This window comes from Microcaecilia unicolor, chromosome 4 (assembly GCF_901765095.1).
Source record: "Microcaecilia unicolor chromosome 4, aMicUni1.1, whole genome shotgun sequence".
Classification (NCBI taxonomy): domain Eukaryota; kingdom Metazoa; phylum Chordata; class Amphibia; order Gymnophiona; family Siphonopidae; genus Microcaecilia; species Microcaecilia unicolor.
Genome location: NC_044034.1, coordinates 349,096,440 through 349,240,618, shown reverse-complemented (window position 1 = coordinate 349,240,618; position 144,179 = coordinate 349,096,440). Strand labels below are relative to the sequence as shown.

Below are 144,179 nucleotides of genomic sequence, written 5' to 3'. Positions count from 1 at the left end.
TTCCTACTTCTCTAAGTGACATTAAACCAAAAACTCAGAACTCTGTCTCTCTATTTTACATATAAATGTACGTATATTCATTTTTCTACCTACTTCTGGTACCTAAACTACTGTATGTGGTGTAAACTACCCAACAAATAAGAAGTAATTCAGATACCCTGTCTAACCCCTCCCTTTTATTTCCTTTACACATTCTTAGTTCATTTTCTCTCCCACTCAGGCCTCCTTATCTTAAATATGCCTGTTGGGTTCTATTTTATATGTGACTGTATGTCACATCTTAACATTTTATTATAAGTAAAACATGCCTTTTAGAGCCCTGCTTTGGTTCTATCAATTATTTTATGTCTGCTTCTGATCAATATTTGTTCTTCTTTTTTTTCTCAGAAGCTCCTCAACAAGGGAATCGTACATATTCAGTCACACTGCAGCATACATTGATTCAAATATTTATTTTATTTTATTATTTTGCTGCATTTATATCTCACATTTCCCACCTATTTGCAGGCTCAATGTGGCTTACAATATAATACAACTACAATCACATTGATGGAATAGAGAATCAGAGTATATATAACAGATAAGGTGCATAGGAATATTATGGCAATCATATTAACGGAGAAGAATTTCAGAATTATTGCTATTAAGGCTCATGCGAAAATTATGTTGATTAAGAAGTGGGTAAGTGGATAACAACATAATACAATGATATCAGGACAAGGTATAATTGTCAGTAATTAGGGTAAATGGATAACAACATAACATAATGATATCAGGACAGGGTATGATTATCAGTAATTAGGGTGTAAATAAAATAGGCAAAATAAAAGAGTTCCAATATAAAATTGTGTCTGGTGTAGTTTAGGAGTCAGATCGTTATGAGGGATCCATTTTGTACGCTCTTTTGAACAAGCAAGTCTTCAGTAGTTTCCGGAAGGTCATCAAGTCGCGTGTTTTTCTTATAGTGGTTGGTAATTCATTCCATCGTTGTGTACAGATGTATGAAAAGCTAGATGCATGTATTGATTTGTATTTAAGTCCTCTGCTTTCCTTTAGTAAGTTCCTTCATTCTTTATTGTTTTCAGGAAGCTCAGACTGATTTTGCTGACTGTGTCACAGCTTGTCAGTCACACGCACACAAAACTTCCAAGTTGCTTCTGTATTATGGAAAAACAAATGCAGAAGAGACCCCCTTTTGTAAACAACAAATACAAAAACACACACAAAAAACGGGGGGCAACCACTGAAATTGCAACTCAAGGGAAATTTATTAACAAATCAGAAACACAAAATAAACATCCTAAATTTGATTTGACACAATCCTGCATTTTGGTGCTAGAAGCACCTGCTTCAGGAGTCTAGAATTTTAAGGGTGAATCAATGTACCAACTTGAATGGATGTCAATAATTGCTATCATTAAGAAACACTATGGGACGACTTCCCTATGAGGAAAGGCTAAAGCGGCTAGGGCTCTTCAGCTTGGAGAAAAGGCAGCTGAGGGGAGATATGATAGAGGTCTATAAAATAATGTGTGGAGGCGAACGGGTAGATGTGAAGCGTCTGTTTACGCTTTCCAAAAATACTAGGACTAGGGGGCATGCGATGAAGCTACAATGTAGTAAATTTAAAACGAGTCGGAGAAAATGTTTCTTCACTCAACGTGTAATTAAACTCTGGAATTCGATGCCAGAGAATGTGGTAAAGGCGGTTAGCTTAGCTGCTCAGTGTGCTGCTGCGGCTAGGAAAGCGAATAGAATGTTGGGTATTATTAGGAAAGATATGGAAAACAGGTGTGAGGATGTTATAATGCCATTGTATCGCTCCATGGTGCGACCGCACCTTGAGTATTGTGTTCAATTCTGGTCGCCGCATCTCAAGAAAGATATAGTAGAATTGGAAAAGGTGCAGCAAAGGGCGACTAAAATGATAGCGGGGATGGGACGACTTCCCTATGAAGAAAGACTAAGGAGGCTAGGGCTATTCAGCTTGGAGAAGAGACGGCTGAGGGGAGACATGATAGAGGTATATAAAATAATGAGTGGAGTGGAACAGGTTTATGTGAAGCGTCTGTTCACGCTTTCCAAAAATACAAGGACTAGGGGGCATGCGATTAAACTACAGTGTAGTAAATTTAAAACAAATCGGAGAAACTTTTTCTTCACCCAACGTGTAATTAAACTCTGGAATTCATTGCTGGAAAATGTGGTGAAGGCGGTTAGCTTAGCAGAGTTTAAAAAGGGGTTGGACGGTTTCCTAAAGGACAAGTCCATAAACCGCTACTAAAGTAAACGGACTTGGAAAAATCCAAAATCCCAGGAATAACATGTATAGAATGTTTGTACGTTTGGGAAGCTTGCCAGGTGCCCTTGGCCTGGATTGGCCGCTGTCGTGGACAAGATGCTGGGCTCGATGGACCCTTGGTCTTTTCCCAGTATGGCATTACTTATGTACTTATGAGTTTAAAAAAGGTTTGGATGGCTTCCTAAAGAAAAAGTTCATAGACCATTATTAAATGGACTTGGGGAAAATCCACTATTTTTGGGATATGCAGTATAGAATATTTTGTACTTTTTTGGGATCTTGCCGGGTATTTGTGACCTGGATTGGCCACTGTTGGAAACAGGATGCTGGGCTTGATGGACCTTTGGTCTTTCCCAGTATGGCAATACTTATGTACTTATTAGCTGACACAAAGAAAAGTGGTGGTAATAGATGACACAAAAAGCATCAAACCAACAGGCAAACAACAGGGGCGTAGCCAGACACCCAATTTTGGGTGGGCCTGAGCGAAACATGGGTGGGCAGAAGAGCTCCGCCCTGTCCCACAAGTGATTTGGTCTCTCCCTTTCTCGCCTGGATGCCATATGGTCTCTCAAATATCCCTCCTCCCTCGCATACTTTTTAAGTAGCAGATTTTCACCGGCAGCGAGTAGCAACTAATACACACTGCTCATGTTGGCCCCACAGCCTTGCCTCTGATGCAACTTCCTGTTTCCATATAGGCGACAATACATGTAGGCGGGGCCACTGCGAGCAGTACGTATCAGTCTCTGCTCGCTGCAGGTGAAGATCTGCTATTTCCAAGGCAGTGGCGTACCAAGGGGGGGGGGCGGTGGGGGGGGGGCCACCCCGGGGTGCACGACGCTGGGGGGGTGCCGCGCGCCTGTCGGCTCCGCTCGTTCCGTGCTCCCTCTGCCCCGGAACAGGTTACTTCCTGTTCCGGGGCAGAGGGAGCATGGAACGAGCGAAGCCGACAGGCATGCGGCACCCCCCCCCCCCCCCAGCAGGTAAAAATGCACCCGGGGGGGTGTTCTTTCGCCGGGGGGGAGGTGTCCTTTCGCCAGGAGTGGGGGGGGGCGCACCCGGGGGGGGGGGGGGCGCATGGGCGATTCGCCCCGGGTGTCAGCCACCCTAGGAACGTCGCTGTTACAAGGTATGCAGGAGTGACAGCTGTTGGAGTTTTTGGCTGGTGGGGTTTGGGGATCCCAACCAGCCACATCATAGGTGTGCTGCTGCTGGGTGGGCCTGAACCCAAAGTGGATGAGCCTAGGCCCACCCAGGCCCACCCTTGGCTACGCCACTGGCAAACAATACAACAAAAGTCAGAAATGTGAACTGCTAAAACACAGTTCACTAAAGTATATGTTTCTATGCTTCTGTATTATGCCCAAACAGTCAACTTTATAGCAGATTTCTCTGTTGCAGTATAAAACCAATTTAGCTGTAGCCAAATAACAAGCTGAAAACTTTTTCAGGCTAGAACAAATCCAACCAGTAAGGTTTTTTTCCCCCCCTGGAGCACACTTGGTTCTTTCAGGATTCATTTACTTTTATAAACGGTCCTTCTTTCTTAAGCTTAATTCACAGTAAATTAGAGAATAATTCCTCTCACTTTATTTTCTTTTCACAGTCAGACATTGTCAAGTGAAAGCCACTACATTTCTTTCCTCAGTTGCTACATCAACCACAGCTTCTGTTACTAATTCTCCAAGGAAGAGCACAGTAAATCTGTTTCCTCGTTAATATAAAATATTGATTTTTGTGCTGTTGTTCAAAAGAGTATATGTAGCATTGGGTTTACTTATGTTTCTTTAGCACTTGTACCCCTGCAACTAATTGCTCGAACCTCTTTAATATACGGCACACTCAGACTTTTTATTTTTATTTTTTGTTGTTACATTTGTACCCCGCGCTTTCCCACTCATGGAAGGCTCAATGCGGCTTACATGGGGCAATGGAGGGTTAAGTGACTTGCCCAGAGTCCCAAGGAGCTGCCTGTGCCTGAAGTGGCAATCAAACTCAGTTCCTCAGTTCCCCAGGACCAAAGTCCACCACCCCAACCACTAGGTCACTCCTCCACTGTTGCTACTATTTGAGATTCTACATGGAATGTTGCTACTATTGGAGATTCTACATGGAATGTTGCTATTCCACTAGCAAAAGTCAGCCCTTGCAGATCACCAATGTGGCCGCGCAGGCTTCTGCTTCTGTGAATCTGACGTCCTGCACGTACGTGCAGGACGTCAGACTCACAGAAACAGAAGCCTGCGCAGCCTTCTACGTGGAATGTTGCTAGTGGAATAGCAACATTCCATGTAGAATCTCCAATAGTAGCAACATTCCATGTAGAATCTCAAATAGGGGAAAGGGAATGGGACTTGATATGCTGCCTTTCTGTGGGGTTTACATAGTATATACAGGTTCTTATTTGTACCTGGGGCAATGGAGGGTTAAGTGACTTGCCCAGAGTCACAAGGAGCTACCTGTGCCTAAAGCGGGAATTAAACTCAGCTCCTCAGGACCAGAGTCCACCACCCTAACCACTAGGCCACTCCTCCGCTTTTAACTTCAAAAGCCTTTTTTTCCCTCTTCAAATAATCCTACCTGAGGAGCATTCAGGCATACAGCACCTTCCTTTCACATGTTTCACCTTCCAACTTAATGAAAACCTCAGGCCTATGCACAAGTTTCATTTTGCCCTGCACAAATGCAGCACAAAAATACTGCCCTTAACCACTATCTTAGGATCATCAGTTTTCTCCATGCTAACAATTCTCAGCATCAGCTGCACACACCACTTCGTAAGCACAAATATATATACACTTTGCTTTGACGAGGCATCTGATTTCCATATTATTTAGCTTGCCCCTTCCCCTAACTTTTATGTAACCTCACATAAACTCTGCTGTCTAAACAGACAGTTTATTCTTTCCAACTGGGCTCTATAATAGCCGCCTTTCTCTCTGCAGCCATGAAGCTCTGTAGATACAGGATATTTATTAAATACATTTTTCAAGTTATCAACGTGGGCTAACTTAAGAAGCATTATTTTACCACAAATCATGCTAGGTTAGTACAGGGTCACATTGAGACCCTCTGCTAAAACAGCACGACTTAGTGTAAAATAACCTGTCTTAATGATAGCACACATTGATAGTTCCCCCCTCCACAAGTGCACCTAAATCAATGTATCTACTTGTTGCATTTGTATCCCACATGTTTCCACCTATTTGCAGGCTCAATGTGGCTTACATAATGCCGTAATGGCGATTGCCATTTCCGGATTGAGAAATACAAAATGGTTATTAAGTGACAGAGAGACATATTTTCAAAGCACTTAGCCTTCCATAGTTCCATAGGTTCCTATGGAACTTTGGAAGGCTAAGTGCTTTGTAGATTAAGCGATCAAGTGCAGAGAGTTCGTTTCTGGAATGAGAAGTAGAGTGGTATAACGATAAAGTTCATTAGTGCCAAAGTACAGTTAAGCAATCCAGTGTCGAGAGTTCGGTTTTGTCCCATTCTGGTATGGGTTTCGTTGTCCGGTATTTAGGATGGATCATTGTGGTATGCCTTTTCGAACAAGTTGGTTGTTAATAACTTTTGGAAGTTTGTTAGGTCGTGTACTGTTTTGATGGCAGTCGGCAGGGCATTCCATAGTTGCGCGCTTATGTAGGAGAAGCTGGATGCATACAGTATGTTGATTTATATTTTAGTCCTTTGCAGCTAGGGTGGTGAAGATTCAGGAACGTGCGTGCTGATCTTTTTGCGTTTCTGGTTGGTAAGTCTACGAGGTTTGTCACGTATACCGGGGCCTCGCCGTGAATAATTTTATGAACCAGGGTACAGATTTTGAACGCAATACGTTCTTTAAGTGGGAGCCAGTGTAGCTTTTCTCTTAGGGGTTTTGTGCTTTTTGTATTTCATTTGTCATGCATGCATTAAAAATATCCTATTAAAAATGACGTGTGAAATTAACTAAAAACACCAAAAAATTGGGGAAAATTATGAAATCTAAATGAAATTTTCTTGCCTATGCAAATCCCTATTTAAGAAACATCTATCTACACTTCTTAAATGAAAAAAATGTGAGAGTAGGCCTCCAACCCCCCCTCCCACTCCCCCCCCCCCAGGACCCTGACTCATCCAGTGGGTGTGGGGGGCAGGAGCAATTCTCACATGCTTCTGTCCTGGTGAAGAAGAGAGGTTTTCCTTTGGGGGGGGGAGGGGGAGGGGTTGTGGTGCAAGTGGCAGGTTTGTCTTGCCTACCACGGAAGTGAGTTTTCAGGGTGCTTTAAATCCTACTTTTGCTGTGCGAAATGGTCCTTGTTTTGTTAAATATTTTGCATGTTGTTACAACTGGGAACACATAAAGTTCCTACTCAGGGCAACTTGTGAAAAATTATTTGCAAAATTTTTAAAATTGGATGCAGAAGAACCCGTAGCTTTTTTGCATCCTGTAGCTACATTTCACAAAACTGTGTACTAAGCTGTGAACATTTATGTGGGTTAATGCCTGAAGGTGGTTATCTCATGCTGTCTCAGTTTCCCTGCATTCTACTAACAGTAATAATATTGTACTAGATAGTCAGCAGGACTTATCAGGTTAGGAGAGACTCCTACCTGGATAAGTCACTCTGACTGTCCCATACTGGGATTTTCAGTGGTTCTTACCCTGATAGTGCCACTAAATATCCATGTAGACTGCCATGACACTGTCCGGGTAGTGTTGGAGCAGTCTGGGGGCAGACCTAGATGTTATGTTAGTCTGAATAGAGAGGGGTATAACCAGCAGATGAAAGGAGGTGTTGATGCCCCTGTACAAGTTGTTGGTGAAGCCCCACTTGAAGTAGGGTTACCATATTTTGTCCCCCAAAAAGGAAGGCACATGCCCCACCCCCCCACCACACCCACACTACGCCCCCTTTCATGCCCTCGCTCCGCCCCCTGTCACATTTTCCCCTCCCCTTATCTTACTACTACCTTGGTTGTCTAGTGACCTCTGTGGGGCAAGAAAGCGCCCCTCTTTCCTGCCCGGAGCGCTGCCCTGCATGCATCCTTCCTGTTCCTGAGTTCGGTGCCGATTCAAAATGGCCGCCGAGAGTTGAAGTCTCGCAAGGTCACTTCAACTCTCGGCGGCCATTTTGAATCAGCGCCGAGTTCAGAAATCCGGACAAACGGGCAGATTGGCAAAACCCATCCAGTTGCCCAGACATGTCCAGGTAAATCCGGACATATGGTAACCCTAACTTGAAGTATTGTGTTCAGTTTTGGAGGCCGTATCTTGCTAAGGACATAAAAAGACTTGAAGCAGCTCAGAGAAAAGTGACAAAAATGGTATGGAGATTGAGTCAAAAGACATTTGAGGAGAGGCTCAAGGAACTGAACATGTATACCCTGTAGGAAAGGAGAGGCAGGGGTGATATGATACAGACACTCAACTATCTGAAAGGTATTAATGTAGAAATAAACCTTTTCCAGAGACGGGAAGGTGGTTCAACTAGAGGACATGAATTGAGGCTGCAGGGGGCTTTCTCAGGAATAATGTCAGGAAGTACTTTTTCATGAAGAGGGTGGTAGATACCTGGAATGCCCTCCCGCGGGAGGTGGTGGAGGTGAACACAGTAAGAGAATTCAAAAATGCATGGGATAAACACAAACAAATCCTATATAGAAGATGTGGAACCAAACAAACTTAATGGTAATTAGATGGCGACACCAGGTACTGGGTAGACTTCTACGGTCTGTGCCCTGATCATGGCTGGACAGATTTGGATGGGTTGGAGTGGGGCTTCAATGACTTCAATAGTTGGAGAACAAGGCCAGTGCTAGGTAGACCTCTATGGTCTGTGCTCTGAAAATGGTAAAGACAAATGAAGATCAAGCATACATATAAGTAATGCCACACATTGGGAAAGACCAAGGGTCCATTGAGCCCAGCATCCTGTCCACGACAGCGGCCAATCCAGGCCAAGGGCACCTGGCAAGCTTCCCAAACGTACAAACATTCTATACATGTTATTCCTAGAATTGTGGATTTTTCCCAAGTCCATTTAGTAGCGGTTTATGGACTTGTCCTTTAGGAAACCATCTAACCCCTTTTTAAACTCTGCCAAGCTATCCGCCTCCACCACGTTCTTCGGCAACGAATTCCAGAGTTTAATTACGCATTGGGTGAAAAAAACTTTCTCCGATTTGTTTTAAATTTACTACACTGTAGTTTCATCGCATGCCCCCTAGTCCTAGTATTTTTGGAAAGCGTGAACAGACGCTTCACATCCACCTGTTCCACTCCACTCATTATTTTATATACCTCAATCATGTCTCCCCTCAGCAGTCTCTTCTCCAAGCTGAAAAGCCCTAGCCTCCTTAGTCTTTCTTCATAGGGAAGTCGTCCCATCCCCGCTATCATTTTAGTCGCCCTTCGCTGCACCTTTTCCAATTCCACTATATCTTTCTTGAGATGCGGCAACCAGAATTGAACACAATACTCAAGGTGCGGTCGCACCATGGAGCGATACAACGGCATTATAACATCCTCACACCTGTTTTCCATACCTTTCCTAATAATACCCAACATTCTATTTGCTTTCCGAGCTGCAGCAGCACACTGAGCAGAAGGTTTCAGTGTATTATCGACGACAACACCCAGATCCCTTTCTTGGTCCGTAACTCCTAACATGTAGTATCATATCATACCTTATGTAATGAGTTTATCTTGTTGGGCAAACTGGATGGACCATACAGATCTTTATCTGCTGTCATCTACTATGTTAGTATTATACCACAGATATTCAATGCCAGTGCCCAGAAAACTAACCAGACAAGGAGGACCTCATAATATGTTGTCCTAACTATGCCCAGTAATTTATCCGAGTATGGCATTGAATATCAGCAATACCCAGGTAACTTTTGGGCACCACAGATGTCCCGTTCCGGGCCCTTACCTGGCGGTCCGCGGACAGCAGCGGGAGCCAGGGCGCCCATGGGACCCGGGAGGGCGGTGATAGTCTGCCTGGGGGATCGGGCGCTGCCGCCCGCCGCTCCGAGGCCGGCGATCCACAGAGGCAAGTGCCGGTCTCGAAGAAGGAGAACCGCCGGCCAAGATGGCGGCGCCGGCGTTTTCGTTCTCCTCGCTGGAGCGGGGCCGGCGAGGTAGCTCCGCCTACTTGCGCCGGATTGGCGCACCCCCCTGAGAGACTCCGCCCGCTGGGCGGGAGAGCCAATCCAGGCCCTTAGGTCTGCCTAGGCGAAGGGGATTGGTCCCAGCTGGCATTAGCGAAGGAACGAGCGGGGGATTTAAACGGAGCCATGGAAGGAGTCCAGTGCTTCCGTTTCGTGTTTCAGAAGCCTATCTCCTTTGAAGACTGTGTTTGTTCCTCGTGGCAGCTAGCCGTCCTGCTAGCTATCTCCTTTGAAGACTGTGTTTGTTCCTCGTGGCAGCTAGCCGTCCTGCTAGCTATCTCCTTTGAAGACTGTGTTTGTTCCTCGTATCAGCTAGCCGTCCTGCTAGCTACCTCCTGTGAGGACTGTGTTGGTTCCTAGTGCTCAGCTGGCCGTGGCTAAGCCACCTCCCTCAGACTGTGTTTGTTCCCAGTGCTCAGCCAGCCGCTCGGCTAAGCCCTTCCCCAAGAACTGTGTACTCACATCCAGACAGGCCAGCCGTCACCCCGCGGTTCCAGCAGTCCTGCTGGCCGCCCGCAGCTGAGGGCTCAACCCTCGGTGAACGGCGGTCGCCGCGGGTGAAGATTCGGGGTGCTCGGCTGTTTCCTGGGGCCTTGTGGGGCTCGGGGAGACTTGAGAGCTCACCAATACCAGAGCGACAACAGAGGTGCGACAGAAAACGGAAGCCATGAGCTCGCCGACGCAACCTGATCTACGGGACCTGGCCAAGGTTCTCCAGCAGCAACAGGAACAGCTTAATGCCCTGTCTGGGGCACTCCAGAACGTATGCTCTCAACTTTCCACGCTTCAGGTACAGAACCAGGCGGGCCGCAGCGGCTCCCCATGTGGGAGGGTTCCGCATGGGACCTCGGTTCCCTGAACCAGCACGATACGATGGGACCCCTGGAGGTTGTCGGGGGTTCCTTAACCAGTGTAACCTGGCCTTCCGGATGCAACCGGAGGCATTTGCTTCGGACCAAAGTAAAGTGGGCTACATTATGGGCCTTTGCGTAGGGAAGGCCCAGGACTGGGTGGCCCCCCTGAACGAACAACAGGACCCTATTTTGGATGATTATAGTGAATTTCAGCGCCGGTTCCGGATGGTGTTCGACCTTCCGGGGAGACCCTCCTCCGTGGCGTCGGAGCTGCTCCGGATTCATCAGGGAGAGGGCACGGTAGCCGACTATGCCATCCGGTTTCGAACCTTAGCCATGGAGCTGCGTTGGAATCCGGAGTCCTTGATGGCCATTTTTATGGAAGGCTTACAAGAACGAATCAAGGACGAATTGGCGGGACGGGAGATTCCCGGACAATTGGATGCCCTCATCTCGCTCTGTATACGAGTAGACACCCGATTCCAGGAGCGAGCCAGAGCCCGGGCGGAGCGGCAGAAGTGGGCACGAGGGACCCCCCGGACGGGCAAAGGGCCGTCCCCTCGCCAGGGGAACCGGGACTCCACAGAGCCCGGGGAAGAGCCGATGGTGATGGGCCGTCAACGGTTGACCCCCTCCGAAAGACAGGAACGACAGTCGAACGGACTGTGCTTCTATTGTGGCAAGGCTGGACATTTCCTCCGGACTTGTTCCATCCGGCCGGGAAATGCGCTCCCCAAGGCACCCTGAGGGGAGGGTTCTTGGGGCACTCCGCTCCCCTACCGGACTCCCTGATCATCCTACCAGTAACATTACGGTGGCAGGAGGCCACGATTCAGACCCGGGCCCTGGTGGACTCGGGGTCAGGGGGCAACTTTATTGGACTCGAACTGCTGCAGAAAATGGGCTGGCCCACGCTCCCGCGGAGGCCGGTGCTGCGAATAACCTCCATCCAAGGGACTACCCTTCCCCAGCCGGTCACGGAGATCACCCCCGTGTTGGGATTGCAGGTGGGGGAGGATCATCGGGAGGAGGCCGAGTTCTTAGTGTTATCCCGGACCATTCACCCAGTGGTCCTGGGATTGCCGTGGTTACGGTACCACAACCCGGTTATCGACTGGGCCGGGGGAAGAATCCAAGCCTGGGGTAATTCCTGTCAGGAGACCTGTTGTAAAGGTCGGGCTGGCAGCTGTCCGGCCTTAAATATGTTGCCCAACGAGGGACAGGTTGAACTGGGCTCGCTGCCTAGGGATTATAGAGACTTTGCAGACGTGTTTAATCCTAAGGAAGCGGAGGTGCTACCGCCTCATAGGTCTTTTGACTGTGCCATTAATCTGAAGACGGATACGGTACCCCCACGGGGCCGACTGTACAAACTGTCCCGAGGAGAGTCCAAGGTGATGCAAGAATACATCCGTGAGAACCTGCGAAAAGGGTTCATTCAGCCTTCTACGTCCCCAGCCGGGGCAGGGTTCTTTTTCGTTACCAAGAAGGATGGGTCCCTGAGACCTTGTATTGACTATCGGGGATTAAATGCCATCACCGTGAAAGATCGGTTTCCTCTACCGCTCATTCCCGAGCTCTTTGACAGGCTGCAAGGAGCTCAGATGTTCACTAAATTGGATTTGCGGGGGGCCTACAATTTAGTGCGAATCCGGTCAGGGGACGAATGGAAAACGGCCTTCAACACCCACGAGGGACATTTCGAATAACGGGTGATGCCGTTCGGCCTCTGCAATGCCCCTGCGGTGTTTCAACGTCTTATCAACGACGTGCTAGCGGATTTGCTAAACTCCACGGTGATTGTATATCTGGACGACATCCTGGTTTATTCTAAGGACCCCATGGAGCATCCGGGCCAAGTTCGCGCGGTGCTGCACCGCTTACGACAAGCGCATCTATTTGCTAAGCTCAGTAAATGCGCCTTCCATCAGCGGTCCTTACCCTTTTTAGGGTATATCCTGCTTCCAGGGGGGTTACAGATGGAGCCAGACAAACTCCGGGCCATTCGAGAGTGGCCGCAACCGATGGGACTGAAGGCCCTACAACGATTCCTGGGCTTCGCTAATTACTATCGCCAGTTTATTCCCCAGTACTCTCGATTGACAGCACCGTTGACGGCGCTCACCCAAAAGAACGCGAGGGTCAGGGATTGGCCGCCAGAGGCGCAAGCGGCCTTTCGTCAGGTAAAAGAGGCTTTTGAATCAGCGTCAATTCTGCTGGCCCCCGATCCTGAGAAACCTTTTATTGTAGAGGTGGACGCGTCCGCCCTAGGGGCCGGGGCGGTCATTTCTCAAATCAACCCTGAGGGTCGGCGCCAGCCGTGCTCCTTCTTCTCACGTAAATTCTCCCCAGCCGAACGGAATTATACGGTAGGGGATAGAGAACTCTTGGCCCTGAAATTGGCATTGCAGGAGTGGAGACACTTGCTGGAGGGAGCGGAACACCGGTTTACGGTCATCACTGACCATAAGAATCTCCTATACCTCCAAGAGGCTCAGCGGCTGAATCCCCGACAGGCTCGGTGGTCATTATTCTTTGCCAGGTTTCATTTTCAATTAGTGTTCCGGGCGGCGTCCCAGAATACTCTGGCAGACTCACTCTCTCGGGCATTTGAGGTCCCGGAAGAGACCAAGGAGACTCATCCGATGTTAGATCCCGCTTGTCTCAGTGCGGCTACAGGGGACGTCGCACCGATCCAGAAGTTCGTGGTGGCCGCCAATCGGAGAAAGGTCATGCACTGGGGACACTCGTCTAGATGGGCCGGGCACTTCGGGTATCAAAAGACTCTCCGATTCATCACGAGACATTATCAATGGCCACAGATGAGACGAGATATTCTCCAGTTTGTTACCTCGTGCCCGGTGTGTGCACGGACCAAGCCAGTAGGAGGACCCCCCGTGGGAGACCTACAACCACTACCCGTACCGACCAATCCCTGGTCGGAGGTATCCATGGATTTCATCACTGACTTACCTCGTTCCCAGGGTCATACCGTGATCTGGGTTGTGGTAGACCGGTTCTCAAAGATGGCTCACTTTGTCCCATTCTCGAGCCTTCCTTCGGCAGCCTCTCTAGCCCAGGCCTTCATTCATCACATTTTTCGACTACATGGGCTGCCCAGTCGGATCATCAGTGATCGAGGACCCCAATTTACCTCACGCTTCTGGAGAGCCTTGTGCACGGCCTTGGGAGTAGAGACCCATTTTTCATCCACCTACCATCCTCAAACCAACGGCATGGTTGAGAGGATTAACCAGACACTGAAGGGATTCTTGCGAGCTTTTGTTAACCAACGACAAGGGTTTCTCTACTTCCCTGGGCCGAGTTCGCTTATAACCAAAGTGACCACTCATCCTCAGGACAGTCCCCGTTCTTCCTGGTTTACGGACGACATCCTCGGCTTCCAGGGCCGTTCCCTTCTACCGCAGTAACACCCGCGGGGGACCAAGTCGTGGCCGACCTACAGAAGGTCTGGGAGATGGCTAGGGAACAATTACAGAAGACCGTGACCAGGGATAAGATCTTTGCCGACCGCCATCGGCGGCCCGCCCCAGTGCTCCAACCAGGACAGAAGGTATGGTTGAGCACGAAGCATCTGAGGTTCCGAGTGCCTTCCCGAAAACTGGGACCTCGATATGCGGGACCATTTGCGATTCAAGAACGAGTTGGGCCAGTAACGTATCGGTTGCGGTTACCCGGTACCCTACGAGTGCACAACGCCTTCCATGTCTCGTTATTGAAGAGGTTCCGGGGGTCCGGGTGGCACCCGCACCCATCCCAAGAGGAAGATCTCCAGGTGGCCCCGGATCCGGAGTATGAGGTAGGAGAGATTCTTGATTCAAAGTGGCGGCGGGGAAAACTGTATTATTTGCTATCATGGAAATCGTTTGGTCCCGAAGACAACTCCTGGGAACCCGTAGCTAATGTACATGCTCCAGAATTGGTCAAAGCCTTCCACGCCCGGTATCCGTCCAAGCCCGGGCCCCGGGAAAAGGGGTCATCCGGGGAGGATACTGTCCCGTTCCGGGCCCTTACCTGGCGGTCCGCGGACAGGAGCGGGAGCCAGGGCGCCCATGGGACCCGGGAGGGCGGTGATAGTCTGCCTGGGGGATCGGGCGCTGCCGCCGGCCGCTCCGAGGCCGGCGATCCACAGAGGCAAGCGCCGGTCTCGAAGAAGGAGAACCGCCGGCCAAGATGGCGGCGCCGGCGTTTTCGTTCTCCTCGCTGGAGCGGGGCCGGCGAGGTAGCTCCGCCTACTTGCGCCAGATTGGCGCACCCCCCTGAGAGACTCCGCCCGCTGGGCGGGAGAGCCAATCCAGGCCCTTAGGTCTGCCTAGGCGAAGGGGATTGGTCCCAGCTGGCATTAGCGAAGGAACGAGCGGGGGATTTAAACGGAGCCATGGAAGGAGTCCAGTGCTTCCGTTTCGTGTTTCAGAAGCCTATCTCCTTTGAAGACTGTGTTTGTTCCTCGTGGCAGCTAGCCGTCCTGCTAGCTATCTCCTTTGAAGACTGTGTTTGTTCCTCGTGGCAGCTAGCCGTCCTGCTAGCTATCTCCTTTGAAGACTGTGTTTGTTCCTCGTATCAGCTAGCCGTCCTGCTAGCTACCTCCTGTGAGGACTGTGTTGGTTCCTAGTGCTCAGCTGGCCGTGGCTAAGCCACCTCCCTCAGACTGTGTTTGTTCCCAGTGCTCAGCCAGCCGCCCGGCTAAGCCCTTCCCCAAGAGCTGTGTACTCACATCCAGACAGGCCAGCCATCACCCCGTGGTTCCAGCAGTCCTGCTGGCCGCCCGCAGCTGAGGGCTCAACCCTCGGTGAACGGCGGTCGCCGCGGGTGAAGATTCGGGGTGCTCGGCTGTTTCCTGGGGCCTTGTGGGGCTCGGGGAGACTTGAGAGCTCACCAATACCAGAGCGACAACAGAGGCGCGACAACAGAAGATCTGAATACTCAATGTCAGTACCCAGATTAGACCCAATACTGAAATTCCAGGCCTAATTCTGTCTGTTTACCTGTCTTATTTAGATTGTAAGCTCTTTGAGCAGGGACTGTCTTTCTGTGTATGGTGTACAGCGCTGCGTATGCCTTGTAGCGCTATAGAAATGATAAGTAGTAGTAGTAGTAATTGCTTTCAAAAACATTGACCGCTGTGGGCTGAATATCAGGGTGGCGGTGGAGGGGTCGTGTTCCTTGCTCCTTTGCACAAACAGGTTGCTGTGATTCATCCATGGAAAAACTGGCCTTTTGTGAGTTTCTGAAGAGTTAAAATGCGGCGTATAATAGCCTTCTGTGGCATGGAAAATGCAGTGTGCTGGGGCTTTCAACATTGTACTGGAAGTTGTTTTGAAACTCCATTGGGGGGGGGGGGGGGGGGTCAAAGAATTAAAAGAGATTTGCAGGAAAATGAGCTTGCTGGACACTCCATTAACTGCAGAATTCTGCAGCTAAAATAAAACCAAAGGACGCAAACTTACAACTTGTTAAAAATAATGTTGCCGGATTAACTAATTCTGATTGTTTGGTCATTGCATTTGGAGATGTTTACTGGCCATTATGTTTGGTGAATAAGCATGCTACAATTAAAGAAGTACTCTCATTAAACTTTGCCTTTACCCCTCCACTATTCATTGGGGGCAAATGTCTTTTACATGATAGAAGGTCACAGGCATGCTGATAGACTGGACTGCAAACTAATCACAGCATAAGGCTATTTCAAAACTGTGACTTCTTTGAAGATTTTCTGGAGACCGCACCTACAAAAATATATAAACAGGATGGAGTCGGTCCAGAGGGCAGCTACAAAACAGGTCAGTGGTCTCTGTCATAAAGCATATGGGGACAGACTTATAGACCTCAATATGTATACTCTGGAAGAAAAGCGAGAGAGAGGGGATATGACAGAGACGTTTAAAAGAGCATATTGAAGGAATGAAAATCATGTCATTAGTATGTCAATGAGTGGGAGTCTTTGTTGAGATGAAGCATCATATTTTTGGCTGATTTTGTATATTTTATATATGCAAGTTTTTTGTTGTGTTTTATTTTTTGTGCTTTTATTACGCATGTTGACTTGTTCGCTGCCAAGTACTTCGGGATTGTGTGGCTAATAAATAATTTAAATAAATAAATATCTCTGAGGCATCAATGTACAGGAGGTGAGCCTTTTTCAAAATTAAGGAAAACTCCAGAACGAGAGGTCATAGAATGAAGTTAAGAGGTTATAGGCTCAGGAATAATCTAAAGAAATACTTTTTTTACGGAAAGAGTAGTGGATGCGTGGAATAGCCTCCTGGTGAAGGTAGTGGAAACAAAAATGGTGTCTGAATTCAAGAAAAAGCGTGGGACAGGCATGTGGGATCTCTTAGGGAGAAGAGAAGATAGTGGATGCTGCAGGTGGGCAGACTGGATGGGCCATTTGGTCTTTATCTGCCATCATGTTTCTATGTTTTGTGAGAATCAGAGAAGTCACAGAGCCCAGAATGCAGGGGGGGAAGAGAGAAAAGCCAGAGTGGAAAAACTACAGATCCCAGAATGCATTGCGGGAGGGGAGGAGGCAGGAGCGTACAGAACATAGTTTTCAGACTGCCTGGAAGAATAAGAGGGATGAGGACAAACGAGTACCTGAGCCGCAGGAGAGAAAAGGAGAGGGTGGAACACCTGAGGGAGGGTGTGGAGAATGAGGGGATGGAATGGGAGGAGTTGGAGCAGGTAGGAGGAGAAGGTGTGGAAGAGGAAATGGAGGTGGGAGAGGAAGTGGCTGGAGAAGAAGAGTGACTTCTAGAGGAGCCCAAAAGTATCAAGAAAAGAATAATAGTCAGGAGAGATTCGGCGGGTGGATGTCAAGAGGTAAAGTGTTGACAAATGAGGGTTGTGGATCTTTAAAGCCTGGCTAAGCCGTGCTGTGTAAAAAGCCTAGCTAAGCTGAACTGTTTGAGGCCTTGCTGAAGAGGGCGGTGTTTGAAAGTTGGGCTAGCTAAACTTTGGAGAGAAGGCCTGGCTAAGCTGGGCTGTGTTTAAAGCCTGACTAGCTGAACTTTGTTGGAAAGCCTGGCTAGTCGAACTGTGTTTGAAGCCCGGCTAGCAGAACTGTGTTTAAAGCCGGACTAGCTGAACTTTGTTTAAAAGACTGACAAGCTGAACTGTGTGGCACCGCCTTGCTAGCGGAACTATGTGGCAGTGAGAGCGAACTGCACGGACGAGTGTGGAGTCGGAAGCAGACAGCACGGATAAGGGAGAGAGACAATTACTCGGCCGAGAGGAGCGGCTGACAGTTTCTATAGGGTGTCTGAAATTCTCAGTAGTTCTGAGAACAGTTGCTGCATGACCTGAGACAATAGGAGGAAAAACTTATGGTGTACAACAGTTTCTCTTTGATTAAAAAAAGTGCTGATTGCAGACTTTGTTCTGGACTAGGACTAGGGGGCATGCAATGAAACTACAGTGTAGTAAATTTAAAACAAATAGGAGAAAACATTTTTTCTTCACCCAACGCGTAATTAAACTCTGGAATTTGTTGCCGGAGAACGTAGTGAAGGCGGTTAGCTTGGCAGAGTTTAAAAAGGGGTTGGACGGTTTCCTAAAGGACAAGTCCATAGACCGCTTCTAAATGGACTTGGGAAAAATCCACAATTTCGGGAATAACTTGTATGTTTAAATCTTGTTTATTCAAAAGATCAATCAGCAAGATACAATACGAACCTTAGTGTTTCTAACATAGGATGCTCAGTGAAACCAACCCCCCTCCCTCTCCCTTGTTCTTCCCCATCCCTCAATAACTTGTATAAAATGTTTGTACGTTTGGGTAGCTTGCCAGGTGCCCTTGACCTGGATTGGCTGCTGTCGGGGACAGGATGCTGGGCTCGATGGACCTTTGGTCTTTTCCCAGTATGGCATTACTTATGTACTTGGTTTGTACCCAAAAAATTTAATATGTTATCGGACTACTTGGGTTCTTGCACCCTCAAAATGAGATCCACCAATGTGTTTTCTTTTAATAAAACATCCCACTGATGGATAATCCCCTCTGATGGATTCTCCCAAAATGGAACCACACTAACTACTGCCCTAGAAGTGCTTGACGTGATTGTGTTTATTGTGAAAAAGTTGTGAGACCACACAGATTGAGGTGACCTGTAAAAGTAGTACATTTGGTTTGACTGAATCTACAATAATTTTTATCTCTCTTGGCATTAGGAAATCTTTCAGTGTGAACGTATTGTATGTGAATTGTTATTGCATGGTAACAAATCCTGAAACTCTACATGGGGTCACCATAAAAGCTGCAATTACATCTGTAGACTTGTTATCCTGAAGGAAAAAAAAAAGGTTTCCTTTTGAGAACCATGTCACTGAAAGGTGTTTTTGTTCTGCATTATTTCAAGTGTTCTGGGCGGTGTTCTGTTTTTCGTACATTTCTGTACCCATTTATATTGGCAGCCATGAATACATCTGTTTTTGAAATGAACTTTCCATTATTGTCTCCACTTCTCCTGGTCCTTTATATGTGTTCTAATTAAAATATTGATGTATCATTCAACAGAAGTGCTGTTTCAGCTAGCCACATGATCTAGTGATTGGTCTATTGTGAATCCCTTCTGCCTCTTTCGGTCTTCCCTGGGGCAAAGGATGTGCAGAAGATAACAAAGCCTACTAGTGAAGGTACTACAGGTCAGCACTTTAACAGATTCTGGACACTCAACGTGGAAGCAGTAGCGGGCAGGAGTTGAAATTCAGGGACTAGACATGGGGCATAAGGAGTTGGTGTTGGGCTAACTGTGGGAGTTCATATGCTTATTTGACTATGTGGAAGAATCACATCTGTGCAGTCTGGATGGACTAATTTGGACTTTCTTCTGTTAGGAACATAAGAATAGCCATACTGGGGCAGACCGATGATCCATCTAGCCTAGTATCCTGCTTCCAGCAGTGGCCAATCCAGGTCACAAGCACCTGACAGAATCCCAAAGAGTAGCAAGATTCCAGAATCCCAAAGAGTAGCAAGATTCCATGATTCCAATCCTAGGGACAGCAGTGACTTTCCACATTTATATCTCAATAGCAGACTATGGAGTTTTCCTCCAGGAACTTGCCTAAACCTTTTTTTAAACTTAGATATGCTAACCGCTGTTATCAGCATCCTCTGATAACGAGTTCCAAAGCTTAACTATTCATTGAGTGAAAAAATATTTCCTCCTGTTTGTTTTAAAAGTATTTCCATGTAACGTCATTGAATGCCCCCTGCTCTTTGTACTTTTTGAAAGAATAAACAATCGATTCACGTTTACCTGTTCTACCAACACACAGGATTTTGTAGACCTTTATCATATCCCTCCCCCCTCCCCAGCCATCTCTTTTCCAAGCTGAAGAGCCCGGACCTCTTTAGCCTTTCCTCATATGAGAAAAGTTCCATCACCTTAATTGTTGTGGTTGCCCTTCTTTAAACCTGTTCTAATTCCACTATATCTTTTTTGAGATACAGCGACTGGAAGTGCACGCAATACTCAAGGTGATATTCAGCCGTAGTAGCGACCATTCTACTCAGCCTACTCAGCAGACCTGAACTATGGAGCTTATTTTAAAAGGTCTGTTTATGTTTTAGATGTGCCTAAACTGCTATTTAGACATATATAGTACATAATGTCTTAATCTTGATTTTTAGAAAGCCAGGATATACACGGCTAAATCATGCATATGGCAAGGGGCATAGCCTGGGCATGTTTTGGACAGTACTAGGGTGGGACTACAAAATAAATTATCGCCCATTACAGAAATGGAATGCACATCTATGTCTAGACAGGCTGATGTCGGGATTTACACCTGTTCCTCAGGACATCTAGGTGGCAGAAAGTAGCTTGGTTTATGCAGCACAATGCTGGCTCAAGGGCTTGTGCCACCCCAAGTCAACTGTAGTTATGCCCCAACCCCATCCCTATCTGCATCAATGCCTCCTTCTCCCCACCCTGCCTTGCATTGGTATCTGCACCTGCTCCCCATCTCCACCCCCACCGTTAACTCTACTTCCTCTTTTACAGTAATGAGAGCATGTCACTTTGCCCTCACTGCAGTTCTCTCCTCCACCTTCGGCTGCTGGCACCACGCCAGGTTTAAACTCCTCTATGCCAGTATCCAAGATGGCAGCCATCTTGGAAAAGGCATAGCCCACACAGACCCCTGAAGAAGGCCTCCTTGGCCGAAACACGGACCGTGTAGGGTCTTTTGCAATAAATTTGGCTTTTTTATATCTTCGAGTTTGGTCTTTCTGGATTCTTCCGTTCTTTTGTTTTTTCTCTGTTGTTTTTACGGGAGAATTGGACTCTCTTTGTTGTTTTTAAACCTGTGATGGGGCCATTTAGAGAAAAGACCACAGTGGTGGGAGCAAAACATACTCTTGCTGCTGTGACAGATGAACTGATAAAACAAACAGAGGTATCCCCCTGACAACAAACCACAAAACTGTGAAAAAATAAAAAAGTAGGGGGTAGACCAAATGTATTTCCAAACAGTAGGCTTATTCCAAAACTCAGTAGGTTTATTCAAAGGGCTCTTATTCAAAGGACTGAGTAACCACGCCTGCTTCATGAGTCAAACAAGATGTCTCCGTGTGAACAACAGAAACATAAATATTGCGTCATCAATTACATAAACTATATATATATATATATATATATATATATATATATATATATATATATATTTATTGTGAACATTTATATCCCACATAATCCCACCAAGGCAGGCTCTATGTGGCTTACAATGTTTAGGAAAAGTACAGCATAATAATACTAGAGCAAAGCAGGACAGAAAGTGGGGGAATCAACAAGGGAGAGAAAAGCGGGGATGCAGAAGATCAAGCAGTAGAGGAGTAAGATCGATCCCACAGGTAGGTCTTTAGGGATTTCTTGAACATACTGTGATCGGTTGTCTCTTTTAACGTTGATGGTAGAGCGTTCCAGAAACGGGGACACGTGAAGCAAAAAGAAGAGGCAAAGAGCAGCTTGTATCTTAAGTTCCTGCAGTTAGGGAAGTGGAGATTGAGATAGGTGCGGGACGACTTCACGGAATTCCTGGGCGGGAGGTCGATAAGGCTGAACATATAGGCTGGAGCGTCCCCATAGACAATCTTGTAGGCAAGAGCGCAGACTTTGAATTCAATGCGTTCTTTGATCGGGAGCCAGCGGAGCTTCTCACGAAGGGGCTTTGCTGCCTCAAAGCACGATTTGGCAAATAGCAGTCTCGCTGCCATATTCTGCGCAGTCTGGAGTTTCTTAAGGGCGTGTTCTTTGCAGCCGGTGTAAATTCCATTGCAGTAGTCGAAGTGGCTCAAGATGAGGGAATGGATTAGTGTCCTGAATAGGTCAAATGGTAGGAACTGCTTGATATGCTTAAGAGACCTCATGGAAAGGAACAATCGCTTCGTAATAGACATGACTTGAAGCTCAAGAGTCAAATGGGGTTATATATCTATGTGAAAGAGCTCAAACATGAAAATGCTGAGCTACTATTAGTGATCTGTAATCTGTCATTAAAATAGACCATAGTACCTGAAGATTGGAGGGTGGCTAATGTTACACCGATTTTTTTAAAAGTTTCCTGGGATGATCCAGGAAATTACAGGCCAGGAAGCCTGGCAAAATAGCAGAAACTATTATAAAGAATAAAATTGCTGAACACAAAGATAAGCAGCACGGTTTCTGCCAAGGGAAATCTTACCTCACCAGTTTGCTTCATTTCTTTGAAGGTGTGAATAAACATGTGGATAAAGGTGAACCGGTTCATGTAGTGTATCCAGATTTTCAATGAGAGGCTCCTGAGAAAATTAGAGACCAGTGGGAACTGGTTAACAGAAAACAGAAGGTAAGGTTAAAAGGCAATTTCTCTCAATGGAGGAAGGTGAATAGTGGAGTGCCGAAGGGATCTGTACTGGGACCGGTGCTATTTAACATATTTATAAATGATCTGGAAATCGGAATGACAAGTGAGGTGATTAAATCTGCAGATAGCACAAACTATTCAAAGTTCTTAAAAGTTCTTAAAACATATGTGGACTTTGAAAAATTTAATTGTCACAGCCTATAGCATTAACAGTGGGGCCTAGTTCAGTCTTCATACCCACCCACTCTCCCCAATTCCCGCCCACCCCTAGAACATCTCTTCATTTATAGTCTTAATTTATAGTCAATTATTCTAATTAGAAAAACAAGAGAGGAATTTTTATTATAATTTTAATTACATTTCATTACTTTCTGAGAAGAAAAAACGAAATAAATCACACAATATACCATATAATCTTAAGGTTCTTTATATTAGTCTAATATCCTTAGTACCTTAACAAGCTTTAATTAATTAAAGAACTCAATAATACTAAGATGCAGACAGCAGTCCAGCAACGAGAGGGGTGCTATCTAGTCCTTTGCATCGAGTGTCACATGTATGATTATCTCCCAGTTGGTGAGAGCTTATATATGTATGCTCAATGCAAAGAGCTCCAACTCTCAGAGAATGAATCCTCTCTCTTGAGGCTAGAGTAGCAGACTTGGAGGAGCTGAGGAAGACAGAGAGTTACACAGAGGAGACCTACAAGGATGCTGTAGATAAGTCCCACCTCCAGTCTGACAGCCCTGTGCTGCCTTGGAGGAGGAAGTTCTCCTAAAAGGAGAGCATAAGTGCATATGTATTGCCATCAGGCCCAGCATCCTGTTTTGAAAAGTGGCCAATCCAGGTCATAAGTACCTGGCAAGATCCCAAAACATTACAATACATTTTAAGCTGCTTATCCTAGAAATATACTATGTATATATATGTATATATGGGACGTCTCATACAGTCACATAGACACTTGTATGTGTCTGGCTTTTGTTGAGCCAATATATTCGTGACAATATATAATCATTGACTGCCCCCAACCACCTATGGTGCACAAAATTTGCTTTCTGTGAAATTCCTTGTGTTCAGTTCTATATATATGTGCCTTAATATCTCATTGTGATCATATCTCTTTTTTTATAATTATTTTGTGTGCACTCATAGGGTTCTGAGTCTTTAAAAAACTTTTTGCACTGTTGTAGTCAATCAAAACAATGTAAATAAGACAAGTATGTATGTAACTTATCTCGATCTTCTTTGGAAGCTGCGGGTTACTGTGTTGCTTTAAATCAAACAATTGGTGTATCCCTCGCGCTTCACTTGTAGAGTCTTGATCAGATCTCCGAAATCAATGCCCACAATGAGATATTAAGGCACATATATATAGAACTGAACACAAGGAATTTCACAGAAAGCAAATTTTGTGCACCATAGGTGGTTGGGGGCAGTCAATGATTATATATTGTCACGAATATATTGGCTCAACAAAAGCCAGACACATACAAGTGTCTATGTGACTGTATGAGACGTCCCATATATACATATATATACATAGTATATTTCTGCTGTGTCAATTTGCTCTCCTTATTTCAATTTGTGTATGCTACAATAATATTGAGGTAGAGCTTAGCCATTTTTTCCTTTTTTGTATATCCTAGAAATAAGCAGTGGATTTTCCCTTGAGCATCACCCTGGAGAAGTAGGAAGTAACCCTTTAGCCAGGAACTGCCTACCAGGGGATGCAATATCCTCTCACACCGAGGATATGTCTCCAGGAGCTTCTGCCCAAGAGGGAAGGGTTAGAACAGCTGTTGTTGGTGATTCAATCATTAGATAGGTAGGTGGTTGGGTGAATGGTGGATCTGAGGATTGCCTGGTCACTTGCCTGCCTGGTGCAAAGATGGCAGACCTCACACATCACCTAGATTTTAGATAGTGCTGGGGAGGAGCCACATGTCTTAGTATACATGGGTACTAACCTTACCCTGAGTTATCTAAATTTCACTCTGATTACAACCTATTACATTAATTTACTTCACTGTAATCACTATAATTTTATTCCAATTTTTATTAATATCACAACATCAATTCAATACAATTTTGATACTTGGTACAATATATTTTTCCTTACTCTCAATCATACCCACACTCACTCACAAGCTATGTATATTGACCGTACATTTTCTGGAACCTTTTTTTTAATATTAACACTATACATTTTCTAAACTCTACAATGTTTGTAAACCGATTTCTGCTGTTAAATTTCCTGTTTGTGTTATATTCAAAACCTTTTTGAAGCTGATTAATTCCCACCAGTAGGATATCTTCTTGAAATTCCTACTAATGGCTTTCCTTGTGCTTTTATTTTCTATTGTGTTCCACACAGTTCCTGGAGCTGATTAATTCCAGTCCATCGAGTCTCCTCTTACTGCTGCTTCATTAGCTCCTTTATTTATTAACGTTCCCTGATTATTGAGCCTCTCATTTATTACTCAATCTTATGTTTTGCTGTACCGTCAATTCCACTGCTTGTCTTTTTTTGTTGTTACATTTGTACCCCGCGCTTTCCCACTCATGGCAGGTTCAATGCGGCTTATATATTATATACAGGTACTTATTTGTACCTGGGGCAATGGAGGGTTAAGTGACTTGCCCAGAGTCATCAGGAGCTGCCCATGCCTGCAGTGGGAATCGAACCCAGTTCCCCAGGACCAAAGTCTACCACGCTAACCTCTAGGCCACTCTCTGCCCTCTTGAAACACAACCTTTGTATTTTCTAATTTCTATGGTTGTATCTTTCAATATTTTCAATCTCTATTTCCCAAATCTTCAATCCTCTTACGTGCCTGTTTCATTTCTATTTTCGTCTCCCTTCGGAGGTATGGGTAGTAGTATCCTCTGTCACTCTGTACACCATTGTGTTTCGCTGTGTAGCATCGTCAGGGGTAGTGACTTATATATCATGCTTCTATCTCTTTACCCTACAGGCTTGCCCCGGGAGGATTTCTCTTCTGGGATCAGGAGACAAAATGGCATTATAGAAGGTCTCAGCGCCATTTTGTCTCTTGATCCCAGAAGAGAAATCCTCCCAGGGCAAGCCTGTACCTTACAGGGCTAAATTGTATGAAGTGATACCCGTCAGCGAGCCTTCTCAGGAGTAGCCCCTATTCTCTAGAATTTACTCCCAGAGGGGCTATATGTAACTCAAGACTATCTCTACTTCAGGACGCAGGTGAAAGCCTGGCTCTTCTCCCAAGCCTTTAATACATAGGGTGACTGACTATACATGCATACTGTACCTGGACTAGCTTGCTACACACTGTAATTTAGCTCAGTTCCTTATCTCTTGCTTAACTATATAAAGAACTTGCCTTGAGTTTAGCTGTCCATCAAATTATTTATTTATTTATTTGTATTTATTTGTTCCATTTGTATCCCACATTTTCCCACCTATTTGTAGGCTCAATGTGGCTTACATAGTACCGGAGAGGCGTTTGCAGACTCCGGTGAGAACAAATACAAAAGTGATGTTGTGGTATGATAAAGTTTATTTTATTTTATTTATTTATTTATTGCATTTGTATCCCACATTATCCCACCTATTTGCAGGCTCAATGTGGCTTACATAGTTTTGTTAACAAAGTCATTGCGGGTTCAATGTGGCTTACATATTTTGTTAGCAAAATCATTGTAGGGTGACAGATACATTTAATATTGTGTAGAGGTTAGATAAGGGTAGAGGGAAGAAGAAAGGGGTGTTTAGGTAGTTATAGTGATTAGGTAGATATAGTAGGTGAGTGTCAGGCGGATTTGTTTGCCTATTAGTTCTCATTGTATGCCTTGTTGAAGAGATATGTCTTTCGAGTTCTGCGAAAAATAGTTGTTTCGTTGATTGTTCTCAGGTCTATAGGCAGTGCATTCCACAGTTTCGTGCCCAAGTACGAGAATGTGGTATCGTGCATCTGCTTGTACTTTAGTCCTTTACAACTGGGGAAGTGCAGGTCGAGGAACTTGCGGGATGCTCTTGTGGCGTTTCTTGGAGGTAAGTCTACGAGGTTTAGCATGTAGATTGGGGCGTCTGTGTGAATGATTTTGTGTATAATCGTGCAGATCTTGAACGTAATGCGCTCCCTAAGTGGGAGCCAGTGGAGTTTCTCTCTTAAGGGTTTTGCATTTTCATATTTAGTTTTTCCAAATATGAGTCTGGCGGCAGTATTCTAGGCAGTTTGTAGGGAATCGTTCAACGGAAAAGTTGTGTGTCCTTTACGTACTTTAGTTTTGTTGTGTTGCAGAGATCAGGCATTTATGTTGGATTGGTAGGGTATGCCTTTTTAAACAGGTTAGTTTTTAGTTTTTTCCGGAAGATTAGGTGGTCGTACAGGTATGTAGTTTTCAAGGCTTTTGGTAATGCATTCCACAGTTGTGTGCTTATGTAGGAGAGACTGGATACGTAAGTTGATTTGTATTTGAGTCCTTTGCAGCTTGGGCAGTGCAGATTTAGGTACGTTCATGTTGACTCGGATATGTTTCTGGTTGGTAGGTCGATCAAGTCTGTCATGTATCCCGGGGCTTCACCGTAGATAATTTTGTGAACCAGAGTGCAGATTTTGAAAGCAATGCGTTCTTTGATTGGGAGCCAGTGTAGTTTTCTGCGGAGGGGTTTTGCGCTTTCAAATTGCGTTTTTCCAAAGATAAGCCTAGCTGCCGTGTTTTGAGCGGTCTGAAGTTTCTTTAATTATCACAACTGACTCTGTATCACACATCTTGTTCCTATCATATATCTGCTCTTGGTCCCTCAGCTATATGGTAAGCCATATTGTAGAAAATCTCATATCTATGGGGTCCTTATACAAAGGTGCACTGAAAATGGCCTGTGTTAGTGTAGATGTGTGTTTTAGGTGTGTGCAGAATCATTTTTCAGCATACCTGTAAAAAATGCCTTTTTAAAATTTTTGCCAAAAATGGACATGTGGCAAAATGAAAATTGCTGCTTGTCCATTTTGGGTCTGAGACCTTACTGCCAGCCATTGGACCTAGTGGTAAAGTCTCACACGGTAACCGTGTCAAATGCCACTTGGTGTGCGTCCGAAAATAAAAATTATTTTTCAGACGTGCATGTCTGCCGCGTGCCAAAAATTAAATTACTGCAAAAGCCACGCAGTAGCCGGGTGGTAACTCCATTTTGGCACGTGTTGGGTGCGCATAGATGTTTATGCAGCTTCATAAAAGGACCCCTATGTTAGTTGAATGTTCTAGTGCATGTTTATTAGGATTATCATTAGTGTTATGCTAATATTGTATTAAAATTCCAGTGCTGTCAAATGTGTATATTTTTGATACTCTTCCACTGTAGTTCTATTACTAGGTTTTAATTTACTGTTTTCAGGTTTACCTCATTTATTGTATTTATGTTTATTCTTGGTTATTTTACTACTAGTAAAAAAGCCACGTTTCTGATGCAAATGAAACGGGGGCTAGCAATGTTTTATTCTGTGTGCATGTGGGAGTGTGTGTGTCCCTGCCCTCTGGCCTCTCTCCCCTCCCCCTCTGAGTCCTTCACTGTTACAGAGCCAGCGATTTGATTTCGTGCTCTGCTGTTTTCCTTCACTGACTGTGTTACAGAGAGGGCGGGGCAGACACTCATAGGGAAACCGGATATCTCGCCCCCTTCACACTTCCAGCTGGAGGCTTCATAGAACGTTGGTGTTGCCTTTTATATAGAGAGATTGTTATGCTGTTAACAAAATTGTAAGTTTTATATTAAACTGTACCTGCTGTACACCGCCTTGGGTGAATCTCTTCATAAAGGCAGTTGATAAATCCCAATGAATACATAAATAAATAAATTTGAGCTAATATCTGGTGTGAAATCACAAAGAAAATCTACTGTAGGCGCACTAACGTTTTTAGTGTGCACTAAAAATTAGCATGCGCTAACACTAGAGACACCCATAGGAAAATATTGATGTCTCTATCGTTAGCATACACTAATTTCTATCATGCGCTAAAAACGCTGTGTGCCTTAGTAAACAGGTCCCTAAATCAGGCATGGGTGTTGCTTAAAAATACCATCATAGAAGCCCAGACCAGATGTATTCCATGTATTTACAAAGGTGGAAAGAAGAGCAAATGACAGCCAGCATGGTTAAAAAGTGAAGTGAAAGAGGCTATTAGATCCAAAAGAACATCCTTCAAAGAATGGAAAAAGGACCCAAATGAAGAAAATAAAAGCAACATAAGCACTGACAAGTTATATGCAAAGCATTAATAAAGAAGGCTAAAAGAGAATATGAAGAGAAACTTGCCACAGAGGCAAAAGCTCACAGTAACAACTTTTTCAGGTATATCAGAAGCAGAAATTCTGTGAGGGAATTCAGGAGACCGTTAGATCATGAAGGAGCAAAAGGGGCACTCAGGGAAGACAAGGCCATAGCAGAGAGACTGAATGAATTCTAAGAACATGAAAGAGATATTCCTGTGTCCAAGGTAGAAACAGGAACCAATTTCTACAGGAATCGAAGAATATCCAAAGAGAGTAGGGGATGACACAACAACTTCCAAACCAGGAGTAGAGCTGTAAGATTCTTTATTGAAGCACCAGGGATCTTATTCTGGTGCTTCAATAAAGAACCTTTCAGCTCTACTCCAGAGATCTACCTCTACCAGAAATGGTTTTCAAGGGTGACAATGTGGAGGAACTACAAGAAATCTCGATGAACCTAGAAGATGTACTGAGCCAGATTGGCAAATTAAAGAGTAGTACATCACCTGGACCAGATGACAAGCACCCTAGGGTCCAGAAAGGACTCAAACATGAAATTGCTGATCTGCTGTTAGTGTCTATAACCTGTTGTGAAAATCATCCGTAGTACATGAAGATGGAGGGTAGCCAATGGAACACAGATTTTTTTTAAGGGTTCTAGGGGTGATGAAAGAAATTACAAACTAATAAACTTGACTTCAATGCTGGGCAAAATAGTGAAAACTATTATACAGAATAACATTACAGAACACCTAGACAAATATGGTTTAAGGGAACAGAGTCAGCATGGATTCAGCCAAGAGAAGTCTAGTCTCACCAATTTGCTTCATTTCTTTGAAGGTGTGACTAACCATGTTGATAAACGTGAGCCAGTTGATGTAGTGTATCTAGATTTTCAGAAAGGTTTTGACAGTGTTGCACATGAGAAGAATAATCTAAATCATAGTTACCTGATGCTAGGGTCCACCTTAGGAGTCAACACCCAAGAAACAGATCTAGGTGTTGTGAACAATCTTCTGTCCAGTGTGCAGCGGCAGCCAAAAAAGCAAACAGGATGCTTGGAATTATTGGGAAAGGAATGGTAAGACCAAAAATACTATAATGCCTCTGTAGCGCTCCATGATGCGCAACCTCACCTTGAGTATTGTGTTCAATTCTGGTCGCCATATCTCAAAAAAAGATATAGCAGAATTAGAAAAGGTTAAAAGGAGAGTGACCAAAATGATAAAAAGGGATGGAATTCCTTTCATATGAGGAAAGGCTAAAGAGGTTAGGGCTCTTCAGCTTGGAAAAGAGACTGCTGAGGGGAGACATGATTGTGGTCTGCAGAATCCTGAGTGGTGTAGAATGGGTAAAAGTGAATCAATTTTTTTATTCTTTCAAAAAGTACAAAGACTAAGGGACACTCAATGAAGTTGCATGGAAATACTTTTAAAACAAATAGGAGAAAATATTTTTTAACTCAACAAAGAGTTAAGCTCTGGCACTCATGCCAGAGGATGTGGTAACAGCAGTTAGAGTATCTGTGTTTAAAAAATGGGCAATTTCCTGGAGGAAAAGTTCATAGTCTGCTATTGAAAAAGACATAGAGAAGCCACTGCTTGCCTTGGGATTGATAGCATGGAATGTTGCTCCTATTTGGGTTTCTGCCAGGTACTTGTGACTTGGATTGTCCACTGTTGGAAGCAGGATACTGGGCTAGATGGACCATTGATCTGACCCAATGAATAGTTAAGCTCTGGAACTTGTTGCAGGAGGACGTGGTAACAGCAGTTAGTGTACCCGAGTTTAAGAAAGATTTGGACAAGTTCCTGGAGGAAAAGTCCATAATTTGCTATTAAGATATACACTTTGAGCTTCCTATCTTGGCTTTCAAGGTGCTTCATGGTGACTCCACCTCTTATCTTTTTACTCTTATCTCCCCCTACATCCCCTCCCAGTTGCTGAGTTCCCTCTCTGCTTCACGCCTTACTATCCCCTCTGGTCACCTCTCACATTTGAAAACTATCCCTCATTCTGCTTTCTTTGCCCATTAGCCCTTCATTCCAAGCAGTCTTTTCCCCACTTTAAATCATTGCTGAAGACCCGTTTCTTCATCTTAGCCTTCCATTTTCTGATGGCCCTGGACCAGAATTGCTGCTTACTTGAGTTTTCTTTTCTTTTTAGTTTTTCTGTCTCTTTCTTCTTTTCTTTTCTCCCAGTTTCTCGTTCCTGTCATATATTTGTAGTTCTTTCATGATCCATTTTAATTATATTGTATACCGCTCTGATATGCTTGTGAAGGACGATATGTCAAATTTTAAATAAACTAAACATGGGGAAAGCCAGTACTTATCCCTGGGATTGGTAGCTTGGAATCTTCCTACTCTTTAGGATTCTGTCAGCTACTTGACCACTGCTGGAAGCAGGATACTAGGCTAAATGGACCATTGATCTGACCCAGTGTGGCTATTCTTATGTTCTTATGGAGAAAAAGGTTGAGGAGATGCAACAATAGAAAGTTTCACCAAGACCTTAGTTGGATTCTTAAGGCAATGTTTATAATATGTTTCATATGTAACTTTACTGTGTGTGTGTGTGCATGTATTCATATGTTTCATATGTGCCTTTGTAAAATAGTACCTAATTAGGAGCCTTCTTACCCTCTTAAACTAGGCGCCTTCTTATAAAACTACCCTCCACCAGCCGATGGACATTTTGTCATAGCCAGTGCGTTTTTTCTAGCGAAAAAGGTGCTGGTACTCAAATGCCAGGCCACCCTTCAGGGGTTGGGTGTTCACTGAGAGACCCACCCCACAATAGCCAGGCCCCCTGCAACCAGTCACAGAATCTATAACAGGGCAGAATTGATGTGTAGAGCCTGAGATTTTTCATTAAAACTTGGCAACCATGGGTCAATTTTAGCAGACAATGGAAAAGGTGCCGGTACTCAGTACCCCCGAGTACCCCCTCAAAAAAAGGCACTGGGCATAGCTAAATGAAAATCCACTTTCTTTTATCCTCCGTTTCTATCCTGATGACAAAGAAGAATTTGTTTCCACATCAATTTTACTATAATATATAATAATATATATATAATATATAATAATATGAAGACATCCACGTGGGAAAACGCCTTATATTGTTTTGCAAGCCTTATTTAATAGATTAGAAAAGCCACAGACAAACATTTCAACTTCATAATTAACACCTCTTCACATTCTACTCCTTATAATTTGAAGAAACAATGTTCCTTGTCCCAGACTGTTTAATGTTACAGAAGCTTTTATCTAGACATTAGTGTTGACTCACATGTTCATATAAATATATTACTTGGCTTCTGCAAAGATCTGAGTGGTAGTCAGACTTATTGAAGTCTGTTACATTTGTAGGACTGATTGTCCCTCATCCAGGATGTTGTAATGTTTGAATGTTTGTGTCATAGAGACTATAGCAAAGTAAAATCTGCCCGGGGCAGGAAGTCTCATTTTATTCTTATGTTCTCCCTGTTAGTTGGGTGTGCCAAGGATTGACTCCAATTACCTGGAACCAAGCTGTTCTCAACATGCCTGAAACCCCATAAATCTGACTAGAGAAGTCTTTTGAACACACAACACTACCACCAGTTCTTAACTAGGATAGATCAACATATTTCAGCGTTAATGAGAATGTTTATCTGAGAGATTGGAAGAGCAGCCTTGAGTTAGGTTCTTGGCTTGTAATGCGTATGTAAGCTTTCCCAATATTCCAAAATTGGGTGCCGAAGGGAAGATCTTGATGCACAACTAGATCTGACCTTCATCATTTTTTCCATTTCTCATGCCAGTTATCACATAATCACTAACTATGTCATTATATTTCAGAAAACAATGTACTGGCATAGCTTGTGGTATGGTGCCCTGCAAGCAGGTTTTTTTTTTGAGGGGGTACTTGGGGGTACTGAGTACCGACACCTTTTGCATTGTCTGCTAAAAATGACCCATGGACCCCCAAGGTTTAATGAAAGAGCTCAGGCTCTACACACCAATTCTGCCTTGTCATAGATTCTGTAACTGGTTGCAGTTGGCCTGGCTATTGTGGGGTGGGTCCCTCCGTGATCACCCCACCCCTGAAGGATGGCCTGGCATTTGAGTACCAGCACCTTTTTTGCTAGAAAAAAACATACTGCCTGCAAGACTGGGCATCCAAATGGCAGATGAAATTTAATGTAGACAAATGCAAAGTGATGCACATTGGGAAGAGTAATCTGAATCATAGTTATCTGATGCTAGGGTCCACTTTAGGAGACAGCACTCAAGAAAAAGACCTAGGTGTTATTGTAGACAATATGCTGAAATCTTCTACCCATTGTGAGGCGGTGGCCAAAAAAGCAAACAGGATGCTAGGGATTGTTAGGAGAGGGATCCAAAATAAGACCAAAAATATTATAATGCCTCTGTATCGCTCCATGGTGTAACCTCACCTTGAGAATTGTGTTCAATTCTGGTCACTGTATCCCAAAAAAGATATACCAGAATTAGAAAAGGGTTCAAAGAAAAGCAACCAAAATGATAGAGGGGCACAGACCGTATAAGTCTGCCCAGCACTATCCCTGCCTCCCACCACCGACTCTGCTACCCAATCTCAGCTAAGCTTCTGAGGATCCATTCCCTCGAACAGGATTCCTTTATGTTTATCCCACGCATGTTTGAATTCCGTTACCGTTTTCCTCTCCACCACCTCCCGTGGGAGGGCATTCCAAGCATCCACCACTCTCTCCGTGAAAAAATACTTCCTGGCATTTTTCTTGAGTCTGCCCCCCTTCAATCTCATATCATGCCCTCTAGTTCTACCGCCTTCCCATCTCCGGAAAAGGTTCGTTTGCGGATTAATACCTTTCAGATATTTGAACGTCTATATCATATCACCCCTGTTTCTCCTTTCCTCCAAGGTATACATGTTCAGGTCCGCAAGTCTCTTCTCATACATCTTGTAACGCAAATCCCATACCATTCTCGTAGCTTTTCTTTGCACCGCTTCAATTCTTTTTACATCCTTAGCAAGATACGGCCTCCAGAACTGAACACAATACTCCAGGTATTTCCTGGCAAAACTTATAGAACAGACAGTCTGCATTCACCTCAACAACTGGCTAAATGAAAGTAATTGACTAGACCCATGTCAATCTGGCTTTAGACCTGGGTACTGTCAGCACGTCACCCTTCCGCTCTTTGGCCTAGGTTGACCCTGCTTAGCAGACATGCTTCACTGCTGATCTTTCCCTCTTGCAGCACCAGTTGATTTCAATTCCTCACCCTTCTGCCACCGCTTCCTCACAGGACTGCTTCTTTTAGTTTGCCTTCAGTAATGACCCCCAACAAACAGAAACTCCAGCAGTCTTATAATAAAGGGATTCACTTTTATTCACAGCCGTTCAATTGTAGTGAATTCAGCAACACAGTACAACGATCTCAATTTGCAGTCTTTGACAAGTTCATGTTCACAATGCCAAACAGAGATTTCCTGTTAATTAGCTGAGTATAGTTCAATGACCTTTACCCCTCTCTCTTTTACTCTCAGAGGCAGATGCATCAAGCAAACGTTAAAAAATCTAAATCGTTAAAGTCCCTAACGATTTTTAAAAAACGAAGAATGCACCAAAAAGACAAGTCACACATGCTCGGATCGGTATTGAAAAGTACAATGTATCAAAGAATCGTAATCCACGTCGGTAACCGGCCCCTAAAGCATGCGCAGAGCAGCCAAGCGTTATGTTAGCTGCTCTGCGCATGCCACAAATAGTCAAAACACAAGCACGTGGCTCCCAAATCAAAACAAAAATAAAAAAAGGGTTGGGAGGGGGCAAAGGCGCTCGTGAGGAGCATCCTGTATGGCTGTCCTTGCCCCCCCCCCCCCCCCCGCCCGAGGTCGCCGTTTCCCCCTGCATTATAAATTAAAAAGCAAAACATACCTTTAGCAGCCCCGGCCCCCCTCCCTTCCTCACTACTCTGTCTCCCCTCAGCTCCGCCTCCCGACATCCTCCGCCCTGTGCCCCGCCCCCTCTTGGGGTCGTCGCCGCCATTCCCCCCCTCCACCGGGCCCCCCTCCCTCTTACCGGGCCCGTGCAGCGCCTCTCTCCTCTGTCCGAAGGCGCTGCACGGGCAAGAAGAAAATCTGATGCCTGTCTTCGCCCAGCTTCGGTTGCGTGTCTCTCTCCTCCTGGGCCCGCCCCCGTCTGACATCAGTAACCTACATAGGTTCTTGATGATCTGTACAGAAACCATGACAGAGGATCTGCCTCAGTACTAGGGTTGCTGGCTTTCTCAGCAGCCTTCAACACTGTGTATCATAATATTATGCCTATAGGGCTTGCAGAAACATATCGGCAACACGGTATTTATATGGTTCATATCCTGTCAGGCAGATAACAATCGGTTCTGTTCAGCAACAGCACATCAATACCTTGGGCACTGAACTGTGGGGTGCCACAGGGATCAATACTGCCTCCCATTTTATTTAATATTTACCTCAAGCCTCTGACTGAACTGCTACAGTCAATGGACACAAAATTGTACGGTATATCTATACTGATGATGTGCAACTACTCACACCCATTTAACCAGATGTACCCACAGCTTTGAGTAAACTGAATGCCTGTCTAACCAGAACCTAGGAGGGTACCTAACACAAATGGACAAATACCTGACTTCAAAACACTTTTTGGGACGTACGAACTCCCCCCTACATAAGTACATAAGTATTGCCATACTGGGACAGACCAAAGGTCCATCAAGTCCAGCATTCTGTTTCCAACAGTGGCCAATCCAGGTCACAAATACCTGGCAAGATCCCAAAAAAGTTCAATACATTTTATGCTGCTTATCCCAGAAATAAGCAGTGGATTTTCCCCAAGTCCATTTTAATAATGGTCTATGGACTTTTCCTTTAGGAAGCTGTCCAAACCTTTTTAAAACCCGGCTAAGCTAACCGCCTTTACCCTAAAATCACAGGTTAGGAATCTTGGGATCCTGCAAATTCAAACAACCTTTAAAAATTGTCTCTATCACCTGCAGCAGCAATGAAATCTCTCTCTCTCTCTCTCTCTCTCTCTCTCTCTCTCTCTCTCTCTCTCTCTCTCTCTCTCTCTCTCTCTCTCTCTCTCTCTCTCTCTCTCTCTCTATATATATATATATATATATATATATATAAAAGATGAGTCTGACCACAGTGGTGAATGCCATGATAATGTCACAACTGGACTACCATAATGTCCTGTACACTGGTCAAACCAAAAAGAGTTTGCGTCAGCTGCAAATAATTCAGAATGCTGCAGCATGACTGATAGAAGGCTGCAAGCGGCATGACCACATTACACTCTTCCTGTAAAAACTATACTGGCTACCAGTATCTTACAGGGTTAAATTTAAAACTCTGTGGTGCTCATTTTCAAATCAGATGGATGTCTTAAAATACCTTAAAAAAACACCCATCTGCAAAAAAAACATCCAACTCCTGGTATTGGAAAGTCATAATTTGGACGTTTCACACTGCAGTTCAATTAGCATGGGGGTGTGTTTTGGGCAGGACTAGGGTGGCCCCAAAAGTAGGTCGTCCAACAGGGATTTCCGAATGGGAAGAAATATCTACATCCAAAAAGAAGGACATTTTTATCTAGACCTGTTTCAGTCACGTCCAAGTTACAAAACGTTGAACAGCTGACCACTGGAGGGATTAAGGCATGACCCTTCTTCCCACAGTGGTTGCTGTCTCCCTCCCTCTCCCCTGGAAGTGAACCTGGAAAGGAAAACCAAGCTCTGGCCAAGATGCACTAAAAAATCGTTAAAGCCCTTCCCTTACCGAATCGGTATGGAACAGGCATGCATCAAAGAAAAGGAGTGCAAATGAGCTGCTCGTTGTAGCTCACTTGCATTCTCTATTCCATTGGTAAACAGTCGGCCAGTCGAGCATGCGCAGAGCAGCCAAGCGTTATGCTGGCTGCTCTGCGCATGCCAAATACGCCTCTGTGCCGCCCGAAAGGAAGACGCCAGAGAGTGCAGTTGAGGACGTCCATCCAAAAAGACGTCCTTTTTGGACATTCCCCCCCCCCCCCCCCCATAATAAAAACATCCTTTTTGGATGTGCTTCACTCAGCTAAGAGACCTTGAAGTCTCTAAGCCAATCACAACGCATTTAGCTCAGCACGTCCAAAAAGGACATTTTATTATGGGGGGACGTCCAAAAATGATGTCTTTTTGGATGGACGTCCTCAACTGCACTCTCCTGCGTCTTCCTTTCGGGCGGCACAGAGGTGTATTTGGAGTGGGGGGGGGGGGGGTTCAGGTGAAGGACGTCCCTGACGACATTTTTTTCTTCCGATTTGCCCCAACGAGAGGTGTAGACCTCCCGTTAGGTTTTTTCACGGTAAGGGGATCGGAAAACCGTAGTGCATCTCATTATAAAAGCCTTGCAATAGACTTTGGATCATCTACATTCCATTTTCGTTAGCTGCTACCATGATCGGAAAATGGCCTTTAGTGCATGCCAGGGTTTACTACTTGCTCGTTAATGGCTCGTTAAGTTTAGTGCATCTGGCCCTCTATGTCAGCTACAGGAATTATGGCCATTCTGAAGAAAGCAGCAAACAGGTCAGAGGATTAACTGATTTAACATGCATTAATTCATAGATTAATTTGCTCATGCCTAACTGCTACATTAAAAAAAAACAAATGCAAAGTAGTCTTAACAGGCTTTGCATGACCCTGCTAACTGTTCCATTAAAGCTGGTTGAGAGAAAGAAAGAAATAAACCCGCAAGGAAAGTGAAAGAGAAAAGACAGTGCTGGTTTTCTTTTTTGGAACTGGGTTTTGACAGAATCCTATATAATAAAACGCACCTCCAATGTTCTGAAGCTGACTGCATGGCTGAGGCATTCCTGCTCTCTGTATCCATCTCCTGAATTGACATCATGTACTTCCGGGTTTGTCACAAGCAGAAGTGACCTACCACACGAGGTTTCTCGGCTTCAGAATGTTGGAGGTGCATTCTGTTAAATAGGATTGGTCAGTTCCTTGAAGCACAGCCAGAGCTCAGCCTCCTGCACAATAACACTCAGACACCAGAGAGAGAGAGAGAGGGGGGGGGGGGGCTGACACCAGAGAGGGGGAGGGGAGGTATCTCTGTCACACACACTCTCTCTCTCTCTCAGTCAATGTCTTTCTCTCTCTCTCACACACTGTCTCTCACACACTCTATGTCTCACACTGTATCACATTCACTCTCTGTGTCACACAGTCACTCACACACTCTCTTGGTCTCATACACTCAGTCTCACAGAGAGTCTGTGTCTCACACACACTCTCTCTCTCTCGCACACACTGTATCTGTGTGAAACACACTCTCTCGCACACTGTGTCTCACATATGCACTTGCATACACTCTCATTCTCACACACACACTCTCTCTCACACACAGTCACTCGCACATTCACTCTCTCTCTCTCACACACAGTCACTCTCACATACACTCTCTCAAACATACACACTCCGAGGAAAACCTTGCTAGCGCCCGTTTCATTTGTGTCAGAAACCGGCTTTTTTTTTTACTAGTAAATGTATATTTTCTGAGAAAAAGAGAGATCACGTTAAAAGGGCAGTTAAAAGAAGACAGTGATCTCGTCTTTAGCTTCTGGTTTTGTGTAAACGTTCACCTGTCTACGGAACCTGTGAAAGATGTCCAAAGAAATATATCTTATCTTGATCTTCTGTTATATGTAGAAATGCTTATTTAATCTGTCTCATCCGGGAAGAAGTATTTCTACAAACGAATAAGAGAAAACAGCCAGAAATGGAAGGACTCCTGGCTGGGAAGCTTGGGAAAGTTATTTGAGCGTGCTAAAGAAGGTATGGGTCATTGCCTAAGGCAGCAAAATGCCTTTTCTTAAGGAACTGAAGCAAAACTGATTACAATAAGCTGCATCTTTCATACTGGGATATAGATAAGAAAGGCGATGCCTGTTAGGTTATACATTCTTTTGCTAGTAAACACTGCTTAATGGATATGGTATTAAGGGTGATAATGGACATTGCATTAACAGCAGTTTCAAAAGCAAAATACCCGGCCTTGTGTATTGTGTTTATTTTGTTAATAACTGTTGTTCTCTGTTCAGGGCTTGTGGTGCAATTATTAAGCCACTCGCCTACTGTGCCCACAACAACCTGAGTTCAAATAATGCACTGGGATTTCCGTCATTTAGCCAGCCTTTGGTCAGCTCAGGCACCCATACACTTTCCATCAGTAAACAAGTACCCAGCTGGGGGTTGAAGATGACTAACAGGTGAATTTTCGAAAGAGAAGGACCCTCAACTTCCGACAAAAAACGGGAGATGGGAGTCCTTCTCTCAAGGTCGCCCAAATCGGCATAATCGAAAGCCGATTTTGGGCGTCCTCAACTGCTTTTCGTCGCAAGGACGATCAAAGTTCACGGGGGCGTGTCGGCACCGTACCAAAGGCGGGACGGGGGCGTGATTTAGAGATGGGTGTCCTCGGCCGATAATGGAAAAAAGAAGCATTTGGCCGACGTTACTTGGTCCATATTTTTTCACGACCAAGCCTCGAAAATGTGCCCAAACTGACCAGATGACCACTGGAGGGAATGGGGGATGACCTCCCCTTACTCCCCCAGTGGTCACTAACTCCCTCCCACCCCCCCCCCCCAAAAAAAATTTAAAACCATTTTTTCCAGCCTGTATGCCAGCCTCAAATGTCATACCCAGCTCCATCACAGCGGTATGCAGGTCCCTGGAGCAGTGTTTAGTGGGTGCAGTGCACTTCAGGCAGGTGGACCCAGGCCCATCCCCCCCCTACCTCTTCCACTTGTGGTGGTAAATGTTGAGCTCTCCAAACCCCCCCAAAACCCACTGTACCCACATGTAGGTGCCCCCCTTCACCCCTTAGGGCTATGGTAGTGGTGTACAGTTGTGGGGAGTGGGTTTTTTTTGGGGGGGGAGGGTTGGAGGGCTCAGCTCCGAAAGAAAGAGAGCTATGCAGCTGGAAGCAATTTGTGAAGTCCACTGCAGTGCCCCCTAGGGTGCCCGGTTGGTGTCCTGGTATGTGAGGGGGACCAGTGCACTCCTCCCACGACCAAATAGCTTCGATTTGGTCATTTTTGAGATGGTCGTCCTCGGTTTCCATTATCGCCGAAAACCGGGGACGTCCATCTCAAAAACGAGCTAAGGACGACCATCTCTAAGGTCAACCTAAATTTCATGATTTGGGCGTCCCTGACCGTATTATCGAAACGACTACTACTACTACTACTATTTAGCATTTCTATAGCGCTACAAAGCATACGCAGCGCTGCACAAACATAGAAGAAAGACAGTCCCTGCTCAAAGAGCTTACAATCTAATAGACAAAAAATAAATAAAGTAAGCAAATCAAATCAATTAATGTGAACGGGAAGGAAGAGAGGAGGGTAGGAGGAGGTGAGTGGTTACAAGTGGTTACGAGTCAAAAGCAATGTTAAAGAGGTGGGCTTTCAGTCTAGATTTAAAGGTGGCCAAGGATGGGGCAAGATGTAGGGGCTCAGGAAGTTTATTCCAGGCGTAGGGTGCAGCGAGACAGAAGGCGCGAAGTCTGGAGTTGGCAGTAGTGGAGAAGGGAACAGATAAGAAGGATTTATCCATGGAGCGGAGTGCACGGGAAGGGGTGTAGGGAAGGACGAGTGTGGAGAGATACTGGGGAGCAGCAGAGTGAGTACATTTATAGGTTAGTAGAAGAAGTTTGAACAGGATGCGAAAACGGATAGGGAGCCAGTGAAGGGTCTTGAGGAGAGGGGTAGTATGAGTAAAGCGACCCTGGCGGAAGATGAGACGGGCAGCAGAGTTTTGAACCGACTGGAGAGGGGAGAGGTGACTAAGTGGGAGGCCAGCAAAAAGCAGATTGCAGTAGTCTAAATGAGAGGTGACAAGGGTGTGGATGAGGGTTTTGGTAGAGTGCTCGGAAAGAAAGGGGCGGATTTTACGGATGTTGTAAAGAAAGAAACGACAGGTCTTGGCAATCTGCTGGATATGAGCAGAGAAGGAGAGAGAAGAGTCAAAGATGACCCCAAGGTTTCGAGCTGAGGAGACAGGGAGAATGAGAGCGCCATCAACAGAAATAGAAAACGGGGGGAGCGGGGAGGTGGGTTTGGGGGGGAAAATGAGAAGCTCGGTTTTGGTCATATTTAATTTCAGGTGGCGTTGAGACATCCAGACAGCAATGTCAGACAAGCACGCTGAAACTTTGGACGCCCATCTTGTTTCGATAATACGGGTTGCCGCTCCCCTTTAAGGGGCCGTCCTGCGAGGACGCCCTCATGACAACTTGGACGTTCGATTATGCCCCTCTAAGGGACCCTGTGCTAGCGGTGGCGGCCATTTTTGCTGCACACCAGGGCCCCTTTTACCGCAGTGGGTAGGTGAAAAGATTAAAAAAAAAAGAAATGGCCGAGCAGTAAGTTCACACATGCTGTACGGCCATTTTGGGGAGGGGGTGGAGTACTTGCTGCCACCCATTGAGGTTGTGGTAAGGGCTGCCGTCCGTGCTAACCCAATGGTAACCGGGCAGCGTGCAGCACTGCCTGATTACCTGTGGGTAACCCCTGCACTAGAAAATCAGACTTATTTTTCTGTAGCTCCGGAAATGGAACGCGAATAGAATGTTGGGTATTATTAGGAAAGGTATGGAAAACAGGTGTGAGGATGTTATAATGCCGTTGTATCGCTCCATGGTGCGACCGCACCTTCAGTATTGTGTTCAATTCTGGTCGCCGCATCTCAAGAAAGATATAGTGGAATTGGAGAAGGTGCAGCGAAGGGCGACTAAAATGATAGCGGGGATGGGACGACTTCCCTAAGACTAAGGAGGCTAGGGCTTTTCAGCTTGGAGAAGAGACGACTGAGGGGAGACATGATAGAGGTATATAAAATAATGAGTGGAGTGGAACAAGTGGATGTGAAGCGTCTGTTCACGCTTTCCAAAAATACTAGGACTAGGGGGCATGCGACGAAACTACAGTGTAGTAAATTTAAAACAAATAGCAGAAAATGTTTCTTCACCCAACGCATAATTAAACTCTGGAATTCGTTGCCAGAGAACGTAGTGAAGGCGGTTAGCTTGGCAGAGTTTAAAAAGGGGTTGGACGGTTTCCTAAAGGACAAGTCCATAAACCGCTACTAAATGGACTTGGGAAAAATCCACATTTCGGGAACAACATGTATAAAATGTTTGTACGTTTGGGTAGCTTGCCAGGTGCCCTTGACCTGGATTGGCCGCTGTTGGGGACAGGATGCTGGGCTCAATGGACCTTTGGTCTTTTCCCATTATGGCATTACTTATGTACTTATGTTCTTATAAATGTCTACCCTTCTTCCCCACAAAATAAACTTGGCAGCCACATTCTGTAACACCTGCAATCTATATAATTATATGTCTGGGAGTCTCAATAATATAATGATGTTTGTAGAACATTTTTGACATTATAACATTGATGAAAGAAGTTTATACTAGTCTTATCACGTAGAGCTGAAAAGCATCTCTTCTATGCAGGACAACACTCTTAAACACTGGAATATCACTTCTGAGAGAGGAGGAGGGCACATCTGCATTGCCCTGGGTAAGAAATATTTCATTGTTTGGCAATAGGTTTGTAGACAAATCTAAGGTATTTTTCCAGTTTTAGTTACCATCCTAAACATCACAGATATCCAGCTAAAATACAAATTAACGGCTGAGTGTGCAGGAAGGAGGGGCTGTTTCAATGATGCTTGAAATATAACATTACAATGGTGGGATCAGAATCGGCAAACCAAACCCTGTAGGTCATGGGGGACTCTGGGGAGAACTGATCCAGTTTTTTTTGCAAAATAAAGAATTCTGAAGGAATATTCAGACAATACAAGCAGAGTTTTCAAAGTTATTTTTCTGGCTAGATAGACCTATTTGAAAAATGTCTTTATTCTGTCAGGATAAAAAGTATGCATGGACTTTACAAGTCAGTGAACTTTCAGTTGGATTGAGGGGAAGTAATCCTGGTGTGGGCAGAGGGAAAGGGTGACTGAACATCTTTGAAGACACATCTCTTCAACAAAGCCTACAAAGAGAACCCATAGCCTTACAAAACTACCTCACCAACCCATCCAGTTATTAAAGCCCACCTTCTACACTATCATGCCTAACACCTTCCTTCTCTCTTCCCTTATTCAACCATTGTACATTATTATTGTATCTGATATCCTGGAATGATCATGTCATAACAAAAACTCTGTAAGCCACACTGAGCCTGCAAATAGGTGGGAAAATGTGGGATACAAATGCAATAAATAAAATAAACATCACACACGATAGATCGAATTTTCAACGCCATGCGTGTTATTTTCAAGCAATTTTTTTTTTTTGCCTGCAAAATTTCTGGGTACAAAGTCCATTTATATTTTGTAGTCACAGACCTTGTAGGACAATTTTCAAAATGCAAACGAGCTGCATATGTTTTAGTTGAAAATTAGCTGAAGTAGTGGCAGAGGGTGAAACTAAGGGCATCCAAGCAAAATATCAGAAAGTGCCCTCCAGACATGATCCATCTCAGATAATCCGGAAGTGACTACAAGGTGGTCCCCCCTCCATTCCTGCACCCTCCTGCACTGCAGGGATTTGTGTCATTGGCTAAAAGGTCCACAGTTTAAAAAGTATGCATGAACTCTGCAGCTACTTCACCTAATGAAAATTGCTCGCTGTGTCGATAGTAATTTTTCTAAAATACCAGAAGTCACAGTAGTCGCATCATGGACTAGCTCTTCACAGGATAATTGAGACAACACTTGTTCACTTGTCTGGATAGAGTTGGGATTTCTTAAATTTAAATTTTGTATACCACCTTATTGGTTGTTGGTACTGAAAGGCACTGATAGCAAATCACTAAACCTGCAGAGCTGCCAGGGGGGTCAACCCACTCAGCAAGAGATTTAGGGCCACCCCCAGCACACCCAACCAGGGGCGTAGCCAGACTACGGTGGGAGGGGGGGTCCAGAGCCTGAGGTGAGGGGGCACATTTTAGCCCCCCCCGGCACCGCCGACCCCCCTGCCACCATTGCCGACCCCCCCTGCCACCGCCAACTGTGACCCCTGCCGATGACCCTCTTGACCCCCCCCTCTCGCCGCCATCCCTCCCTCGCCGTCGCCTACCTTTGCTGGCGGGGGACCCCAATCCCCGCCAGCCGAGGTCCTCTTCTTCCCGCGAAGGCTTCGTTTGGTTTCTGACGTCCTGCACGTACAACATACAATGTGCAGGATGTCAGAAACAGAACGAAGCCTTTGCGGGAAGAAGATGACCTCGGCTGGCGGGGATTGGGGTCCCCCGCTAGCAAAGGTAGCCCACGGCGGGGGAGTGTTGGCGGTGGGAGGGGGGTCGAGAGGGTCGTTGGCAGGGGGTCCAGGGCCAAATCTACGGGGGCCCAGGCCCCCTGGCCCCACATAGCTACGCCACTGCACCCAACTCTGCCCCTTGGCTCTGCTCCATCCTGCCCATGGCTCTGCCTCAGCAGCCAGTGGCAAAAGGAGAGGTCTCCCTGTCCAATGACAGCAGGAAACACCTTCATAAAATGTTATCTCCTGCTGCTGTGGGATGAACGGCAGCATGAGATGGTCATTTATGAAGGCGGTTCCTGCTGCCGCTGGATGGGGAGACCACTCAGTGAGTGATCTCAGCTTCTTAGTTGGAGATGTCCCACTGAAAGCTGGAGACTTGGCAGGTCTGAAACACGGTATCTAGGCTGAAAATGCAGATTCACATGCTGAACCTATTATATAAAGAGAACATGTGCACCCATCTGCCGTTATAAAATTATCCCCTGGAAAGTAGGCACACGCCTTGACACCTGCTCCGGAGTGAGTAAACATCTGTGCATACCTGTGCCAGTAACCATCATGGCATATAAAATGATTAGCAGCAGTCCCACCCTAACTTTATCTACTGTTCACCCCCCCCCCCCCCCCCCCCAGGAAGACTCCACATATATCACTTAAAAGTAGTCACTATGATTTCCAGGCACCTATTTTTAAGTAATTGTATAAGAGACTGTGCCCATAAAATGCTGCTTTGCATGCTCAAGCCCATGTAAAAGTACTCCTATATAGGCAGGCCTTCTGTTCTTATGGTCGGCTTAATATTGGACCAGATAAGCCACTGACTCAGGGCATCAACGATAAAGGGTACCAAAATCTCCAGTCTCTGACCACACCATCAGTGCCTCACCTGATCCACTGGTTAAGCCTTCTTTTTCCCCTCCCTTCAGCCAGCCCCTAGGTCTTCACTGTGCTGTGTGTCACACACACAGGAAATTGCATCAGAGGAGGCGGGACACAGCAGAAGGAAGACTCAGGGGCAGTGTTGCCAGGTGGGCGGTTTTACCGCTCAATTGGGCGGTTTTCTGTGACCCGCCGCGGGAAATTTTTGCCCACGGCGGGTTGCGGTTTTTTGGGCTTCTTTTTTGCCTTTTGGGCGGTTTTTCGGCCACGGGGGCGGGGTTAGTGATGTTTTGGGCGGGGTTAGTGACGTTCTGGGCGGGGCCGATGATGGCGGGGCGGAGTTGATGACGGCGGGGGCGGGGGTGATGACGCGGGGGTGGGGGTGTCAGGAGCGGGGTTTGAGTTTGGGTGGGTTTTGGGCTGGATTTAGGCTGGTTTGGGTGGGAAAAAAATTTTCCACCTGGCAACCCTGGCTGAAGGCAGAGAGATGAGAAAGAATAAATCATGATCCATGGGAAAGCTGGTATGGAGGAGGGAGCAAGAGACTGGGCCGGAGGGAAGGAGGGATACCAAACCCACAAGGGAGGTGGAAGGGAAGAGAGAGAGAGAGAGAGATACTAAATCATAAGGAGCCAATGAGGGTGAAAAGAAGTGTCACTGATGCCGAGGGGGATGGGGGCATTGAAGCAAGTTGGCTCAGGGCATTATAATCCCTTGAGCTGGCCCTGTCTGTTCTTATCTGTTTATAAATTGTACATTTAAGTTTTTATTTTCCAAAAAACCTCTATTTATTGGTGTATTCATGCCACAGGGACTATTGCTGAGCACCTTTTCCAGTGAAATCAAATAGGTACATTTGAGTCATTGAACAGCCATCAATGCAGAAAAGGCACAAAATGTAGTGGACGATACAAGACAGTAGCCCCCCCCCCCCAGGCCTACCTCAATCCCTGGTGGTCCAGTGGATGTCAGTTAGGGCAGGAGGTATACTGACTCACTCCTGCCTATGATTGCAGTCACATGCAACATAGCGGTCACAACCTTTCACTCTAGTCTTGTGTACCGTGAGTCTAGGATGAAAGGTCATGGCCGCCACATTGGATGTTGTCATGGCCATGGGTAGGAACGAATGGGCATCGCTCCTATCCCAATTGACATCCGCTGGCCAACCAGGGATTGAGGTAGGCCTTGGTGTCCTATTGGGGGGGGGGGGGGGCATGAAACCGGGCCAAAAAATGTTCATTGTGTATCATCTCCCATGACAACAAAAGGGTGGGTTCCTGAACAAAATAGAAATTTTCCTGCACCTCACGGGAAACAATACAAAAGAAAACTTTTCTGGCTGACCGTCCCTACAAATTAATCCTGATGCTTAGCTTTAAAATTTATTAAAGAAACGTGCCTTTATAGCAGTTCCCATTGATCTACTACAATAAGCTGGGACCTTATTTTCAGACTGATCAGCTGGTCTAAAACACTTTCCCCCAAATTCTATAAATGGCACCTTACGTTGTGCACGCTAATTTGGACGCATGGCCAAATTGTGCACACAACTTAATTGATTAACAAGCCAATCAGCGCCATTAATTGGTACTTAACAACCAATTAGCGGAACTAATTGGCTTTAATTAGAATTTACGCACATACCTTTCCAGGTATATTCTATAATGCGGTTTGCATAAATTCTAAAGTGCACAGTCAAAAAGGGGGCGTAACCATGGGCGTGGAATGGGTGGCTTGTGAGCGTTTCAAAAAACTATATGCAGTCTTATAGAAAACATCCAATCAGCGCCTAACTTAGGTGCAGGTATTTAGACCTGGTTTTAGGTGGCCTAAATGGGTGTGCCTACATTTTCATCGCAAGAACGTCATTTAGGCATCAGGGGCATAGCCAGACTTTGGCGGGAGGGGGGTCCAGAGCTCGAGGTGAGGGAGCACATTTTAGCCATCCCGGCGCCACCGACCGCCCCCGCCATTGCCGACACACCCCCTGCCATTGCCGACCCCCCTGCCACCGCTGCCACCGCCACCAACAACTTTGATCCCCCTGCCGTCGACCCTCTCGACCCCCCCTCCCGCCGTCAACCCTCCCCCGCCGTCGCCTACCTTTGCTGGTGGGGGACCCCAACCCTCACCAGCTGAGGTCCTCTTCTTCCTTCGTTCTGTTTCTGAGTCTGACGTCCTGCAGAATGAAGGAAGAAGAGGACCTTGGCTGGCGGGGGTTGGGGTCCCCCGCCAGCAAAGGTAGCAGACGACGGCGGGTTGACGGTGGGAGGGGGGTCAAGAGGGTCATCGGCAGAGGGGTCCAGGGCCAACTCTACGGGGGCCCAGGCCCCCGTGGCCCCATGTAGCTACGCCCCTGGTAGGCATATTCTATAAACTATGCCTAACTTTAGCTGTAGTTTATAGAATCATGCTGTGTGGTTTCTCGGTGCCAATTTTTAAGGCGCCGTTTATAGAATTTGGAACTTTGCACATAGTAGGATTTGTCTTAATTACCCTATAGAAAGGACTTTTCTTGTCACATACAGTATTTTTACAGTGTATCAACACAAGAAATATATTAGCTATTGTAGAAAATCTCCTATCAAAGGCTCAGATCCCCAGTAGCTTAAGCTAGGCAGCGATAAAATACTGGATCTTGATTTAAGGGATTCATTGAAGGTTCTCCCGGTACTGAGCATTCTCACTGAGAGTGGCTGCTGCTGCTTCCTGGAACATATTATTGAGATCAGTTCTCTGGCGGGGTCCAAACATCCATCTTAAGCCCCCAATCCCCTTCCACTTGAAAGTTCTTTTGTCATAATCAGAGTATTTAGCATTGAGATGATTCCATTAGCAGCAGCTTGTTCGACATCAGACGCGGCAGCATCAACTGACTGTATTCTGTGAGGCATAAAATATGGAACATGAGTAATATTTTTGTTTAATGTCAGGTGCAACATTAGAACGAGTTTCTTGGGTATCAGACGTGATAGCAGCATTTTCGAAGGTAGAATGTCTTGGTTAGCTGTGTCTACTCATTGTCCATTGAATCCGTGATGTTGCTTTTAATTGCTCATTATTGAGAACATTGTTGGTGTTCAGTTACCATGTACAGCACAGTATAACATTAATATTACAATACACGGCACTGTCCAAGGCACTATAATATTCCTGCTAAAAAATAAACAACAACAACTTACAATCTAATTGATTTGTTCAGTGTCATGAAGTAAGAGATTGACTGGAGGAGTGGCCTAATGCTTAGTGTAGTGGGTTGAGATCCTAAGGTAACAGGTTCAATTCCCTCTGCTGCTCCATGTGACCCTGGACAAGTCACTTAAGGGGCCCTTTTTACAGAGCGGTGGCAAGCCCAACACGGGCTTACCGCTTGCTCTTTCGGGACCAACGCCGGGCCAACGAGGCCACCGGTGGTAGACCCGCCCCGAGTGCGCGCCATTTCCAGGGGAAAAAGAAAACCTCCAGAAATGGCTGGCATGGCGATAACCAGGTTAATCGGGTATCATTGCGAGCTGCCCGGTTTCTGCTGGGTTAGCGCAGGAGCCCTTATCGCCACCTCAATGGGTGGCGGTAAGGGCTCCCTACCACATGGCCACACGGTAAGAGTTATCTGACCGCACGGCCATTTTTTATTGGGGGGGGGGCTTTTACCGGCTGCGGGAAAAGGGCCCTGGCGAGAGGGAAAAATGGCACCCACTGCACGCGCAGGGCCCTATTTCCCGCAGCTTAGTAAAATGACCCCTTAGCTCTCCATTTCCCAGGTACAACATATACTATGTAGATTGTGAGCCCATTAGGGACACTATTACTACCTGTATAGGAAACTGCAATTGTTAACCATTGTATGCCTATGTGAAGGCCTCAGCAGTATATCAAGTGCATTAAAATAAATAAATAGAACAAGTGTGCCAAATAGAAATTGAATATCATATATCATAATTTGCACCTCCAACGTTCCATCGCAGTCTGGCTGCCTGGGTTCGTAACATCTGATGACGTCAGCCAGCCTCCAGCATTCCATTCCCCCTCACTGTCCCACCCTCGCGTCAAGACGTAATGACGTCAGAGGGCGGAACAGTGAAAGGGACGGGAACGCTGGAGGCGAGCTGACGCCAGGAGGGATGTTACGAACGGAACGGAAGCCAGCGCCAGCCAGCCAGAGAACGTTCAGGTACAAATCGAGGGGAGGAGAGAATCGCGGGATATTGAGGGGCGGAAGGGGAGGGCAGAGCAGAGGAGAATTGATGGACATGGATGGGATGGGAGGACAGTAGAGGAGAGAATCGCGGGACACGGATGGGAGGGCAGGGAAGAGGAGAATTGCTAGACATGGAGGGGAGGGGAGGGAAGGGAAAAATCGCGGACATGGAGGGGAGGGGAGGGAAGGGAAGAATCACTGGACATGGAGGGGAGGGCAGGGGAGAGACAAAAAAATTGCTTACAAGAGAGCCTTTCTAGGGCCCGTTTCATTGTTGAGGAAACGGGCTGGGTTCCACTAGTCTAATCATAATTTAGCAACATGATTCTGCTCCTCTAAACCCAACATTATTCTTAGTATTTCACTGCAGGTAAGGTTTATTGTGTTGTAGTCCTATGTCGCATAGTAATAGTTCCCAAAACTGGGGAATAGACTGCAAAGTTATTGTATCATGGACAAGTGATGTATTAGTGTTGGTGCCTCATTAAGGGGTCCTTTTACTAAGCTGCGAGAAAAAGAGCCCTGCGGTAGCAGCAAGGGCCGTTTTTTTCCACAGGCCGGGGCCCTGTTTACTGCAGCGGGTAAGAAGCCCCCCCCCCCCAAAAAAAAACTCTTACTGCATGGCCATGTGGCAGGGAGCACTTAGCACCACCCATCAAGATGGCGGTAAGGGCTCCCCCGGTAACCCGGCAGTAACCGGGTAGCATGTGGCGATGCCCGATTACGCCCGGGTTAGCGCCACGCTATTAAAAAAAGAATTTTCTGGTGTGCCAGAAATGGCGCGTGCTGGAGCTAGAACTACCACCAGTGGCCACATTGGGCTGGTGATAGTTCCAGGATAATGTGCAGTAAGCCCCCCCCCCCCCCCCCATTGGGCTTACCGCCACTTTGTAAAAGGGCCCCTAAATTATTTTGTGAAAGCATTGTATGTTTCACCAGTTGGCGAACAGCTGGCGAGAGTCCTTGCTAACAAAAATGGGCAACACCTCTCTGCTGAGGGGTGACATTTAGATCATGTTCCTAAACAATGATTCATTTACCCAGCTCTGGAAACTGAAGCAGCGCCTCCTCCAGGTTTATAGTAGAGATGACAACTAGTTTAATGAACCGCCAAGAAGTTCAAACGTGTTGGGAAACATAAAAAATAATATCACATCTGATGAGACCCTCTCCCCCTCCTCGAATTAGCTAATCCACCTCAGAGCTGGCCTAGTGGTTAGGGTGGTGGACTTTGGTCCTGGGGAACAGAGTTTGATTCCCTCTTCAGGCACAGGCAGCTCCTTGTGACTCTGGGCAAGTCACATAACCCTCCATTGCCCCATGTAAGCCGCATTGAGCCTGCCATGAGTGGGAAAGCACGGGGGACAAACGTAACAAAAATAAAATAGATACTATTGGAGATTCTACATGGAATGTTGCTACTATTGGAGATTCTACATGGAATGTTGCTATTCCACTATCAACATTCCATGTAGAAGGTTGCGCAGGCTTCTGTTTCTGTGAGTCTGACGTCCTGCACATACGTGCAGGACGTCAGACTCACAGAAGCAGAAGCCTGCGTGGCCACGTTGGTGGAATAGCAACATTCCATGTAGAATCTCAAATAGTAGCAACAGTAGAGGAGTGGCCTAGTGGTTAGGGTGGTGGACTTTGGTCCTGGGGAACTGAGTTCGATTCCCACTTCAGGCACAGGCAGCTCCTTGTGACTCTGGGCAAGTCACTTAACCCTCCATTGCCCCATGTAAGCCGCATTGAGCCTGCCATGAGTGGGAAAGCGCAGGGTACAAATGTAACAAAAAAAAAAAAAAAAACTAGCTCTGCCTGATACATGGAGGATTCTGGCAGACAAGCTTTGTGCAAAACTCCACAGAGAGCCAACTAACTGTGTATCAGATTTGGGGAAAATTTGAAAAAGGCAATTTGGATACAATGAAAGAAGGAAATAACTTCTGGTATTTGCATTTAGCCTATTTCTATAACCATCACCCATCCTTAACATCTAATAACCAGTGCAAACAATACGCTTTTCAAACAGCGGTTAAAAAAAAAATAGCATCGTTTAACAGGATAAAGTGCAGAAAGGATTTGTTAACCTTCACACAACGAGGGAGGCATTTTCTGTACATGCAGATTTTCCTTGTACCAGATAAGCACATTTGATTTTTACGAGCTGGCTCTCACTGACAAATGATTGAGGCCCAGCTCAGGGGCGTAGCCAGACACCCAATTTTGGGTGGGCCTGGGCCCAAGATGGGCGGGCAGAACTCCGCCTTGTCCCACAAGTGATATGGTCTCGCCCTCTCTCGCCTGCATGCCATATGGAGGGGAATAATCGAACGTCGCCGGCAAAATAGGTCACCGGCGATCTATTTTGGCGGCGGCGCAACAGCTGGCCGGAACCGTATTTTCAAAAAAGATGGCCGGCCATCTTTTTTTTCGATAATACGGTGTGGGCCGGCGAAATGCCTTGGATTTCGCCAGGTTTGAGATCGCCAGTTTTGTTTTTCCGCGATAATGGAAAAAACTGCCGGCGATCTCAAACCCGGCGAAATCCAAGGCATTTGGCCGTGGGAGGAGCCAGCATTTGTAGTGCAATGGTCCCCCTCACATGCCAGGACACCAACCGGGCACCCTAGGGGGCACTTCAAACATCTTTTATAAACAACCAAATTAGCTTCCAGGTGCATAGCACCCTTCCTTTGTGTGCTGAGTCCCCCAAAACCCACTGCCCACAAGTGTGCACCATTACCCTAGCCCTAAGGGCTGAAGGGGGGCACCTACATGTGGGTACAGTGGGTTTTGGGGGGTTTGGGAGGGCTCAACATTACCCACCACAAGTGGAACAGGTGGGGGGGGGGGGGGGGAGATGGGCCTGGTTCTGCCTTTCTGCAGTCCACTGCAACCAACAACAACTGTTCCAGGGACCTGCATACTGCTGTCAGGGTGCTGGGTATGACATTTGAGGCTGGCATACAGGCTGGCAAAAAAGGTTTGTATTTTAATAATTTTAGTGTGGGAGGGGGTTGGCGACCACTGGGGGAGTAAGGGGAGGTCATCCCCCATTCCCTCCAGTGGTCATCTGGTCAGTTGGGGCACCTTTTTGAGGCTTGGTGGTGAAAATAAAAGGACCAAGTAAACCCAGCGAAATACTGCTTATCGCCGGGTTTTATTTTTCCATTATCCGCAAAAGCCGGCCATCTGGTAGCCACGCCCAAGCCTGCCCATGTCCCGCCTTCGCTTCGCCGCCAACACGCCCCTTTGAACTTTCGCCGGTGAGGCGAAGGGAAAGCGGTGAAGCTACCACAAATGTAGCTTTCGATTATACGCTTTTCGCCGCTTTTTCAAAATCGCCGGCCATATCCCGATCTGTGTCGGGAAATAGCCGCCGTTTACTTTCGATTATAAGCTGGATGGTCTCTCAAAAATCCCCCCCCCCCCCGCATACCTTTTAAATAGTAGATTTTTCATTGGCAGTGAGCAACAACTAATACACACTGCTCATGTTGGCCCCACAGCACGTATCAGCTGCTGCTCGCTGCAGGTGAAGATCTGCTATTTACAAGGTATGCAGTTGAGAGTTTTCGGCCGGTGGGGCTTGGGGATCCCTGCCAGCCACATCATAGGTGTGCTGCTACTGAGTGGGCCTGAGCTCAAAGTGGGTGGGCCAGGGCCCACCTGGGCCCACCCTTGGCTACGCCACTGGCCCAGCTCCTCTGCAGAAAGGGTACGGTCTCAGTGAACTCCGCATAAATTAGTACCTTATATACAATACAGTAAATGCGTACATATACAAAGTTGGTCAGAGGAACCTGTTTCTTTTCTGTTGATCCCACCTACTTTTGTATTTACAATGAAAGCTGTTTCAACAAATATCCAAATTGCGTTTTTAGATTTATAAAAAAAAAGATATCCCTTTCCAAACATTAAAAAAAAAAATTATGACCACTTGTAAAAGCAGTTGTTAAGCTAATAAAACAATAAATGAAATGCTTCACATTACAAAGAATAAGTTTTCTTAAGGGACCCATTTAAGACAATTCCAGATGTTTACCCTTCCATGAGCTGCTACAGAGCAAGTCATGAAATCTCTCTATTTTGTTTCAAAAAAATGCTTCCTTTTAAAATGTCCTTTTAGTGTCCAAAGGCTGTGATTATGGCGATGCTGTCACACATGACTTTGCTGTAGCAAACTGGAACTCTGCTCTTTTTTCCATTGCTCTTCCTGCCTGTATTTCTCTTCTAATTCTTGTTTCTCAGTGTCGGAATAAAACAAGGCAGAATCTGGGCTTCTCCTGATTTTATCAAAATGACTGAAATCAGCAACATATTTTCCACTTTGAGAAACGGAAACCACAGGCGAAAACTCAAAACCCCAGCAGATCTCTTCTGGGAGGTAAGATGTCCTGCTTTGGCATATAGCACTGGTGGATTCCACAGTGGCGTTGAGAAGAACCACAAGCTCAAAATTTTTTTCCTTTGTGTTTTGAGGGGTGAGATCTCTGAGGGGGCTGTTCTCATCCAATACATGATAAAAAGTTAAGGGTAAAATCAGAAAAGGGCTTTCGGAAGAGGAGTCAACGTTGAAGTTGACGTTGGCTTGGTTCAGTAGGATCTTCTCGCCCTCTTTGGTCTCATACGTGTGAAGAAGTTTTCCATAGAGCTGGCACTGGATAAGTAGGCTCTTTCTCATATTGGCTACTTGGACCACAAGGCAAAGCTTGCCATTGTGTTTCATAATGACAGCATTGTGGCTGAATTTAATGGTTTCTGCTCTTTTTTTGGGTCTTGCGATTTTTGCCAGGAAAGTGCCAGTGATGAAGATTTCAATCAAGGTTGTAATGACCAGCTGAGCTACCAACAGAAAAATTGCATGGGGACACTCCTCTGTGATGTGACGGGAGCCATAGCCAATGGTCGTCTGAGACTCCAAAGAGAAGAGAAAAGCCCCAGTTAAAGAGCCTACGCTAACAATGCATGGTGTATGGTTGGATGGGAATTCTTTTTGCAAATCACCGTGAATATAAGCAATGGCATAGTAGATGACTCCAAAAAAGAACCAGGTTACGATAAAAGTAGCACTAAACAAGGTGAGTTTATATCTCCATTTCATGTCTATAACTGTGGTCCATAAATCTTGGAGGTACAGCAGAAAAACGCCATCAACTTTGTCAATCTTCACATTGCTGTGGCCAGTTTTTGACATTACACGGGGTCTATCTGCTTTCTTTTCCCCAACATCTCCACCTCTGTCAAGCAGGTCATTTGATAAAATGACTTCAGTAACTTCCATTTTATGTCCTGAAAGAATGACAAAAGTTCATTACAACACTTAAATACTGTCAAATATTTGAACACAATCATTTTTACACTTGTCCATTATTGTAGTACCACCGGTATTTAACAGAATTTCTTAATGGTTCAGAGAAGATTACGTGCAGAATACGAAATGGGTCAATTCAGAAAAAAGGCAATAGATATTAAATCTAAAATTTGTTATCAATGAGCATATAAGATTTTTAAAAATCACTACCCGTGAATTAGCAAGAAAACAAGAAGAATGAAGGCGAGCCAACATAATAATGAAATTTCACTTCCACTTTTAAGATCTAATACCATGGCAATCGTAATTATCAATTGACACTCCCCCTCAAAAAAACAAAAAGCAAACGTGAAATGTTAACAAAAAAGAGTGTAAACAAACAACAAAAACATTCTTACACCACAGTGTTTCAAAAACAGAATAGCACCAGCTAGAATTCAGAAAAACCCACCTTCGTAAAAAACAAAGATATGTCTAACCTATGAAAGATGTCCCATTGCCTTGTGCTCCTTTCAGCAATAAATGAGCTCTTACAGTTGCCTGTGGTCTGTGCTCAGTCCCATAGTCCAAGACCACTACCTCGATGTTCTCAAACCTCTCCTGGAGGCACACCTAGCTGGTTGGGTTCATAGGATTATTAAAATGAATGTCCATGAGATAAATTTGCAAATAATGGGTATTCAATAATATATGGAAATCTACCTCATGCATATTGTGGCAATCCTGAAAACTTGATTGACTTGGTATACCTTTCGGAGAGGGTTGAGAAACCCTGCTCTAGATGACTCGAGGGGTTCTCCCTGCTGTCTCTGCTTCTTTCCATAGCTTCTGATGGGTTGATGCTACCTTTAAAATACTCAGCAAATGATATGAGTCATCATTCAAAACATAATCCCTGGGATTCTATATATCGCGCCTTAATTTCCGTGCAGAAATTGAAGCGTATTCTATAACAATACATGTAACTTAATTGTTTAACTAGCTAATCAGCAGTGTTAATTGGATGTTAACAAGCAATTATCATTACTAAATGGCATTAAGATTTACATGCACAACTCGCTAAGCGTATTCTGTAATGTTGTGCCCGTAAATTCTGTCACATGGTTGAAAAGGGAGCGTAGCCATGGGTGGGGCATGGACGTTTCTAAAATCTGAGGGATCCTTTTACTGAGGTGTGCTGAAAAATGGCCTGAGCTGGTGTAGAAGCCTGAATTGGATACGCACAGGTCCATTTTTCAGCGCACCTGCAAAAAAGGCCTTTTTTGGATGAAAATGGACGTGCAGCAAAATAAAAATTGGCACGCATCCATTTTGGGCCTGAGACCTTACCGCCAACCCCTGGCTTAGCGGTAAAGTCTCACGCATTAACCAGGCAGTAATCATCAGCATGGAAACACTGCTGATTACTGCCCAGTTAGCGTCGCATGCTGGAAATTTTCTGCCGCATGTAGTGGACGAACGTAAAAAAATTAAATTACCACCCAGGCCACATGGTAGCTAGGAAGTAGTTCTAAATTGGCGCACGTTGGGCGCCTACAGAGCTTAGTAAAAGGGCCCCTATGCGTGTTGTTATTGAATACACCTGCTCTGGGCTACATTCTATACATGGCACCTGAATAATCCATATGCCTGGACATATTCTCTATAGAATGCCTAACTTTTATAGAATAGGCTTATATTTCCACACAGTTTATAAAATTATGCGAGTACCGCTCCACATGACCAAATTTAGTTGTGGCCATTTATGCCATGTTTTACTCAGCATAAATCCCGACACCTAAATTAGGTACAGAGTGGGTATATTCTATAACAACACACATAGATTTTAGAAACGCCCATGTTACGTAAGCCACATTGAACCTGAGTTCTACTCAGGCTAATGGAAGATAAGAAAGAAAGAAAGAAAGAAATTTAAGCCTATTCTATAAAATGTAGGCATTTATTTATTGATTTATTTATTTATTTGATGCATTTGTACCCCACATTTTCCCACTTATTTGCAGGCTCAATGTGGCTTACATAGTACCGTCAAAGGCATTTGCCCAGTCGGTGGATAACAAATACAAAGTTGTTTAGTGATCGTATGAGGTATAAGCGGAGGGTCGGAATGGATGAAGATTGCGTGTTGTCCTGTTCGATCATAGTCATGCTGTGTTGGTAGGTGAAGAGGATTACGTGGGGTCGTTGGGGTAGGCCTTTTTGAAGAGGTAGGTTTTTAGTGATTTCTTGAAGTTCAAGTGGTCGTGGATTGTTTTCACAGCTTTTGGGAGCCCATTCCATAGTTGTGCATGTAGGAGAAGCCGGCTGCGTAAGTTGTTTTGTATTTCAGTCCTTTGCAATTTGGGTAGTGTAGGTTTAGGTAGGATCTTGATGATCTGACTTTGTTTCTTATTGGTACGTCTATGAGGTCTGTCATGTATTCTGGGACTACACCGTATATGATTTTGTGGACTAAGGTGCAGATTTCGAAGATGATTTGTTCTTTGATTGGGAGCCAATGCAACTTTTCTCGGAGTGGTTTAGCACTTTTGAAGCGTGTTTTGCTGAATATCAGCCTGGCTGCTGTATTTTTGGCGGTTTGGAGTATTTTTATGAGTTGTTCTTTGCAGCCCGCATAGATTCCGATGCAATAATCTGCATGGCTTAGGACCATTGATTGTATTAGGTATCGAAAAGTTGCATACTTTAGAGAATACGCCTAGGCATATTTTTTTTCCACATGTAGTTTTCAGGCGTCATATATAGAATCTAGTCCAATGTCCGTGACCATGAATGTAAATAATAAAAAAAAGAGCATTTTCTTAAATGCAATAGGTTTTGTTGGTTTTTATACAATATATTTTACCATTTTAACACTATTTTACTTGCAGAATTCCAATATTTTTGTTTTGTAGGGCTCAAAATGTATTGTAAAACACCTAGAACAGGTTTGTCCAAGTTCAGTCCTCAATGGCTGCAGGCAGGACTTCTTTTCAAGATATTTCTCAAAAAATTACACACGAGAAAGTTTGCGTATAATGGAGGTAGTGTGCATGCAAATCTCTCTCATACATATTCATTAGGAATATCCTGAAAATCTGGCCTGATTGCAACTCTCAAGGACTGAACTTGCCCGATCTAGAACCATACAGCATAGAAAGTTCCAGAGGCATAGAGGCCCTTTTACTAAGGCGCGTAGGCGCCTACACGCGTCCAACGTGCATCACATTGGAACTACCACCTGTCTACCGCGTGCCCCGGGCAGTAATTCCATTTTTGACGTGCATCCAGAACACTCAGTAGGCAATAGTTTCTATTTTCTACCGCGTGCACTGACGATTACTGCCCGGTTAGCGTGTGAGACTTTACTTCCAACTCAATGGGTGGCGGTAAGGTCTCAGGCCGAAAATTGATGTGTGTTGGTTTTAATTTTGCCCATAATCAGATGACGACCTGACACGGCCGTGTTTCGGCATCAAAGCCTGCATCAGGGGTCAACTATGGAGTGCCTCAACGGCAATACACAGAAATGATGTCAATCGTACGTCATTTCTGTGTATTTCCGTTGAGGTACTTCATAGTTGACCGCCCAATTTCTGAGTTCAAAGGAAGTCCCATTACCATATTTTCTGTTGGTCTATAATTGAACAACAACCGAAAAAGATTTGTTTGACCCCTGATGCAGGCTTTGATGCCAAAACACGGCCGTGTCGGGTCGTCATCTGATTATTAATAAAGTTGTTTGGATTTCCTCAACATCTGTCCTCACTTTTTTGTTTTCATTGACTTTGATTTGTGTGAGGATTTTCCTCTCCGCTTTTTGTTGCTTGGTTTTAATTTTGCTGCACGTCCATTTTCGGCTACAAAAAAGGCCTTTTTTTCCAGGCGCGTTGAAAAATGGACCTGCGTGCTTCCAAAACACGCGCCTATACCAGAGCAGGCCATATTTCGGCACAGCTTAGTAAAAGGGCCCCTTAACTATTCCAAAGCACCATTGAGCAGTCTAGTTCTATTCAGGGACCGGATCTGGATACAAACGCCTGAGCTGTGTAGATTGTCTTCTCTGCATTCACACCAATCAATGAACCCACCTGACTCACTCTGTGCTTGTGCAAGACATCCAGAACTGCCTAAAATGAAAGAACAAATGGCAAGAGCACCCTTTGAAATCACACAGTATACTCTTGATATATGTCTGCCTGTCTACCTCTCATGCTAATATTTTTGATGCACACTCCTTAGTTATATAATTAAGCAACAGCCCCACCCAGTACAGAATTGCCAAATGATTGCCTGAGGCAGTATCTACACATCCCAAATTGGAGAAGAGTTATTGACGTCTTGTGAAGCATTCAGTAGAATTTACAGAGTTTCTGTATTATTTCCTCACAATCAATCAGGAAAAAGAGAATGGTTCAAACATGTAACAGTAATTTGGATTATAGATAGGTGTAACCAGGGCTTTTTTTGAGGGGGTACTTGGGGGTACTGAGTACCGGCACCTTTTCCATTGTCTGCTAAAATTGACCCATGGACCCCAAGTTTTAATGAAAGAGCTCAGGCTCTACACACCCATTCTGCCTTGTCATACATTCTGTGACTGGTTGCAGGGGGCTTGGCTATTGTGGGGTGGGTCCCTCAGTGATCACCCCACCCTTGAAGGGTGGCCTAGCATTTGAGTACGGGCACCTTTTTTGCTAGAAAAGACGTGATGGGTGTAACCTAGTGATTAGTGCAGGGGTTCTCAGTCCAGTCAGGTTTTCAGGATACCCACAATGAATATGCATGAGATAAATTTGAATACAATGGAGGTAGGGCATGCAAATCTACCTCATGCTTATTCATTGTAGGTATCCTGAAAACCTGACTGGCTAGCTGTGTCCTGAGGACTGGGTTGAGAACCCCTGGGTTAGCACAATGGGCATGGAATCAGTGAAACCAGGGTTCAAATCCTGCTTCAGTCACTGATGTATCTCTGACCTTGGGCAGGTCACTCTGGGGTCCTTTTACAAAGGCACGCTGAAAAACGGCCTGCGGTGTTGTAGGTGCAGGATTTGGGCGCATGCAGAATCATTTTCAGCGCACCTGTAAAAAGGCCTCTCCTTTTTTTTTTTGCCGGAAATGGACGTGCGGCAAAATCAAAATTGCCGCGCATCCATTTTGGGTCTGAGACCTTACTGCCAGCCATAGACCTAGCGGTAAAGAATTTGGGCGGTAATGACCTACGTGCGTCAGATGCCACTTGGCACGCGTCCGAAAATGAAAAATATTTTTCAGACGCGCGTATTGGACGCGCACCAAAAATGAAATTACCGCAAGAGTCACATGGTCGAGTGGTAACTCCATTTTGGCATGCATCGGGCAGGAGTAGATGCTTGTGCGGCATAGTAAAAGGACCCCTTTATCACCTGTGGTCTGGAACATCCACTTAGGATATCATCTCTTTCAAGGAAAGGAACCAATTGTGCCTAAAATGTAATCCACCTTGTATTTACTCTAGAAAAGCAAAACAATATACAAAATTGTTGCTTTTCCTTTAAGCCTAACCCAGTCCTCAGAACACACCTAGCCAGTCAGGTTTTCAGGATATCCATAATAATGGATATCCTGAAAACCTGACTGGCTGGGTGTTTTCTGAGCACTCGGTTGAGAAGCACTAGTCTAACCATTCAATACAAAAATCCAATTATTTGAAAGCCTATATAATAGACCACTGTTTAATGCGCATTTGTGTGTATGTGTGCGTGGCAGGAATTCTGTGCAAAAGGTCCCAACCCCGGCACTTAAAATTGCTAATGAAATCTTGCAAAAAAAAAATTCCCAAAGTTTAACAGCTTTCAAAGTCAGACTAAAAACAACTTGCATTCCCCTGATTCAGCAGAATCCAGACCAGTGCACCATGTATCAGATCCACCAGAGGTCATTAATATGAGGGTACACTCAACAAACAGGAAAAATGGAAACATTTTTGACTGAGTCGTTAATTTGTATGAAGGGATGCACAGATGCCTAAAGGAAAAGATTTGTCATCCTATGACCAGGGCTTTATTTTGAGGGGGTACTTGGGGGGTACTGAGTACTGGCACCTTTTCCGTTGTCTGCTAAAATTGACCCATGGACCCCAAGTCTTAATGAAAGAACTCAGGCTCTGCACACCAATTCTGCCTTGTCATAGATTTTATTTATTTATTTATTTATTGCATTTGTAGCCCACATTTTCCCACCTATTTGCGGGCTCAGTGTGGCTTACAATACATTGTAAATGATGGAAATACGATTTGTTACAACTCAGTTATGGATTACATTGTGAGAAGTTATGCAAGACAAAGTCAAAGTATCGTTAGGAAATAGGACAAAGGAAAAGAACAATGGAACACTGGAAAGAGACAACGGGAAACTGATAGGGTAATAGAACATTAGCAAGAGAACATTCGGTATAACATTTTCTGTGAGTAACGGTATAAATGTGATAAAATTATGGGGGATGAGAATTCAGAAGAGAATGTATTGGTGTATTTCTGAACAGTGAGTGTGGACTTCATGTGTTTTGATCCTTACAGTAAATTTTATCAAAGAGATGAGTCTTCAATAGTTCGCGGAAGTAGGTTAGTTCGTGGATCGTTTTCAAGTTGCGTGGTAGTGTATTCCAGAATTGCGTGCTTATGTAAGAAAAGGTTGATGCGTGCAGCGCCTTGTATTTTATGCCTTTGCAATTAGGGAAGTGGAGGTTAAGGAAAGCTCGAGATGATCTTTTAGCGTTTCTGGGAGGTAGGTCTATTAAGTCAGACATGTAGGCTGGGGCTTCACCGTGAATAATTTTGTGGACTAATTTTGTGGAATAATTCTGTGTCTGGTTGCAGGGGGCCTGGCTATTGTGGGGTGGGTTGCCAAGTGATCACCCCATCCCTGAAGGGTGGCCTGGCATTTGAGTGCCGGCACCTGTTTCACTAGAAAAAATGCATTGCCTATGACGCTTCAAAACTTTGCCTTTTCTTCAGGGATAACAGTGGGGTGACGCTAAATTAAAAATGCATTCAGTTAGCACTAGCATGGGTTTCCATGAATTGACTAAGGGCCTGATGTTCAAAGAATTTATACTGCCAAATTTCAAGGTTATGCCCCTAAATTGATCTCTATGAAAATTTAGTAGAGCTAGGTGCTTAAGTATACACTCACACTGCCCAATATTCAAAAGGGTTGAACTGGGCATAGTAACGTAGTAGATGACGGCAGATAAAGACCTGTACAGTCCATCCAGTCTGTTCAACAAGATAAGCTCATAGCATAAGGTATGATGTGATACTACATATGCATACTTGACCTTGATTTGTCCTTCTACTGGAAATTAGAACAAAATGCGGGACAATTATTTAGTAACTATTCTTCAAAACGTATCTATACTCCTTAAATTATAAGACTAGTTGTATGTATCATTTATTATTGCAAATATATTAATTACTGTTGTGCTTCAACCTTATTTATATTTGTTCATACAAACTTACATCTATCTACATTATATCATTCTCCACAAAGCTATTACACCTATGGTAACTATGAAATTAGGAATATGACTAATGTAATCAATCTTATGTCCGCCACGTTCTATATAGTTCAAATTTTTATCGTTTCTGTAAATACTCTATTCTGATGTAAATAGTTCTTGTGGAGCAAGAAAGGAAAGAGCAAAAAAAGGGGACTTGATTTCAGTGGCGTAGGAAGGGGGGGGGGCGGTGGGGCGGTCCGCCCCGGGTGCACGCCGCTGGGGGGGGGGTGTCGGCTCACTGGTTCCCTGCTCTTTCTGCCCCGGAACAGGTTACTTCCTGTTCCGGGGCAGAGAAAGCAGGGAAGCAGCAGAGCCGACGCAGCTCCCAGTGACGTGCACTGGGGGCGGATCGGCCCTCCCGCCTGCCCTCCGCTGCAAGGTAAGGGTGCGTTTCGGGGGGGGGGTGCACTCCGGAGGGGAGGTGCGCCGTGCCCTGCACCCGGGGGGGGGGGGTGCACAGCGGCGACCCGCCCCGGGTGTCAGGCACCCTCACTACGGCACTGTTTGATTTGTCCTTGCCATTTTCAGGGGCACAGTTCCCCAACTTCTGAAGTTGTCATTGAATCCCCACTCCAGCCCATCCAAATCTGTCCAGTCACGATCAGGGCCCAGCACTGGCTTTGCGTCCCAATTACTGGTATTGCCATCTAATCACCGCTAAGCTTACTTGGTTTCATGCCTTCTATACAGGATTCCTTCGTGTTTATCCCAGAAACTTTTGAATTCTGTATCTATTTTCATCCCCACCACCTCTTGCCCAGTTAAACCCAAATGACCCTGCACATGACAGTGGTGTAGCCAGACAGCCAGTTTTGGATGGGCCTGAGCCCAAAGTAGGTGAGGCACAAACTTTTCTCTGCTTTGTTTTGAGTGAACTGAAATGACGACCGCGCGGGGGAGGAGGGGGGGTGGAAAGTGGAAACAGATTACAAATTGGCTTCCTTGCCTTGCTTACAGTGGACTAGATAGGTTCACGTCCACTCTGGTCTCGGGCAGCGCTTTCTCCCTTCTCCATCCCCTCCCGAGTTTTGCATTTCTCCCTCTCTTCTGTCCGCTCTCCCCGTCTGCATGGTCTGGTCATTTTTACTGCCCTGAAGCGCTGTTCTCCCTCCAGCACCGGCGATTCCCATAGTCAGCCTTCTGCCAGCGTGCGCCGTCGGGGCCTCTCCTCAGGCGCGCGTCCCACCTTTGCGGAAAACAGGAAGTTGCAGAGTAGGCGGGATGCGCCTAAGGAGAGGCCCCGACGGTGCATGCTGGCAGAAGGCTGGCTATGGGAATCGCCGGTGCTGGAGGGAGAACGGCGCTTCAGGGCAGTAAAAGTGAGCAGACCACGTGGACGGGGAGAGCGGGCAGAAGAGGCAGGAAAAGATTGGAGCCTCGCTTGGGAGAGCTGCGCCACTGGTTGGGTTGGGGCCAGTTAGGGTGGGCAGGCCTGGAGCAAAAGTGGTTGGACCTGGGCCCGTCCAGGCCCGCCCGTGGCTACGCCCTTGGCACACGATATTCATTCAGGGGCACTTAACCAGTTAGTGCTGCTGAATATTACTGCTAACCAGCTATCTCCTAGACCGGCTAAGTTAGGGGCAGGCCAGGGGTGGAGCATCTACTTGGGGAGGGAATGGGACTTGATATACCACCTTTTTGTGGTTACAATCAAAGCAGTTTACATATTATATACAGGTAATTAATTTTGTACCTAGGGCAATGGAGGGTTAAGTGACATGCCCAGAGTCACAAGGAGCTGCAGTGGGAATAGAACCCGGTTCCCCAGGATCAAAGTCTGCTGCACTAACCACTAGGCTACTCCTCCACTAGTGACATTCCATGTAGAAGCCTACCCTTGCAGATCAGCAACGCGGCCGCGCAGGCTTCTGTTTCTGTGAGTCTGACGTCCTGCAGGTACGTGCAGGACGTCAGACTCACAGAAACAGAAGCCTGCGCAGCTGCGTTGCTGATCTGCAAGGGCAGGCTTCTACATGGAATGTTGCTAGTGGAATAGCAATATTAACATTCCATGTAGAATCTCAAATAGGGAAAGGGAAATGGGACTTGATATACCGCCTTTCTGAGGTTTTTGCAACTACATTCAAAGCGGTTTACATATATTCAGGTACTTATTTTGTACCAGGGGCAATGGAGGGTTAAGTGACTTGCCCAGAGTCACAAGGAGCTGCAGTGGGAATTGAACTCAGTTCCCCAGGATCAAAGTCCACTGCACTAACCACTGGGCTACTCCTCTACTAGCAACCTTCCATGTAGAAGCCTGCCCTTGCAAATCAGCAATGCGGCTGTGCAGGCTTCTGTTTCTGTGAGTCTGGCGTCATGCACGTACGTGCAGGACGTCAGACTCACAGAAACAGAAGCCTGCGCGGCCGCGTTGCTGATCTGCAAGGGCAGGCTTCTACATGGAATGTTGCTAGTGGAATAGCAACATTCCATGTAGAATCTCAAATAGTAGCAACAGAATCTCAATAGTAGCAGCAACATTCCATCTAGAATCTCCAATAGTAGCAACATTCCACGTAGAATCTCCAATAGTAGCAACATTCCATGAAGAATCTCAAATAGGGAAAGGGAAATGGGACTTGATATACCGCCTTTCTGAGGTTTTTGCAACTACATTCAAAGCGGTTTACATATATTCAGGTACTTATTTTGTACCAGGGGCAATGGAGGGTTAAGTGACTTGCCCAGAGTCACAGGGAGCTGCAGTGGGAATAGAACCCAGTTCCCCAGGATCAAAGTCTGCTGCACTAACCACTAGGCCCCGCCCCCACTTAGCCAGCTAGTGGCAATTGTTCAGTCCTCTAATCGGATAAGTAACTGCATAAAGTTAAGACAGCAAAAAGGCTGTCCTAACTTAATGTGCTAATCTTCACAGATCCAAATTTCTCATCACATTACATGGCCCCACTTTTATTTATCTTTCAATTATATATAAATTTTGAAGCTTAAGAAACGAAAACTTAGCTTGTCATGTCCCATTGTTTACAACTACATTACAAGCTAAGTTTTCATTTCTTAAGCTTCAAAATTTATATATAATTGAAAGATAAATAAAAGTGGGGACATTTACGCCTATGTTTACTAAGCGGTGCTATGGCTGCGTTAGCGTTTTTTAACGCACGCAAATGGTTTACATGCGTTAAACGCTAATGCACCCATAGAAATGTATAGGCGCATTAGCGTTTAACGTGCCTTAAATGTACAGGCATGTTAAAAATGCTAACGCACCTTAGTAAACATACCCCTTAATGTGATGAGAAATTTGGATTGTGAAGAGGCAAAGGCGAGTTAAGAGTATTTCTTTCTCTTAATAAATGAATCACCGTTGTATCAGAAAAAGTGCCGCTGAGGTCCACTCTACATAATATAATAGACAACATGTCGAGAATTTTTCCATTGAAAATTGCTTTATTGAAAACTGTCTTATTGAAATTTGCTGCACTGTAAATTCAGTTTAAGATTTTAGGCGCTGGGCTTCTTTAGGTATTGAATCTGGCCCCCCGCCTTGTGAATAAAGGAGAAATCTTTAAGTTTGACCACTTGAATTCAATTTAGTGACTTCAGCATGTAGAATACCTGGGGGGGGGGGGGGCGATAATTTCCTGCCAGAGCACTGTTAACGGAATAGCACTGACAAAATCTGTCATTAGTTCTTCAATCAGGAGTGGATGAAAACCAGATTCACAACTACTTTCAAACTGCCACCTTTCATTTCTTTTGGGGGAGTGAGGTTCTCACAAAATACTTTAGTGGCAAAGGCTGATGGCTGGTGAACGGTACAGGAACGATTGCAAAATGCAACACACACAGTTTCTCTAAATTTTTTTCCATTTCTCTGTCCATGCTTTTTCTTGTTCCCTGAAAGCTTATGCTTCACTCACTTATCTGAATGTTTTTCTTAACAATAATCAAACAAGATACTGCAAAATGTTCCATGGAAAGGGAACGATAAGCCAGCTTCCTGAACGATATCTTTACTGGAAAATAGGAATTTATCAGCTTCTTGAAATGTATAACTCACCTCGTGATCAGATTTGGAAAAGAGAGTTATTCAATCTTAAAGTCGAAACCCCCAAATATACAGTCATTTAGGTCAGAGGTTCTCAACCCAGTCCTCAGGGCACACGCAGCCAGCTAGGTTTTCAGGATATCCATAATAACTATGTATGAGATTGATTTGCATATCATGAAGGCAGGCATGTAGATAGCTGGGTGACTGGTGGACGTGAGGATTGCCTGGCCATTTGCCTTTGCTTGGTGCGAAGGTGGCGGATCTCACATGTCATCTAGATAGGATTTTAGAAACTGATAGGGAGGAGCCAACTGCCTTGGTACAGGTGGTTTTCAAGAATTCGTCGGAACTGGAAGAAATCTTCTGTGCACCTGGAAGACGTACTGAGCCAAATCAACAAATTAAAGAGTAGTAAATCACCTGGACTGGATGGAATGCACCCTAGGGTACTGAAAGAACTCAAAGATGAAATTGCTGATCTGCTGTTAGTGATCTGTAACCTATCATTAAAATCGTCCATAGTATCTGAAGTTTGGAGGGTGGCCAATATGATGCCAGTTTTTTTAAAAGAGTTCCAGGAGTGATCCAGAAAATTACAGTCCAGTAAGGCTGACTTCAGTACTGGACAAAATAGTGGCAACTATTATAAAGAATAAAATTACAGAACACATAGACAAACATGGTTTAACGGAACAGAGTCAGCATGGGTTCAGCCAAGGAAAGTCTAGCCTCACCAATTAGCTTTATTTCTTTGAAGATGTGAATAAACATGATGATAAAGGTGAGCTGGTTGATGCACTATATCTAGATATTGGACAGAAAACAGAGGGTAGGGTTAAATGGCCATTTTTCTCAATGGAGGAGGGTGAATAGTGGAGTGCCACGGGGATCTGTACTGGGACCGGTGCTATTTAACATATTTATAAATGATCTGGAAATCGGAAGAACAAGTGAGGTGATTAAATTTGCAGATGACACAAAACTATTCAAAGTTGTTAGAACACATACGGACTGTGAAACTTTGCAGGAAGATTTTGGGGAAATTGGAAGCCTGGGCATCCAAATGGCAGATGAAATTTAATGTGGACAAATGAGAAGCGATGCACATTGGGAAGAATAATCCAAATCATACTTACCTGATGCTAGGGTCCACTTTGGGGGTCAGCACCCAAGAAAAAGATCTAGGTGTTGTTGTAGACAATACGCTAAAATCTTCTGCCCAGAGGTCAGTGGCGGCCCTACCATTAGGCCAACTGAGGCGGGGGCCTCAGGCGGCACTCTTCCTGGAGCGGCATCTCCCCCTTCCCTGAGTTTACCTTCTTTGTCCATTTTCCTCAGAGGCAAGCCACAATACAGAAGAGGCTGGTGCCAGCGGCAGGGCAGCACATGGGAATCACTGCCACCACCACCGCCTTTTGGAAAATGGACAAAGAAGGTAAACTCAGGGAAGGAAGGGGGAAGATGCCAGACCATGGCCCGGGGGGGGGGGCATCTCAGCCCTGCCTCAGGTATCATCTTGCCTTGGGCTGCCCCTGCTAGAGGTAGCACCATGTACACATCTAAATTATGTGGTCATTTTAGGAGGGCTATTTGTGTTTTAGACATGCATAAGCTGGTAATGAAAAATGTATTTTGTTTATTTATTTATTTAGTCACCTCTCCCCTCTCCAGTCGGTTCAAAACTCTGCTGCCCGTCTCATCTTCCGCCAGGGTCGCTTTACTCATACTACCCCTCTCCTCAAGACCCTTCACTGGCTCCCTATCCGTTTTCGCATCCTGTTCAAACTTCTTCTACTAACCTATAAATGTATTCACTCTGCTGCTCCCCAGTATCTCTCCACACTCGTCCTTCCCTACACCCCTTCCCGTGCACTCCGCTCCATGGATAAATCCTTCTTATCTGTTCCCTTCTCCACTACTGCCAACTCCAGACTTCGCGCCTTCTGTCTCGCTGCACCCTACGCCTGGAATAAACTTCCTGAGCCCCTACGTCTTGCCCCATCCTTGGCCACCTTTAAATCTAGACTGAAAACCCACCTCTTTAACATTGCTTTTGACTCGTAACCACTTGTAACCACTCGCCTCCACCTACCCTCCTCTCTTCCTTCCCGTTCACATTAATTGATTTGATTTGCTTACTTTATTTATTTTTTGTCTATTAGATTGTAAGCTCTTTGAGCAGGGACTGTCTTTCTTCTATGTTTGTACAGCGCTGCGTATGCCTTGTAGCGCTATAGAAATGCTAAATAGTAGTAGTAGTAGTAGTACATTTGTACCCCACATTTTCCCACCTATTTGCAGGCTTAGTGTGGCTTACATTGTACCGTCAAAGGCGTTTGCCCAGTCGGTTGATAACAAGTACAAGGTTGAGATGTGATCGTATGAGGTCTATGTGGAGGGTCGGGAAGGATGAAGATTGCGTGTTGTTCAGTACGATCAAACTCATGCTGTGTTGCTGGGTGAAGAGGTTTACAAGGTTGAGATGTGATCGTATGAGGTCTATGTGGAGGGTCGGGAAGGATGAAGATTGCGTGTTGTTCAGTACGATCAAACTCATGCTGTGTTGCTGGGTGAAGAGGTTTACATGGGGTCGTTGGGGTAGACCTTTTTGAAGAGGTTGGTTTTTAGTGATTTCCTGAAGATCTGGTGGTCGTGGATTGTTTTCAGGGCTTTTGGGAGACCATTCCGTAGTTGTGTTTAGTTATTTTAGTTTTTTAGTATTTTGGCTTTTGGAAGGCCATTTCATAGTTGTGTCTAGTTATTTTAGTTTATTCGAGATTTGATATACAACTTTGCCAAAAGGATCACAGTGGTGTCTAATAAAACAGCATCAATTATAAGAAAATGAAAAGAACTCCAACAGCTAACAGGAAAAAGGCGAGCATTCATCTTCATACACACATACAAAAAAAAAAAAGCCTACGTTCCCAGTGAGTGGAGCTGGGATGTGTATGTCAAAAACACAAATGCATGCAAATGGCAAGGGGGCGTGGTCTGGGTTATTTTGGGTGGGACTAGAAAATACACGTTTAGTCCCCATTTCAGAAGGAGAATAAACATCAATGTCATATTTATTTATTTATTTTATTTGTTGCATTTGTATCCCACATTTTCCCACCTATTTGCAGGCTCAACGTGGCTTACAATTTCCGGCAAGACTTATGCCATTTCAGAGTACAGATACAATATAGAAACATGAATGATATAATGAACAATCAGGTAAAAAGGGGGAGAATATGCAATTGGTATCACATATTGAACATGAATTCCATGATAAATTAGGCAGTACTAAATAGGGAGAAAATAATCCGACTGTTAAGTAGATGATGAAGAATTATGGACATCAGAATTAACACCTGATACCGAGGCCCTTTAGATTTTGCCAAACTGCTCTGACTGGCAGGACTGGACAGATTAGGGGAGCTGTCCCCTTAATCCTCCTGTGATTTTGTTCCCCCCCCCCCTCCCCCCAAAGCCAAACTGGCAGGGATAAAGGTCTCTGTGACAGCATAAGGAAAGCACACAGGTATATTTCTAAACTAGCAAAGAGAAGCGTGTATGTGATGGCACACACACTTTTATGTACTGCTTTTCAACGCGTTGAAATTTTCTACATACTTTTTTTTTTCTAAAATGAATGTTTGCACCGCATGCACTTGGCACATAAACATCCATTTGTCCTACATCATATTCTGTTCTAAAACATCATTGGATCCTGTTCTAAAATAAAAAAAACATAAGAACATAAGAGTAGCCATACTGGATCAGACCCAATGGTCCATCTAGCCCAGTATCCTGTTTTCCAAACAGTGGCCAAGCCAGGTCACAAGTACCCGGCAGAAACCCAAATCGTGGCAACATTCCATGTGGAACCCCCAAGAATAGCAAGATTCTGGAACCCTAAAGAGTAGCAAGATTCCATGCAGAATCTCAGAGAAACAACATTCCATACAGGGCAAGCAGTTGCTTCCCATGTCTGTCTCAATAGCAGACTATGGACTTTTCCTCCAGGAATTTGTCCAAACATTTTAAAACCCAGATAACGCTAACTGCTGTTACCACATCCTCCGGCAAAGAGTTCCAGAGCTTAACTATTCTTTGAGTGAAAAAATATTTCCTCCTCTTTGTGTTAAAAGTATTTCCATGTAACTTCCTCGAGTGACCCCTAGTCTTTGTACTTTTGGAACAAGTAAAAAATTAATTTACTTCTACTTGTTCTACACCACTCAGGATTTTATAGAACTCAATCATATCTCCCCTCATCTGACTCTTTTCCAAGATGAAGATCCCTAACCTCTTTAGCCTTTCCTCATATGAGAGGAGTTCCATCCCCTTTATCGTTTTGTCATCCTGTCCTGCTCCTGCCGAGACCTAGAAGTCTCAATTCCAACTTCTAAATCCTTTCTAAACCGGGGCTGTATACCTCTAGCAAAGATGTAAATTATGGAGCATGTGGGTAGCCTGCAGAAATAGATGGACATTTACTGGTGCTACCTAAATGGATAGAGACGCTGAATATTGGTCTGATTTGGAAAAGTTTAAGTCATTTTTGACTGATATGTTGACAATGTGACTGAATAGTCATCTCATTTTTGTCTTGATTTTTACTTCATTCTTAGCCAAATCGTAGGACAGTTCCTCCCAAAAGGAAGGGCTGCAGTACTGATGCTTATAAAAATAACAAAAAAAATCATGCAATGATTATACTGTCGAGATTGCAACAGCACCAGCCAGAAAGTACCCAGGAAAGGACATTTTTAACAGCCAGGTGCAACCATAATAAATAGTGCATACTTTTTGTTCCCCCCAAATTTTTTACAATGTAAATGAAGAAACTTTGGAGTCTCGAAGGATTAAAAACAACAATAATAAAGTTGATCGGAAACAAAAAGACCAAATGACATGGGGTTGGAGCCATGAAAATAGTCAACTGGCTATTATGAAGATCCAAACTAGACCTTCAAGCTTGGATATAACACCACGGCAAACCTGTTTCCTACTGGGTTTTAGAAACAAGAGACTGCTCAAGGGTACTTTTTTCTGTGGAGCCCAAAACTACGCATATCAGCCAATACACCAGGACTGTTTTCTTTCACACACCCATGTATTTTCATTCTCAGGCTACAAATCTGCTGCATGGTTTGCCTCAACCCACCCAAATTCCAGACAACGGTTCAACTAAGGGCCAGGGTTTTTTTTTTCCCTCCAACATGAAAACTGCACTTTTCCCCTCCTCTGTTTTGTACATCTTTTTGGTTAGGGATGAATGGCCTCCACAGATTACATTCAGGGCCACTGAGGAGGGGGGAAAGGGGGGGCAAGATTTCCAGGGCAAGATTTCTCCAAGGAGGGTCCGGCGCCAGGGCCGCCGAGAGACTGAACCGGTCCCAGGCCTAGGGCAGGGCCGCTGCCCCCCCCCCCCCCCCCCCCGATCGCAGCCACTACCAGAACAGAATTGAAGTACTTTGGCTGGCGGGGATCCCGAGGCCCCGCCAGCAAGAGATGTCTTCTTCCTCTAGCGTTGACTGCCTGCCCCTGCGGCTGCTTTTCTTCTCAAGTCGTGCTCGGTTTCAAAACCATGGTATAACAGAGAAAGGGAGCAAAGCACAAACAAAAAGCCAAGAAACAAAAAGCACCAGGGGCCTTCAAAAAAAGGGGGAGGTCTTTAATCATATACGTTGATGAAACAATACTTGAATGGACCCGACATGGTCCGTGTTTCGGCGCACGGCGCCTGCATCAGGGGTCACAAGAAATAGCTGACAACATGCGACTGTATTGTGAAAACAATACAGTTGTGAGGAGCAGTATACTGCAATGCCATGTGCTCCCCTTCACATGAAATAAACAGAGAAATATTCTTGTGAACAAACGCAGTCCTTAAGTTGCGGGCTCAATCAAGTAAACCGAGCATGCGCGCCTGAGAGGAAAAGCAGCCACTCAGCAATGGGCAGAAGAGCAGCGCTGGAGGAAGCTCTGGGTCCTCCCCAGCCTCCAAGGGCGGCCTGGTGCCAGAGTTTTCTCTCCCCTGCTCCTGTCGGGATGCAATCACTCGGGTCTCGTCAGGAGCAGGAGAGAGAGACCCTGGCGCCGGGCCCCCCCTTGGAGGCCTGGGCCCAGGGAACTTTGCCCCCCCAAGCCCCACCCTCTCGGCGGCCCTGTCCAGCGCCAGCAAGGCTTCTGGAGACAGGCAGAAAGTGCTCCCTCGGTCTCTCTCTGTCCTGATCCTGTGTGTCAGGACCCAGGTGATTGTGTTAATGTGAAAACCTAGGTCTCGGCACACAGGAGCAGGAGAGTGACAGACCGAGGGAGAAGTAGACGCAGGAAGGTAAGGAGGTGAGAGGAGACGGCAGTGCCGTAGCGAGGGCGGCTGACAACCGGGGCGGGTCGCCAATGCGCACCCCCCCCCCCCGGTGCAGCACGGCGAACCCCCCCCCCCGGGTGCAGCATGGTGCACCCCCCCGGAGCGCACTCTTACCACTTACGTAGGAAAGGGGACAGATGGGAGGGCTGCTCCGCCCCGAGTGCACGTCGCTGGGAGCTGCGTCGGCTCCGCTGGTTCCCCTGCTCTCTCTGCCCCGGAACAGGCAGTAACCTGTTCCGGGGCAGAGAGAGCAGGGAAACCAGTGGACCCGACCCCCCCCCCCCCCCCCGGCGGCGTGCACCCGGGGCGGACCGCCCCCCCTTCCTACGCCACTGGGAGACGGCACCTTAAGTCTTTTTTAATTTTTATTGTGCTGTAATGAAGCTCTCTTGATAGCTTATAGACTTCCTTATTCACTGTGTATCTATAATATACATATAATAAATCAAAGCACTTAGCGTTGTATGGTTTTTATTATTGTGTGCATGAGGTTGTTGGAGCAAGGGCTAGCGTTGACTCACTAGTTTAAGTTTTGAGGATGGTGCATATTTGTTTCATTTGAAATTAATTTAAAGGTGAAGTTCTATGATTGAGAAGTTTGTCCACCCTTAGAGACGTAAAACACTTTGTGTAGTCTCACTTGGGTGAGTTTATACTCTGAGAACTCCCTTAATATATTTATATCTATATATAGCACCATATTTCAGCAGACTTTTAGGTCAATCCTCTCACTTGCATTGTCTCCATCATATTATACCCTGGTTCGTATTATTATTGTTGAGATTTTTACCAGAGGTAATCTGGGAACTTTTTGGTACAGGTGAATAAGGCATATGAATTTAAATAACGAAGTTCCAACTGTAGTGTTATAGCCACAGGGGGAGGGTCTTGCTTCCCACCAACTTTGAGCCCAGGCCCCCTCCAAAACTACAGCAGCAAAGTCAAAGGTTCAGGGTGCAGTTTACCGCTTCTAGCAGAATTTACAGGTAGGCGGGACGACAACTGATATTGGGTAAGGAAACTAATGTCCCTTCTATGTCCCCTTTTTGGAACAGACTTTCAATGCGTTTAATCATTGTAATTATACGGAAACAGAGAAAAGTGTAGGCATATAAAAACCATATAGCCTATCCGGTCTGCCTATCCATGCCATCTACTCTCCCTATCACTCTCTTAGAGATCCTATGCACTTGTCCCAAACTCTCTTGAATTCAGATACTGTTTTCATCTCTACTACTTCCACTGGGAGGTTGTTCCACAAATTCACCACCCTTTCCGTGAAGAAGTATTTTCTCAAGTTACATCTATTCTATCCCCTTTCATCTTCATCCACTGCCCTCTCGTTCCAGAGCTTCCTTTCAATTGAAAGAGACTCTCCTCCTGTGCATTTATGCTGTATAAGTATTTAAATGTTTCTATCAAATCTCCCCTCTCTCATCTTTCTTCCAAAGTATACATATTGAGACCTTTAAACCTGTCCCCATACACTTTGTGACAAAGACCACTGACCATTTTAGTAGCTGCCCTCCGGACCGACTCCATCCTGTTTATAACTTTCTGAAGGTGCGGTCTTCCGAACTGTACACAATATTCTAAATGAGGTCTCACCCTGGAGTGGAGGAGTAGCCTAATGGTTAGTACAATGGCCTGAGAGCCAGGGGAACTGGGTTTACTTCCCACTGCAGCTCCTTGTGACCCTGGGCAAAGTCACTTAACCCTCCATTGCCCCAGGCACAAATTAGTACCTGCATTTAAATGTAAACTGCTTTGATTGTAACCAAAGAAAGGTGGTATATCAAATCCCATTCCCCCCCACCTCCTTATCACCAGTGGCGTAGCAAGGGGGGACGGGAAGGGCGGTCCGCCCCGGGTGTCAGCTCGAGGGGGGCTGCTCCCTGCCAGCTCCTCGCCACCCGGGTGCAGCACGATGACAACCCCCCCGACCCAGTGCCTACCCTCCTCAGCTCCCTCCAAACAGCTGAGCACCCTAACTTTAAAGAAATTTCGGAAGCCGTGGAGAGGCGAGGCGCAGCTCCTCGCGCCTGCAAGTAAAAAGCGAGGATCGTCATCGGGCCTTCCCTCACGCTGTCTGTCCCGCTCTCTGCTGATGCAAGTTCCTATTTCCGCAAGGGCGGGACAGACAGCATGAGAGAAGGCCCGATGATGATCCTCGCTTCTTTTACTTGCATGCACGAGGCGCTGCGCCTCGCCTCTCCACGGCTTCCGAAATTTCTTTAAAGGTAGGGTGCTCAGCTGGTTGGAGGGAGCTGAGGAGGGTAGGCACTGGGTCGGGGAGGAGTGTTGATGTGCTGAGGGGGGGTGTCATCATGCTGCACCTGGGGGGGGGGGGTGCAACGGCGAACCGCCCTGGGTGGCAGCCCTCCTTGCTATGCCACTGCTTACCACCTCCTTTTTCCTACTGAACATTCCTCTCCTTATGCACCCAAGCATCCTTCTAGCTTTCGCCGTCGCCTTTTCTACCTGGTTGGCCACCCTAAGATCATCACATACGATCACACCCAAGTTCTGCTTTTCCGTCGTGTACAAAACTTCTTTACACCCTAAACTGTACCACTGTACCACTCCCTTGAATATTTGCAGCCCAAATGCATGACCCTGCATTTTTTAGCATTAAATTTAAGCTGCCAAATTCCAGACCTTTCCTCTACATTTGCTAAGTCCTTCCTAATGTTATCCTCACCATCAGGGGTGTCTACCCTATTGCAGATTTTGGTATCATCTGCAAAGAGGCAAACCTTACCAGACAGCCCTTCAGCAATATCGCTTACAGAAATGCTAAAGAGAAATGGCCTAAGAACCGAACTTTGTGGCACACCTCTGGTAACACCCTCTTCCTCAGAATGAGCTCTATCTATTCTACCCTCTGTCACCTTCCACTCAACTACCGCCTACTACGATTTAACATTTCTAAAGCACTGCCAGGGTTACGCAGCGCTGTACAATTTAACAAAGAAGGACAGTCCCTGCTCAAAGGAGCTTACAATCTAAGGGACAAAAATGCAGTTAATCAAATTGGGGCAATCTGGATTTCCTGGATGGAGGTCCATTGTTTAGGTGCTGAAAGCGACATTGAAGAGGTGGGCTTTATGCAAGGATTTGAAGATGGGCAGGGAGGGGGCTTGGCGTAAGGGCTCAGGGAGTTTATTCCAAGCATAGGGTGAGGCGAGGCAGAAAGGGCGGAGCCTGGAGTTGGCGGTGGTGAAGAAGGGTACTGAGAGGAGGGATTTGTCCTGTGAGCGGAGTTTACGGGTAGGAGCTTAGGGGGATGAGGGTAGAGAGGTAATGGGAGGCTGCAGATTGAGTGCATTTGTAGGTTCCTAACCCAGTGGCTTTCCTAGGGGGACGGACACCCGGGGTGGTGCCCTGCCCCCCCCCTGGGTGCAGCACCCCCCCTGATGCAGCGCGGACCCCCCCCCCCCGGGTGCACGCCGCTGGTGGGGGTGCCGCAGCGTGCACCTGCTAAGAGTTCCCTGACGTCGCGCGTTCGCTGCAGCTCCCCCTGACCCGGAAGAGGAAGTAACCTGTTCCAGGGCAGAGCAGAGGGAGCTGCAGCAAACGCGCAAAATCAGCGATCTCAGAGATCTCAGAGCAGGCGCGCGCCGCGGCACCCCCCAGCGGCGTGCACCCGGGGCGGACCGCCCCCACCGCCCTCCCCCCTTGGTACGCCACTGTCCTAACCCAGTCAGTCACTTTAGGGGCCATACTGAGGCCACTCAGTTTATTTATTAGTCATCTGTATGGAATCGTGTCAAAGGCTTTGCTAAAATCTAAATACACCACATCTAGCACTCTCCCTCAATCCAACTCTCTGGTCACCCAAAGAAATTAATCAGATTTGTCTAGCAAGATCTGCCTCTAGTGAAACCATGTTGCCTCGGGTCCTGTAATCCAATGGATTCCAGAAAACTTTACTATTCTCTGTTTTAAAAGCATTTCCATTACTTTACTTACCAACCTCTTCCTTACTTATGCTTTTGTGGAGAGGGACCACATCTGCTCTTCTCCAGCCCTCCAGGACCACTCTTGACTTTAGAGAAGCGTTGAAAAGGTCAGCCAGCAGAGTTAATAGAACTTCCCTAATTTTGTGCTGTAATGAAGCTCTCTTGATAGCTTATAGACTTCCTTATTCACTGTGTATCTATAATATACATATAATACATCAAAGCACTTAGCGTTGTATGGTTGTATGTCTTCTATTACCAAGCACAGTTTTCCTATACCTGGAGATCCCTGCTTGGTTTAAAGGGATACAGTATTTGTTTTCATACAGATCAGGAATCCAATGAGGATAGGGTTACCATATGTCCTCTTTTAAGAGGACGTCTTCCTTTTGGATTTCTTCAGATATGTCCTCCAGGTTTTTTAATTTTTAGGAAAATGTCCTCTTTTTCTTTTATGTGCCTATGACCTACACACCCACTCACATAATGAGAGAAGCCATCTCTGACCTATGAGTCAGTCTAGACACATGGGGGTGCTAAAGAGAGAAAGGCATTGCTGATCTCTTCTCTCTTTCTCTGCTGGTGGCAGTGGCGTTCCTAGGGTGGCTGACACCCGGGGCAGATCGCCGATGTGCCCCCCCGGGTGCAGCGCGACCCCCCCCCCCCACCCCCAGCGAAAGGATACAACCTCCCCCCCCCCGGCGAAGGGGACCCCGGGTGCATTTTTACCTGCTGGGGGGGGTGCAGCGCGCCTGTCTGCTTCGCTCGTTCCATGCTCCCTCTGCCCCGGAACAGGAAGTAACCTGTTCCGGGGCAAAGGGAGCACGGAACGAGCGGAGCAGACAGGCGCGTGGCACCCCCCCCCCCCCAGTGGCGTGCACCCGGGGCGGACTGCCCCCACCAACCCCCCCTTGGTACGCCACTGGCTGGTGGAACCTGTAAAAGGAATGTTGTTCGTGTAGCACAACTTCAAGCAAATATCATGCAAAGACTTTCACACGTATCTCAATAGAAATCAAACAAAATAAAACATGGAAAAGAAAATAAGATGATACCTTTTTTATTGGACATAACTTAATACATTTCTTGATTAGCTTTCGAAGGTTGCCCTTCTTCGTCAGATCGGAAATAAGCAAATGTGCTAGCTGACAGTGTATATAAGTGAAAAAATTCAAGCATTACTATGACAGTCTGACAGGGTGGGAGGAGGGGGGTGGGAAGGAGGTATGCATGGGGACATCAAAGCATAGCATTGATATTCTAACAGGATGGGTGTGGATAGGTGAGGGGTGGGGTGATCAACAGAGACATACAGCTTTATGGTTTATAATGTATCTCAGAAACCAGCCAAAGTTCTTGAGGGATATCCACTCTTCTGGTAAGTATGCTTGGCCTCAGACTTGATCAAACTCAAATCCAGAAGTTTTTGAAAAGTGGATTGTCTGCTGCTGTACTATAAGGCAGTCACCGTTTGATATGTGTTCATTAACTAAACGTCATTGACGCATTTGCTGTGATTAAATATTTCTTTAGCAAAGGTAGCAACTATTTTTATTTTTATGTTTTCTTTTTTGTCTCTGCAAATATGGTAACCCTAAATTAGTACTCATAAACGGTAAACAACTTAAGATTTATGAAAGTGTTGCAATGCATCTGAGGGATAAAAGCCTCACCCTCTCACACCCAAATTTAGCTTTCCACCTTGGAGGCAGCTGTCAGTGTGTATCTTCAGCCTTTCAAAATAAATGTAATCAGACAAGTTATAGGTGGCCTTATTTTAATGAGCTAACTCCATGCATTTGTGAGCTTTTGAGAGCCCATCTGTCTACCAGTTCAATTCAGAATGAATGAGGGATGATCTTGCCCCAGTGTGAATTACAGGTTGCATTATGATGGTGGTAGCTATTTTCAAAGCTTCAAAGAGCTATAAAGTGAAAGGAAAGGGGTGGGGTTGCACTGTGTTTGCAGAGTGGTAAGAAAAAAGCTCATTCATTCATTTAAGTATTTATATACTGCTTAGTCCTAAGCAGTTTCCAGTTTCATTTTACAGATACTCATGGAAACAAGCAGCAGAATTTGCTACCACAGCTACTGCTACTCACGCCAGGCCCCCTCCCTGCCCATCTTCAAAGCCTTGCTCAAAGCCACCCTCTTCAATGTCGCCTTCGGCACCTAACCACCATACCTCTATTCAGGAAATCTAGACTGCCCCAACCAGGGGCGTAGCCACGGGTGGGCCCGGGTGGGCCTGGGCCCACCCAATTTGGAGTCAGGCCCGCCCAGCAGCACAGCGATACCATTCCCCCGTGGCGTGCCGCAACTTTCATCCCCATCTTCCCTCACTCTCACCCTCGCAGGCCCGCCCAGCAGCGATTTCGATCGCAGGCAGCTCCTTCGGCTCGCTGCCTGCCGGCTGGGCTGCCGCTCAAATCTCCTTGCAGCTACTAGCAGCGCTAACCCGGAAGCCTCTCCTCTGAGCTTCCGGGTTAGCGCTGCTAGTAGCTGCAAGGAGATTTGAGCGGCAGCCGGCAGGCAGCGTGTGCGAGTCGAAGGAGCTGCCTGCGATCGGAATCGCTGCTGGGCGGGCCTGCGAGGGTGAGGGAAGATGGGGGTGAAAGTTGTGGCACGCAATGGGGCAAGGTATGATGGGGAAAAGATGTTGGAATGGGGGAGGGAAGACGGGGACAGCAGCTGCACGGGGGGGGGGGGGGGTGAGGGAAGAAGATGGAAGGAAAGATGCTGCACAGGGAGGAGGGAAGGTGGAATGATGAGGCATGGTGGGTGGGGGAGAAGCTGCATGGGGAAGAAGGGAGAGATCCACTAAAGGGGTGGAGGGGTCAGGAAGGGAGAAGTCTTGGCTGCATATGAGGTGGAGGAGAGGGAGACATGCTGCATAGAGAGGGGATAGGTGGTGAGAGGGGGAGAAATGTTAAACATAGGGGTGGAGAGGAGGGCAAAATGGTGGGCATAGGGGTGGAGGGAAGGGAGAAATGTTAGACATGCTGGTAGAGGGGAGGAAGGTAGATATGCTGTATGGGAAGGGGAGAGAGATGTTGGACAGTGGGAATGAGAGGGGGAGATAGACATGGGGGTGGATGAGAGGTACACAGTAGGTGGTGAGGGGGGAAATGCTGGGCCATGGGGGAGAGGGCTACTACTATTACTATTTAACAGGAATGAAGAGAGAAGGGGCAGGAAAATATAAGGCTACCATGGTGGGGTGGGGAGGGGATCAGATGCTGGTTAGAAGGGTGGAGGAGAAGATGATGGGAATGGTGGAACCCTGTGGGAGAGGGCAAGAGGGGGAGGAGGGGGTGGCAAGGAAATGAATGAGAGATAGTGATTACAGAGGGTAGAAATATGGTAATGGGGAGTAGATTAAAGATAAAAGAGAAAGTAGGGATGGGGAGGAGTAAGATGGGGAATGGGAGAGCTAGTGGGTGAAAGAAGAAGATGGAAATTTGATAGGTAGTTGAAAAGTAAAAAGGAGACAAAGAAGGGTGAGAGAGAGGCAGAAAAGAGCTACAAAGGAATGACCAACATGTCAGAGGCAGGAATATTGAGGGAACAGACAGGAGAGAGGAGAAAAGACAAATGGACTACAGCCGCTTGAAGAAGAATTAGCAGACGGCAGAGAGGAAAGCAGAAAAGAGAAATTGGAACCAGCAAGATGGAAAAATAAAATGTCCAGACAACAAAGGTAGAAACAAAGCATTTTATTTCGAATGTTTTAAATGGAATATGTTAGCTTTTGGAAATGTGCATAGGAAATGTCTTTGTATTGTGTTCTGTAGAAAAGGAAATGCATGTTTTGTGTCTCCAGTGTTGCAGTAATGCTATGTTTAACTTCTTGGGGTTCCTTTGCAATTTTTGTCTAAATATTTTTATTTCTAATTTGTGATCCCTTGTTCTGTGTTTGGTGAGGTTCTGTTGGTGTGATAGTAATGGCAGGTGGAAAATTGGAAGGGAGGCAAAGAGGAGAGGGAATCGGGGAGGGGAGCCCTCCTTTATTTTCTGACCTGGGCCAAGTAGGTCTTACAACAGTCCTAACCCTTGCTGTATAGCTGGTGAGGATTCCCAGGCATCCCCAGCTAAGGACCTCCTCCAAAGGCGGCCAGAACTCCCTTCTACCAAGCTCTGGCAACAGCATCCTTGAGCCATCGACAGCTAAGCATGTGTGGGGTGCTGGCATCAGTGGCTTAGGGTCATTGCTGCTGCCTGCCAAGCTTGGTAAAAGAGAGTTCTGGCCACCTTCAGAGAAAGTCTTCAGCTGACTGAGCTTGAGGATCCTCATTAGCTAAAGTATTTATATTTTGAGGTGGAGGTAGGGCGGAGCAGAGAAAATTTTGTGCCCACCCACTTTGGGCTCAGGCCCACCCAAAACTGGCTGTCTGGCTACGCCACTGACCCCAACTTGACATTTCGCCCATTAGATTGTAAGCTGCTTTGAGCAGAAACTGTCCTTTTTTTGTTAAACTGTACAGTGCTGCGTAACCCTAGTAGCGCTCTAGAAATGTTAAGTAGTAGTATTCTGATCATAAGTACATGGCATCAAAGGACAAAACACTTTGAAACAAACACAAAGGTGTTGAAATGTTCGACTGTCATAAATTAAAGCCTGCTATATTAAAACGAGTGCAATCTATTGCAAGGACTTTAGGTGGCGCTGTTCTGTCTGATGGGTGGAAGTATTGTGAATTAGTTTAGTTTCAGCTCTTGCTCTTAGTGACCTTTTCCAGATGAGATGCTACTCTATATTGCTGTCTTATGTAACAAGATAAAAAAGATTTTTCTAGTAAATAATCCCCCCCCCCCCCCCTTTTACAAAGCCAACAAAGTGAATAGGCTGTGTCGGCATTGCTGCACAGCTTTGTAAAAGGGAGGGGGGCGTAAATTCCTGTTTCAGATTCCTGCTGAATTTTTCTTAAGTATGTTAGACAAGCTCACTCTGTAACAAAAGGGACTTAATAGAGACATTAGTATTCATCACATCTTCTATTACCAAGTACAGTTCTTCTGTAGCTGCGTATTATTTCTCTCGGGTTTTGTAAGCCACTAGAAATACTTCATAGGCCCCACCCTTCCACTCATAAATTCTTTAGGGCTTTGAAAATAAACACCATCACTGTAATGCATTCTGTAATGTACTTGTATATTCAGGCAACATCATCCTTTGCTCTTTTTACATTGAGCTGATAAAGGAGTGTATTTATTTAGACTTTTTTTGCTCACACCTTTTTCAGTAGTAGCTTAAGGTGAGTTACATTCAGGTACTCTGGATATTTCTCTGTCCCAGGAGGGCTCACAATCTAAGTTTGTACCTGAGGCAATGGAGGGTTAAGTGACTTGCCCAAGGTCACAAGGAGCAGCAGTGGGATTTGAACCAGCCACTTCAGGATTGCAAGACTGGTGCTCTAACCACTAGACCACTAGGCTACCCCTCCACTATAGCAACATTCCATATAGAATCTCAAGTAGTAGCAACATTCCATGTAGAATCTCAGATAATATCAACATTCCATATAGAATCTCAAATAGTAGCAACATTCCTTGTAAAATCTCAGAGAGTAGCAATAGAATCTCAAATAATTAGATTTTGCTCACACCTTTTTTGGTAGTAGCTCCAGGTGAGTTACATTCAGGTACACTAGATATTTCTCTGTCCCAGGAGGGTTCACAATCTAAGTTTGTACCTGAGGCAATGGAGGGTTAAGTGACTTGCCCAAGATCACAAGGAGCAGCAAGGATTTGAACCAGCTACCTGTCTTGAAAGCTTATCCTGAATGTGTTGAGTTAGTCCAATAAAACGATCTCACTGACAACTTGTTTGCTGACTCTGATTTCTACATATTTCAGTGCAGAGCTGGATTTAAGATTCCAAAACCCATGGGCAAGACTTGTAGATGAGAACAGGGATCCTCCATTGGAGTCTGAAGAGCTGCGGTGGGGGTGTTGGGCCAGAGTACCATCATGGTACCTCTTTGAAATGGCACTGATGGATAGCCCTATGGTAAGTGGGAGAAGGCTCATTTTTGGCCTAGGTATTTGGAGGGTCATTTTAGAAAAGGAGGCCTATGTTTTAGCCTATGTGGAGACTACTCTATATAGATTACTGGTGTAAAAGGTCAAAAATGCACCTATATTTTAGGTGTGATCACTTGCATCAGCCATAGAGCTGGTGTGAATACTCATGTCTAGATTAGAAAACATTAAGTATGCATTTTTTTTAAGCAATGACATAAATGTGCACCCCATTTAGGCTTTGCCCAAACTCCATCCATGTACGCACGAATAGCATGCAGCCAGAAAATGGTCATTCATGTGCCGATGTGTCAACATACATGAGTAGAACATAGGAGCCAGCTTTCTGGGTGTTGTGGGCGCTTGAGCACCCCACACCCAATCATTTTAATAAGTTGGCTCATATGGAGTAGAATATTGCCATTTATGTTTTATGCATGTTCTTGCTGCCTAAATCTAGACAGCTCAGTGGCGTACCAAGGGGGGGGGGGGCGGTCCGCCCTGGGTGCACGCCGCTGGGGGGGTGCCGCACGCGCCTGTCCAGGTTACTTCCTGTTCCGGGGCAGAGGGAGCATGGAACGAACGAAGGACAGGCGTGTGCGGCACCCCCCCCCCCCAGCGGCATGCACCCGGGGGGGGTTCTTTCGCGGGGGGGTCATGCTGCATCCGGGGAGGCGCTGCACCCGGGGGGCGGGGCGGATCGCTGATCCGCCCCGGGTGTCAGCCCCCCTAGGAACGCCACTGAGACAGTTTCTTACAGAAGTACCCCCTTGGTGCTTTAAATATTTGATGACCCAGGCAGCTGCCTATGTTTTCTATGCTGACATCCAGGACTGTTCCAGTGGGCTAACATAGCAGTCACACTGTTGTCTTCAACTATACACTCATTCTACACCTGGACTAGCTTGCTACACACCAGAACTTAGATCAGTTCATTATCTCTTGCTTAACTATACAACAAACTTGCCTTGAGTTTAGCTAACCATCAAATTATCCCAACTGACTCTGTACCATGAATCTTGTTCCCATCATATACCTGCTCTTGGTCCCTCAGCTATATGGTAAGCTGTCTTGTAGAAAATCATTAGCATCATATCTATGTTAGTTGAATGTTCTAACACATGCTTATTTGGTGTATCATTAGTATTATGCTAACATTGAACTGTATCTCTGGTATTTGAATTCCAGTGCTGTTAAATGTGTATATTTTTTATACTGTTTCATGGTAGTTCTATTATTAGGTTTCAATTTACTGTTTTCAAGTTTACTTCACTTAGAGGGGCATAATAGAAAGGGACGCCCAAGTTTTGCTGAGGACGTCCTCGCAAAACGTCCCGATGGAGGGGCGGGGAAACCCGTATTATCAAAACAAGATGGACATCCATCTTTCGGTTCGATAATACGGTCGGGGACGCCCAAATGTTGACATTTAGATCGTCCTTAGAGATGGTCATCCCTAGACTTGGTCGTTTCTGATTTTCGGCGCTAATGGAAACCAAGGACGCCCATCTCAGAAACGACCAAATGCAAGCCCTTTGGTCGTGGGAGGAGCCAGCATACGTAGTGCACTGGTCCCCCTCACATGCCAGGACACCAACCGGGCACCCTAGGGGGCACTGCAGTGGACTTCATAAATTGCTCCCAGGTACATAGCTCCCTTACCTTGTGTGCTGAGCCCCCCCAACCCCCCCCCCAAAACCCACTACCCACAACTGTACACCACTACCATAGCCCTTATGGGTGAAGGGGGGGCACCTAGATGTGGGTACAGTGGGTTTGTGGTGGGTTTTGGAGGGCTCACATTTACCACCACGAGTGTAATAGGTCGGGGGGTATGGGCCTGGGTCCGCCAGCCTGAAGTGCACTGCACCCACTAAAACTGCTCCAGGGACCTGCATACTGTTGTGATGGACTTGAGTATGACATATGAGGCTGGCACAAAATATTTTGAAAGATTTTTTTTTGAGGGTGGGAGGGGGTTAGTGACCACTGGGGGAGTAACAGGAGGTCATCCCTGATTCTCTCTGGTGGTCATCTGGTCATTTCGGGCACCTTTTTATGCTTTGGTCGTAAGAAAAACAGGACCAGGTAAAGTCGTCCAAGTGCTCGTCAGGGACGCCCTTTTTTTCCATTATGGGTCGAGGACGTCCATGTGTTAGGCATGCCCAAGTCCCGCCTTCGCTACACCTCCGACACGCCCCCGGGAACTTTGGCTGTCCCTGCGACAGAAAGCAGTTGGGGGATGCCCAAAATCGGCTTTCGATTATACCGATTTGGGTGACCCTGTAAGAAGGATGCCCATCTTCCGATTTTGTGTTGAAAGATGGGCATCCTTCTCTTTTGAAAATGAGCCTGTTATTGTATTAATGTTTATTCTTGGTTATTTTACTATTGTTATACTGTTAACAAAATTGTAAGTTTAACGTTAAACTGTACCTGCTGTACACCATCTTGGGTGAATCTCTTCATAAAGGCGGTTAATAAATCCCAATAAAGAAATAAATAAACATTAAACTGTAAGTGGCCTTTTCCCGTGGTCGGAAAAATGTCCATTGTTAATTTTTTGATTTACTGGCCATGCTCTAATTTTGCCAATAGACCATGACCATTAACAAAAATTAGCACATGAGCCCTTCCTGTCACCTATTTTGTAGGTGGGGGGCTCACGTGCCAATCCTGCACTAACCCGTTAGCGTTTGATAATGTAGCCGCGCTGATTAGCACAGACATGCCCACTCTACACTCCAGTGGCGTTCTGAGGGGCGCTGACACCCGGGGGTGGATCGCCGATGCGCCCCGCCCCCCCGGGTGCAGCGCCCCCCCCTCCGGCGAAGGGACACCCCCTCACCCCGGCGAAAGAACCCCCCCAGGTGCACGCCGCTGGGGGGGTGCTGCGCGCCGGTCAGCGTCGTTCGTTTCCATGCTCCCTCTGCCCCGGAACAGGTTACTTCCTGTTCTGGGGAAGAGGGAGCATGGAAACGAACGACGCTGACCGGCGCGCAGCACCCCCCAGTGGCATGCACCCGGGGCGGACCGCCCCCAACCCCCCCCCCCCCCTTGGTACGCCACTGCTACACTCCCAGACATGCCCCCTCATGTCAAAAGTTTCATGGAACGCCTCAGTGTGCCCGTGTTACACCATTTTAAGCTGCATTAAGTACACGTTGGTGCTTGCTGCAGTGGGTTAAATGTCCCCTTAGTGTGTTAGGACCCCATGAACAGCACAATATACATCCAATTTTTATACCTCTCCTAGTTATAATTATGACTCCAAACAAGTGCATTTAAATCTCTGATCATGGAACAAGACAACTGGGTAATCGCGTCATTGTGCTAAGTCCAAGTAACCCAGCTGATGTTTTTCTCAACAAGAATGCAGACATGACCGCTCTGCTGATTTTTTAGACTCTTACACTATCATTTTAGATGATTAACCAGAGTCATACGACAATAAAAGACAGTGAATATCTTTTGCAGTTTATTAATCATTATCAAGACTCTGGGGACAGGAGGAGAAAAGTTATCTTCAAGTAAGTTTATTAACTCACTCTTGGAATTTAAAAATTAGCCAAGATTTGGCTCATGGCAGCAACTCCCGAGCGTCCGAAAAACTATACGATTTGTCAGCACTATTTGCTCGTAAAGTTATTTCAAGGGATCCTGAATGATATTTATCACGTACAGATAAACCAATCTTACAAATAAATTATACACAGATTTTTTTTGTCTTTGTCCAATAATAATCCACCTTATCTTGTATCAAGTCATACAACTAGCCAGGGTTTATAAAGTAGATAAAGGCTGAATTCATAGTTTGTATTGCCGAATTCCAAGCATGCTTTCTAGCGACTGCTGCAATGCACCTACAGAGCAGAAATGATCATACCGCTGGACAGAGAGACCTTTTATTTGTGGGGGGGGGGGGGGGGGGCAGACAGATTGTGGAATGGTGAGGGAGCATCACTTGTTTGGAATGGGTACAATTGACTATCTACTTCATTTCTTTGTTGCAGTCCACCTCACTATTCTAAACTAATTTTAGCTGTATGCTGTAATAAGCCTAATAACGGCTCTCTGAGATGTAACCTCACCTTTCTTTTTCTTTTTTTATTTTTCTTACATTTGTACCCCACACTTTCCCACTCATAGCAGGTTCAATGCGGCTTACATATTATATACAGGTACTTATTTGTACCTGGGGCAATGGAGGGTTAAGTGACTTGCCCAGAGTCACAGGGAGCTGCCTGTGCCTGCAGTGGGAATCGAACCCAGTTCCCCAGGACCAAAGTCCACCACACTAACCACTAGGCGACTCCTCCACTAGCAACGTGCAGGACGTCAGACTCACAGAAACAGAAGCCTGCGCGGCTGCAAGGGCAGGCTTCTACATGGAATGTTGCTAGTGGAATAGCAACATTAACATTCCATATAGAATCTCAAATAGTAGCAACAGAATCTCAATAGTAGCAACATTCCATGTAGAATCTCAAATAGGGAAAAGGGAATGGGACTTTCTGTGGGGTTTACATAGTATATACAGGTACTTATTTGTACCTGGGGCAATGGAGGGTTAAGTGACTTGCCCAGAGTCACAAGGAGCTGCCTGTGCCTGCAGTGGAAATTGAACCTAGTTCTCCAGGATCAGAGTCCGTTGTACTAACCACTAGCCTACTCCTCCACTAGCAACATTCCACGTAGAAGCCTGCCCTTGCAGATCAGCAACATGGCCGCGCAGGCTTCTATTTCTGTGAGTCTGACGTCCTGCACGTCAGACTCACAGAAACAGAAGCCTGCGCGGCCGCGTTGCTGATTTGCAAGGGCAGGCTTCTAAGTGGAATGTTGCTAGTGGAATAGCAACATTAACATTCCATCTAGAATCTCCAATAGTAGCAACATTCCATGTACAATCTCAAATAGGGAAAGAGAAATGGGACTTGATATACCACCTTTCTGAGGTTTTTGCAACTACATTCAAAGTGGTTTACATATATATTCAGGTACTTATTTTGTACCAGGGGCAATGGAGGGTTAAGTGACTGGCCCAGAGTCACAAGGAGCTGCCTGTGCCTGCAGTGGGAATCGAACCCAGTTCCCCAGGACCAAAGTCCACCACTCTAACCACTAGGCCACTCCTCCTGACTTTGCGTGCAGCTTTCTTTAAATTAGTCCCCTTATTTTCTAACTCCTGTCACTCTATCTTATCTATCTCTATGTTTTATCTTTGCTTTCACCCTATGCTGTCTATTAAAATGGTTTATTGCATGTTGTGTTGACGGTACAGATGAAGAGCAAGAAGTCAATGAGTGCATTTTAGTTTAACAGTTTGCAGCCCCTACCTTTGGGTGGCTTTGAGCAACTACACCTCTGCTCTTTTGCATACTTCTCCACTGACTCAAGACAAGGACGCAATGAGCGAGGGGACAGTAGGAATGGGTTGTCATTTGCCAAGACACAGGGAATGTCAATGATACAACCTATGTCATTGCATTTCTTTACCAAACAAAAACAAGTAGAAAAAACACAATGGTTCCATGACAAGAAATAGCATTAAATTTGAGAGACTAAGACCATACACATAAGAACATAAGTATTGCCATACTGGGACAGACCTAAGGTCCATCAAGCCCAGCATTCTGTTTCCAGCAGTGGCCATTCCAGGTCACAAGTACTACTACTACTACTACTTATCATACCTGGCAAGATCCCAAAACAGTATAAAACATTTTATGCTGCTTATCCTAGAAATAAGCAGTGGACTTTCCCCAAGGCCATGTTAATAATGGCTTATGGCCTTTTCTTTCAGGAAGTTAGCTAAACCTTTTTTAAACCCTGCTAAGCTAACTGCTTTTACTACATTCTCTGGCAAAGAATTCCAGAGTTTAATTACACGTTGAGTGAAGAAATATTTTCTCTGATTCATTTTAAATTTACTATCTTGTAGCTTCATTGTGTACCCCCTAGTCCTGGTATTTTTGGAAAGAGTAAACAAGCGATTCATGTCTACCCATTCCACTCCACTCATTATTTTATAGACCTTTATCATATCTCCCCTCAGCTGTCTTTTCTCTAAGCTGAAGGGCCCTAACCGCTTTAGCCTTTCCTCTTAGGGAAGTCATCCCACTACTACTACTACTACTTAGCATTTCTATAGCGCTGCCAGGGTTACGCAGCGCTGTACAAGTTTAGACAAGGGGAAGGACAGTCCCTGCTCAAGAGAGCTTACAATCTAAAGGTAATAAGCTATGTAGTCAGTGTAGGCATCTGGAATGGGGAAGGTGGTTAGGCGCCAAAAGCAAGGGAGAAGAGATGGGCCTTGAGTAAGGACTTGAAAATGGGCAGGGAGGGCGCACGGCGTATGGGCTCAGGAAGTCTGTTCCAGGCATAAGGTGATGTGAGGCAGAAGGGGCGGAGTCTGGAGTTAGCGGTGGTGGAGAAGGGTACAGATAGGAGTGATTTGTCCTGAGAGCGGAGGTTACGGGTGGGAACATACGGGGAGAGGAGGGTAGAGAGGTAATGGGGGGCTGCAGATCCCATCCCCCTTATCATTTGTGTTGCCCTTCTCTGTACCTTTTCTAATTCCACTATATCTTTTTTGAGATGTGGTGACCAGAATTGCACACAGTATTAGAGGTGCAGGCGCACCATGGAGTGATACGAGGCATTATAACATCCTCATTTTTGTTTTCCATTCTATTTGCTTTCTTAGCAACCACTGCACACTGAGCAGAGGGTTTCAATGTGTCATCAGTGATGACACCTAGATCCCTTTCCTGGTTGGTGACTCCTAATGTGGAATCTTGCATTACGTAGCTGTATTTCGGGTTTTCTTTCCCACATGCATCATTTTGCACTTGCTCACATTAAAACGTCATCTGCCATTTGGATGCCCAGTCTCCCAGTCTCGTAAGGTCCTCTTGTAATTTTTCACAATCCTCTTGCGATTTAACACGTCATCTAGAAGACTAACAGGCTCATTTTTGAAAGAGATGGACGTCCAAAAAGTGACATAAATCGGCATTTGGACGTCCATCTCACAGAAACGTCCAAATCGGTATAATCGAAACCTCATTTTGGACATCTTTCTCTGAAGTCCGTCGGAAGGACGTCCAAATCTCAAGGGGGCATATCAGGGGCGTGTTCAAGGCGGGACTTGGGCGTTCCTAAGACTTGGATGTCTTTGAGCCATAATGGAACAAAGCAAAAATGTCCAGCACTAAAACTTAGATGTTTTGAGCTAGACCTGTTTTCCTTATGAATAAAGCACAAAAAGGTGCCCCAAATGACCAGATGACTACTGGAGGGAATCAAGGATGACCTCCCCTTACTCCCCCAGTGGCCACTAACCCCCTCCCACCCCCCAAAACGTGTGTTGAAGAACATTACTTGCCAGCCTCAGATGTCATACTCAGGTTCATGACAGCAGCATGCAGGTCCTTGGAGTAGTTTAGTGCACTTCAGACAGGTGGACCCAGGCCCATCCCCCCACTACCTGTTATACTTGTGCAGGAAACTCTGAGCCCTCCAAAACTCACCAGAAACCCACTGTACCCACATATAGCTGCCCCCTTCACTCGTAAGGGCTATGGTAGTGGTGTACAGTTGGGGGTAGTGGGGTTGGGGGAGTTCAGCACACAAGGTAAGGGAGCAATAGTCAGATGTGTTCCTGGGAGCATTTTATGAAGTCCACTGCAGAGCACCCTGAGGTGCCCGATTGCTGCCTGGCATGTCATGGGGACCAGTCTACTAAAAATGCTGGCTACTCCCACGTCCCAATGGCTTGACTTTGCAAGTTTGTGTGGAGGAGTGGCGTGGTTAGGGTGGTGGACTTTGGTCCTGGGGAACTGAGGAACTGAGTTTGATTCCCACTTCAGGCACAGGCAGCTCCTTGTGACTCTGGGCAAATCACTTACCCCTCAAATGTAACAAAAATAAAATAGATACTATTGGAGATTCTACATGGAATGTTGCTAGCACATTCCATGTAGAAGCCTGCGCGGCCACATTGGTGATCTGCAAGGGCCGACTTCTACATGGAATGTTGCTAGTGGAATAAAAATATATATTCAATAATAGATACTTATAAATGTATATATGATCCTCCTCCATCCCACCAGTAGCAAGATTAAGTTTTTCGGCTGCTGGTGGAACGCCTTGGGGGGCGGGGCTTATAATTTATGTAACGAGTGAAACGTCACTACGTACTGCTTACTTAAGGAATTTGAAAAAAAGCGGGCGCCATCTTGGCTAATAACTTTTGCCTAGCTGACGCTGAATTAAACACGGGGTGAGTCTTTTTAAGAAATAAATGGCTTGCTAGATATCTTTTTTAATAGAAGTAGACTATTTAATTGTGGAAAATGATCTAACTACTGGTCTATTATATATTTCAGGGGAATGTCCTTGAGACAGCCCGTTATGGGCGAAACGTACGTCGGACGTTTGACCCCCTGAGTCCGACAAAAATATAAGATAAGTGTGGATCTAAACTAAAATAAATCTATATGTTTAAAATAGTGATCTAAAAAATTAAGAACCAATGAAGAACTGGATATTTTTCTAAATCGTCTTCTATATATCTTTTAGATGAACGATCTAGATTACTGAGGTTCAAAAATAAATATCAAAAATAAATATTCAAACTGTATTTAGATATCTTGCTTAACATGAGATATTGTTGAATGGTATATATAAATTTAAGAAGTTATAAAGAAGGTTAAACCAGATAACGATAATACTTGGAGCTAGTGGAATAGCAACATTCCATGCAGAATCTCCAATAGTAGCAACAGTGGAGGAGTGGCCTAGTGGTTAGGGTGGTGGACTTTGGTCCTGAGGAACTGAGTTTGATTCCCACTTCAGGCACAGGCAGCTCCTTGTGACTCTGGGCAAGTCACTTACCCCTCCATTGCCCCATGTAAGCCGCATTGAGCCTGCCATGAGTGGGAAAGCGCGGGGTACAAATGTAACTAAAAAAAAAAAGTTTTAGACCTGGACGTCTTTTTTTCGAAAATGGCCGAAAATCAAATACACCCAAATCGCAGGACGTCTATGGTATTTTCGAACACAAAAGTTGGCCATCCACCTTTTTTGAAAATGACCTCCTTCCCGCTTCGGAATTTCGATGTCTTTGTAAAACGTCCAAATTCTGACAGACGTTTCTTTCGAAAATGCCCCTCTAACTGAGTTGAAGACCTTGCCCACAGAATTTGAGAACTGCATGTACAGATTGAGTCAGAGAGCTTTGGTGTAACCCATAGAATCAATGGCTGATAAATGTCTGATTTCACTCCAGTCTTACTTTCAATGGGTTAGTAACAGCACAGCAGGAAACCAACTTTCAAATGCCTGACATTTCAAGTATGCACTCTTGGTTCCAAAGTCTGGCTTTAACCCTTTCCTGTTCTGATTGCTTTTTTATATAACCTGTCTGTGTCTTGGAGGAGGGGGGAGGGAAGAGGGAAAGGCAATCACTCGTAAAATACTATATGTAGAAAAGTTCATAGTGAAATGAGCAATGGGCATGATTTTATTGGCCATTTTATAAAAAGGGAAGCTGTGATATTACAGAGGAGGGTTCCAGCACCTTCTGTACCCAAATTTTTGAGGAGAAGTTAGTATCTGTCAGGCCCTCATTCTCTATAACATACACACCGGATGAAAAAGGTTTGATTCTTGCACATTGGTTAAGTTTCAAAAGGTCAGATGGCACCATTTAGCCCCCTACCTTTCCATATTTTATAACCGAAAGGCCAAGAAGGGACCCTCCTTGGTTCTTGTCCCACATCTTGTTTGATCTTAGCTGAAAGGAGGTATTATTAGGAAAGGAATGGAAAACAAAGATGAGGACATTATAATGCCTTTGTATAGGTCCATGGTATGACCGCACCTCGAATATAGTGTTCACTTCTGGTTGCCGCATCCAGTGGCGTAGGAAGGGGGGGCAGTGGGGCGGTCCATCCCGGGTGCACACCGCTGGGGGGGGGGGGGTCGGCTTGCTGGTTCCCTGCTCTTTCTGCCCCGGAACAGGTTACTTCCTGTTCCGGGGCAGAGAAAGCAGGGAAGCAGCAGAGCCGATGCAGCTCCCAGTGACGCGCAGTGGGGGCGGATCGGCCCTCCCGCCTGCCCCCCGCTGCAAGGTAAGGGTGCATTTCGGGGGGGGTGCACTCCGGAGGGGGGCTGCACCGTGCCTGTGCTGCACCCGGGGGGGGGGGGTGCGCAGCGGCGACCCACCCCGGGTGTCAGGCACCCTCGCTACGGCACTGGCCGCATCTCATATGGCACCCGGGGTGGGGCGGAGCACACCTCCTTGGGCAGAGCACGCATGTACAACCCCTACCAGGTGGCACACACACCCCCTCCTCCAAGCATGGGGGTATGCAGAGCAGGTGCTCGCTGTCGGCTCTGCCGGTTCTCTGCTCCCTCAAATGTCAACTTTCTGTTCTGGGGCAGGGGACTGGCAGGGACAACAGTGCACTTTTGCTCCATGCACCCCCTCACTGCTGGCACCTGGGCTGGACCACCTAGACCCCCGCCACCCTAGGTACACTAGAACCCCTCACGTACGAATGCCCCCCTCTCAATGATGTTGTAGAACAGTTAGGCAGCCAGTTATAGAATAGTGCCTAAGGGGTATTTTTACTAAGCTTTGGTAAAAAGGGGTCCTGGGCTAATGTCAGCCCATGTTTCTGACACACGCTGAGGCCTCCTTTTACCACAGCAGGTAAAAGGCTGTCTTTTTATAAAAGAGATGGCCATGTGGTAAGTGCATCACTTACCGCGTGGCCATTTCAGAGGGGAGCACTGCCCGATTACCACCAGATTACCAGCGCTACAAAAATAGAAAATATTTATTTTTATTTTATTTAACACATTTATACCCCCCATTTTCCCACTAGTTGCAGGCTCAATGTGGCTTACACGATAACATGGGTAGGCTACAGTTCAGTATAATATCATTAAACAATGTCATAGTAAAAAATTAATCGTAAACGTATCGTCTAAAACAACAAAGGTAATAAAAGATAATGGAAAAAACCTTAGGGTCCATAAATTTTGCTGAACCGATAAGAAATAAACTAAGTAATGCCTGGATGGTACGCCTTCTTGAACAGGGTGGTCTTCAATAATTTCCTGAAGTTTAGATGATTCTGAGTTGATTTTACGAGTTTAGGCATTTTTATATTTTTGTAGTGACAGAAATGGCGCATGCTGGGGGGGGGGGGAAACTACCGCCAGGCTGCTGCAGTAGTTCCTGTTTGGAGAGCAGTGCTAGCGCCGGGTGGGTCCCCCTTAGATGCCAGGCCCTGGGGAATTTTGCCCCCCTGCCCCCCCCCCCCCTCAGTGGCTCTCACAGGGTGAGGAAAAATGTTGTGCCCACCCACACCCACACCTTGTGCTCTGGCACTCCTGAAATTCGAGGCCTAGCTACACACCTGTGAAGCACACAGTGTATCTCCATCATAGTTATTAAGATCTGTCAGAAAATTCTGAGGCATTCTAGTGATAATATTAATCAGCGTCATAAGCCTTGTGAGCTCTGATTCTTGAAGGGAATCAAGGAGTAGTCTAATTGTTACAACGGCAGACTGAGAGCAGAAGCTTAAAATCCTTTTTCTTTCAGTAATGCTTCTGGTGATCTTGGGTAAACCACTTCAGACTCAATTGGCTCCTGTACAAATTTAGAATTAGATTTACTAACCTATGTGAAAGTATATTAATGCTATTTAACTGTTAACGGGGCCTATTTACTAATAATATGCATTGCAAGGGTAATTTTATTAGAGTTTGTCTAGCTCAGGAGGGCACGTAGGTGCCTATTTTGGGGCTATTTTAAAGACAAATAGGCAACTATCACGCTCATTTTCGAAAGAGAAGGATGCCCATCTTTTGACACAAATCGGGAGATGAGCATCCTTCTCGCAAGGCCGCCCAAATCGGCACAATCGAAAGCCGATTTTGGCCATCCTCAACTGCTTTCCATCGCTGAGACAGCCAAGGTTCACGGGGGGGGTGTCGGCAGGGTAGCGAAGGCGGGACTGGGGTATGATTAAGAGATGGCTGTCCTCGGCCGATAATGGAAAAAAGAAGGGCATCCCTGACGAGCACTTGGCCGACTTTACTTGGTCCATTTTTTCTTTCGACCAAGACTCAAAAAGGTGCCTGAACTGACCAGATGACCACCGGAGGGAATCGGGTATGACCTCCCCTTACTCCCCCAGTGGTCACTAACCCCCTCCCACCATAAAAAACAAGTTTAAAAATACTTTTTTGCCAGCCTCAAATGCCATACTCAGGTCCATCGCAGCAGTATACAGGTCCCTGAAGCAGTTATAGTGGGTGCAGTGTACAGGCAGGCAGACCTGGGGAGGGGGTTTGGGGGGCTCAGCACCCAAGGTAAGGGAGCTATGCACCTGGGAGCAATTTGTGAACTCCACTGCAGTGCCCCCTAGGGTGCCCGGTTGGTGTCCTGGCATGTGAGGGGGACCAGTGCACTACAAATGCTGGCTCCTCCAACGACCAAAGGGCTTGGATTTGGCCATTTTTGAGATAGACGTCTTTGGTTTCCATTATCGGCGAAAACCAAGGTCGCCCATCTCTAAGGTTGGCAATCTCTACATTTAGGTTGACCATCTCTAAGGTCGACCCAAATATTGTGATTTGGCCGTCCCCGACCATATTATCAAAACGAAAGATGGATGCTCATCTTGTTCCGATAATGCGGGATTCCCCGCCCTTTTGTGGTGCCGTCCTTAGAGATGGGCCCCCTTATAGATGGACACCCCCGTTTGATTATGCCCCTCTATGTCTCTTTATAAAAGAGCATCACAGAGGCAGCTGGCCATGAAGTTATAGAATTACCCTTCACATCTGGGAATCGCACCTAAATTGCACTAACTAAAATGTGGTATAAATATTGGCATGTAAATTTAGGTGCTTTGGGCCATATTCTATATATGGTGCTTAAAAAATCTGCGCGGAAAACATTTCCGCCTAAGCGTATTCTATGAGCAGTGCCTAGATTTAGGCATGATGTATAGAATATGCTTAGTCAATATCCTAGTGACTAAAACTACGTGCATCCATTTACATCCACAAAAACGTGGCATAGATCCCGGCGCATAGATTTAGGAACAGAAGGCCATATTCTATAACAATGCGTGTAAATTTGGAATGCTCACAAAACACCCATTTCACCACCTATAACCATGCCCCTTATTGCCTGTGCACATTAAAATTTAGGCGCAGTGCGTTACAGAATACGCTTAGGGATTTGTAAATGTAAATTCTAATTATTGCCAATTAGTGCTCATTATTGCTCATTATGTGCTGTTAACAATGCTGATTGGCTTGTTAAGCTAAATTAAGTTACGCACATTGTTATAGAATACGCTTGGATTTTGGCGCGGAACGCTAGGTGCGCTATAGAGAATCCGGGGTATTGTCCTTATTCTCTAACTTCACATGTAACTTAAAGGAACGCCCATGACCCTCCCATTTCAAACACCCCCTTTTTTGACTCACGTGTAAAATTTAGGCGTGGATCCCGCGCCTAAATTTATGCACATACGTTTTAATTAAATTTAACTAGCCCCCAATAATTGCTTATTAAAAAGCCAATTATTGGTGCTAATTAGTTTGTTATTCAATTAAATTTTGTGTGCAAATTGGGTGCGCACAATTTTTAGCAACTTCTATAGAATTAGGGGGTATATGTACACATATATGTGTAAATGCAATATTCCAGCTTCATGCTATTGTATAATATGGCACCGAAACGCAATGGTGAGCAGTTTGATGGTGGACTTACTAGCGTTGGAATGCTTTTATTTATTTATTTCTGCATTCTCGTATCCCGCTGTTATCCAAAAACAAGTTTCAGTTCAAAGTGGCTTACATTTTGCAGTTTACAATTATGATTTACCTACATATTCAAGTGCTGAAATCTTTTGTTCATTCTATCCTTACCTGAGGAAGGGGGATTTAGTTCCCAAATGCTCCTCAAAAATGCATTAATAAAATAAAAAGTTGGCATCTCTTATTCTGTCTTCATTTTATAAACCTTTATTTATACAAGTCATCTGTGTAGAAGGCCATAATTACAGGATGAAAGATGGAGCACCCATACTCAGTGGGATCTAAAGAAACACATATCAATAGAGTCCTGAGGGTGTAGCTGACTCTAGCAGGATCTAGCAGGAAAATGTAATATCTCCTCCCTCATAAGCAATTATCACCTCCTTTTCTATCATAGATGATACTACAAACAACAGAACACTCACTGTAGCTCCTCAAAGGCATGGCTATTCTGCAGGCAGTCATCCATGAGAAGGACATCTAACTGTTTATTCTTGAGATAACTCCTATGTTCAGTCAAACAAGTCCATTGGGATTTTCTGGTCTTGCCTACTTGAACAAAAAATGCACTCAGGCCCAGATGCACAAAACCTAACGAGCCCACAACTTGCGTTTTAAACTGGTTCCAGCCAGTTTAAAATGCAAGTAGTTCACCCCGGGCATGCACTAAGGGCATTTTCCCTGCCACGGTAGCAGGCAACGAAAACGGAATGCAAATGATTGAAAAGCTATTATAATGAGATGCACTACCGTTTTTCCGATTCCCTTACCGTAGGAACCCTAACGAGATGTCTGACCTCTCGTTAGGGCTCCTGTGAGGGAATCGGAAAGGAAAAGGGCCCCCAAAAAAGGTTAAAAAAAAAAAAAGCAGGGAGCGCATGTGAGGGGCGTCCTTTAAGGACGTTCTCTCCCTGCGCTTCTGAGAGACGTCTTTTTTTTCGCATTTTTTTTTTAGCTCTGCCGGCGCTGGTGTTTTTTCCCCCCTTCTATTTTGTCTTCGCCGCCCCTCCACAGCAAAACTTTTATATTTTCCTGGTTGCCGGAGAATCGGGACGTCCCTTTAGATTAGGCTCCTCTTCCTGGTCTCTTCAGCCAATCAGAGCGCATTTCGCTGACAACAGCCAGCTAAACCCGCTTTGATTGGCTGAAGAGACCAGGAAGAGGAGCCTAATCAAAAGGGATGTCCCGATTCTCCAACTCAGGTACCGAAGGAATAGAGAATGCAAGTGAGCTACAACAAGTAGCTCATTTGCATTCCCTATCGTTGATGCATTCCCGTTCCCTACCGATTCGCTATGGAATCGGTAGGGAACGGGAATTACCGACGTCTTTAATGCATCTGGGCCTCAGCCTCAAGAAGTAGATAAGAAAGCACAGTTTATTGATGGACCTGACACCGACCTGTGTTTCAGCAAAGTCACCTGTGTCAGGGATCAATAGACGGTCACACATTCAGAAAGCTTCCAGATTTCTAAAATGCATGTATTTATGTATGCATTCTTGTGTCCCACTGTTAACCAAAAATAAGTTTCAGTTCTAAGTGGCTCACAATTTACATTTTGGTGTGATTACAATAGTATTTTACCGTTATGACGATGTCGTTTTGAAGAGGTAGAAAAATCATTCACATTAAAATTTTGGGAGATGTAGGTTTGGGAATATAGGACGATAGTTTCTTGTAGTTTTTGGGAAATTTTGAAGAGATCAGTTTGAAGGGTAGGAACAACGGTAGTTTACGTAGTTAGTTATTACATTTTTGTAAAGGTAGATTTGAGGAGGTAGGACAATGACAGCTTATATAGTTAAGTATGGAATTTTTGAAGAGGTAGGTTTTCATTTCTTTCCTCAATTGATTGTAGTTGGTGATGCTTCTTGTTGCTTTAGGTATTGATGACATTTGACATTTTAGGAATTTGGAAGCTTTCTGACTATGGGACTCATTTTCAAAAGAGAAAAATGCCCAAATTGATATTTTCAAAAATCAATTTTTAGATGTTTTTCTATGAAGTCCATCAGAAGTGCATTCAAATCATAAGGAGGGCATTGTCAGGGACATGTTAACGGTGGGATCTGGGCGTTCCTAACACTTGGATGTTTTTCTGCCATCATGGAACAAAACAAAAACAGCAAGGGCTAGAAGTTGGACATTTTGGTCTAGAGCTGTTTTATTGATGAATAAGTCACAAAAAAAAGTATCCTAAATGACCAGATGACCACTGCAGTAATAAAGGAATGACACCTCCTTACTCCTTCAGTGGTCAATGACCCCCCTCGCACCCCGCAAAGATGTAAATGAAACAGTACATATCAGCCTCTATGACAGCTTAAGATATTATAGCCAGTCCTATTAAAGCAGCAAGCAGATTCCTGGAACACTACTACTATAAATCATTTCTATAGCGCTACCAGTCGTATGCAGCACTTCACAAATAAACATGAAGAAAAGACAGTCCCTGCTCAAAAGAGCTTACAATCTAAATCATGACAGACAGACAGGACCAATAAGGATAAGGGTAGAAGGACACATAGGAATGATTCTAAATGGAATGTTGCTACTATTGGAGATTCTAGATGGAATGTTAATGTTGCTATTCCGCTAGCAGCATTCCATGTAGAAGCCTGCCCTTGCAGATCAGCAACACGGCCGCGCAGGCTTCTGTTTCTGTGAGTCTGATGTCCTGCACATACGTGCAGGACGTCAGACTCACAGAAACAGAAGCCTGCGCGGCCGTGTTGCTGATCTGCAAGGGCAGGCTTCTACTACTACTACTACTACTATAAATCATTTGTATAGCGCTACCAGTCGTATGCAGCGCTTCACAAATAAACATGAAGAAAAGACAGTCCCTGCTCAAAAGAGCTTACAATCTAAATCAGGACAGACAGACAGGACCAGTAAGGATAAGGGTAGACAGACAGAAGGACACATAGGGAAAGGTACTATTGAAGAGAGGAGGACAAGATAAAGGTTACGAGTAAGTGACAAGTTAGGAGTCGAAGGCAGCATCAAACAGGTAGGCCTTAAGCCGGGATTTGAAGGCGGCCAGGGATGGAGCTAGTCGTAACGGCTCAGGAAGCCCATTCCAGGCATAAGGTGCGGTGAGACAAAAGGAACGGAGTCTGGAGTAAGCGAGAGAGGAGAAGGGTGCAATTAGGAGAGATTTGTCTAGGAACAGCCTAGTGGTTGGTGCAGTGCACTGTAGAGAAGGTGCCCCAGGCCCATAATCCACTCTGTTACACTTATGGTGGAAAGTATCAGCCCCCCCCCCCCCCCGAAAAAACCCCCAAGACCTACTGTACCCACATATAGGTGACACCCGCAGCCATAAGGGTTATTCTAATAGTGTATAGTTGGGTACAGTAGGTTTTTTTGTGGGTTTTAGAGAGCTCACCTTACAATAAAAGGGGGTAATGGTGAGATGTGTACCTAGGACACTTTATGTGAAGTCCGCTGCAGCGCCCCCTAGGGTGCCCCACTGCTCTGCTGGGATGCCTGTGTGGCCAGTCTACTAGGAATGCTGGCTCCTCCTACATCCCAATGGCTTGATTTTCTCTGTTTTTCACTTGGACGTTTTTGTTTTGAAAATGGACCAAAAAGATAAATGTTCTGAGCACAAAACATCTAGAAAATAGCCATTTTCAGAAAAAAATTTGTCTTTTTCTGTTTTGAAAATGGCTATATTCCCCTCTTGAATTTTTTTTTTAATTGCATTTACATTTTAACTTCAAGTACAAATCTTGAAATGAAAAGATGACTATTGTCATAATAAATTCAAACAGAAATTGTTGTTATATCATTTCCAGCACATGATCCTTTATTTATTTATTTACAACATTTGTATCCCACATTTTCCCACCTATTTGCAGGCTCAATGTGGCTTACATATTTTCGTAATGGTGATTACCAGTTCCGGAAAAAAAGAAATACACAGTTAAGGTAGAGGAGACAGAATGGAGTAAGTATTCAGGAAGGAAAGTTCATCTCTCTATATAAAAGGCACCTCCAACATTCTAATGAAGCCTCCATAAGTCCCAACATTCTAAATCTGTGGTGGTGTAGATCAAAGTTTGCCCATGAGTGTTTGTCCTGCCCTTGCGTCCTGCAGGCACGCAGGCAGACAGGCGGCCAGCCTGAACATTGGAGGGAGACAGCCAGCCACCCAACCAAACAGCCAGCCAGCCAACACACTCTCACACAGACAGCCTCACTCTATGTCACACACACACAAACACACACACTCGCACATTCATTCTGTCTCTCTCTCTCACACAGTCACTATCACACACACTCTCTCAAACATACACACTATGATGAAAACCTTGCTAGCGCCCGTTTCATTGGTCTCAGAAACGGGCCTTTTTTACTAGTATTATAATAAAATCGGGATAACTTAGTTTGAAACCATCATGAATATTAAACTTCATAATAGTATGAGCGATAAGAAATAAAGAATTAGATATTGTGAAAGTCCAGTGTACATCTTGTTAATTGACAATTAGGGTGCGTTATTCTGGGTAAGCTTTCTTGAATAAATTGGTCTTCAATAATTTACGGAAATTAATTATGTCGTGGGTTGCTTTTATGGTTTTTGGTAGTTCATTCCAGATTTGCGTGGCTATGTAGGAGAAACTATGTAGGAGAAACTTTACTCATCTATAGCCCACAATATTGGGAGGCAGTACACAATACTTAAGGAAATAGAAATTAATATCTCTACCATACAAATTTACACGTCTGAGAATAGAGCCCAGTAATACTAATACTTGTTGCCAATGGCGTAGCCAAGGGTGGGCCCGGGTGGGCCCAGGCCCACCCACTTTAGGCTCAGGCCCACCCAGTAGCAGCACACCTATGATAAGGCTGGCAGGGATCCCCAAGCCCCACCAGCCGAAAACTCTCAACAACTGACCCTCCTGCATACCTTGTAAATAGCAGATCTTCACCTGCAGCAAGCAGCAACTGACACGTACTGTTCGCACCGACCCCATAGCCTTCCCTCTGATGTATTCCTGCCTATGCGGAAACAGGAAGTTGCATCAGAGGGAAGGCTGTGGGACCAACATGAGCTGTGTGTATTAGTTGCTGCTCGCTGCCGGTGAAAATCTGCTACTTAAAAGGTATGCGGGGGAGGGGGGATGTTTGAGAGCCCATATGGCATGCAGGCGAGAGAGGGAGAGACAAAATCACTTGTGGGACAGGGTAGAGTTCTGCCCACCCAAAATTGGGTGTCTGGCTACGCCCCTGCTTGTTACGGAGTAGAAATGATTACAGTTCTTGGTTGTGGCATTGCTGAATCAGCTATCCTAGTTTCCAAAAAAAAAAATGTTTAACTGTTTTGAATCAATGAATACATATTTAATAGAATTTAACTTTAAGACTCATTTGCAAGGAAAATTTAACCAAAATAAAGCGCCCAATTGCAAAGCTTTGGGGCGTAGTTTTAGAAACTCTTGTCTTTTCTTTTGTGTTGTCTTAGAGACATCTGGAAACATTCTTATTTTACAATTCAGGAAAACTTGTTCTTTATGACGAAAACTAGGAAAAAGGCCCGTTTCTGTAACCAATGAAACGGGCGCTAGGCAGGCAATCCCCCACCCTCCTTCGGTGTTCCACAGTCTGCCCTCCCTCCGTTTTCAACCCCCCCCCCGCCCCTGCGTTACGGCCCGTGGACCCCCCTTCCCACCGAAAAACGCCCCCCGCCGCCGTTGTCGACTACCTGTGCTGACGGGGGACCCAAACCCCTGACAGCCGAAGTCCTGTTCTGCCCTTCGCGGCGTTGTTTCCTCAATGATCTTCTCTTCAAGTTTCTGTGCGTGACGCGGAGCGTGTTTCCCTACTCCTCCCCCTGCCTCGGAATCAGCTGTCACTGACGTCATTGACATCAGTGCGTGCCTGCCTAGCAGACCACCTCCGAGGGATCCACGGTCCCCAGGCACATTAGAACGTTGGAGGTGAGAATTATTATATAGGATATTGTTTCAGAATCCAGTCTCAGGTTGTAAAAGTTACTTTTAGTGTTGCTGTTGTCAATCCCACATTGTCGTCTTTCGATTATTTGGGTTAAATTCAAATCTAAAGTCTCCGTTGGGACACCAACTCCTATTCCATATTCTAAATCTTTCTTTACAGAAGGTAACAAATAGTAAATGTTTGCTATAGGAGGATGTGATTGTTCAGGAATTTTCAAAATGTCCGTTAGGTATTTTTTAAAGGTAATAAGAGGTGAGATTGAAACCTGCTTAGGAAAATTTAGCGTATTAGATCGTTGATTATTTTCCAAAATTTCAATCCTATTTTGTAGGTATAAGTTCTCTTTTATTAAATTAACTTGAATTTGTTGACAGTTCTGAATTATTTTAGAGTTATTTTCAATTTCTTTATCCAGGATTGCTACTTTTTTTTTTTCCATTAATGGAATTTTTTCAGACATAGAGTTAAATTGTTGAGTTGAGGAAATAAACGTTTGTGAGAAAGAAACTTCCAGGCCCAGTGCCGTAGCGAGGGCTAATGGCACCCGGGGCGGGTCGCCGCTGCACAACCCCCCCCCCCCCCCCGGGTGTAGCACGGCGCGACCCTCCCCCTCTGCGGTGCACCCCCCGGAGCGCAACCCCCCCCCCCCCGGACCGCATTCTTACCTGCGGGAGGGCCGATCCGCCCTGAGTGCACGTCACTTGGAGCTGCGTCGGCCCCGCTGGTTCCCTGCTCTCTCTGCCCCGGAACAGGAAGTAACCTGTTCCGGGGCAGAGAGAGCAGGGAACCAGCGGGGCCGGCACCCCCCGAGTGCGTGCACCCGGGGCGGACCACCCCTCCCGCCCCTCCCTTCCTACGCCACTGTCCAGGCCCAATAGAGCCGTATAGTGTCTAAAGTTATAGTATCTGGTTTTCTAGGCAAAAAGGACTGACTTAGTAAGCCTAATTCAAGTGTGGAATCTTTCGGTAGTTGTCCCTCCAGTGCCATGTTGTTCCCTCCAAGCTCATTCTCTCCTCCTTCACCCGTCGCTTCCAACGCGGGGATAGACTGTGTTCCTGTACTCGAGTCGGTGCCCGCGCCAGGAGACCCCATCGGTTGTTGAAGATCCGGTGCCTCCTGGTCCCTTCTCGGTGCGTCCGCCGGCATGGGAGGAGGATTCCGCAGTTCGGAACTCAAAGATATCTCTGCTTCAAGCCGGGAGCGTAGCAACCCTCTCCCTACGCTCTCCGGCAGCGAAGTCGTTCCCGATAATGTTGCTGGGACTAAGAAGCGATCCAACGTCCCCTCCACCGGCGAGACACAAGGAAAATAAGCTATACACACAAGAGTGGGAGAGGTAGGCTGAGAGCAGCTTCTCTGTACTCCTCTCACGGCGCCATCTTGCCTCGCTTCTCATTCCCCTCTTGAATTATGGACGTTCTGAGCAAAACATCCAAAGTTAGACATCATATCGAAAAAGCCTCTCCACGTAACTTTGTAAGTCTAAGTGCTTTGAAAATATGTCTCCATGTGACCTTCTATTGATCCATGACACAGGTGACTTTGCCAATGTCAAGTATCCAGTATCACTTTATTCTCGACAGTGGCGTAGCAAGGACGGAGCTGTCCGCCCCGGGTGCACACTGCTGGAGGGTGCAGAGAACAGCCGCGCGCCTGTTGGCTCCGCTGGTTCCCTGCTCCCTTTGCCCCGGAACAGGTTACTTCCTGTTCCAGGGCAGAGGGAGCCAGTGGAGCCGACAGGCACGCAGCTGCTCTCTGAACCCTCCAGCAGCCAAGAATGCACCCGGGGGAGGGGGGGGGGCTTGATGCGCCGGGGAGGGGGGGTGTCATTGTGCCGGGGGGGGGCTTGATGCACCAGGGAGGGGGGGTGTCATTGCACCGGGGGGGAGGGTCGTGCTGCACCCTGGGGGGATGGACGCCGCTGCACCCAGGGTGGGGGGTGCGCAGCGGCGATCCGCCCCAGGTGGCAGCTGACCTAGGATCGCAACTGATTCTCGATATACTGCTCATCATAAACACAGCTAAGTGGTTTACAAATGCAAGCAAAAATATCAATAGAGAACAAAAAAACAGAAAGAGGAAGTTTACATGAATAAACAGTGCTTCCTTACCCAGTTCTTGCTGCTAAATTCACTTTTTGTTTGACTTGCCCTGCCCTTGGTTATACCCTCTGTTTCACTGTCTTGACTACTTAGGCCAATAACAGGAACAGTACACAACATGAAATTTGCATCTGCGAGATCTGGGTTATTTTTCATTGCTCCCTGAGTGTGATCACAGCAGAATAACTTAAGAAATGTACTCACTCATCCAGTTGCTAACAAACCATAAGTACATAAGTAATGCCATACTGGGAAAAGACTAAGGGTCCATCGAGCCCAGCATCCTGTCCACGACAGCGGTCAATCCAGGCCAAGGGCACCTGGCAAGCTTCCCAAACGTACAAACATTCTATACATGTTATTCCTGGAATTTTGGAGTTTTCCAAGTCCGTTTAGTAGCGGTTTATGGACTTGTCCTTTAGGAAACCGTCCAACCCCTTTTTAAACTCTGCTAAGCTAACCGCCTTGTTTTGATTTTGGATCACAAGTAGCAGCAATGGGATTTGAACCGGCCACCTCTGGATTGCAAAACCAGTGCTCTAACCACTAGGCAACTCTGCCACTCCACTCCCTTGAAAGTTGGCCATCCCTGTGGGGGGGGGGGGGGGGGGGAGTATGTGTGTGTCAGCGGAGGCATGACAAAGGCATGGACGTCCTTCTTTCAAACATTTTGGATGTCCTCGACTGCCCCCCCCCCTCACAGGGATGGCCAAATTTCAAGGGAGTGGAGTAAAGTGGCAGAGTGGCTTAGTGGTTAAAGCACTGGTCTTGCAATCTAGAGGTGTCCAGTTCAAATCCCACTGCTGCTACTTGTGATCCAAATAAATAAATAAATAAATAAAGAGGGTGTCGGAGGCATAGCAAAGGCATGGACATCCTTCTCACAGAAACATCCACATTTTGGACGTCCTCAACTAACGTCACTTCCCCTCCCTTAGGAAGGAAATCGTGTGCAAATAAGCGAGCAGCTCATTTGCATGCAAGTTCCTTCATGCATGCCCATTCCTTTCCGGATCAGTAAGAGAAGGGCTTTTTCCATTCAGTTAGTGGGACCAGTGCACTACGAATGCTGGCTTCTCCCAAGACCACATGGCTTGGATTTGGTCATTTCTGAGATGGGTGTCCTCGCATTCCATTATCGCCGAAACCGGGGACAACCATCTCTTAAGGTCGACCTAAATTTCATGATTTGGGCGTCCCCGACCGTATTATCAAAACGAAAGATGGATCTCCATCTTGTTTTGATAATACGGGTTGCCCCGCCCCTTTACGGGGTCGTCTTTAGAGATGGGCGCCCCCGTTCGATTATCCCGCTCCACGTGAGCTATATTGATAATTGCTTGTTAGCTTGTTAACTAATTAAGTTATGCACATTTGTTATGGAATACGCTTTGATTTCCATATGGAAATCTCAGCACAATATATAGAATCCCAGGGTTAGCACCAGTCTTTTCCGGCACTCATTTCTGGGCACCATTTATAGAATTTCCCCATGTTTGCTATGTATGTTATGCAAGGAATTGCCGAGGCAAGACGAGGAGATCTCTGTAAACACATCTCAGTGAACAGAAGAGTTGCCTCATGAATAAACACTTCAGATGCCCCTCTTGTTGATCACAGCCTCCACCATCACATTCCTTTAATGGACAGTAGCGTTCGGCCAATAATAGGAGTGGCCTAGTGGTTACGGTGGTGGACTTTGGTCCTGAGGAACTGAGTTCGATTCCCACTTCAGGCACAGGCAGCTCCTTGTGACTCTGGGCAAGTCACTTAACCCTCCATTGCCCCATGTAAGCCGCATTGAGCCTGCCATGAGTGGGAAAGCGCAGGGTACAAATGTAACAAACATAAAATAGATACTATTGGAGATTCTACATGGAATGTTTCTATTCCACTAGCAACATTCCATGTAGAAGGCTGCGCAGGCTTCTGTTTCTGTGAGTCTGACGTCCTGCACGTACGTGCAGGACGTCAGACTCACAGAAGCAGAAGCCTGCGCGGCCACATTGGTGATCTGCAAGGGCCGACTTCTACATGGAATGTTGCTAGTGGAATAGCAACGTTCCATGTAGAATCTCCAATAGTAGCAACAGTGGAGGAGTGGCCTAGTGGTTAGGGTGGTGGACTTTGGTCCTGAGGAACTGAGTTTGATTCCCACTTCAGGCACAGGCAGCTCCTTGTGACTCTGGGCAAGTCACTTAACCCTCCATTGCCCCATGTAAGCCGCATTGAGCCTGCCATGAGTGGGAAAGCGCAGGGTACAAATGTAACAAAAAATAAGATATCCTGCCACGGTGGAGGGCAGTACGACAGATTATTTTGCTACAATTATTTTATTTATTAATTTATGGGATTTATTAACCATCTTTATGAAGAGATTCATCCAAGCTGGTGAACAGCAGGTACAGTTTAACATCAAACTTACAATTTTGTTAACAGCATAATAATAATAAAATGACCAAATATAAACATAAATACATGAGATAAACTTGAAAACAGCAAACTGAAACCTAATAATAGAACTACTGTGAAACAGTATCAAAAATATACACATTTAACAGCAATGACATTCAAATACCAGAGATCTAATACGATGTTTGCAAAATACTAATAACACACTTAATAAGAATGCATTAGAACATTCAACTAACATAGCTACGCTAGTAATGCTTTTCTTCAATTTTCTATAATTAGCAGTGTCCTTATTTTATTTTATTTATTGCGCTTGTATCCCACATTTTCCCACCTATTTGCAGGCTCAATGTGGCGTCGCCATACAGGGTACATGATACAACTGGAGTTACAATGAGATCAAGGGATGACAAGAAGAATTATTCAAGTGATTATAGAAAGTAGACATTCAGAGTAAGGACGGAGTGGAGGAATGTTATAGTCAGTTTATGAGTTCTCGTGGTAGGCCTTGTTGAAGAGAGAGGTTGTTAGTGATTTGCAAAAGTTTGCTATTTCGTTAATTGTTTTCAAGTTAGTTGGCAGTGCATTCCACAGCTGCGTGCTCAAGTATGAGAAGCTGGTCGCACGTGTTAGTCTTATGACTTAATCATAAGTACATAAGTAATGCCACACTGGGAAAAGGGTCCATCGAGCCCAGCATCCTGTCCACGACAGCGGCCAATCCAGGCCAAGGGCACCTGGCGAGCTTCCCAAACATACATTCTATACATGTTATTCCTGGAATTGTGGATTTTTCCCAAGTCCATTTAGTAGCGGTTTATGGACTTGTCCTTTAGGAAACCGTCTAACCCCTTTTTAAACTCTGCCAAGCTAACCGCCTTTCACCACGTTCTCCGGCAACAAATTCCAGAGTTTAATTACGCGTTGGGTGAAGAAAAAGTTTCTCCGATTTGAGTATGTTTCTTGAAACTCATTGAGTATATGGGTGTTCAACCTTTACTTTATTTTACAAAACTTGATCATTCGCTTCACCAAAAAGCTCGAGAGGAATTACAATATTTAAAAGCATACATTCGCAAAATGTTTTACCAGTTATAACCAACTTACATACACATACCTTACATAGGACAATCTGTGACTTCTTTGAGGTCTTTTTCAATCTTAAGTGTATTAGTCTGTGCCTTTGAACCTAAGGGGGCTTTCACTTGCTATCAATCTGAATAAATGGTGGAATTGAATTCCCAAGAACACAAGAAGTATTACAAAGTATCTTCAGTTCAGAAAAGAATTAAAAACCTACCTTTTCAAGAAATATTATGGTGTTACCGATGTTCTATACTGCTTTGTAATTGTAAAACATTACTGTAACTTCTCCTGTTAACTGTAACCCACATTGAACCAAAACTTGTTTTTGGATAATTGTGGGATATAAGAATGAATGAATAAATAAATAAATAAAATATGATGTATCTTTACATTTTAACTCAATATTTGAAGGGATGTCACCCAGAAACGCTAAAAGATCATCCCGAACTTTCCTCAACCTCCACTTCCCTAATTGCAAAGGCATAAAATACAAAGTACTGCACGCATCAACCTTTTCTTATATGAGCACGCAATTCTGGAATAAACTACCACACAACCTGAAAACGATCCACGAACTAACCGACTTCCGCAAACTATTAAAGACTCATCTTTTTGAAAAAATCTATCGAAAGGATCAAAACACATGAAGTCCACACACACTGTTAGCAATGCATCAATACATTCTTTTCTTTACTCTCATCCCCCGTAATTTTATCACATTTAAACCTAATCTACAGATAAAAATGTTATACCCGTATGCTCTCTTGCTATTGTCTTGTTGCCCTATTAGTATCCGTTGTTCTTTCACTGTTCCAATGTTCTTTTTCCATTGTTCTATTCCCCTTAACGATACTCCGACTTTGTCTTAACTTAGCTCCTCACAATGTAACCCATAATCGAGTTGTAACAAATTGTATTTCCATCATTACAATGTATTGTAAGCCACACTGAACCCGCAAATAGGTGGTAAAATGTGGAATACAAATGCAATAAAATAAATAAATGTCAATATATAAGGTGAATGTAGAGCGGTTTGATGACTTGAACTCACTTTATTTATTGACACCCCCCCTCCTATTAAGTCTGTTTGTTCCTAGCCTGTTTAAGGGCCACTGAAGATCCCCTCCCAACCTGATCAGCATGGTTTAACTGGACAGGAGCCTCTCCTGCCTGGTTAAACCCTTTTGGAATATTTATTTTTGTTACATTTGTACCCCGAGCTTTCCCACTCATGGCAGGCTCAATGCAGCTTACATGGGGCAATGGAGGGTTAAGTGACTTGCCCAGAGTCACAAGGAGCTGCCTGTGCCTGAAGTGGGAATCAAACTCAGTTCCTCAGGACCAAAGTCCACCACCCTAACCACTAGGCCACTCCTCCACTGTTGCTACTATTGGAAATTCTACATGGAATGTTGCTATTCCACTAGCAACATTCCATGTAGAAGTCAGCCCTTGCAGATCACCAATATGGCCACACAGGCTTCAGGTTCTGTGAGTCTGACGTCCTGCACGTATGTGCAGGACGTCAGACTCACAGAAACAGAAGCCTGCGCAGCCTTCTACCTAGAATGTTGCTAGTGGAATAGCAACATTCCATGTAGAATCTCCAATAGTATCTAATTTATTTTTGTTACATTTGTACCCCTCACTTTCCCACTCATGGCAGGCTCAATGCGGCTTACATGGGGCAATGGAGGGTTAAGTGACTCGCCCAGAATCACAAGGAGCTGCCTGTGCCTGAAGTGGGAATCGAACTCAGTTCCTCAGTTCCCCAGGACCAAAGGCCACCACCCTAACCACTAGGCCACTCCTCCTGGGTTGCTTTTTTGTTTGTTTGTTTGTTTGTTTGTCTCATTTGACTGTGTTTTTCAGAAGAATGTCCTCGAAACAGAACAGTTTGAAATGTAGGCCGCCATATTGGGTTTTCAACTTCCTGCTTCCTGTTGGACATCTAGTTCTCTGTTTCAGCAGCTGTTTGGTGTTTTCATGCAACGGAGAGTATTGTGTGATACACATAAAGACTGATTCTCTCTTTTATCGCAAAGTACTGTTTAGTTCAAATATTTGAGAAGGATAAATGCAATGGAAATGTTCCAAAATACAAATATATACATATGAATGTAGGACCAGTGATGGTGCAGGTCTTGCACACTATGACTTGTCAGGTTTCTTTAACCCTCTTGTACGAATTTTATTGTATAATTTTATAGGGTGTTGTTTTGTTTTGGTGCCATGATTCATCCTCCATCACACAGATAAAGCAGAAAAAGATACTGAGGGACAGATTAGATAGACAGAGCAGTAAGAAATAAGTAACCTGAAGCAGCAGTTCATAGGTCAGAGCAGCGGGAAGAGGTAATGCATTCGTTGCTCAGTGGTGACACCTAGTGGTCGGATTTAGGATGCATGCCTACTGGGTTGTGACGGGAGCTGTGGAGCAGAACCTAGGACTATCACTACAATGACTGGTCTAGGAGGATGCTATAAAACACAGGAGTAAACCAGTCACATAGCCGTGGGTGGCCTTGGGGGCCTGAACCCCCTCACTTTCAGCTCGGGACCCCACTACTTTCCTGGATGGCGGGGATGCTCAGTTCAGGTCAAACTGAGCATGTGCAGTAGAACCAGCATTAGCAGCGAAGAAGGTGCAACTCAGGCAGGAGAGGGTGGATACTGGGGGTGGGAGGATTGCATGCCCACCCACCTTGGGCTAAAGCCCATCCAGAATTGGCCATCTGGCTACAGCACTGAGGTAAACCCCTCAGGCAGTTATGAAGGAAGGCTCAAAGTACCACAGCCTCAGCAGAAACTAGCTCTTATAGATATAAACCTCAAAAGAGCAGGAGAAAACTTCCAAGCCAAAAAATAATTTAAAAAAAGAAAGAAAGAAATGAACGTAGGCTTGTCCATGGATTGTCCAGATCTCTTTTGACTTTGACTCCAATGGTAATGAGTTCCCCTTGTTGGAACAGGGCAAGTGCTACTTCCATACTCCACCTTCCTCCCAAATTGAAGTGAACAAGGCCCCAGATAGATGAACAGATAGATCAAATCACTGCTGTGATGCTTTCAGCCCCGATTTGAAAATGTTACAAAAAAAGAATAACTAAGCAAATAGCAATCTGTTTTATTGGACTTTCAAATCATGGAAGAGACGAGAGTATAAAATGCATTAATGATTCTACTCTACAATCAGCTTTCTAGTGACAATTCCTCTGAATTCCTTTCTTTCATCTATTCTAATTCTGGGTCATAGTAACACCACTGAAAATGTAAGGGCAGCTGCAGAGGGATCCTGTACAGTGTGACGGACAATACATTTCATATGTACATGTTTCATTACAAGGCAGAGGGCTCATGCCAAGGGGGTTCACAGATTGGTTCCCAAACCTGGTCCTGGAGGCCAGCCAGTCAGGTTCTTAGAATATTCACAATGAATATTAATGAGAAGGATTTGCATGCAATGAAGGCAGTGCATGCAAATCCCTCACATAAACATTAATTGTGGACGTCCTGAAAACCTGAATGGCTGGGGTGCCTCCAGGACCAGGTTTGGGAACCACAATCCATTCCTGAAAGTCAAAGCACCACTGTCTGACCTCTTCAATGCTTCCTTGGAGTCTGGAATGGTCCTGGAGGACTGGAGAAGGGCAGATGTGGTCCCTCTGCACAAAAGCGGAAATAAGGAGGAGGTTGGGAATTACAGACCTATCAGTCTGACCTCGGTGGTGACTCTGAGTAAACTAATGGAAAGGCTTCTATAGCGGATCATAAGGTTTCTCGAATCGAATGGACTGCTATACCTGAGGCAGCATGGCTTCACTAGAGGCAGGTCGTGTCAGACAAATCTGATTGATTTCTTTGACTGGGTGACCAAACAGTTGAACGTGGGAAGGGCACTAGATGTGGTGTTCCTGGATTTTAGCAAAGCTTTTCACACGGTCCCACACAGGCAACTGATAAATAAACCGAGTGCCCTTGGTATGGGACCTAAAGTGACTGACTGGGTTAAAAACTGGTTGAGTGGAAGGAGACAAAGGGTAGTGGTAAATGGAGCTTGCTCTGAGGAAAGGGCTGTTATCAGTGGTGTACTGTAGGGCTGGGTCCTTGGGCTGGCTCTTTTTAACATCTTCATGAATGATATTGCAGAAGGACTGTCTGGTAAGGTTTGTCTCTTTTGTGGATGATACCAAACTCTGTAATAAGGTGGACACCCTGGAAGGTGTGGATGATATGAAGAAGGATCTATTGAAACTTGAAGAACAATCCGACAATTGGAAACTAAGAATTAATGCTAAGAAATGCAGGATCATGCACTTAGGGTACAAGAATCAAAGGGAATGATACATTATTTATTTTATTTATTTATTTTATTATCTCATTTGTACCCCACAGTTTCCCAACAGTGTCAGGCTCAATGTGGCTTACGGCGCACCACAGAGGCAGACGCCAACGCAGTAAAATGAAGCTAATACAGCAGGAAAATCTACAGGAGATAATGGGGAAGAGTAGGAATTGACGGAAGGAGTAGGGAAACCAGGAGGGAAGAGGGAAGGGGAATGTGTCCAAAATGTCTCTAGATCGATGCGCGTCCAACAGTGGAGACACATGAAGAGGCCGTGGGATAAGCATTTCAGAATAACATGGTCTTTAGTGATTTCCTGAAAGTTAGATGGTTGGTGATGGTTTTTATGGTTTTCGGCAAAGAGTTCCAAAGCTGAGTGCTGACGAAAGAGAAGGAGGTAGCAGACGTGGATCTATACTCGATGCCGTTGCAGTTTGGATAATGAAGGTTAAGATATGAATGGGAGAGCCTGAAAGTATTCCTGAGAGGTAGGATGATGAGATCTATCATGTAGCCAGGTACCTCACCGTATAGGATTTTGTGAACTAGAGAGCAGAGTTTAAAGGTGATTCGATCCTTGACAGGAAGCCAATGCAGGGGGTGAAGTGCTTCTGTGTATGAAAGAAGAGGAGGACTTGGGGGGGGGGGGGGTGATTGTGTCTGACGACCTTAAGGTGGCCTAATAGGTAGAAACGTTGATGGCCAAAGCCAGAAAAATGCTTGGGTGCATAAGGAGAGGGATGACCAGCAGGAAAAAAAGAGGCGATAGTGCCCTTGTATAAGTCTCTGGTGAGGCCCCATTTAGAGTACTGCGTGCAATTCTGGAGACCGCACCTACAGAAAGATATAAACAGGATGGAGTCAGTCCAGAGGGTGGCTACAAAATTGGTAAATGGTCTTGGTCATAAAATGTATACGCTGGAAGAGAGGCAGGAGTGAGGAGATATGATAGAGATGTTTAAATACCTCAGTGGCGCCAATATACGGGAGGCGAGCCTTTTTCAAATGAAGGAAAACTCTGGAATGAGGAGTCATATGATGAAATTAAGAGGAAACAGACTTAAGAGGAATCTAAGAAAATATTCTTTCACCGAAAGTGTGGTGGATGCGTGGACTTTAGTAGTAGTAGTAGTAGGTTGCGGAGACGAGGACTGTGTCAGAATTTAGGAAAGCATGGGACAGGCACGTGGGATCACTTAGGAAAGGAAGAGGTAGTGGTTACTGAGGATGATTAGACTGAATGGGCCATTTGACCCTTATCTGCCATCATGTTTCTACGTGTCTAATTGGACAGTAGAAAAACAGAGGAGTCGGAGTTGAAAGTTTGGTGTACCATCACCACAGTCCTGTTCATGGAGTAATTTCGTAAACCTATTTCCACATGTAAAGCAAGGTTTTATACACAGAAAAGGGATCTTATAGAGTCACCTAACTGAAAATGAGTGTTCAAGTATGTGCACAGCCAAGAAGACATGGTCTTACATGCATGCTACCCACAGGCATTCCTGGGGATGCAACCTGGGCAGAACAGGAGCAGAGTTGGGATTCACATGCATATTTTACAAAAAAAAACCTTCAGAGCAGCTGTAAATTAGTGTATTACTAGAGGCCATTGTAAGACCCTCTTTCATAAAAGCACATAGGCGCCTGTGTTGCCTTCGCAACATAGACTAAGGAGCCCTTTTACTAAGCCGCATAGGTGCCTACACGCGCCCAACGTAAATTAATTTGGAGTTACCGCGTGGCAATTTCATTTTTGACGCGCTTCCACTACGCACACCACAAAATATATTTTATTTATCTGGCCTGCGCCGAAAATCAGGCGATAACTCCGACTTGACATGCGTAGGCAATTACCGCACGGTTAACACGTGAGACCTTACCGCTAAGTCAATGGCCGGCAGTAAGGTGCCTACACGCGCCCAACGTAAATCAATTTGGAGTTACCGCGTGGCAATTTCATTTTTGACACGCTTCCACTACGCACACCACAAAATATATTTTATTTATCTGGCCTGCACCGAAAATCAGGCGATAACTCCGACTTGACATGCGTAGGCAATTACCGCACGGTTAACACGTGAGACCTTACCGCTAAGTCAATGGCCGGCAGTAAGGTCTCAGACCCACTTTTTATTTTTGCCACATGTCCATTTTCGGCAAAAATGTTAAAAAGGCCATTTTTTACAGGCATGCTGAAAAATGGATCTCTGCATGCCCAAAACGCACACCTACACTAGCGCAGCCCATTTTCAGTGCACCTCAGTAAAAAGGACCCCTAAAAGAGATGGGATTTTTAGACTTTTTTTGCATAGATACCCTTTTTTAAATTACTGTAGTCCCTATTTGCAGATTAATCTCATGCCTATTCACTGTGGATATTCTGAAAATCTGTGTGATCCCTAGGGAACCTTATCGAAAAAGCCACCTTCTGTGTGAAGCCATGTTATCAGAGAGAGCACGCAGTCACCCCCACCTGCAGAGAAAGCTACTATCTTATAGGGCAGTAGCTCTCAACCCAGTCCTCAAGCACATCCAGTCAGCTAGGTTTTCAGAATATACACGATGAATATGCATGAAAGAGATTTGCGTACCAAGGAGGCAGTGCATGCAAATCTGTCTCATGCATATTCATTCTGGATATCCTGAAAGCCTGACTGACTAGGTGTGCCCTGAGGATTAGGTTAAGAGGCCCTGCTATAGAGGTGATATGTCTTATGCAACTCTCAATCCAGGCCTCAGGACACATCAAGCTGGTCCAGTTTTCAAGATATCCACAATCAGTATGTATGAGATAAACATGCATTGTACTGCTCCACTGTATGCAAATCTATCTCATATTCATTGTGGGTATCCTGAAAACCTGGCTGGCTTGCCGCGTCCTGAGGATGGGGTTGAGAACCCCTGGTCGAGTGAGAAGCACTTCTGTACACATTTGGTTGATAAGACTGTAGGGAAATACGGAGCTAGAAAATTGCCTGGCTGAACCTGAAATTTAAGATATATTTTCCATCCTTTTTTTTTTCAAAAGTACATAAGTATTGCCATACCAGGGAAGACCAAAGCATCCTGTTTCCAACAGTGGCCAATCCAGCTCACAAATACCTGGCAAGATCCCAAAAAAGTACAAAACATTTTATACTGCTTATCCCAGAAATCGTGGATTTTCCCAAGTCCATTTAATAACGGTCTATGGACTTTTCCTTTAGGAAGCTGTCCAATCCTTTTTTAAACTCCGCTAAGCTAACCGCCCCTACCACATTCTCTGGCAATGAACTCCAGAGCCCAATTACATGTTGAGTGAAGAAAAATGTTCTCCAATTCGTTTTAAATTTACTACATTGTAGCTTCATCGCATGCCCCCTAGCCCTAGTATTTTTGGAAAGCGTGAACAGACGCTTCACATCTACCTGTTCAACTCCACTCATTATTTTATAGACCTCTATCATATCTCCCCTCAGCCGCCTTTTCTCCAAGCTGAAGAGCCCTAGCCGCTTTAGCCTTTCCTCATAGGGAAGTCGTCCCATCCCCCTTATCATTTTTGTCGCCCTTCTCTGCACCTTTTCTAATTCCACTATATCCTTTTTGAGATACGGCAACCAGAATTGAACAAAATATTCGAGGTGCGGTCGCACAAATAACAGCTGAGCCATTGCCCTCAGCCTTATTCTAAACTCTCACCTCCCGCCTGGGATGTATAACTGGGAGAGACAGCAGGTGTCTGTGGATAGTACCTGGTGTGATATGGACATCTGGTTTAAGTGCAGGCCACTCTCTGTACTGCTCAGCAGCATCTCATACACCCCCTCCCCTCCCCCCCCCCCCCCCCCCCCCCCCGGCAAGTTATATGGGCTCTCTTTCAATCTTTGGGTTGAAAAAGACTAATAAAGGATCTCAGACCCAGAACCAGGAAGAAATATTATCAGTATTTATCATTTCTATAGCATTACTAGATGTACACAGCACTGTACACAAGAGAGACAGCCCCTTCTTCATGGAGCTTACAGTCTATTGAAGAACAGCTGCACCAGGGCACAGAATCCTGTCTCTTTCCTCCTTTGGCCTCTCCAAAAGGTGGATCCTAAGATTCATAGAAATCAGCCCTTTTGTTGGGAGAAGCCATTTTGCAGCTGCTCTGTGTTTTTTTTTTAAATTCTACCATACATGTACCTCATTCTACCACAATATCACTTTGTATTCATTCATACCATGTATTTGTTCAGACCGTAATCAGCTAACGCCGTTAACGGTTATATGTAAGCCACATTGCTACTACTACTACTACTTATCATTTCTATAGCGCTACCGGACGTACGCAGTGCTTCACACTTGAACATGGAGAGACAGTCCCTGCTCAATAGAGCTTACAATCTAATTATGACAGACAGACAGGACAAGTAAGGGATAAGGGTTAGGACGGACAGGACATATCAGGGAGAGGGAACAGTTGAAGGTTTAGGAGTTAAAAGCAGCATCGAAGAGGTGGGTTTTTAGCCTAGATTTGAAGATGGCCAGAGATGAGGCTTGGCGTACCGGCTCAGGAAGTTTATTCCAGGCATACGGTGCAGCAAGATAGAAGGAACGGAGTCTGGAGTTAGCGGTGGAGGAGAAGGGTACAGATAAGAGAGATTTGCCCAGTGAATGGAGTTCCCAGGGAGGAATGTAGGGAGAGATGAGAGTGGAGAGGTACTGAGGAGCTGCAGAGTGAATGCATTTGTAAGTCAGTAAGAGGAGTTTGAACTGAATGCGGAAACAGATAGGAAGCCAGTGAAGTGACTTGAGGAGAGGGCTAATATGAGCATAACGACACTGGCGGAATATTTGTCGTGCAGCAGAATTTTGAACAGATTGAAGAGAGAGATGGCTCAGTGGGAGACCTGTGAGAAGCAAGTTGCAGTAGTCTAAGCGAGAGGTGATAAGAGTATGGATGAGGATTCTGGTTGCATACTCAAAAAGGAAAGGTGGGAAAATGTGGGATACAAATGTAACAAATAACAAATGTTTCATATATGCTGGGTTCTCATGGGCTGTTCTGTGCATGGTGCTGGTTTGGTTGTTCAAGGCATGCCTCAGTTGCAAGCGTGTGACATCACTATACAATGTATGGGGTGAATCCCTACTGCTATGCTGATGATAGTCAACTTCTCTGCCATGTCTCTGACTCATCTTTCTCCGTTATCTCCTTAAACCACTGTCTCAATCTTGTCTCCAGCAGTCTTTAAAATCGTCTTCTTTTTCTATATTTTATTAAATGTGAGTCCAGCCTCTTCCCTAGTCCCTACGCCTTTCTCGCTACTTGTCCCTTTCTTGGTGATCAAGCGATCACTCACTTCCTTTTAAAGCATCAAAATTCTGGGTGTCATTTTTGACACCAAACTCACATTCATTCTGTCCGTTCTTTTCTTTCTCCACCACCAATTCATACTCTCTTTTCTTGCTTTTCTTATTTCCCATCTGGTTTACAACACTCTCTATGCGGGTCTTCCCCTCCACCCCATAAAACGTCTTCAACTCAGACAATCCACTGCCGTTATACTACTCACTGTGCTCCCAATTTTGACCATGTGCCACCACTGGTCCGCTACCTATTTCATCTTGTGTCAAATTCAAAATTCTTCTTGTATACAGAGGCCTTCTACCAAGTACCCCATTCTACAATAATAACCTACTTACTCCCTACATCTCCCTCTCATACTCTACGATCCTCCAACAGTAATCTGCTCAGGCAGACACACAACCTGTCCTTCAGCCCTTTGTCTTAACATCTCCCATGAAATAGCTTTCAGTTACTTAGATCACAAGTCATGGAATTCGCTCCCTTATCTCCTCAAGAAACAATCATCTGCTCCAATGTTTGTTATGCTCAAAACTCATCTTTTCTCTGAGACCTTTGGATCCTGCTTTTCTTCTTAACTCTTTCCTCTGGTATGACCAAACTCTCCCTTCCTTCTATCCTTCCTTTCACCCTTTTTAATACTAGCTACCACACCTCAGTACTATCAGGGCCGGTCCTAGGGTCTCTGGCGCCCCTCTGCAGTTGGTGCCCGCGTGCGTGCCCCTCCCCCAGCATCTCCTTTCTCTCTCCTGCCCCGTCCAGCGATTCTCCTTCACCCCATCCCCCACCGCCCCTAGTGCTTTAAATCTTCAATTTACCTCTGTTCCAGAAGCAGCCGCATCATTTGAAAGCCCTGCCCCGTCTCTAGCCTTCCCTCCTTTCGTGAGTTCGTTCGGCAGTCCCGCCCTCGAGGAAATGACGTCAGAAGGCGGGACTGAAGATTTAAAGCACCAGGGGCAGCGCGGTATGGCGGGGCAGCGCCGCAGCGGTGCCCTTGAAGGCAGGCGCCCCCTGCGGCGCTTACCCCGCTTACCGGGTTTGACCGGCCCTGAATACTATCTTGTAAATCACATAGCTGCCAGCTGGCCCCTTTGCGGTATATCAAGCGTTATAAATAATAATAATAATATTAATGATTCCCTCAAGCTGATATTAGCAAGCAGTAACATAATCACTATCCAGTGCTATCAGCTAACTGCCTGAACAAATCAGAGTGACAAAGAACACAGCCCAGACTTTGTGCTCCATTTTCACTCTGCAGAAGTGAAAGTAATGTTTAACTAAGCACATTAGAAGAGCTAAGCTAGAACATCCATACACAGTCAGCTTTATTTTACAAGATGATTGTACATACTGCATGAATCATTCCATTTTTAAATATCCTGTTATTTCCCTTCTTCCAGTGACTTCCTGAGTTGTAAAGTGTGCTGGCTTTATTCCTATGTGCCTCCTCAGCAGTTCCTGCCAGTGCAAAGGTAGTAGGTGTCCTAAGCAAACCTTTGGCTTTATATACACCCCTCAATTAACTTTCAGGGCCCTACAATGCGGCCCCCTCCACAAAATACATTTGATAATTAAGCTCAGCAATTATGATCATCACACAAAAATCATTAAAAAGCAGGTTTAAAATATGTGCTGATGGTTCTTTGTTTCTGTGGCTCTCAGGACCTATAGTTTTGCCATGATTGCAATTGATCTTTGCTTCCCACTTTCTCTCTCCCCCCCCCCCCCGAAGCTGAACCCTAGGCAAGGGCCTAGTCTCGCCTAACGGTTTCGCCAACCCTTTTGCTAGGTCACTGCAGCTAGCATTCCCTTGCTTTTTAATCGAAGACCACAACTAAAAGGAATCAAAAGGATAAAAACCAGCAAGAATAAACATATAGGGATGATTTACAGAAAACGCCAGAAAGATCAAACACAGCTATGAAATACAGAAGGTCTAAACAGGAAAGCCTGCCGAGACTGAAATATCTCTTTTTCCTTTGCTCAACCTCTAACTGTAAACCTGTAGTTTAAATTAAAAAAAAAAACCTGCAAGGAGCTTTTGAAAGAGTCTGAATCCTGAGGGGAGAAAATGCAGTTTATATATTTAAAAAAAAAACAAAACTCTATCTACGGTATCATCCACAGCTTAACTCGGTAATTCATTGGTTGCTTAATTTCCAGAAGTGATCAAAATTGCTTTCTGTGGTAAACAGGATAATTGTGTTATCTAAAATCAGCTGGGTGACGAAACACAGCTTGTGGTAAGAAACAAAAAAAAAACTTCAGGTTAACAGTTCTAATATTTATTATTATTATTATTATTATAAATTCAATTTAATCACCTTCCTTCCCACACTTGCTCAAAGAGACTAATAAAGCCTACTTGTAATAAGCCTACATGTCAGACCTGATCGACTTACCACCCAGGAATGCTAAAAAAAATCATCTCGCACATTCCTTAATCTTCATTTCCCCAACTGTAAAGGTCTAAAATACAAATTAACGCACGCATCAACCTTTTCCTATATGAGCACGCAACTATGGAACGCGCTGCCGCGCAACCTAAAAACGACCTATGAACTAACCAACTTCCGCAAACTACTGAAGACCCATCTCTTGAACAAGACATATCACAAAGATCAACACATGTGAATTCCCCACATGTGTCCTGATCTGTCTTATAATGTTTTTCTGTTATATTACAATCATGTTTCTTTCATTGTCATGTAACCCCCAAATCCTTCTGTAATACCAAATGTCTTTTCTTATGTCCACTATTCATGATGTATTGTAAGCCGCATTGAGCCTGCAAAGAGGTGGCAAAATGTGGGATACAAATGCAATAAATAAAATAAAAATAGATAAAAGCATCACTAGAACAGAAAACACCACAAAAAAAAAAACCCAGAAGAGAATTCGGCACATCTGTTGCTCCAGATATAAACGTTTGCCAGGAATGTAACCTATTTTAATACGGTTAGCACTGCACTACGGGTAAGATATTCGCAGGGTTCAGCTTTCCCTTTAGGCACTCGCTCTGCTCACTAAATGAATGTAAATAGTGTGGTACAGGAAGCCAAAACAGCCTCGGCTTGTCCTTTGAAAAGCTGAAACCTGAAATGGTTTTTAAGCAAGTCTGGCAGGCTCCATGCCTCTTACCTGCAAAAGGTCAGTCCCAGTAGACGTCAAAGCATGACAAAGGAAAAAAGCCTTTTCTCTGAAAGAGCCAGGCTTGTTGCAAAGAAGGATTCCTGGTCCCTGCAGAGCTAGCTCAGTCAGTGCAAGGCAGCAAGTTAGCTCAAGTCTGAGTTGGGATTACCTGAATGAGGAGGGCAGGAGATCCATGGAAAGGAATCCGAGAGGCGGGTTGTCTTAAGGAACTCGACCAAGCAAACTTTGTAACTGCAAGAGCACTTTTTTGCAAATCAACACCCAGTTTGCCTGCTATGCAAATACCTGCCTGACAGAGCAAAAGATGTCCTGAACTCTTTAAAGACGGCTTTGAAGAAAAACCACAGCCCCAGCGAATCAAGGCCTTTCCCCGTGCACAAGTTCAACTTACAGGCAGGCTTTGCAGGAGAGTGTCCAAGTTGTGCATTGATCTTCTGTCTGTCTAACCCCCAGCTCTCACCCCATTACAAAAACTGGAGCACGAAGGAAACAGGCTGATATTATAGAAAAGGATAGTTTTACAAAACTCACTGGAAACTTCAATTTGCAAGTTGTTCCAACTCCCACATTTCCTTTGAAAGAAGCAAAAGAAAAAAAGGGCCTGGATCTATGCCAATGTTATGATTTTTGTTTATTTACACCAGTGACACTTTAAAGATGAGTAGCCCAAATTCAGAAAAGATTACTTACAGCGCCGAAGTAACAGGGTGACCCCCCCTGGTACCGATGAGATTCCATCACAAACAGTACCACTCAGCCCTGGGTACAAGCAAGACATTCCAGCGCTGAATCCTCACGAATGGGAAAACCACAAAACCAGGAGTCAGCTGCCTTCCAGGGCTTGCACACCAGCATAAGAAAGCATGGCAAATTCAGATCCATTGCAGCATAGGCTGTTGAAAGCTTAGTGGAATTTCTGGTCTGGGCTGCAGAGGATTATTTCACAGTATGCTGGGCTCAGGAAAATGAGACGGGACTGCTGGATGCCAAAGGGTATGCAATATCCACTGAGGAGAAGGAGGCTGGCCAACTGGCACCTGAGATCCATAGACAGGACCTCATAGAGGTGAATTAACCCACAGCGCAGGGGTGTAACCATATTTTTTTCTAAATAACATAAAAGATATTTCAAGAGTTGAGCAATACCTGGTAAGTATTATACTAAAAGTTGCTGCTTGCTAGAAATAGGGTTGAATGGACTTAATAAAGACACTGAGAGGTCAGTAACAGGGGGCAGACTCAAGAAGAATGTCAGGAAGTATTTTTTCACGGAGAGGGTGGTGGATGCTTGGAATGCCCTCCTGCGGGAGGTGGTGGAGATGAAAACGGTAACGGAATTCAAACATGCATGGGATAAACATAAAGGAATCCTGTGCAGAAGGAAGGGATCCTCAGGAGCTTAGCCTAGAATGGGTGGCAGAGCTGGTGGTTGGGAGGCGGGGCTAATGCTGGGCAGACATATACGGTCTGTGCTGGGGCTGGTGGTGGGAGGCGGGACTGGTAGTTGGGAGGTGGGGATAGTGCTGGGCAGACTTATACTGTCTGTGCCAGAACCGGTGGTGGGAGGCGGGGCTGGTGGTTGGGAGGTGGGGATAGGGCTGGCCAGACTTATACGGTCTGTGCACTGAAGAGGACAGTACAAATAAAAAAGTAGCACATATGAATTTATCTTCTTGGGCAGACTGGATGGACCGTGCAGGTCTTTTTCTGCCGTCATCTACTATGTTACTATGTTACTATCTTCTTCATTAACCTTGAAGTTGGGACCAGTTCGCAAGTGCCATCTTATCCCCCCTCCTCCCAACTACCCACTGTGCCCTTAATCAATACCTTTATTTGACAGTTTGTCCTGCCCCCTGACTGGCCCTAAACTACCCAGCCAGCCACATGGCGAGCTAGCCCCGCTTGCAGTTAACGGGGGCCCATCAAGACTAGATCTCGGGCTTATCTGGTTTGATAGAACGAGAGAGGGAGGGAAGAAGCTCCCAAACAAAGCTGTATGGATCCAGACTAAAAAAGAAAAAAAAATGCTTCGGCCCAACCCCTCTGCACCCCCCCCCCCCCCCTCTCTTGAAATCTCCAAAATACTTGGTATGGATTGGATGCCAAACCAAAAAGCTATTAGCTGGCATCATTGCACAAAGGTGTTCACAGAAATCCCTTCAGAAAATGTCCCACTTATGATCTTCCTAGACCACTTGACATATCCTGAACGTTTTTCAGAATCTCAAAGTTATTTTATGTGCGCGTATTCAAAGGAACCGGGGCTTTTTATGAGGGGGTACTTGGGGGGTACTGAGTACCGGCACCTTTTCCATTGTCTGCTAAAATTGACCCATGAACCCCAAGTTTTAATGAAAGAGCTCAGGCTCAACACACCAATTCTGCTTTGTCATAGATTCTGCGACTGGTTGCAGGGGACTATTGTGGGGTAGGTCACTCAGTGATCACCTCACCCCTGAAGGGTGGCCTGGCATTTGAGTACCGACACCTTTTTTACTAGAGAAAATGCACTGCAAAGAACACAAGGTTCCAACCCCCCCCCCCCCCCCCCCCCCCCACCACCACCACCACACACACACAAATTTCCTGTCATGGTCTTCATAAACCCCTCACATCTGAAAACTTAGGGCCCTGTTTACTAAGGTGCAGTAGAGGCACGCTAGCATTTTTAGCTCACGCTTAGCATGTAGTTGCCCATAATATTCCTATGGGCGTCTACATGGTTAGCATGCGCTCGCTAGCACATCTTAGTAAACAGGGCCCTTGGTGTGGATCCCTAAAATATATATACCTGCCATGATCCTGGTGGACCCCCTGGTGTGTTCTGAAAATATATTGATTGATAGGATCACTGAGCTTTCTGAGCAGGGAGCATGTAAAGTTCCTAGCTGCAGTGACGCAAGCGAACTTACTGTGAACTTCCCTAATCTGTGATGCTCATATACTTCAGACTGGTGAATCCCATGTAGACACGCATGTGCTATCTTGCCACACCTTAATAGACTGGCCCCACATTTGTACTTAAGGAAATGGAAGTTACAGGGGCTGTTTTACCAAACTATAGAGACCTTTTACTACGCCACGTAAAGCGTCTGTGCATGCCCAACGTGCGCCAAAATGGAGTTACCGCCCAACTACCACGTGGCTTTTGCGGTAATTTCATTTTTGGCGCGCATCCGATACACGCGTCCGAAAAATATTTTTTACTTTCGGGCGAGCGTAACAGACTTGCGCCAAGTGGCATTTTGGTGCACGTAGGTCATTACCGCCCGGTTACCGCGTGAGTCTTTACCGCTAGGTCAATGACTGGTGGTAAGGTCTCAGACCTTACCTGTAGTATAGTTCGGGCAGTAGACGGAGTGGATTGGATCACTATTGTGGACGCAATTTCATGTGGAAAACAATTTGGAAACAACCCCTGACGCAGCACTAGCGAAACGGGGGTTCCCTATCGGGTTAAGGAGTGGAAAGTACCGCCATAAGAGGAACACCAGAGTGACATTTAAAAGCTAAGTGGTTTCTGGCGATACCTTCTTGATTCATTTGCAGTCTACAGAAAGATTGAAAAATCAGTACCACTAATAGTTAAGTACAGAACATTGACGTATTATATGGTGGACACACACGAAGTAGGCAAATATTAGGTACACTGTGATTAGAGATTTAGAATTAAACATTAAGCAGTGGAGTTTTTTTGAAGCTACATGATGGCATGCCGAGCTCATGCCTTATAGCTTGCGAAGTTGGGCTGGCTGGGTGACGACTCTGACTTTTTTCTCTACTTTAAAATACACACAGTCGAGTCGAGGATTGAGAGAGTGTTCCACATCAAAGTTACACAGCTTGTGGGAGTCTGTGTGTAGAATTTCATTTATTAAATTGAGCTTGAGTGAAATAGGTAAGGTCTCAGGCCCAAAATGGATGCATGACAATTTTGATTTTGCTGCACATCCATTTTCGGCAAATATTTTAAAAAGGCATTTTTTACAGGTGCACTGAAAAATGATTCTGCGTGTGCCCCCAAACCAGCGCCTACACTACCGCAAGCCATTTTTCAGCACACCTTTGTAAAAGGACCCCTTTGGTAAAAGGTGTCCTCAGCACACTCTTAGCAGGTCTTTCCCACATGCTGAGGTCATTTTATGCAAAAAAACAGAAGAAACCAGTCTTCGCAAAAAAACAACAATGAGCAAAACAGCAAAAATGGCCAAAAAATTTTGAAAAAAAAGAAAAGAAGAAAAACAAAAAATAACTATATATATATATATATATATATATATATATATATATATATATATATATATATATATATATAATAAAGACAACACTTCTAATTTAAAAACTTAAAAATATTTATGAACCATAAAAAGTGATGCAAAAATAGGTAGAAAAGGACTCGACACAGCTGTGTTTCGGCCTGCGTCAGGAGTCTATGTAAAACAAATCAAAACGTATATATTAAATTGTAGTATTAGACAGTAAGTAGACAATCTGAATATCAGCTCTAGCTGCTAAGCTACTCCTCCCCTCTGCACTGTCACTTCACTTATATAATATAAGCATAATGTAATACAGCCCTTAAAGTTGTCCAGATGACATCAGGTGGCTATTTAACTTCAGCATTCAAGTTTTTTTTTTTAAACAAATCTTTATTATAACAGCACAACACACAAAAAAAAATACTAATAATAAAACCCCACAGAACAAGACAGGTACACAGTGGTTTCTTCAAAGTGTATAACTTTGATTAATTTGTACCTTTTCTGCCACCGCTTGCCCTGCCCATATGAAGGAAGAACTGTATTTCTATTTCTATATTAATGCTTATAGTGAAAACCCCCCCCCAAAAAAACACAAGTACCCCTTATATGGTGAACTTGATTAGAGGATTATACAATTTATCTTTTCTTTTTTCCCTGTTCTTTGTAAAGTAGAGGTTATTTTTCTTTAATATATTCTCTATTACTTTCCAGGCTATGCTTGAATGTAATATCTGAGGAGTCCTTTTACTAAGGTGCACTGAAAAATGGCCTGTGGTAGTGTAGATGCGTGTTTTGGGTGCACACCGAAAATGGACGTGTGGCAAAATGAAAATCGCTGCATGTCCATTTTGGGTCTGAGACCTTACCGCCAGCCATTGACCTAGCAGTAAAGTCTCATGTGGTAACCAGGTGGTAATGACCTACGAGTGTCAAATGCCACTTGACACACGTAGCTGACACGTGCGAGAAAATTAAAAATACTTTTGGACGCGCGTAGCGGACACGCACCAAAAATGAAATTACCGCAAGGGCCACACAGTAGCTGGGTGGTAACTCAGAATTGGCGCACGTTGGGTGTGCGTAGGCGCTTATGCAGCTTAGTAAAAGGGCCCCAGAATTAAAAAAAAAAATAAAATAAAGCAAGTAATTTACAGTAGCACAGTAGATGACGGCAGATACAAACAAAAATGGTCCGTCCAGTTTGCCCAGTAAGATGGTTAAGAGCGTAACTCCTGCTCTGTGCAGGTTACTCCCTCCTCCCCCTGCCTTACGGTTAAAGTAGTGTGGTAGCCATGTTAATTCACTTTGGGGCCTTTTTGCTAAAGGGTTGTCGCGTGGCAACAGACTGGCCACGCACCAATCCAGAATTTACTCTGGGCTACTGCAGGAGCCGAGCGGTGGTTCCCACCCCCAGCATGTGCCACCAGTGCTTACCAGGCGATAAGCGGGCAGTGCCGTGCACTGCCTGATTACCGCCAGATTTAGCGCGGGAGCCCTTTCTGTCACCTCAATGGGTGGCAGTAAGTACTTCCCCTCAAAGTGTCCACAGGGTAAGTGGTTCACTAACTGCACAGCCATTGCTTTTTGAGAACAAAAGACAGCCTTTTACCCGCTGCGGTGCCTCAACGTGCGTCAAAAATGCGCTGATGCTAGCACAGACCCCCTTTTACACCAGCTTAGTAAAAGGACCCCTTTACGTTGCAATCATTTTTATTAACCAATATAATGACAATTAGATCATTGTGTTAACGTTTACAATAAGATACCCTCTTTCTCCCCTCTCCCCCCCCCCCCCCTTTTCCCATTCCCTTTCCCCTTCCCCAAGGTCAGTAGCATATTGTGCAGTCAATTAAGGATTCTTCTCTTCGCCGCTGGCTGTAAGGTGTTCCAAAATCTTTGCCATGTCTGCTGCAGGCGTTTGCCCTCTGGAGACGCAAGATCTCGAACTCCACACCTCTCCATTTTCATCAGCTCTATCATTTGCGTTCTCCACTGGCAAAAGGACCCCTTTAAATATTCTAATATTGTCATCTATTGCTGGTACAGTCCTGACCTGAGGAAAAAAAGTTTGGGCCTCCAAAAGCTAGCCAAAAAATGATTGGAACTGTCAATTGGAACAGGTTACCTCTCCCCCCCCCCCCCCCCCCCCCCCTCAAAAAAAAAATCTTCTTAGATGTGTAAAAAGTCATTTCACTGCTATTTTCAGCTGCAGCGCTTAGGGTCAAATTCAGTAAACAGCACCCAAAAAGAGGCGCCGGAAAGACCCATGCTAAACTAGTATTCTATAAAAGGCGATCCGCGCAGAGCACCCTTTACAGAACACTATTTTCCGCCAGATTCTATATAATGTGACTGAAATTAGGTGCACAAATCCAGTCGTATTCTGGATTTGCGTGCACAATTTAATTACTTAAGCCAATCAGCGCCAATAATTGCTACTTGACAAGCAATTATTGACACTAATTGGCAATAATTAGAATTTACATGCACAACTTGCTAGGCGTATTCTGTAAAGTGTTGTGCGCACTGTCAAAAAGGGGGCAGGGCTACAGGCGTGGAATGGGCAGGCTGTGTCCATTCCGAAAATCTACGTGAACAGTTATAGAATGCGCCTGCTCAATGTCTAACTTAGGCGCTGGTATGTAGACCAAGTTTTACTTGATGGAAAGGAACATGCCTACAGTTAGGCGCAAGCCTGGCCACTAGGGGTATTATATAAGCTGACTAGGCGTATTCTGTAAACTGTGTCAATAAGGAAACTTAAAAGAGTAAAACCTTTCTTCCAAGGGCTATTTTCCGTAACCTTGGTGCAGTCATTGGTGCTGAGTCACCTAGACTACTGCCACGCACTCTATGCTGGCTGTAAGAATATATTCTCAAAAAACTTCAGACAGCCCAGAACACTGCAGCCAGACTCATATTTGGAAAAACAAATATGAAAGTGCAAAACCCCTAAGAGAAAAAACTACACTGGCTCCAATTAAAGAACGAATCACGTTCAAGGTCTGCACTCTAGTTCATAAAATCATTCACGGAGATGCCCCAGCATACATGATAGACCTTGTTGACCTGCCACCCAGGAATGCTAAAAGATCGGCCCGCACATTCCTTAATCTACACTTCCCCAGCTGCAAAGGACTAAAATACAAACTAACACACGCGTCCAGCCTTTCCTACATGAGCACGCAACTCTGGAATGCATTACCACTTAACTTAAAAACAAATTACGAATTAATCAACTTCCGTAAATCTCTGAAGACCTACCTATTCAACAAGGCTTACCACAACGAGCAATAATTTAATGATAACACAATACCACTCCAACTACACTCTTTACACTCTCTCACTATACCCGTATGCTTAATTCTATATTGTTATCCATGCACTCCATGCAACTCCAATGTATCACTCACTCCAGAATGGCGAGTGCAATAACGGAACTGTGTAAGTTAATTCGATATTGTCATCCATGTATTTCATGCAACACCAATTGTTTCTTTCACTCTGGAATGGCGAATGCCATAACGGAATATTGTAAGCCACATTGAGCCTGCAAATAGGTGGGAAAATGTGGGATACAAATACAACAAATAAATAAATAAATAAGAAATAACTCAAGTGGCAGATAGCCTATTTTAGGCCTTGCAACAGAGGCTAATGGGAAAGTAAAAGTGTTTTGAAACCATTTTCACAGATTTCCATCTACTGTGTGTTCATTTCTTTTGTCAAGCTGAAATAACTGCAAAACTAACGCACTTTAGTAAAGAGCCACTAAGATTGTAAGTCCTCCAGGGACAGGAAATATCTACTGTACCTGAACATAACTCACCTTGAACTACCACTGGAAAGGTGTGAGCTAAATGCAAAAACTAAAATAATGAGCTTTCTGCTTGGAGGCTTAATTGATCATAGTTTAATGAGCAGTATATGTAAAAAAAAACGTTAAAAAATAATAGAGTTTCTATTAGCTGGATAGTAAGGGATGAGGTAAATTGCTAGATGCATCAGTTGAGTCAGCGGAAGAGACAGAAGTCTGGCAGGGAACGGAACTCAAGAAAGAAAGAAAGCAGGACAAGAAAGACACCATAAAGTTAAGAGTTCAAGCAAAAAATCCAGAGGAAAGAAATGTGGGCAACATCGTTTGAGTGGAAGGAAATGCATTTTACCACTTTGTTTTATTTCTGTTACTCTACACAGCCAAAAGAGTATATCTTGTTTCCTTGTTCAATCTCATCCTCGTGACTAGGCAGCCTTTTTTTTTTTTTTTTACTGCGTTCATGATGTTTTCATGCCTCATATTTGATTGTTAACATACACGATGGACAAGTGTCCCACAGAATAGAGGATTCACTCTATCTTTGTGAAACTGGAGCCCGAAGAAAACGTCTGTGAGGTCACAAAATTTATCAGACTCTACAAAAACTCCAATATTCTCCAGTATCCTTACAATAACTAGAACTCTATAGTCAATTTTTGCCGGTGGCGAAGCAGTGACTGATTCTCTCTCCAGTCAATTATTCTCCTTAGTTCTCCTTGAAAGCAATTCACAGATATCTTATAAAATCAGGGCAGCCCAGGACACACTGCTGCCAGTAGGAATTATCTGGTAGGGAAAGATCTAGGAAACTGACAATCCAAATGCTGGGGTGGTATGTGGAGGAGTGGCCTAGCAGTAGAGTACAGGTCTTGATATCCAGAGGTTGTCAGTTTAAATCCCACTGCTCCTTGTGATCTTGGGCAAGTCATTCAGGGGCCCTTTTACTAATCCGCATAAGGTTCTAAGTGCACCCAACGCACGCCCAAATGGAGTTACTGCATGGCTCTTGCGGTAATGTAATTTTTGGCGGACGTCCGATACGCCTGGCTGAAAAATAATTTTTATTTTCGGCCGCGAATAATGGACGCACGCCAAGTGGCATTTGCGCATATAGGTCATCACCACCCGGTTACCACGTGAGTCTTTACCGCTAAGTCAATTGCTGGTGGTAAGGTCGCAGGCCCAAAATGGATGCATGACAATTTTGATTTTGCCGCACATCCATTTTCGGCAAACATTTTAAAAAGGCCTTTTTTACAGGTGCGCTGAAAAATGGATCGGTGCATGCCCCAACCCCACGCCTACACTACCGCAAGCCATTTTTCAGCACACCTTAGGAAAAGGATCCCTTAACCCTCTGTTGCCTCAGGTACAAACTTAGATTATGAGCCCTCTAGGAACAGGGAAATACCCAGCGTACCTGAATGTAACTCACCTTGAGCTACTACTGAAAAAGGTGTGAGCAAAATCTAAATAAATTTATCTGACATCACAGTGAACACAACAAAGATAAAGGAACCCCTATGTGTAGAACAATCTAAACCAGCAGTAGCGGTGGACCAAAGAGAGTTAAAGCCAGATCCACACCTAAATTTATGCACGAGTCCTAAAAAGGGGGCGTGGAAATTGGAGAGTCATGGGCGGATCAGAGCGTTCCTAGAACTTACATGTGTAATTATAGAATAAGGGGGATCCATGCCTAATTTAGGTGTGAGGATTTGTACCACATTTCAGTTGGTAGATATGGCGGTGCCTAAAGTTAGATGCGATTCCCAGTGTAAACACAATTCTATAAACTGTGCCTAACTTTAAGCGCAGTTTATAGAATAGTTCTGAGCGTTAGGTTTTCTGGTGAAAAATTTTAGGCGCCATATATAGAATCTACCCTTTAGGTACTGTTAGTTGAATATTTTACTGCTGTTATTGTTACCTTTGTTCAACTTATTCTTGTTGTATATTACCTTGGACGAATTTCTTCCAAAGGCGGTAAACAAATCCTAATGAATAAATGAAAAAAATAATAATAATTTGAAAAAAATGCACGCTCCATGGCGTTTACAATCTAGTTGAGACACACGGATAAGATAAATGTTTTTCTAAAATCATATAATTATCACGGGAAATGGTAGAGATGAAAACTGTAACGGAATTCAAAATACGTGGGACAAACACAAGAAATCCTGTTTAGAAGGATCAGATCCAAAGTGGGGAGATTAGGTAGGAAAGCTGGTGCTGGGCAGACTTCTACAGTCTGTGCCCTGATCAAGGCTGAAATAGATTTGGATGGGCTGGAGTGGAGCTATTCAGGGGCGTTGACAACAACTTCAGAAATTTTAGACAAGACAGTGCCAGGCAGACCTCTAAGGTCTATGCCCTAAAAATGACAAGGATAAATCAAAATCAGGTGTACATATGATGTATCACTTCATACTATATGTAATGAGTTTATCTTGTTGGGCAGACTGGATGGACCATACTGGTCTTTATCTGCCGCCATCCTCTATGTTACTATTAGGCTTATTTTCGAAAGAGATGGGCGTCCTTCTCTCAGGGTCACCCAATCGGCATAATCGAAAGCCGATTTTGGACGCACTCAACTGTTTCCATTGCAGGGACGACCAACGTTCATGTTGGCATGTCGGCAGCGTAGCGAAGGCGGGACTGGGGCGTACGTAAGAGATGGGCATCCTCAGCCGATAATGGAAAAAAGAAGGGCGTCCCTGACGAGCACTTGGCCAACTTTAATTGGTCTATTTTTTCTAGCAAACAAGCCTCAAAAAGGTGCCCGAACTGACCAGATGACCACCAGAGGGAATCGGGGATGACCTCCCCTTACTCCCCCAGTGGTCACTAATCCCCTCCCACCTGAAAAAAAAAACTAAAAAAATTTTTTTGCCAGCCTCTATGTCAGCCTCAAATGTCATACCCAGCTCCATGACAGCAGTATGCAGGTCCCTGGAGCAGTTTAGGGATGCAGTGCACTTCAGGCAGGCGGACCCAGGCCCATTCCCCCCTACCTGTTACACTTGTGCTGGTAAATGGAAGCCCTTCAAAACCCCCACAAACCCACTTTACCCACATGTAGGTGCCCCCTTCACCCCTTAGGGCTACGGTAGTGGTGTACAGTTACGTGGAGTGGGTTTTGGGAGGGTGGGCTTGGGGGCTCAGCACACAAGGTAAGGGAGCTATGCACCTGGGAGCAATTTGTGAAGTCCACTGCAGTGCCCCCTAGAGTGCCCAGTTGGTGTCCTGGCATGTCAGGGGAACCAGTGCACTACAAATGCTGGCTCCTCCCATGACCAAATGGCTTGGATTTGGTCGTTTCTGAGATGAGCGTCCTCGGTTTCCATTATCGCCGAAAACCGGGAACAACCATCTCTAAGGACAACCTAAGGATTATCATCTCTAAGGTCGACCTAAATGTTGAGATTTGGGCATCCCCGACCGTATTATCGAAACAAAAGATGGACGCCCATGTTGTTTCGATAATACTGGTTTCCCCGCCCCTTCACAGAGCCATCCGCGAGGATGGCCCCAGGAAAACTTGGGCGCCCCGTTTGATTATGCCCCTCCACGAGTCACATTTTTTAATTCCGCCACTTTTCGAATGTAAAAGCAGTCTCAAAGAGGTGATCTTTCGATGGATTTGAACACAGGCAGAGATGGAACAAGACACACCCAACTCAGGAAGACTGTTTTAGGTGTGTAAGGAATAGGGAGATAAATAATGACTCCAGGATCACAGTCACTTTGACTGATTAAACTGATGTACAGGCCATCTTTTTGTAAATATGAAAGGAATAGGAGTAAAAATGCTTAAAGTAGGGAGTTCTATCTTGGAGTTGTGAGTTCAAATCCCAGCACTGCCTTGTCCAAAGCTCTGCTGAGTCAGTGACAGTGCTAGGATTTGAACTCAACAATTCCAAGATGGCACTCCCTACTTTAGCATATTTATGCTTATTCCTTCCATGTCTACAAAAAGACACTATTTCATCCTAAATAAAAAATTATTAATTGAAAAGAACTAATAAAAACATAAACGTTCAAGATTAAAGCAAAGCCCTCTTCAGAGTTCTAAAAAAGAATAAGAAATTAATACATAGAATAACTCATTAAGAAACTACAAACCGCCCAAAACACAGCAGCCAGGCTTATATTTGGTAAAACGCGATTCGAAAGCGCCAAAACCCCTCCGAGAAAAACTACATTGGCTACCAATCAAAGAACGTATTGCTTCAAAATCTGACCTGGTCCATAAAAATTATCTACGGTGAAGCCCCGGGATATATGACAGACCTCATAGCAGGGGCGTAGCCAGACCACAGATTTTGGGTGGGCCTAGGCAAGAAGTGGGTGGGCACCAAGTGTTCTCCACACCACCACCACCAAAAAAAATATCTAAGCTGGCAGGAAAATGCTTCTTTCCACCTTGGCAGTCGGCAGAAGGCATGGCGCTGAAAACTGAGCATGCGCATGTTCCAGTATCATAGAGAGTAGCGTTTTTGTTACCATTAGGTGGAAGCCTTCAAGCTGATGGAGCTTTGGATCCCCACCAAATACTGCTAAATGTGTGCTACTGTTGGGTGGGCCTGAGCCCTAAATGGGTTGAGCCCTAATGGGTGGGCCCTGGCCCACCCAGGCCCACCTGTGGCTATGCCACTGCCTCATAGACCTACCAACAAGAAACGCAACCAGATCAATACAAACTTACCTAAATCTCCACTACCCAATCTGCAAAGGTCCCAATCTACTTATGGATCCAATTTCTCCTACATAAGCACACGACTGTGGAACGGCACTACCAAAAGCCATGAAACACATATGACCACCTAACTTCCGGAAATCACTAAAACCTACCTGTTCAAAAAGGCATACCCACCGATTACACAACTCAACGAAACCAAGCTTGTAACAGACTCTATATAACTCTTCCTCTTGTAATTCCCCAATGTGTCTATAACACATGAACCTTATCCGACCACATTAACTCCTTGTATCTGTTTCTATGCCGGATATGGCAAACGCCTCTAAGGTACAATGTAAGCCACAGTGAACCTGCAAAAATGTAAACAAATACAGTAATTTTAAAAATCTAGGATTGAATGGAAACATAAAGGAGAATGATTACTTGAAGGGACAGGAGGAGTATTGGGAGAGACATATAGGAGAAGATATGAGGGTGAGTATGAAGGGGTGAAGGGATGTGGGGAGGGGTGGGACTGGATTTTCCTCTCAAAGCAAAAATAACTGTTCTTGAAATCTAAAGGGTGTTAAGCCCTTAGGGCCAGATTCTATATTTAGCGCCTGAAAAAATCTGCACGGAATTAAGCGTACTCTATAAGATTTAGGCGTGGTATATAGAATACACTTAGTCGATACCATAACACCTAAATCTATGTGCGTCCATTTACGCCAATAAAAACCTGGTGTAAATCCCTGTGTGCAGATTTAGGCACACTGACCTGTATTCTGTAATTATGCGTGGAAATTTTGGGAATGACCACAAAATGCCCATAAACATGCCCCTTTTAAGCTGCGCACATTTATTTTGAACTGCGCGCTTTGCAATTTAGACACAGTTCTTTGTAGAATACGCTTATTATTTCCATGCATAAATTGTGATAACTGCCAATTAATGCTCATTATTGCATGTTTAGTACTGTTAAAAATGCTGATTACCTTGTTATGCCAATTAAGTTACGCGTGTATCTCCACGCAGAATCTAGGTGCCGTATATAGAATCCGGAGCTTAATGCATGCTTAGTGTACGGAAATAGGCTGCCATACAACCCATTAAGGGGTTGTGGTACTTTGCTTGTTTCCACGTGTTAAACCACGAATTACTGCATTTTCCAGATTTTTTTTCCCTCGGGAGCGTGGCAAGGGCAAAGTAGGTGGAAGTATTAGCCAGCTAGTGTGTTATACTTGCCAGTGGTTCCCGCTTTAACCCCCAGCAGGTACCACGCGCTAATAGAAACGTTAACGCATCGCTTGTAACAAAAATAGTGGAGATGCCCTCAAAATGTACCACATAAAAATTTGTAGCGCCACACAGTAAAATCTCACGTTAAGCCACTGTAACTGCACAGTTTAGGAAAAGGGCCTCTTACACAGCTAAGCTCACTATTTTGATCAAGGTAAATTGGGCATTGCTGTTCTAACCCTTGCCCAAGCCTCAGGTATGCATCACACTGATACATGGAAGATAGGAATAGAACACCATCAAAACACTTCATGTTTATCTGTCTGATGTAATGTGACCCCACCTCCCCCGAAAATGCTGATGCCATAGACCACTCTCTCTAATGCTTCATTGTCTTGGTGAATTGGGTGTGGGGTGGAAGAGTGATTACCATTACAATTACATGGTTTGAGGAATTTTTGAAGAAAAATAGTGTTATTTCTAGCAGTGGCGTACCAAGGGGGGGGGCGGTACGCCCCGGGTGCACGCCACTGGGGGGGTGCCGCGGCGCGCGCCTGTTGCCGTGTCTCAGCCCGATTTCGCAATTCGCTTGTGTTCACTGCTCCCTCTGAGTCTGCCCCGGAACAGAGGGAGCAGTGAACACAAGCGAATTGCGAAATCGGACTGAGACAGGGCAACAGGCGCGCGCCGCGGCACCCCCCCCCCCCCAGCGGCGTGCACCCGGGGGGGGGGTGTAATTTCGCCGTGGGGGGGAGGGGAGAGGTGTCCATTTTGTCAGGGGGGGGACGCATCGGCGATCCACCCCGGGTGTCAGCTAGAGTCGGAACGCCATTGGTTTCTAGGCCCTGGCTTCCTGGGTGTGGTGTTTGTCACGGGTCCCTCTTGTCTTCTCTGCTCTTTAACATATATACAGTAACATTTTGGGGTCGGGCCAGGGCCGCCGAGAGACTGGTCAGGCCTGGGGCAAGGCCACCCCCCCCCCTCGAGGTCGCTGCCGCCTCTCCCCCTCCACCTGCCCCCCTCCGTCTGCCACCGGGCCGGGCCCCTTGCATTGAAATCACAGCACCTCTCACCTCCGTGTGAAAGCGCTGCAGGCAGCAGCAGATCACCTCCCTTCAGGCCTCCTTCCCTCTCTGTGTCCCGCCCCTCCTCTCTGCGGCCCTGAAGCGTGCCGTGATTCAACCAAAAGAAGAACTCTGCCAGTGCTCTTTTCTGTACCTAACATCTGAGCTCTATATTTCAAGGAAATATTTAACAAGTAAAACTTTACCACCGAGTTGGTCTGACACTCACCAAGAAAAACAAAGCATGAAACCCTAGTTTTCAAACATTTGCTCTTTTTTTTCCCCAGAAACATTGCAAACAGCAGAGAAAAACATGAAAGTGGGCAGCTATGTTTACATCCATGCCTAAAACTGAGAAGCCCTACAGAAAGCAGACTTCACATCACTGAACAAGATCAAAGATGATTAATATATTATCCTGTTTATAACTCGTTAATTCCTGCCAGTCAGTGTATAATTAGGGCTGTAATTGCTGCCCAGACCAGGGTTGTGGTGACTCAGCTTTCATTCCAGTGCTTTATAATGAAACCTTAACCATGGGAAGCTGATTGCAACCTTCTCAGGGTTTTAGCTGAAGTAAAAGGGTCCTTTTAGTGCTCTGAGAATGGAAGAAAGAGTTAACATGGGTTTTTTTTTGTCTTTATTTTATTCTTTTATCCACAAACAAACCTTTTCCAGAGACGGGAAGGTGGTAAAACTAGAGGGCATGAATTGAAGTTGAAAGGGGGCCGGCTCAGGAAAAATGTCAGGGAAGTATTCTTTCACTGAGAGGGTGGGTAGATACCTGGAATGCCCTCCCGCGGCAGGTGGTGAAGATGACAACGGTAACAGAATTCAAAAATGAGTGGGACTAACACAAAAGAATCCTGTTTAGAAGGATGGGATCCAAAGAAGCTTAGCGGAGAATATTAGGTAGAAAGCCGATGCTGCGCAGACTTCTACGGTCTGTGCCCTGATCGAGGCTGAATAGATTTGGATGGGCTGGAATGGACCTTTTCAGGAGCTTTAATAACAACTTCAGAAATCTTAGAACAAGGTCAGTGCCAGACAGACCTCTATGATGCCCTAAAAATGGCAACGTTAAATAAAGATCAAGATATACATATGATATAGTACTGTCATGATTGTGCCCATCTTTCATGCTGTCATTCATCTCGCCACCTGGTAGTCAGACCTGGTGGCTGCGATGGACTGTCTGCTGTTTCCCTTGTTCCAGAAGTCATGCCGGTCCGGTCCGGATCTTCCAGCCTTCCAGACTGTCTTGGATTTTTGGAACTTAGCAGCACCCTTACCTGGTGAACTCCCTTGTATGTTGCCTTTATTAACCACCTGGAAACTTTCTACTTTGGCTTGGCAACAGAGGTCTTCAGTTGTGTTCTTGTCCGTGTTGGTCTGTTGCGGTTCCTGCCCTGAAAGGCTTGCTTTGCCTGTCTTTGGCCCTGCTGTTTTCCTGGATTATACTACTGATTGCCACCAACCTATAGACTCTGTGGGCTCCTGGTTTCCCTCTGCTTGATAAGACTCTGCTTGATTCATGGACTATTCTCCTGCTTCTTCTTAGTGCTTCTGTTCCAGTCCAGCTGCTCCAGTCCGGCCTGTGCTCGTCTGTCTGTGGTCTGCCTTGCCTCCTGTTTGGGGATTTGCCTGCCGCTGCCGCTCCTCGGCAGAGGCCCAAGGGCTCACTTTTCCTGCCAATCGTGACAAGCTACTTCATATCATATGTAATCAGTTTATTTGTTGGGCAGACAGGATGGATCATACAGGTCTTTATCTGCCGGTCATCTACTATGTTACAATGGGGCTCATTTTCAAAAGAGAAACAACATCCAAAAAGCGGCATAAATTTGCATTTGGACGTTTTTCTCATAAAAACGACCAAATTGGTATTTTCTAAAACCAATTTTTAGTTGATTTCTATGAGGTCCATTAGAAGAAGTGCAGTCAAATCACAAGGGGGGTGTGTCAGAGGCGTGTTAAGGGCAGGATCTGGGCGTTCCTGACACTTGGATGTTTTTCTACCATAATGGAACAAAAATATCCAGGGCTATAACGAATAAGGCACACAAAAATGCCCTAAATGATCACTGGAAGGAATCAGAGATGACCTCCCCTTACTCCCCCAGTGATCACTAACCCCCTCCCACCCCAAAAAATGTGATTAAAAGTATTACGTACCAGCTGTCACGATCGTGCCCATTTTTTCAGGGCTTTCAAGTCCATCTTGCCACCTGGTGGCTGCATTGGACTGTCTGTGTGCTGTTTCCCAGGTTCCAGAAATCAGGCCAGTCCAGTCCGGATCTTCCAGCCTCCTAGACTGTCTTGGGAGTTTTGGAACTTAGCAGCACCCTTACCTGGTGTACTCCCTTGTATGTGGCCTTTATTAGCCACCTGGAGCTTTCTGCCTTTGCCTTTGCATCGCCCCTAAGACCCTGGTTTGTTGGTGCTTGTTGCACTTCTGCCTAGTCTGGTTTTATTCAAGTTCCTTGTCTGATTCTAGTTAGTCTGTGTGTAGTTTAGCTTAGAGTTATTGTTTGTTTCCTAGTCTTGTTCCTTGTTTGTCTTTCTGTGTTTAGTTTCTGTTTGTCTGTGTTTCTTGTTCAGTGGTTGCCTGGCAGCTTTCAGTTCTGTCTCTTGTCTGTCAGTGTTTGTTCCCTGTTTCTGTGGCTGCTTGCAGCTTTCAGTTTCCCTCCTTTAGCTTGTCCATTTCCTGCCTTGTGTGGTATTGTCTGTCTGTGAGTCCTAGCCCAGTTTCCCTGCCTTGCTGTCCATGTATATTCCTTTCCCCTCTGACCCTCAATCCCTCTTCAGCCTAGTTGGTATCCAGTTCCCTGCACTGTCCTGTAAGTCCTGCCGGCCACCTGCAGCCAGGGGCTCAACTCCTGGGGAAGGGCAGCTAAGGTGCAGGTGAATTCTTGCTGTTCCTGTCTGAGGTCTGTCTTGTTCCTGGTGTGGGGTGTTTTGCCTGCCACTGCCACTCCTCGGCAGTGGCCCAAGGGCTCACAAACCTACTTCCTGCCTGGAAAACCTGACACCAGCTTCTATGTCAGCCTCAAATGTTATACTCAGTAAAGCAGCATGCAGGTCCCTAGAGTAGTCTAGTGGTGGGTATTGCAGACAGGTAGACCCAGGCCCATACCTCCCCTTACCTCTTACAGTTGTGGTGGAAACTGTGAGCCCTCCAAAAACTCGCCAGAAACCCGCTATACTCACAAAGAGTTGCCCCCTTCATCCATAAGGACTATTGTAGTGGTGTTCAGTTGGGGGTAGTGGGTTTTGGGAGGGGCCCATCAGACAAGATAAGGGAACAACAATGTTATGTGTACCTTGGAGCATTTATTTGAAGTCCACTGCAGTGCCTCCAAGGCCCCATTGCCCTCCTGGGATGTAGGAGGAGCCAGTCTGCTAAGAATGCTGGCTCCTCCTACATCCCAATGGCTTGATTTTGTGCGTTTTTCACTTGGACGTTTTTATTTTAATGGACCAAAAAGATAAACGCACAGAGCACAAAAACATCTAGAAAATAGCCATTTTTGAAAAAAAAAAAAAAAGACATTTTCTGTTTTGAAAATGGCTGTATTTCTCACTTGAATTTTGCATGTTTTTAGCAAAACGTCCCAAGATGTACTTAGACCTCTTATTGGAAAATGCCCTTTCATGTTACCCCCACCAGCCAAACCAGGGGCCCGGACGAAATTTGCGGGAAGCCAGGCCCCCATGGCCCTCTGTAGCTACGCCATTGCCATGCGGTAAGAGAAACCCTTACCGCATGGTCATGCATCAGGGAGCCCTTACCACCATCCATTCAGGTGCGATAAGGGCTCCTGCGCAACATGCGGCAATGCCAATTACCGCCAGGTTCTTGCCGTGTAAGGCCATTCCAAGGGTTTCTTTTCCCCTGGAAATGGCGTGCACTCGGGTTGGGCTTACCGCCGCTCTGTAAAAGGGCCCCTTAGCCCTCCATTGCCCCAGTTAGAAAAAAATTAGATTGTGAGCCCTCTAGGAACAGAAAAGTATTCTGTATGTAAAACTACTTGGTTGTACCACAGCAGGGCAGTATATCATAAGCACATAAGCATTGCCATACTGAGACAGACCAAGGTCCATCAAGCCCAGTGTCCTGTTTTCCAATAGTGGCCAATCCAGGACACAAGTACCTGACAAGATCCCAGAATGGTAAAACTGATTTTATGCTGCTTATCCTAGAAATAAGCAGTGGATTGTCCAAGTCCATCCTAATAATGGCTTATGGACTTTTCTTTTAGGAATTAGCCAAACCCTTTTTTAAACCTTGCTAAGCTAAGTACTTTTACCACATTCTCTGGCAATGAATTTCAGAGCTTAATTACTCAATGAGTGAAGAAATATTTTCCCCTATTTGTTTAAATTTACTACTTAGTAGTTTCATTGCATGCTCCTAGTCCTAGTATTTTTGCAAAGAGTAACAAGAGATTCCATCTACTCCATTCCACTCCATTCAGTATTTTATAGACCTATATCATATCTCCACTCAGCTGTCTCTTCTCCAAGCTGAAGAGCCCTAGCTGCTTTATCCTTCCTCATAGGGAAGTCATCCCATCCCCTTGATCATTTTCAATCACCTTTCTCTGTACCTTTTCTAATTCCACTACATCTTTTTTGAGATGCGGTAACCAAAATTGTACACAGTATGCGAGGTGCAGTCGCACCATGGAGCGATACAAAGGCATTATAACGTTCTCAGTTTTGTTTTCCATTCCTTTCCTAATAATATCTAACATTCTATTGCTTGCTTAGCCACCGCCACACACTGAGCAGAGGGTTTCAAAGTATCATCAAAGATGACACTTAATCCAGATCCTTTCCTGGTCAGTGGCTCCTAATGTAGAACCTTGCATCACGTAGCTATAGTTTGGGTTCCTCTTTCCCACATGCATCACTTTGCACTTGTTCACATCCTCTGCCAGTTGGGTGCCCAGTCTCCCAATCTCGTAAAGTCCTCTTGTTTTCACAATCCTCTTGTGATTTAACAACTTTGAATAGCTTTGTGTCATCAGCAAATGTAATTACTCATTAGTTACTCCCATCTCTAGATCATTTATAAATATGTTAAAAATCAGCAGTCCCAGCAGAGACCCCTGGGGAACCCCACTATCTACCCTTCTCCATTGAGAATACTGACCAGTTAACCCTACCCTCTGTTTCTATCTTTCAAACCAGGTTTTAATCCACAGTAGAACAATACTTCCTTCTATCCCAGGACTCTCCAATTCCTCTGGAGTCTTTCATGAGGGTACTTTGTCAATGTCTTTTGAAAACCCAGATCTATTTCTGCTTGTTAAAATATTATCATGTTACCCAAAATCCTTCTGTATACTTTCTCATGTATTTCCACTACTCATGATGTATTGTAAAGCCACATTGAGCCTGCAAAGAGGTGGGAAAATGTGGGATACAAATGCAACAAAATAATAAATATCGACTGGCTCGCCTTTATCCACATGTTTATTTACCCCTTCAAAGACCTTTAGTAGATTGGTGAGGCAAGTTTTCCCTTGATGAAATCCATGTGGCTTTGTTTCATTAATCCATGCTTATGTTTACGCTCTGTAATTTTGTTCCTTTAATAATAGTCTCTACCACTTTGCCCTTCCCTTTCCCACCCACTGCACATTGCTACATTTGCATTTGGTAGCTATAAAGAAGCACCACAGAGCACCAGTAGAAGCTTGTTCTACAAAGGAATGTAGCTCCCAGTTTTCTTTCATAAAACACTTGCAGCACTGCAAGAAACACACCTATAGGTTAGGCCCAAACATTTACAATCACCCATACAGCTAGTGTGTTTGCACCTAATGCCAAATATTCAGTCAGCGGTGATAAGCAGCCACCTGAGCCCTTCACAGCCGTGGGCTGAACTGGCCAAGAATATTCAAAGCAGTGGCGTAGCTACGTGGAGCCACGGGGGCCTGGGCCCCCGTAGATTTGGCCCTGGTCCCCCCTGCCGCCGCTGCCCCGCCGTCGGCTACCTTTGCTGGCGGGGGACCCCAACCTCCGCCAGCCGAGGTCCTCTTCTTCCGGCGCAAGGCTTCGTTCTGTTTCTGTGAGTCTGACGTCCTGCACTAGTACATCAGACTCACAGAAACAGAAAGAAGCCTTGCGCCAGAAGAAGAGGATTACACGTGCAGGACATCAGACTCACAGAAACAGAACAAAGCCTTGCGCCGGAAGAGAGGACTTTGGCTGGCGGGGGTTAGAGGTCCCCTGCCAGCAAAGGTAGCCGGCGGCGGAGGAGGTTTGGCGGCGGGAGGGGGGATCGAGAGGGTCATCGGCAGGGAGGGGTCAAAGTTGGTGGTGGTGGTGGCGGCGGTGGCGGGGGGGGGGGGGTTAAAATGGCAGGAGGGTCAGTGGCACCGGGGGAGGGCTTAAATGTGCCCCCTAACCTTGGGCTCTGGACCCCCCCCCCTCCTGCCGAAGTCTGGCTATGCCCCTGATTCAAAGCTGGAGCATGCTGGAGCATGTAATCTGAGCGGGAGTCCCTCCATCTACAGGACTGCCAGCGGGAGGTGCTGTTTCACTATCACAGTTCCAATAGTGAGGGACAGGCAAGCTGTGCTGGACTCCAGGGAACCCTGCCTGTCCCTAGATATAAAACAGAATATTGAAGCACCGTCCCCTATGGGTAGCAATGACGTTGGAGGGACACTCACTCTGCTTAGAGGGCACAGTGGCTCTCAGTATTGAATATCTGGGTATCAGTGGTCACCCGGAAATTAACCAGGAACTGGCCAATATTCTGACTGGTGCCTGATTATCTTTAGTGCATTCAGGGGCCCTTTTACTAAGTCATGTAGGAGACTATGCACACTCAATGCGCATCAATTCAGAATTACCACCCAGCTACCACATGGCCCATGTGGTAATTTCATTTTTGGTGCACATCTGCTACGCATGCCAGAAAACAGCTAAAAACCGGGCGGTAACTCTGACTTGATATGTGTAGGCGATTACCGCATGATTAACATGAGAGACCTTACCGCTAAGTCAATGGCTTGGTGTAAGGTCTTAGAACCAAAATGGACACGTGCCGATTTTATTTTGCCGCACGTTCATTTTCAAAAATGTGAAAATCTGGCGAAGCAAAAAAAAAAAAATCGGATGCGAGTAGAGAACTCCACAATAAAGAATCAAGTATATAATAATTAAATAATGTATCATTTTATAAGAGTTCAAAGGAGAGTTCAATGTAGGCTGTACCTACAGTCGAGCAATACTTCAGTGAATCAGGCTACCAAAAGCGGCTCATTGAAAGCTCTAGGTGTAAATCATAAAATACGCCCCAAACAGAACTATCAATTTAAAGTGTGATTAAATATGGTGCATGAACCAAAAATATGTGCAATCAAACCTAAGCATAAAGATAGTGCGGACTGTGAAATATTGCAAAGAAGACCTTAGGAAATTGGAAGACTGGGCAACCAAATGGCAGATAAAATTTAATGTGGACATAAAGTTGTTACCTGATGCTAGGGGTCATCTGGGAGTCAGCACTCAAGAAACAGATCTAGGTGTTGTTGTAGATAAGACGTTGAAATCTTCTGTTCAGTGTGCCGCGGTGGCCAAAAAAAGCAAACAGGATGCTAGGAATTCTTAGGAAAGGGATGGTGAATAAGACCGAAATACTATAATGCCTTTGTATCTCCCCATGGCCTTGAATATTGCATTCAGTTTCTGGTTTGCTGTATCTCAAAAAAGATATTGCAGAATTAGAAAAGGTTCAAAGAAGAGCAACCAAAATGATAAAGGGGATGGAACTCCTTCGTATGAGGAAAGACGAAAGAGGTTTAGGGCTCTTCAGCTTGGGAAAGAGAAGGATGAGGGGAGATATGATTGACCATCTACAAATCCTGAGTGGTGTAGAACGAGTAGACGTAAATTGATTTTTTTACTCGTTCCAAAAGTACAAAGCCTAGGGTACACTCAAGGAAGTTACATGGAAATACTTTTAAAACAAATAGGAGGAGATATTTTTTCACTCAATGAATCGTTAAGTTCTGGAACTCTTGCCGGAGGATTGTGGTAACAGTGGTTAGCGTATCTGGGTTAAAAAGGTTTGGACAAGTTCCCTGGAGGAAAAGTCCATAGTTTGCTATTGAGACAGACATGGGGAGGCTGCTGCCTGCCCTGGGATTGGTAGCATGGAATGTTGCTACTAATTGGGATTTCTGCCAGGTACTTATGACTTGGCTTGGCCACTGTTTGGAAACGGGATGCTGAGCTAGATGGACCCTTGGACTGAGCCAATATGGCTACTCTTATGTGTTATATCAAATTTTAATAAGCATAACAACAATAGATGCCTAATCAGTGCATAACTCTGAGCACATATTTCATCAAATTCCAAGAATTTTGATTTCTCTTATCTATTCTCCCATTTCTCCACCATTCAGTCATTGATACAGACATTCAAAATTTGAAAGGTATTAATCCGCAAACGAACCTTTTCCGGAGATGGGAAGGCAGTAGAACGAGAGGGCATGAAATGAGATGAAGGGGGTCAGACTCAAGAAAAATGTCAGGAACTATTTTTCACGGAGAGGGTGGTGGATGCTTGGAATGCCCTCCCACAGGAGGGGTGGAGATGAAAACGGTAACGGAATTCAAACATGCGTGGGATTAAACATAAAGGAATCCTGTTCCGAGGGAATGGGATCCTTAGAAGCTAGCTGAGATTAGGTGGCAGAGCCGGTGATGGAGGCGGGGCTGGTGGTTGGGAGGCGAGGATATTGCTGG

The 144,179-nt window shown here is 45.3% G+C and overlaps 1 protein-coding gene across 7 annotated transcripts; it reads right to left on the bottom strand.

Moving 5' to 3' along the window:
- Nucleotides 1-52,576: 52,576 nt before the first annotated feature.
- On the bottom strand, nucleotides 52,577-121,290 carry KCNJ15 (potassium inwardly rectifying channel subfamily J member 15). Of its 7 annotated transcripts, none has more exons than XM_030202221.1 (2): nucleotides 121,032-121,290; nucleotides 52,577-54,173 (listed from the first exon to the last, which is right to left on the bottom strand). In XM_030202221.1, exon 2 carries the CDS (start codon nucleotides 54,163-54,165, stop codon nucleotides 53,041-53,043), a length of 1,125 nt encoding a protein of 374 aa, XP_030058081.1. In that variant the 5' UTR covers nucleotides 54,166-54,173; nucleotides 121,032-121,290; the 3' UTR covers nucleotides 52,577-53,040. The 7 variants fall into 7 exon arrangements, with proteins under 7 accessions (XP_030058081.1, XP_030058088.1, XP_030058083.1 ...); XM_030202228.1 differs by lacking the exon at nucleotides 121,032-121,290 and adding an exon at nucleotides 120,733-120,755; XM_030202223.1 differs by lacking the exon at nucleotides 121,032-121,290 and adding an exon at nucleotides 120,490-120,616.
- Between the last annotated feature and the right edge of the window lie 22,889 nt (nucleotides 121,291-144,179).

Bases quoted from the DNA above. Each gene is read 5' to 3' on its own strand.
- KCNJ15 (XM_030202221.1), bottom strand. From the start codon at position 54,165: ATGGAAGTTACTGAAGTCATTTTATCAAATGACCTGCTTGACAGAGGT.